The sequence below is a fragment of the Coloeus monedula genome, assembly GCF_965178545.1.
Source record: "Coloeus monedula genome assembly, chromosome: 23".
Taxonomy (NCBI): Eukaryota; Metazoa; Chordata; class Aves; order Passeriformes; family Corvidae; genus Coloeus; species Coloeus monedula.
Window position 1 is genome coordinate 6,568,902 of NC_138803.1, and position 111,952 is coordinate 6,680,853.

A 111,952-nucleotide genomic window follows, 5' to 3' on the forward strand; every position below is an offset into this window, starting at 1 on the left:
ACCTGAGCAGGGGTCCTGAGCCATCCCCCAAAACACAGCAGCACACACAGGGAGCTCCTCTCCCAGGCCGCACTCCCAGGAGGATTCCCCTCACGTTGTTTCTGCCTGATAGCACAAGAAAAACAATTGTGCGTTTTGCCTCCTTCTTTTCATAATTAAAGAACAAACATTTCCCTCAGAACTCATTTACTGTCCCAGAACACCATCCCTCATTGCAATGAAACTGCACAGAAGGGCAATTCTTCATGATGGAGGGAACACCAAGACCAGTGCAGGGTCTCTATCTGCCACTGTCTGCACAATATTAATGCAGAAAATAATATATTGGCTCGAATCAATACTTCCCTGACTCCTCCATCCATCAGCCCCCCTCCATTTGATAAAAGTCCCTCCATGTCACGTTTCCCCAGACTGATGAGATCACAGCACCTCTTCCCAGCATGAGTGATGGTGTGGGGATGTGTAATTGCCCAATAAATCACACCCTCCGGATCAAAGAGCTGAGATCCTCTGGGTGCCAGGGAGGCACAGCAAACATCATAAAATACAATAAGTTAATTAATTGCTGCAAGATTTTTACCACCTTGAGACAGGTTGAGCGTAACTTGTCACACACACATACCCTGAGAGATCCAGGCAGAACAACCTGACTGCAGAGCTGCATCTGGAGCCTGGTGGAAAATCCAGACCCTCCTGGCTGTTCCCACCCCTGTCCCAAGCACAGGCCAGCACCAAGGAGCTCATTCAGCCAAGAAAGTGAAGCCACAATCTGTGAATGCGAGCTCAGGAAAAAACCCCACAGCACCCAGAACCTTCTGCTTTACAGGCATCTGATTCCACAACCTTTAATGCCTTCTGTCAGCCCTGCAAGATCAGGTATTAACATCTCTGTAACCTCTTGTACTAATTAAGACAGCAGATCTTTGGTATTCACCTCCCCGGCAGCTTCAAAGCCGAGCACTGACAGGGCACTGCAGTGTTTGTGCTTTTGGTGAGTGGCCCTTGTAAAACAGAAATGATAATGAACACACCACAGGAAGCTTTAATGAAAGCGTGCAGACATTAGCAAGTGGATTTGGGCTAAAAAACGCAGGTTCAGCTTGGGGAAACTCCCAGGCTGGTGCTGTGGGAAGCAGGCAGTGCTCCCAAAGGCTCAGGGGAGCCTGGGACACTCTGTCCAGCACTGCCCTTTCCACAAACCACACTGACACACCCCAGACCTTCCGCTTCTCCCAAACGCGCCTCGTGTTGCAAACGACCTAAAAAGCAGCAAAGACTTCCAGGAGGACCTGAGAAGCCAAAGCAGTGTCAGATAAACACAGGAGCAGGGATTCTGCCCTCCCGGCGCTGAAGGGGGTTTGGGAGGAGTTCACACGGACGCAGACCCAGGGGTTTAGTCTCTAGCTCGCTTCTCAGCAAGGTTTCTGCAGCAGGGAGAGGTTTCTGCACTGCCCACAGCTCGCACCCCTGGGCAGGACTGACCCCGCTGCCCTCCCCCAGCACAGCCTGGAGCTCCAGGTCAGGGAGGGCTGACCCAGCTGGAGACGAGGTCTGAGCTTAAGGCACAGCCCAGGATACAGGACTGAATGAAGTTTAAATCCCAAAAGCTGCTTAAGACTTAGCATCGCTGTTTTCGCTTGTCCGTACTCACAGCGCACTGAGGAGAGGCTGAGCACTTTCTCCACGTGCAGCTTGAGAACCACAGGGAAAGGGAACAGGAAAAGATGGGTTTTTGTATAAATATCATCAACTCCCTGCACAAACACCTCGGGATGCTGGGAGGCCAGGCCTCCAGACTTCCCTAACCACACCTTCTACCTGCGCAGCAACGAGGAGTTCAGAGAAAATATAAAAACAAGAAAACAAGACAGAAAAAGAAAGTAAAAGCCTCAAAAACCTTTTCTCACACACCCTATCCAGTCCTCCACAAGCCCCAGCTTCCATTTCTCTGCTGCTGTCCCAGCACAGGCTTTGCCAAAGGAGCTTTGCTGCCATGAACCTCCCTCTCTGAACCCAGTTCACCTTTCCTTCATCATCTGCATCTCCTTCACCTGCTGGGCCTGCCCTCAGCAGATAATTTCAATAAAATCATTTGGCCACAGAGGTTCAGATCTTTGTCCCTGCTCTGCCCTTGGCCAAGATGAAGAATTAAAAACAAAACAAAACAAAACAAAACACACAAATCAAAAAACAAACTCAGAAAAAAATCTTGGTAGGGGGAATAATTCAGTTGGAAAATTCAGTACTTTTCCAAACATCTCTGCTGGATTTCACTCCATGCTGGTCTCTCCCAACTTAACAACACACTTGGCCAACTTGACCTTTGGAAAGGTTCTTTTATCGATCAAATGTTCCACAGACATTTACATTTCTTGGAGGGAGGGAGAGGCAGGGAAGAAAATTAAATTACTTTGCTCAGCGATCTTAATTATCTGAAATAATTATCTTCAGTCAATTCTCAAACAAGAACTCTCTGGAGAACAGTGTATTTTAGTTTGGATAAAGCAAAAGGAATTGAGTCCAAAGGAACACATTTTGTAACTTATTTAGAAATACCTAATTAACCATCTGAGTGAGGAGTCCAATCAGAGCTCCTCCATTACACTTAATTATTAAAAGCCATTTGCTGGGGGGGACAAAAGGAGGGGTCTAAAGCAGCTCTCTGTGCCCCAAAGGGTAATTTTAGCAAAGAACTGGACAAACTGTGTGCAGGGACTGTGCACACAGCGGTGACGTGCCTGTCTTGGGGCCATCTGAGGCATTTCCAAGACTTCTGTTGGATCCATGGAGAACTCAGACTAAGGACACTCCTCCAGCCCTCGCTGAGGGGACATTGGTCCCTGCTGTGAAATCAAATCAATAACTCAGAACTCAGTGGCAGGGAATGGCTCTAACACAGCCCAGAGCTCCTGGATGAGAAGTCAAACACCGTTTTCAGGGAGCTGGGATGGTTCCTCACCTCAAGGAGTTCCTCTCCTGAATTTCCTCGTGCAGAGTTCAGCCTACCTTGTCAGCCCCCAAGGTGATTCCAGGACTTAAAAGCAGGGTGCTGTTTAAGGGTTCAATCAAAGCAAGCAAATTGCTAAAAATAAATTGGTATCCCATCTGTTGCCAGGCAGGGAATTCAGCCTCAACAGTTGGGGAGGGGATGAAAGGCTGCGATAAACACCTTGAAATGGATATCTGAGAAATTCTGGGGCCTCGGGAAAATGGTCTGATTTTCTCTTCCTTCTCTTTTAATTCATTTTTCCTGAGGGGAAGAGTGAGTGTGGGTTTGTGCAGCACAGGGAGAGAAACAAAGAAACACCGAGCCACCGAGGTTAATAATGTTCCAATGAACTTTTGCTGATAAACAGGATTTCATGGGGATGAGCACGGTGCCAGCCCAGGCTCTGCACTGTCCCCACAGCAGGCAGCAGGTGGAAATCCCATTCCCACAGCATCCCAGGAACAGGGACACCTCCCACTGTCCCAGGCTGCTCCCAGCCCCAATGTCCAACCCAGCCTTGGGCACTGCCAGGGATCCAGGGGCAGCCACAGCTTCTCTGGGAATCCAGTGCCAGGGCCTGCCCACCCTCCCAGGGAAGGATTTCTTCCCCATATCCAACCCAAATTTCCCTTTGTTCTGTGTGAAGCCATTCCCCTTGTCCTGTCCCTGCAGTTCCTGCTGAAGGGTCCCTCTCTGGGCTCCCTGTGGCCCCTTCAGATGCTGGAAGGTGCCCTGGGCTCTCCTTGCAATCTGCTCTTCTCCACAGCTCTTATCTATCCCACGTGTGGGTGAGTCCAGTGGACACTCCCAATGCTGGTGGTCAGCCAGGGCTCAGGAATGTTCCCGAGCTCCAGTCAGGGCTACTGGAGTGCAGTTCCCAATGTCAGGCAAATCCCACGTTTCTCAGCCTCCCACATGCCGGGAGATGGACTCTGTGACTGCTCATGAAATGTTTTGTCATCTCGCTTCCACTTTTCCGCAAGCTGATGAAAAAAAGCACAAATCCCTCCGACGTGTTGTCTTCCCAACTCCTGATATGTTTTGGCTACTTACAGAGAGTAAGAGGAGTCTTCGGAGCAGATGTGAAATTCAGCTCTTGTTTCCTCGCTTGTCATCACTCGGAAAGCAAAACAAACACTCCTGCTCCTGCAGAAACCAGCCCTCGTGTCCTGCTGCTCTCTGTGCCTGCTCCTCTTCCCCAGGGATGAGGGTTCCTCTCAGTCCTTGTCACAAATTCTTTAGAACCTGCTGAGAAGCAGCAGAGATCAAGATAGTGTTGGTGTATCACTTACAGGAGGGGTTTTTCCCTCATGTTCTTAAGCCTGTAATCACAGATAAAATAGAAGAAGTGATTTAAAGCTGTTCTGTGGCCCAGGAGGAAAAAATCTGATCTGAAACACGCATAATCCTGTATGAGACGAGCCCAGAAGAATCTAATTGGATTCTTCCCCAAGCTAAATTCTACAGTGCAGTTACCTCCTTGATTATTTACTGCACACAGTAATAAGCAGACAAAGAAAAATTGCTCCTGGAAAAGTTTTTCAGGCAGATTTCGGCATCCTGAAAGATTTCTTTTGTTGGGAATGCCTTAATAGGTCAGGGTTTTAACGGCCATCACAAGGTGTAAAAGGGATGGCTCTGGAAATTCTGAATTCCATTGCTCCTGTTGCCTTTTTTGGCTGTAAGAACTGATCTGTTGATTTACTGAACCTCCTTCCCTTTGGCACCACGGAGCAGGGAGGTGTCCAGGGCCCCAGTCAGAGCAGCACTTCACCAGTGACTTCTGGAGGGTGTTGAAGTTCCCGCTGTGCTCCTGGTCCCAGATGGAGTTTCCAGGGAATCCCGAAGCCTGGGGACGGTGCTGGGAGCTGCCAGAGACTCCAGCGGGAAGGACGTGGACTGAAGCCAAGCCCAGCCCCAGGCTGCCCCCGGCACCAGCTCTCCCCACCTTGCCAGGGAGGGGTGGGCACTCCCTGCAGGCTTCTCCGAGGATGTGAGCGGGGACTGGGGAGGATGAACTCCCCGAGGCTTCCCAGGCACCGCAGCCAGCAGCCACCACGGCTCCCCGAGCCTTCCCAGATGCACTAAATGAAGTTTTGCTCTTCACGGATGCGTAATTAACCCCTTGAGTAAACATCTATTCAAACCTGCATAATTAGCACTGCATTTTGCAAAAGGGTAATGAAAGGCCCTTTTAGGTTCCTAATTGGCTTCCTCTCAGTCAGCTCTGGGTACGAGCTATCAGCACGGGGAGGGCTCTGTACGGCAGGGACCGTGCGGATCGGGAATGTGAGGCTGGAATTCCACACAGGATGGCCGAGGGTGCCCAGTCAACCACTCCTCGTGTGGACTCACAGAGAAAACCTGGCTTAGGTTGGAGAAACGCAGCCCTACACCCCCAAAGGGTGACTGTTGGGTAAATTTTGGGATGGTGGTTGGTGCAGTGGGTTGGGATGTGTCCCAGAAAGGCAGTTTTCTATGGAAACTATGGAGATAAAAGAGATGGTTGGAATTATTAGGGACAGATAATGAAGCTGTGCAGTAAATGTGCCACTGAACAGGGTAATTAACAGTAATGCTCATCAAGAGCTAATTACATGATTCTTTACCATTTTTAAATGAATGGGTACCATGTAGTTTCCAGGACCACAATTCCCAGGTTAAGGAGAACGTGCAAAACCTGAGACTGAGTTCCTTGGGTAACTCAGCCACCAATTTATCCACTTAGTTTTTAAAAACTAAGCCTGGAAAAAAGAGCAGCTCTTTCCAGCTGAGACAACGTGACTCAAATAATCAGCATCCAGACCCACCTCAACTCATTCCCAATCAGGCCATAAATGAAGGAGCCTCCCTGCTTCGCAGAATCCCTGTTTTAAGGCAACAAAGAAAAGCAAATAATGCTCCCAGACTGAGAAGAATGTGTTATCGGACTGCACATTATTTCAAGGAGTTCAGCTACAATAACAACACCTTTCCCTGGCCAACTGCCCAAAATCCCAAATGCATCACTCGCGTTTTTGCAACTTTTCTTTAAAGAAGGGCTTTTCCTCCTCTGTTTCCTTTTGCTCCAGAGGCCAGGTGGTTCCATTGGCTGTGCTGCAGTGCTCTCTGCTGGCACCAGCCCGGAGCTCCTGGGATGCTCCAGCTGAGCAGAGGCTGTCCCAGACCCTGCCACAGAATCACAGAATGGGTTAGGTTGGAAAAGACCTTCAGGAACATCGAGTCCAACCCTTACCCCAGCACGGCCACCAATACTGCACATCCCCAAGTGCCACCTGGGATTGCCCTTCTGGTGCTGCCAGACCCAAGGATTACAACCCCTGAGTCAGGCTCCAGGAAAACCCAGGGATTGCCAACCCTGGCTCTCTGTATTTGCTTTCTGAGTGTGTGTTTACATTCAGGGTGTCCTGACTCAAAATCCTCTGCCTGAACCCCCCCATGCACACAGGTCCTGCCTGAAGGGCCCTGTTCCCCTCTCACAGAGGGTTTGGGTGGGAAGGGATATTAAAGATCATCTATTTCCAAATTCCACTGTCCCAGGCTGCTCCAAGCCTTGTCCAGCCTGACCTTGGACACTTCCAGGGACAGGGGAGCCGCAGCTTCTCTGGGCACCCTGTGCCAGGGCCTCCCCACCCTCACAGGGAGGAATTCCCTCCCAACATCCACTCTAAATCTTCCCTCTTTTACTTTAAAACCACTCCTCCTTGTCCTCTCACCAGCTGCCTCTGTAAAAAGTCCCTCTTCATCTTTTTTATTACACTCAGGGGATATTTTCTTCCCTCATTCTTTGCAAAACCTCCCAGGCACGTTCCAGGTGCTCCTCCCTGGGGATGGGGATAGCGGCGCCTTCCCTGCCCTGTGCAGAGGTGCTGCTGTGCTGTGACCCTGGTGCTGTGACGTGGTGCTGCTGTGCTGTGCTGTGACCCTGGTGCTGCTGTGCTGTGCTGTGACCCTGGTGCTGTGACGTGGTGCTTCTGTGCTGTGCTGTGGTGCTGCTGTGCTGTGGTGCTGCTGTGCTGTGGTGCTGCTGTGCTCTGACGTGGTGCTTGCTGCTGTTTCCCTCACGCCCCCTCACTCTGATTCACGCCAGCAGTGCCGCTCGCTCCCACTGCCTTTGGTTAAGAACTGCTATTTTGCTATTTTAGCTCAAGCCCACGGAGAGCTAGGCACAAGTCCCTGAACTGAATTGCTGCTGTCCCAGATTTCCATCAGGCAAGGTCAGGAGCCACCATCTCCATCGATTCCTGCACAGCAGAGCCCTCAGGGGAGCTCTTCCCTCTCACTCCTGCAGGTTGTTGGTGGCCAAGCTCTGAACTCCGGTGATGTGGGAACGCTGCAGCTGAAGAGCTCTTCTCTCCTTCCAGTTTTTTCAGGAATGTTTCTTCCTACTCTGGCTTCTGGTCGTCCCCAGCACCGCCCTGCTGCAGTCGGGCTCTTTCTGTGGATTTATGACACATTTACAGCGAGTTCTGCAGGACAAGGCAAGGCGTGGGCACCCAGCGCTGTTTGCCAGAGCCACCTCCCCTCCAAACAGCTCCAGGGGCTGGAGCACAGGCAGAGCTTCCCTTTTGTTCCGCTCACCTCTGCCTTGAACTCCTCCAAAGCCATCCCAAGACGGCTGATGAATCCCCTAATAACCCCCCAATAAACCCCCCTAATAACCCCCCAATAAACCCCCCTAATAACTCCCCAATAAACCCCCCTAATAAAGCCCCTCACATCACTCTGGCTTTGGTGTCTCCCTCAGCAGTGGGACTGACTCCCCCTCACTCCACAGCTGAGGCCTTACAGCGACTTTCAGGGTAAAATCAATGCAGATTCCACCAAAACCTTGCACTAAAGGAAACCTGCATGTTCAAACCCACATCCAGAAATCTTAACAAAGTCCCTGTGGAGTTCCCAGAGATGGAACCCGAACAGCAAAGAAAGGAACAACACCAAAGAGCCTTTGCCTTGGAACCAAGCTACTGAGGGGAAATATATTAAGAAAAAGAATGTGATTTTCAAGTATTGCCTCCGAGCTGATTTATTCCTGACATAAAACTAAACTTCACAATGATATGGACTTTTTCCATGCATTATTCTAGATGGCAGTGTAAATCAACTGAGAATGCAGTCAGTAAAGTTGTTATTGCCAGCTCTAAAAATCCCACACTGTAGAAAAGATTCAAAAAATTAATATTTCCTCTATTCCTGTGTGCTGTGCTTGAGCAGGCACACAGAGGGAGGTTTTGAAAGTCAAAATAGAGCTATTGTATGGAGTAAAATAGCCCCAAATTCCGGGCATGGAGATTAACCTCAGCTCAGTGATTGTTCTCCGTGGGTTTGTGCCATTTAAATGGCGAGGAGCATCCCCTTCCCAGTGCTGGAGCTCCTGCTGGGAGACCCTGTCCCAGCCCAGTCCCACAGAACTCCCAGCGCCACCCGAAGGAAAGCGGGGCGGTTTCCAAACGCCGAGGAGTCGTTTGTTTGATGAAGGCAAATTCTATTTGCGTTCCACCTGGGAACATTCCAGCGCCAGCCCGGGCAGTGGCAGGAGCTGCTGGCCCAGCCCCGTCCCTCTGGTGCCCGGTGGGATCGCTGGCACTGCCGCTCCCGCTGCATTATCCCCGTGCTCCTGCTGACTCCCCTGCTTCCCAGCTCGGTGCTCCATCCCTTCCTCCTCCTCCTCCTCCTCCTCCTCCTCCTCCTCCTCCTCGCCGAGCCCGGGCAGGCTCTAATCCCCGCAGACTCGGAGCTGAGCGGGAGCAGCCAACAGGAGTTGCTTTGTCTGTGCTGACTTGGGTAAGCAAAATATTCTTTCCTTACGAGCCATTTGCTGTTCCTGCTCTTGCACTGGAGCAGGTGGGATCCCCGCTCACCTGCTTTTCTTTAAAATGGATTTTATCTTGTAACAGGGAAATACCGGAGGACTTCTCCTCCGTAGTATCCTCCAGCATTGGTGTTATATTTAGCGATTTCATAGAAAGCTGTCTCTGGCATTTTACTTCCAAAGTATTTTAGGAAATCTGGGATATTTATAATGGAAATGGAGATTTTTGTAAGTGTTCCCCAAGTTGCTTTGGAAGGGGTGGCGTGGTGGGGGGAATACTGGAGGTTTGACATGGGTTTGTTTTTAATGGCGAGCTCGTGGTTTCAATTTCTTATTCTTTTGTCCCTGAACACGGAGGCTGCCCTGGCACTTCATTCATTCATTCATTCATTCACGTGCAGATTTACTTGCTTTGCTGTATTTTTTTTTAAATCAAAGCCCTTTGAATTTGTATTCTCCTCTTTCTCCTATAAACTTCTAATTCCAAAGACAAACCCCTGAAAGCTGCATGTCTGTTCCCCCTGCACATGGAAGTTTGTCACGAGACCATTAATCATGCCTTACAATCATTCTGCTAATGCAGTGCATCCATTCAGAAGCAGGGTCTGGCTGCAGATGGATTTGTTGCTGTGGGATATGGAAGCAGAACAAATTTCCTCAGGAAATATTTAAGCAAGGTCATAATAACATCCCTGGCACTCTGAGCAGTGTCGTGCTGGATCAGACAGAGCAGAGTAGTTTGTTGGCTCAGGCTGTAGAAGAGCCCAAAGATCAGACATTAATATCAAACCTGTTTATTATCTTATCTCTAGAATATAAACTCGACTGAAGCCCTGCATGTCGCTGTATTTGTTATGATGGGGAAGAGGGACGCTCCACAAATTAAAGCCATGTTATGCACTTCATTTTCAGCTCCAGAGGTCCTCCCCTGCATTAGTTAACGAGCTCTTCAATCTCATTATGCAACCTTAGCACACCGGTGTGCTTGCACTGCCAAGAGGTGAAAGGGCAAAAGGGCACCACAGACCCCTGTTGGGATCAGGGTTAAAAGAACGTGTATTCCATGTGCCTGTGGGTGCCCTCCGTGTGCATCCCACTGCTGGGGCTGGAATGTCCCCAAGCACACCTGGAGGGGTCAGGACGGCGCTGACAGGGGACGGAGGGCAGGGCAGGGATGGGAGTGTGCAGATGGGCACACCACAGGGCAGGAAAAGCTGCCAGTCCCAGCACAGAGTGTGTGCCCAACTTCTGCCATGTTCTTAGTCCTGTGGGAAGCTTCTCCAGCTGCGTGGGTCGATCCATAAACCCAGGTTTGTGCACCAACAGTGGGACAGGTGAGGGCACTGGAAAGGGCACAGGGTGCCCAGAGCAGCTGTGGCTGCCCCTGGATCCCTTGGAAGTGTCCAAGGCCAGGCTGGAGGGGGCTTGGAGCAGCCTGGGACAGTGGGAGGTGTCCCTGTCATGGCAGGGGTGGCACTGGATGGGCTTTGAGGTCCCTTCCCAAACTGTTCTGGGATTCTGGGATTGTTGCACCAGAGCTTGAACAAATAACAAAAGACAGACAACAAATACATCAAAGGTTGCATTGTGACCAACTGCTGTCAAGTGCAACAGGTGACTTAACCAGAGTGAGAGACAAAGATGGGCTCCCAGAGACTCAGGGAATTCCCATTCTCCTGATCCCATAATCATGGCTGGACCCAGGCTGCCATGTCCTGCACCATGGCAAACGCTTCCCCTTGTACCAAAAGAGGAAAAACCATGGAGAAGGATGTGATCCAACATGAGGGGAGTTGGCAAGTGTCCCTCACCTGAGCACATATGGGATCACAGGATGGTTTAGGTTGGAAGGGACCTTAAAAACCATTCCCTTCCACCCCCCCTGCCATATGCAGCTTTACATCTCAGGAACTCAAACATTCCATTATTTTGCTCTCAAAATAGCAGCATTTACTCCCCTTCCTCACAGAGAGGCGAGGGCAGGCAGGAAATGACTTGCTGATGATGGCACAGAAAAACTGAGAAAGCAGGAAATCAAATCCACGTGTAGGGAGCGAGAGCTGCTCATCCAGCCTGTCCCCAGCACCAACTGCCACACACCAAGTGACAGCAGGAGCAGCTCTGAGAGGAGCAGGTGATTCACAGGAGACTGAAGAAAACAGGATACTTCGTTCCTGTGGGAGCAAAATCCGCTTTAAACTAAGGAACTTGTTGAATTCACAAGGAATTAAACATCAAAATACTCCAGGAATGGAGCTGAAATGAGCCAGGATTGGGCAAATTTAACCCTTGGGCTTGAATGGGCCAAATGCTCAGAACTGAGTGTCCATCACGCCACTGTCACCCCGGCGGTGGGGACGGTCACCTCTGCCCAGTGCAGGAGGGGTTTGTCTGCCCCGGGTCCCTCTGCCCCTCTCAGGCTGCCCATGGAGCTGGTCCCAACCAGGACGTGCTTCAGCACAGGAGCCCAAAATGCTACTTGTCCCCAGGGCCAGGCTGACCTACTTGGGTTTTTTTCTTTTTTCACCTCATATTCTCTGGTTGGCAGCAGGCTGGGAGAGGAGTGGAGAGCTCCTCTCAATTTCCCTGCCACTCAGCACCACTGCCAGCCCCGGTCTGATGTTTATTTAAGGTGGATAAAACTCACCTGCCACCACCAGCTGAATGTCTCTGCCAGCAAATTCTCCTTCTGTGATGTTCCATGTCTGTACATTTGGGATGGGCAGGTGATTTCAAAGAAAACATTATTTAGGGGCATAAAATAATTGGCAGAAAGGTTTCTACTGATTGATCAGCATTTTTGTGAGGGACTTTTGACCTTCACTGATTTCAAACAGCAAGATAAGGCTGGGTTCTATAAGGAGCTGCATTTCTAAGAGTTACACAGGCATCAGAAACCAGGAGGTAAATAAAGGTCAAGTTCATGAGGCCTTTGGTGATTTTATGGACTGAAGCCTTCAACTGTTTACAATTGAGTCAATTTTGGTTTCAATAATGTTAAATTAACCTTTAAAAATTGTGTCAAGGAGCTGAAAACCCTGTAAACGTGCTAATTAAGGAGATAAAGTAGGTTCAGGACGAATCCAATATCTAAGCTGTCTCTCATGAAAAAAGACCTTTCAGCTTTTCCTCTGCTTTAATACTTCTGCCTTTTCCAAATGGATAACTAACATCCATGAAAGCTTTTGCTTTGTCTTCTAAAGGCCCAGCTGTGTCCCACAGTTCCTGCTCTGGGAAGGCAGATTCTCCACACTCCCAGGGATGCTCCCCATGCCCCTGCTGCCCAGGGTCACTTTTACATCTGTTTTTCCCTCTTTTCCAGGCTCCTTTCTCACCTTCCAGTGTCCCTCCAGTCCTTAGACCCGATCTCATTATGAGTTCTGAGGGGTTTGTGGAACATTTCACACCTCCCAGACCTCGGCCAGTTCTAATTCTAACTCTAACTGGGGAGTCCTGGGCTTCCTACAAGCACAAACCACGTCAGGCACCTCTTCTCCTCCTCACAGCGTTCCCTGCTTCCACTCTGGAGGAGATGGGGCGCAAGGAAGAGGACGACAGCAGCTCCTGGAAGAAGCAGACCAGCAACATCCGCACAACCTTCATTTTCATGGAGGCCCTGGGATCGTGAGTACCAGCCCTGCCCTCGGGGCAGGAGCACCCCCAGACCCGGCTCCCTCTGGGTCAGCCCGGGAACACGTGAGGGGTGCCCAGGGCTGCTGCTGCTCCAATTCCCCAACAGCTCCAAATCCCCCCAGCCCCAGGCACAGCTGAGTCCCCTCTGCCCTTCCCTCCATCCCCTCTAGCCCTGATGGAAGCCTGGATTAGTTTTTGCTCCATTCCTGCCTGCTCCTGCTGCTGCAAGGTCAGGGCTGGCGCAGGGAGAGGAATGACAATAACAAGTCGTATATTTAGCTCAGGAACCCTGACTCAGTTGGGGAATGAAACAAAAACAAGGATGTTGGAGTTGTACAATCCTTCCCTGTTCGTTAACAGCTTAATTTGCCTATTCATGGGGATGAGACAACAAAACATTTCCAAGGTGGTGGGGGAGGAATTGAATTACCTCCACCAGCAAGTTCTGTCATGGACAAATTTTCTGTGACTTCCGAGCCCATGACAAAGTTCCCAAAGAAGCAGCTACTCCAAATTCTGTGCCTTGTCAGCCTCAGAAATTAACTGAATTATCCAGCAGCTTTCACTAAAGGAATGAGGTTAGAAAAAGCTTTGTTCTCTCCTATCCCACTTGTTGATTCATCATTTTTAATAAGGGGCATAATTATTATAAACTGTTTGGGACAGAGATGTAGAACAGATGCCCCAGCAGCTGATTTGTAGGTTGTTCATTTCCTACTATTGCTTTAATAGGAAAATTTATCATTAGCAATTGGGATTTTTCCCCACATGCATCGCTTCAGCTCCCTGAAGAATTGAAATTAAGATCTAGGACCTAAAATCACCTCAAACTTGTTATCACTTTCCCCCAGGGTCCACAGCATTGCCCTTCCTTGCCCTGCCCTCAGCTCCCTGCAGGGCTTTGCAGACTCAGAGCAAATTCCATTTCATGGCCCCCAGTTAATGTCCCGTGGGTTTGATGAGGATTAGTGAGGACTGACCTGGCACAGTGTCACTGTCACTGCCCCGAGCCTCATGCTCAGCTCCCCAGGATGAACCTTTAACGGGATTTAGGGCTTTAGGCAGGTTATAAATACCTGCTCCTGCTGCTTGGGGTGAGCCCTGGCCAGGGAGGCAGCAGCCACTCCCTGTCACTTTGTCACTGAGGGGACACAGGTGGCAGCAAGTGACACCAACCCAAGCTGCAGCTCCCCGTGGGCTGGGCTATCTATTTTATAGATAAAACTGTGGGGTTTTAGCTATACTGCATAACCTTGCCTTGAATATCCTAAGATTGGGGCTGCTGAAGGTACAGTTCCAGCTTTACAATCCCACCACGTTGTTTTCCCTGGCTATTTCCCCTCTCTGTCGGTCCCTCCCAGCTCCCAGAAGCAGCACCCACTGAAATGCAGCCTCTCCCCCTCTCTGCAGAGGTGCCTTCTCAGAGGTTTTCCTGGTGAAGCAGAAGAGCACTGGCAAGCTCTTTGCTCTGAAATGCATCAAGAAGTCTCCTCTCAACAGGGACAGCAGCTTGGAGAACGAAATAGCAGTGCTGAAAAAGTGAGTGTTACAGTCCAAGGAACGCTCCTGACGGACTGGGTACTTCAAATAAAGGGTCTGGTCCCCACCACTGATGGTGCTTGGTGCTCCAAAAGGACTTGGATGGGCATCAGTGATCCTCTGCCACACAGGGGGAGGGACATCAGCCCCAGAACACCCCAGTGAACTTTCACTGGTGATTAAAGCAAGATGACCATCGGGTTTCCCACCTCAGAAGCCCCTTCCGTCCTTGCCAGGTTTTGTTTCTGACTCATGTTTCCCTTTGCAGAATAAAGCACGAAAACATTGTGACTTTAGAAGATATTTATGAGAGCACAACCCACTTCTACCTGGTCATGCAGCTGTGAGTACCATCAGAGCCATTTCTGTGGGGCCACAGGGGCAGGAGCAGGGGGATTTCAGCACCCACACCCCAGAGCCCCTCAAGGGTCCATTCAAGCACCCTCAGTGCCAAGGTTGGAACCAACCCGGACACTCCTTGTGGCACCTTGGCTCATCCCTGTTTTAACAGCAGCTTTCTAAGCCATGATTTGGATCTATTTATGCAAATGAATTCCTCACAGTTTAGCAGGGCAGAGGCAGAAGTATTTCTAATTAGAGCTGTGCCACGCAGGGTTTCTAGAAATGGAATGGGCACCGTGTCAGCAGAAGAGAAAGAGCCCTGAGCACCCGGCTGCTGCTGCTGCTGAACTGTAAATTTAGCAAAGGACAAAAGCCTATAACCACTTGTGGAGTAGAGCCTGAGGCAGGGCTGGATACCTGCAGCTCAGCCCTACCAGGATTTACCTCACAACCTCACCCAAGTTCCCCAGGTTTACCAGCAATCCTCACTGGCAGCCTGGAATCGCACCCAGGAGCATCCAATCGGCCTCAGCCTCCCAAAAGCTGCTGCCCGAGGAATGGTTCTGCTGTAAAAGGACCAGAAACTCAGCTGACCTAACACCAAAGCATGATTAGCTTTGTTTACGTTTTTTCCAGTCCTTTTCTGTCTAAGCTGCCCTCTCCACAGGGTGTCTGGGGGAGAGCTGTTTGACAGGATCCTGGAGCGAGGCGTCTACACGGAGAAAGATGCGAGCCTGGTGATCCACCAGGTCCTGACAGCTGTCAAGTACCTCCACGAGAATGGGATCGTGCACCGGGACCTGAAGGTGAGCCCTGCCCTGGCCCCTGGCCCGTGGGGAGCTGGCAGCTTCACCTGCTCTGCCCCACCACCTTCTGCTCCTCTTTGCCATTTTCCTGCCACAAATTTCACCCTCTGACCCCCGCCGTGTTCACAGCCTGAGAACCTCCTTTACCTCACCCCCGAAGAGAACTCCAAAATCATGATCACGGATTTTGGCTTGTCAAAAATGGAGCAGAACGGGATCATGTCCACGGCCTGTGGGACTCCAGGATATGTGGGTGAGCCAAGGGGCAGCAGTGGGGTTGTGCTGGTGGATTTCCTGGAAAACAGTTGTGCACGTACAGGACATTGCCTGGAAGAAGGGAAAAAAATACATCAATACGTTGCTAATGACATGCTACTCACAGATGAACTGCACAGACCCTACAAACAGGCGTAGGGACTGAAAAACATCAAAACTTTCAAAATGCAAAGAAAAGGGTCATTATGAGAACAATATATTTGTTGAAAAAATTATAAAAATTATTTTAATGCAATGGGATTTTGTTTAATTCCCACCAGACTACATTGGCAGGATGCAGCTCCCTGGTTAAACCTCACTGTGCAGGCAGAGATTGTCTGTGGTTCCTTCTGTTTAATGGCATAAAATAGATACAAAAACCACAGACCAGTTCAGCTGGGAAATGGGGCTGGTGCTGGCTGAGACTGCTGCTTCTCCCAGTGTTGGATAATTCATTACTGCTCAGAACTCCCCTTTGGTTTTGCTGTCCTGCAGCCCCCGAGGTGCTGGCCCAGAAGCCCTACAGCAAAGCCGTGGACTGCTGGTCCATCGGGGTGATCACCTACATCCTGTGAGTACCAGCAAGCAGCAGCATCCCACTTGTTTATCCGTGAGTTTCCCAACTCCCCCGGGGCTCTGCGGAGCGGCAGCGGGGGCGATGCCAGACCTCCTATTTTTCTGTGGAGCACAGCACTGAATTCCTCCTAAACACAGGAATTAAAGGGCTGTGGGGAATCAAGTGCAGGAGCAGAGATGAAAGGAATCACATTTGCTCTGTTCTGTGCCTCATCCTGTGCTTTGTTTTTCTCCAATTCCCTACAAATACCGTTCCATCTTCCCGGGGACTTTTTGTTTCGTTCCCTCCCACACCGCTCAGCTCGGTACCAGCTGTGGCTTTGTCCTCTCGCTGCTGCAGGGAAGTTTTTAACTCTTTTGTGCATCTTTACAGATCCACTGAGCAGAGAGGGACGGAGGAGCGGGCAGAGCAGCTCCTCTGCCACTCCTCACTCCTGTGGCCTCCCTGGGCTCTGGAGAAGCCTGTGCCCACTTTGTGGTGGTATTGAAGGGCCCCTGGCTCTGTGTTCTGTTCCAGGCTCTGTGGGTACCCCCCTTTCTATGAAGAAACTGAATCCAAACTCTTTGAAAAGATTAAGGAAGGCTACTACGAGTTTGAGTCTCCGTTTTGGGACGATATCTCCGAGTCAGGTAAAGCTCCAGCACTGGGAAGCTCCACGCTCCCTCCCGCAGGCTCAATCCCAAATCCCCAACCCAGCCAAGCCCTGAACGCCCTGTGCTGCCTCAGCAGGGAAGGGGAGGGCTGGGGCTCTGAGTGGAGTCACTCACACAGCAGCAAGCCCTCGGATGTGGGGATGGTGGGGAGGATCAGAGGCTCCATCTCCTCAGTGCTGGGGGAATGATGCCAAAGCAAAGCTGCCCTGGCAGACAGGGGGGTGCTTGGAGCCTGCCTGGAGTGCAGCATCCTCAGCTGAGGCCTTGGTTAATGTAAAACTGATTTTCACAAACGATTACTGAGCTCTGAGCAGGCTTAGATTTCCCTTGGAAGTGTCCCAGGCCAGGCTCCCAGGGCTTGGAGCAGCCTGGGACAGTGGGAAGTGTCCCTGCCCAGGGCAGGGGTGGCACTGGATGGGCTTTAAGGCTCCTTCCAACCCAAATAGTCTCTGATTCTGTAAGAAGGGAAACTCCAGGGGTTTTCCGCATTTTTTTCCTATGTCCTGTCAGCCACCACTTCCCCAGCCCAACCTGCTCGTGGAGCTCCCCTGTGCACAGCTCACTGCAGGCTGCATCCTCACGGCCCATTCCAACATCAATCCTTAATACAAACAAACAAGCCTAGCAGGGCTGTGCTGGGGTTTAATAACAAACATCACAATCCCTCCTTCAAGAAAAAGAAAAAAAAAGGGAGAGATGTAAAAGCTCTTCAGGGCAACTTCTAAATCTGCTCAGTTGGCACTTCATGGTTTTTAGAGTTATTTTTTAAGTGAATAATTAAACTGCAACTCACACAGTCTAAGAGTGAAGTTTGGCGCATCCACAGTTGATATTTTTTCATCTGGAGCCTGTCCCTATGAGAATCTCCCTTTATTGGAGCAATTACAGAATTATTAAGGTTGGAAAAGACATGCAAGATCACGTCCAGCCTTTGAATGAATCCCACCATGCCCACCAAACCACATCACCAAGTGCCATCTACTCATTGTTTGAGCACTTCCAGGGATGGTGACTCCACCGCTGCCCTGGGCAGCCCCTTCCAGTGCCTGACCACTCTTTCAGTGAAGGAATTTTTCCCAATATCCAACCTGCACCTCCCCTGGTGCAGGGATACAAATCCCTTCTAATCAGGGCTGACCTCTGTGATGTTCATCCAGCAGCATTTCCCATGTTCTGTTAGGGCCAGGTCTGGCAAGAAGGTGAAAATAACCTTTTCTCTCTGTTTTTTTCCCCCTTTCCCAAACAGCCAAGGATTTCATCCGACATTTACTGGAGAAGAACCCAAGCGCGAGGTTCACCTGTGAGGAAGCCCTGCGGCACCCGTGGTGAGGGGACAGGGTGGCCATGGGGATTCTCCAGCCCCCATGTCTCGCTCCATGTGCTCCGTGGGAGCTGGGAGCAGGAGCATCCCTGGGAACAGGAGTGTCCCCCACCCCGTCATTAACGTCACTGCCGCCCCCGCGCTGGCGCCTTCTTGTGAGCAAAGAAAGCAAACGATGAATAATTAAAGATGCAATTTGTGCATATTTGCCTCCACAAACAGAGGCAGAGAAGAAATCCCACCCTGAGCTTTCTCAGGCTTTGAAGTGTGTGTTTGTGTTACATTTTGTTGCTGTTTTTCCTTTGGGTTTAATTATTGCTGATTGAACGTACAAAGCAGTTCAGTGCTTCCAGAATGTGGAATGCCTTACAAATGCCATCTGCTTACGAGCCCATTTTCTTCTCTTCCCATCTGCAGGATTAATGGAAATACAGCCCTTCACCGTGACATCTACCCATCTGTCAGTGCTCAGATCCAGAAAAACTTTGCAAAGAGCAAATGGAGGGTAAGTGGCTGCTGCCAGGAGCCCAGAGCCATTTCACCAACAAATACCAGTTGCTGACAGCCAGCACAGAGCAGGGCTTCAGCTGGGTGGGTAAGCACCCAAAAGCTGGGATCCTCCAAAGCTGGATCCTCCACACTGCCTGCAGTCAGTGTTTGCAGGGTGTTTGGACCAATATTCCCTGCTGCAAAGTGAGCTGGGAGATTCACCACAAACATCAAGCTCCGGGGCCTCACCAGGAGAGCAGAGGGCAGGGGGCCGTTCCCAGCTGTTCCCCATTTTCCTCGGGTGGAAACTCCAAATGCATCAGCAGCTTGCACTCGATGGAAAACACGGAGTTTATGGCAGGAACGTGCCCGTGCCAACAGCGCTGTGCCCGGTGTCACCTGGGGGCACAACGTGTCCTGGCAGCACCAGGTGCTCACCAGGGGTTTTGTCTCCTTCCCCAGCAAGCCTTCAACGCTGCGGCCGTCGTGCACCACATGAAGAAGCTGCACATGAGCGGCCACGGGGCAGCTGAGAGCTCTGTCCCTGTCACAGAGACCTCAGAGCCCCCCAGACCCAGCAGCCCCACGGGGACCCCTCTGCCAGCAGCGCCAAGCGGTGACAAGGACGCGGCGCAGGGCCCCTCACAGGGGTACCCAAACCCACCCACTCAGCCCGAGCAGGACGCGGGAATGGGCGAGGAAAAGCTGCCAAGCCCCCCGGAGGAGGGACCCCTGCCCGGGGACAGCAGCCTGGCCCTGCCGGACACCCACAGCCCCTCGGGCAGGAGCTCCTGTGGCTGCAGCCCCTCCTGTGTGGGCCACGAGAGGACAAAGGTGTCCTCCTGCTCCGAGACAGCGCTGCCCAAAAAGTCTTCAAAATCCCAGTAGGTATCCAGGTCCTTTCCATTAACTTCCAGCACATTGTATGGGAATGACCATCCCTGGAAGGAGATGCCTGGCACAGGGGCTGGTGCCAGGTGGAGGGAGAAGGGGAGGAATGAGCCAAGGCTCTGGCTGGGAGCTGTGCCCAGCCCAGGCTCTCCTGGGTGTGTCTGAGCACGGGGTGGGCAGGTGGCCCGGGCTGGGTGACCCAGCTCCCCACGGACTGGAGCACAACTGGTTTTCCAGAAAAGCTTTCAGTGTTCCAAGCTGCTGGTGCTGAGTGCCCAGACCCTGCTGTGGCTGCAGGGGCTGCACCCAGCCCTGCTTTGCTCTCATAGCTGATGTTCTGTAATTAACACCACAATCCCCCTGCAGAATGACTGTAAATAATTGCTATTTCTCATCTTTCTGTTCTGTTCCACCCATTCCCAACCAGTCATTTCAAGTCAGAGGTTCTTGTTCCAATGAAAACCAGTAAACACTCGTCTCACTGTGGCACTGGGCAAACTGGAGTTTGTTTGATCATGTGATGGAGGCAGCCACCTGGTCAGAGGTGAGTGCTCTGCAATCCAATCACCAGCTGCTTTTAATTAATCCAGTTAGGGCAGGCAAAAGGGAAAGGCACAAATAGCACAGTGACTGTACATGAAGTAAATGAATCCGGGTTTTTTGCAGCAGAAAAAGCCTTTCACCAAACCTCCTCTCAAGCAATGACTCAGCTCTCAGCTTCCATCAGGGCCAGGCCAGCAACTCTGAATCCAACTTTTACATCACAACAAGGTTGCCCAGGAACGTGAGAGAGGAACCCAAGCATGGGTTTGTCACACCAAACTCTACAATTATTTCAAGCTATTCATGAGGGGAAAACACTGGTGCAAGCCTCTCCCTCAGCTGGGATTGGGGCTGTTCAGCCAGGTCTCAGACCATGACCAAAGGGCTGACAAGAGCTGCAGGTGCAGGGCTCAGCACAGGCAGGACGTCTCTTTCCCAGATTTGGCCCAGGCAGGTTTAAATGTCTGTGAGCAGAGCACAGAGATGCTCATTTTGTAAAGCAGAGTAAAATAATGCGAGTTTGATCCTGTTTGACCACAGCTTAGCTCAATCCTGCTATCATCTGCATGGCTTTGTGTGTGAGCAGTGAGAAGCTTTGCTGTTAGATCCTGCTCTAAGGAATGGCCCAAAGGTGAGCTCCTGCTGGCAGAGCTCTCCTCAAAAGCTACATCAGGGAGCTGCCTCCTCTCATGTCCTGTGCCAGTCTCCGCTGATGAGGTCGTTTGAACAGGACTGCTACGCACAAAGGATGAACAGCAGAGACAAATGCGAGTTAGAGCCACTACAGACTCCAAAAAGGCCCATTCCAACAATCAGTGCTGTGACGGCCCTTTGTAACCGAGCCCTCAAAGGGATCTGAGCTGTCCCTCGCCCCCACTGCTGCTCATTAGCAGCACGTTCTGCAGGCAGCAGTGAGTGAAACAAAGCCCAGTCCTCACCTGAAATTCTTTCTTTTGCAGAACCAGAAGGGCTCTTTTACTCTTTTCTGCACTTCAGAGCCAGACACCGCCAGTGTGAGCAGGAAAGGAGGCTCTGCCCCGCCAGCAGCTCTCGGAGAGCAGTGACCAGCTGGGGACAGGGGCACAGTAGTGCCAGGAATCCATCGCTGCAGTGGCCTCGAGGTGTTTCTGGATCATCACAGCTGGGAGGAGGCACGGGAAGGTCTGAGGCTCCTGCTCCCACACCCAGTGTATATTATCCATAGGGCGTCATCAGTGCTACGAGCTTTTGTTTTCTGTTTAGTTGTCAATGCACAAATGCACTGCACAACACCAACCCCACAAACCAAAGCCATGCAGAGCTTTACTCCGTGGCAGCTCAGCTGTTTTTACAACCCTCACCCTCTCCACTCCTTGTGCTTGGTTAGTCCCAGGCTTTGGCACTCTGGAGTTCAGCTGCCCAGCTCTCACTGCAGCTGCAACAGGAGAGAGAACCTGCTAGAAGCCTCCCTGTGTCTGACAATAACACAGCAAGGTCTGAGTTCCGCTTCCAAGGCTGTAATTGCACAATGAATACTTGCTTAATAAAGCTGAGTTTTGTTTTCTAAAGCGCCTCTTGGTTATTCATAGAAATCTGATGTGGAAATGGTCTGTTAAGTCCCTCCTAAAGCTTTCCCTGTGCGTCCCAGACCTGCTCCCGCTGGTGTTTCTCTGGCAAAATGTTCCGTGGTAAATAAGCAGATTGTGGCAGAAAATCAAACAAGACATCTGACTTCACCTTCGACTATGTGTTTCTCTAATTTGCATAAATATAGGTATGTTGTACAGAGGGAGATAAAATTCTCCATTTCTCTGATCTGCTTATTTGAAGGAAGATCTCAGAGGGAAGTACTGAAGCCATGGCATGTTTGAAGAATTAACTGCAGCACAGATAAAAAGCTTTAAAAGACCCCACAGGAGGGCTTTAATTTGAACAGTGAAATTCAGCTTAAAGAGCTTGAATTGGCTAAAAGAAGAAAAAAAAAATGTCCTGCTTTCTAAAGCCTTCTGGAAATAACAACCTGGGGATGTGTTTATTTGCCATGGGAGCCTGATGTCTCTCCCCTTTTCTCCTCCAACCACTGGGCAGCTTTGGCCAGTCCAACCCACTCTGTGGGGCTGCTCCTTTGGTTCAGTGCAGCTATTTTCCAGAGGTATGGAAAATTAACTTGCTAAAAATAGAGATACTGGACGCAGGAGAACTCCAGCTGGAAAACGGGAATGGATGCACCAGTCCGTGTGTGCAGAGGAGGCAGCAATGCCCTGGAGCACGGGGGCTCCTCAGGAGCACCTCTCGTAGTAGGCAACTCTCTCCTTGATGGTGTCCCGGATCCTCCCCACCTTCTCCTCCAGCTCTGACAGCTGGGACAGCCTGGACATCAGAGCCTTGTTGCCTTCCTGAATTTCCGACTCCAAAGCTGAGGAGAGAGGGCAGGGCAGGGCAGGGCAGGGCAGGGCAGGGCAGGGCAGGGCAGGGCAGGGAAGGGAAGGGAAGGGAAGGGAAGGGAAGGGAAGGGAAGGGAAGGGAAGGGAAGGGAAGGGAAGGGAAGGGAAGGGAAGGGAAGGGAAGGGAAGGGAAGGGAAGGGAAGGGAAGGGAAGGGAAGGGAAGGGAAGGGTTACATGGTGGGGTTGGGCTGAGCCTCCACCTCCCTCCTGTGCAGCTCTGATGGGGCAAGAAAACCAACATCCTGCACTGCCTCTGCTCCCCCTCTAAAACAACCCCAAACAACCACTCCCAACAAAGCCATCTGCTTTGAATGCTTAAAAATGGAAGTGAGTGTGTGGAGGAAAATGGGAGCACAGTGGCATTTGAAAACTCTCAATTTCCTGGCACAGCACCACCAGCTACAGCCCAAATCCCACCCTCTCACTGCCCAAAGTGTGTTGTCCTCCTCGTCACTCCCTTCCCTCACACCAGAGCAGTCCAGGAGCTGCTCCCCAGGGCACAATTACGCTGAGTTTGCGAGAGCCTTACTTTCCATCCTGAGCATGATGCCCATGGTCTCCTCGAAGAGGGCCTGCGCCTCCCGGCCGATGCTCTGCACCCTCCTGCCCTGCTCGCCCAGCGCCGGGCTCTGCCCCATCCTGCCCTGAAGCTCCGTGTACAGCTCCTTCACTTGTGCAAAAGCCTGGGGAAAAGCAAACAAGCACTGCAGGTAGGATCCAGCAGGCTGCAGAGAAGGGGTTTTTCCAGTGTTGAATCCTGCTTAGATATTAAACAGATGCTGCACTAGAGCATTGTTACCAAATGTGTGACAGTTTGTGATGCACTCAAAGACTGACAGCTCCATGGGCCGCTCTGCCTCAGGCAGGACAGACCAGAAATGAGTTCCCAGCAAAGGGTGTTAGGATTGGGAATGACTCTGGAGAAATTCAGCTGTGGGATGATGCTGCGATGTGACAGCACACGAGCCATGGCCTGGACAGGAAAATCTCCTCTCCTCGTCCTGAGCCAGGACACAGCTGGCTGTGCTGTGCTGCTGCTGGCAGCGGGGACACCCCGCAGCTGGTACCTGCTGGGCACTGCTGGCCTGCTGTGCCGCTGTCCCCGCCATGTCCTGCATGTCCCCGGCCCGCAGGCGGTTCTGGTCAGTGCCGCGCTGCAGCCGCGAGAGCCGCCCGGCCAGCCCGGCCAGCCCGGCCCCGATGGCCGCCACGTTCCTCTCGGCCGGACCAAGGACAGCCTCAATCTGAGAGCAGAGGGATCCACGTCAGGTCACATCCAAAGGCCCTCCCTGTGCAGGGACCAGCTCTGCTGGCCGAGGGACTCGGGATCGCTACTGGGAAGGCACCGGGCATCGCTCACCTCCTCCACACGCTCCTGGATGAAGCGCAGGGAGGAGCCCGAGCCCCTGAGGGCCCCCTGGGCCTCCAGCAGCACCGTGTTGGCTCGCTGCAGGGTCCCCACCACCTCTTCCACACTGCCCTCCACAGCGTTGGCCCGGTTCCTGGGGAAAGGTTAGAAGCAGCCAGGAGTGAGCGTGGGTAAGGGCACAGACTGGAAGTCGAGGTCACAGAAGTAAAATCAGGGAGCTTGAGAAGCTAGGATTGCTACTGGGATTGCTACTGGGAAAGTTGCCATCTCCCATCCCCAAAACCCACAGGTCTGGACTGCAGCAGGTTTCCATGTGAGAGAAACATTAGTTCCACTTCACAGCCTCAAGCCAAGGAGACAAACTCAGAAGGGGAGAGAAACACCTTCCTTCAAACTAGTCAGAAACATTTCATAGTGCATGACAAGGTATCGAAGGGGAAGCAATAACCATGGAAGCAGTTCCAGTGAACAGTTTTCTGCTTGCAGTGGGACTGTTCAGGCTGGGTGGCAGAGCCCTGGAGAAAGCCAGGCTCCCCTGTCTCATCACTTCCAGCAGGTTAAGCAGGTGTCAGACACTGCCAAGGAGTTTACAGACTTATCCTGCTGACCTTCTCACTGGGGGATTGCTGCAAGTCAACTTGTGACAAAGCAGATGCTCCAAATTGGCAAGGACACCCTGTAATTACTTTTTAAGGGACCGTGGAATAATCCTCCCAACTTTCACCCAGAAAACAAATAGCCCACTGAATCTCCTCATGCTCTCTTGTGCAATTAGGATGTAGGTCACCAATATCAACTAATACCAGGGCAACACTGTCATGTCCCAACACAGGCACTCGAGATAAGAGAAAAGCCTCCATTGCTTTTGATAAAGCCCTTCTTGTCCTGGTATCTATAATAGGATCTATTCTTGGTAGATTTATTCGCCTAGGGCCCCAGGGAGGTGTCTGGAGATTGTCTCATTCTTTTAGGCACTGGATGGACACAGAAGGTTCTGGCCTAAAACTTCAGATTGTGCAAGCCAGGACAGCTCAGGCAGAGCAAGATTTGAACTCAGCTGAGAACCACCAGTTCCGCCCCAGCCGAGGGACCCTCAGCTGCCAAAGGCCTTGAACCCCCACCGACCTGGCCTGTTCTGCCTCCTGCTGCAGCCTCTTGGCCCTGGCAATGTCCTCGGCCGTCTGGGCAAGGATGTCCTCCGGGCACTGCAGCTCCGTCGCCAGCTTTTGGATCTCAGTCATTTTCCTCCGGACTGCAGCAGCGTCCGTGGGGAGGCGCAGGGACAGAACTGACTCACTGATTTCCTGGATAGAGGCAGGATCCGTGTCCTTGTCTGCAGACAGACAGCATCAGGAAAGGTGGGAGTGCAAATGCAAGGGAGGAGGAGGGCAGACACCCATGCACATCTCACACACGTCTCATTCCAGACAGCTGCCAGCATCCCTTCTGAATTAATCTCTTTGAATTCCATGTACTTCTCATTCGCACCAGCAAAACTTTCAGCAAACAGCTGAAATGATACCTTGAATTTGGCAACGAGAGCACCATGGCTGAGCCCAGAGCAGTCAGGCAGCCCTCACTGAGCAGATGAGGGTGTGTTTCAAGACAAGCCTTTTTTCATTTCAGAAATAAAAGTTAATAAATCAGAAGCAGGCATAGCCCAAGGGACATTAGCCCAGCGATTAGTTCAGAAATATCTTCACTCATCATTAGCACCAGGCAGCACCAAATGACCTGATTTTCTTATTCAGCTAATGCTCAGGAGGCTCATTATGTTATTACAATCTGTCTGTGAACAATAAGTCATCCCATCAGTTTGTAGGACAACAAGGAATTCTCATCTGATTAACAGCCTGCTCCAGAGAAGGGTCATCTGTCTGTTTGCATCACTGAGCCTGGCCAGAAAACCTCTCTGCATCGGGTCACTGCTGGCTGCAAATCCCCATCCCCGGAGTGTCCAGGGAGCACCTGGACGTGGCACTCAGTGCCCTGGGCTGGTGACAAGGTGGGGATCAGGCACAGCTTGGACTTGATGACCTTGGAGGTCTTTTCCAACCTCTGGATTGATTCTCTGATCACTGTAAAAACCAGCTGTGTCCCTGCACAAAGCAGGCGGCAGCCCCAGCCTTGCAGTGCCAGGGGTACCTGACAGGAAGCTCCGCACTCGCTGGATGAGCTGCCGGATGCGCCGCACGTCCCCCTCGATCTGCGTCCTGGTCACCCCCAGCTGCTCCACCAGCCGCCGGGTGCTGCTCTGGATCTGACTCGCAGACAGCTCTGTCGTCTTAATCTGCAAACAACAGTGACCTGATGGTGCCTTCTGCTCGTCCTAGAGCCCACAGCCCTGCTGCAGCTCCGAGGGAACTGGGCAAGGAAACGATGCTTCTTCCCTGTTCTTTCTGTGCCTGAGCTTTAAAGGACTGTGAATGTTAAAGACTGAGGGTTGGATCTGCAAAGGAGGCTCTCAAAGAGAGACAGCGCCTTTCAGCTTCTAAAAACACTTTTGAAATGGATTTTGAATGACTTTGAACCCTCACTTTCTCTTTGCAAGGCACAGAAAGAAGCTGCAAGAGCCCTAACACACGAACTCTCCCTGATTGCACCAAATGCTAGAGCAGACACACCTAAAGGATCCAAGAGTTTTCCATATTCCCACCCCTTCTGCCGTACTGATCCCAACCCAGGAGTGAGAAAGGTTTCCTTGTGGTGTGTCCAGAGCCACTCACGTGCCTTCAGCTGGGCAGGCAGGACCCACGTACGCAGCAGGGAGCCTCCCACTCAAAAACTCCTGGATTTCTCAAGCTACCCAAAGGATCAAGCCTCAAATAAGGTTTGAGGTGGGGCATTCCTCACTCTCTGCTGCGGTAAGCAAAGGTCCAAGCAGGGGGACAGGCAGTGCCCACACTCACCAGCTGTGCCGTGTCCCGGAGCCGGGCACTCAGGCTGCCGAACTCCTTGGCCGCTTGCCCGGCCGCAGCCAGGGCCCCGCTGGCCAGCGGGAAGAGGCCGCGGCAGGGCCGGCCGGCCTCGCAGGCAGAGCTGTTGTCCCGAGGGCACAGCAGCCCCTGGCAGCGGGCAGGGGTGCACGGCTCCACTCGGGCCCCTCCGCACACCTGGGTAGGGAGAGAACAGCTGGAGTTGGGCAGCGCCCGGATGGAGACCCTTGGTGCCCGTGGGGGGCAAACACAGAACCACAGGGGCTGCAGACCCGGCCAGGGCAGCTGGGAACTGCTGAGCTCAAGCTGCAGGAGCTGCCTGGGCACCAGGAGGGAGCGCAGCGGGGCTGGCAGTGACACGGGTGGCACAGCCCAAAGCACTGCAGATGTGCCACTGTTGGACAAGGGCAGGCAGAGCTGGATGCCCACACCTGAGCCAGCGACACCAGGTCAGCATCGCCTCACCAGCCCGAGCTGGAGCAGAAACAGGAGCCAAAGCCCAGTGGCTCACAATGAGTAACAGCACATCTGTGTGGAGCAAACACCTCTGCAGAACCACCCATCCACCCTGCACTGTTTGCTGTGGGGAGACCTGGACGAGAAGCCCCTGGAGAGCAGCAGCAGTTTGCATTGCACAGCATCTGGCAGAGTCAGCCCCAAGCTCACACTGCAGCAGGGGCACGTGCACAGCCAGGGCCAGGCTGGTGGCTCGGAACGTGCTGGTGCCCCGAGCAGCAGAGAGGAGAGGCTGGTGGTCTCCACAGCAACCGACACTGAAATGGATCTCCATGGCAATAACAGCAGTGAAGGAGAAATAAGAGAAACCTCATCCAGAAATTAAGTGGTTCTTGGAGATACCAGAACTGCCACAAGAGAGCCCCCAGAGGGAAAAGCACATGGCTGGGAGGGGGTGGTGGGCACTGCTTTGGGATCTGTAATCCCCGGGCAGGGGCTGCTCAGCCAATTCTCCACCGATGGCCCCAGCAGCAGCTGAGTCTGTCTGGACAGAGACTTTGTCCTGCCGTGCCGGCCTGCCTGAGGAGATGGCACGGCTGCGAGGCCAGGCTTCTGCCTCCCGAGCTCTGCAGGGCCCCCCGAAAACCACACACACCCCGTGGGGAAGTTAAAAACCCACTTTGCATCTTCACCTGGTTGATGACAGGGGTGAGGTTGGGGGCTGAGGCCAGCTCGCCCTTCAGGGCCAGCAGCTCGGCCGCGGCCGCAGCCAGGCCCCGCTGCAGCCCCGTGGCGCTCCGGCGGCTCTCCCGCGCCTGGGCCAGCAGCCCCGGGGCACCGGCGGCCAGGCTGCTGGCACTGCTGGAGGTCTGGTGGGCAGAGCGGATGGTCTGGAAGGCCCCTGTGGGAATAAAGCCGGTAAATGGCACAAATGACGCACAAATGCAGCACAGCCCCTCGGCGAGGCGCTGGCTCTGCCCTGCAGCGGCTGCCTGCACAGGAGCGGGGTGCAGCCAGGGATTGGTCACTGAGGCAGCACCAAAAACTCCTTTTAATTCCAAACACCTTCCAGCCATTCCTTCAGTGAGCTCGAGGTCCCCTGAAGGACTGAACTCTGGGTTGGGGTTAAAAGGCTGAAACAAAACTGAAGGCAGCCAAGGCACACATGCTGATCCTGGGCTTTCGCAGGGCAGGACAGATTTCAGAGCCTTTTCCCAGCTCCTGAGCAGCCCCAAAATTCCTCTCCAGCACAGGCTGGAAGGAGGGTGGCCAGGACATGGAGCTCTGAACCCTGCACGGACAGAGAGGTGCAGAGTGAGCTGCCCTGGTGCAGCCACTGGGCACAGCTGGCATGTCCCCGAGCTGAGTTTGTGCTGTGGCAACAAGGGGACAGCAGGGAGGCACTGGGAGAGGAGCTGGAGCGGGGATCTCATGGCAGCAGCCACCAGCAGCGTCGCAGGGCTTAATTAGCTCTTCTCCTCCCAAGTGCCTGACAGCCGCCTGGCTCTCTTCCCCACCCTCCATCCCTTCCATCTGTGCACAACCTCCCTCCTCTCAGCCATGGATTCAGTGACACTTTCCCAGCAGGGCTGTCCCCTTCCCCCCCTCCCCGGCAGTAGAGATTGTGCTGGTGGGGAACAGGAACACAATTGAGCTCCCAGCCCCAAAACACCAGAGCAAATACCCCAGCAGTGTGAAAGCCCAGGTCATGGAGCAGAGGCTGCATTGGAAGCATCCCTCTCCCTGGGAAAGGAGATCTGTTTGCTGTTCTGAGGCTGACAGCAGGTTAAAAACTCCTTCTCATCCGCCCATCCGGGGGGAAACCCCAGGCACAGTCACGCTGAGGTAAATTAATAACTGCAAATGAAGAGATGTTGCAGCTGCAGAGCTGTACCTGACAGGTCCGTGCTGCGGCTGGCTTCAAACTGGGTCTTCTTGCTCTGGTACTGGGAGTTGGTGGCAAACAAGCTGCTGTTGAGGGCTTCGAGCTCCCTCGAGAGGGAGGCAGTGTCATCCAGGAAACGAAGGTCAGGATTTATGCCTCGGACCTGCTCCCTAGCAGAGAAAAAGAACAAAATGTGAATTAAGCAGAGAGCAAAGCACCTACAGACAGAGAGCAGGGCTGAGAGAGCCATCTGTACTGGGGCACTGCCAGCACCTGGCAGAGGGGCACTTCTGAGCCCAGGGACAGCTGAGGACACGCCAGGGCCTCACAAGTTTGCAGAGAGAGGGGCTGGGCTGCAGCCCCCCACAGCAGGGCCTGGGAATGCTGGATGTGCCCTGAGAGTGCCAGCACACAGCCTGCCCACGCTCCTCCTGGGTGCACGGGACAGGCACACATGGAAGCGCTGCTCTCCTGCATCCCCGCTCACTCCGTGAGCAGAGCAAGGCATTGCAGGGACAGGAACAAAGCAGAACCCATGCAAGCAGCTCCCAGAGAAACCCCAGCAGCTCCTCCTGGATCAGGGATGTGCCCCACGGGCAGCACCCATCCCTCACCTGATGGCAGCGAGCGCACTGCCCGCCTGGGCCAGGCTCTGCGGTGTCACAGCGGAGCGGCCGAGGATCCCCTGTGCCTGCTGCAAGTTCCCCAGTGCCTGCGAGAGGCGAGGGCCGAGCCGGGAGTCCCCCGTGCCCGTGGGCAGCCACGCCGTGGCGTTGGCCAGGCTGGCCTGGCGCAGGTGTAGGCGCTCGATGTCCCCGTCGTAGGTGCGGAAGCAGGGGTGGCACAGCTGGCAGCCGGGGTAGGAGCTGCAGTGGCCCCGCTGGCACTGGTCACAGCGGGGCCCAGTGACACCGCTGCGGCACAGGCACCGGCCCGTGGCCTGGTCACAGCCCACCTCCTCCGTGCCCTGGAAGTCGCAGTCACACTCTGGGACAGGAAAGGTGGAGAGAGAGAGAGGTGAAGCCCAAAAGAAAGTGGTGCTGAATAACTTCATATCTGTATAAGACTAGCCCTTAATTAGGGTTAATGAGATCCCAACCTGACGTCCATCCCCTCCCACCAGCTCCTGCAGCAGCTGGGACAAAGGTGGCCTGGGCAGAGGAATGGGAAGAGCCCCTGACCCTGTAGGGCCAGCCCAGGGTGGCCCAGGGCCTGCCCAAAGCTGCTGGGAGGGCATTTGTGGATACTGCAGATGACCTGGGAGGCTGCTCCAGAGAGGAAATTTCTCTTGCAAAACAACATGGGAACTGGGATGTCAGGACATGGGCCAGCTACGCCTTTTCCCAGATAATCCGTGATTTCACATGGGAAACACCAAGCCAAACCAAAAGAAAAGGTCCCTACCTGTGCACCCTCCCCGTGCATCTCTGTAGTGCCTGGGTGGGCACAGCTGCTGCCCCATGGCCGAGCACGTCTGTCCCGTGAAGCCGTCCCTGCACGGGCACTGTCCTGTGAACTGAGAGGGGAACGCGTCAGGGACATTGCTGGACGCTCTCCCTCAGCTGCTCTTGACCACCAAAACCAGCACATGGACCATTTCCTCTGCTCAGGCTGTGCCCAGGCCGTGCCCGCGCTGCCCATGCCAGGCTGCACCTCAGGCACAGGATGCAAACAGGCTCCAAACAGCCCCAGCACCACAAGGAGGGTGTTCAGCCTTGTTTCAAAAACAAAGCAATCGCCCACGAGCAGCTGCTTTGCCATCTCAGGTCTCCTCCCCACGCTGAGCTCGTTTGGAACCTATCTTAGGCTCTTAGAATTTGTCATGGTTTGGGGTTTTTTACATTTAACTTTAATTTTCCCAGTTGCCTCTTAAGCCTGAAGTGGCACACATGCTTTTCATTGACAAATGAGCATAATTAACTTCCCTCGCCTGTATGAAGATGTCTTATTAGGGCTTCCTTGATAAATATCAGGCTTCTTAAAATGACTTAATCTTGCCTCAGTAATTACCACCTTCTTTCATTTTCCTGAATAATCTGTCATGGTGTTTTCTAGGAATTAGGAGAAGGAAAGTAAGAGTGGGATGCACTGGGGAACACACGGCTCTTTTTGTGAAGGTTCCCATGGATGGGACAGGACAAAGGAGCCACCCAACAGGTGGGTTTGATGCTCTGACAGGTCCCCAGTGAGGGGACACGCAGCCGTGGCACCCTGGTCTGTGCAGCTCAGCCCCCAAGAGCCCCTCACAGCAGCACTTGTGGAGTAGGGAAAGGAAAAAATGGAGCAAACACAGGGAAACAAAAAGGAAACCCTGCTGAAGGAAGAGGCGTCACCCTGAGGCTGCCCAGGGCGGGCTGGGGGTACCTGGTTGCACTGGGGGCTGCGGGAGCCACGGGGGTGGCAGGCACAGGGCCGGCAGCCCTGCCCGCTGCCCAGGTCCCAGTGCCCGGCCGTGCACTGCCCGCAGTCGCTGCCCACCACGTTGGGCAGGCAGGAGCACCTCCCGCTCTCATCATCACAGGGCTCGTCCTGCCGTGTCCCCAGGGCATTGCAGGCGCATCCTGGAACGAGGAGGGGTTGGTTTGGGATTGGTACAAACGAGCGCAGAGCACCAGGCCAGCCTCCCGAAGGACCTAGTAGCCACCCAAAGGGGCTCTCCCGTCTCTCCCTTCCCACCAGAGCTCAAGGGATGTGCACCTTGCTCTGACAGCCCCCCCAAATGCTGCAGCAGGAATTGGAGCCCAAGGGCTCCCAGCATCCTCCAGCCCAGGGGGACACAGGCCTGCCCTGACCCACGGCTGCCCCGTGCTGCTGCCCCGCTCTGCGCACGGCATCACCTCCTGCCTGCCCTGAGCCCCGGGGGCACTCAGATACAGCTGCACCCCCCAAACCCCACCTGCCCTGTGCTTTTTGCTAAACTTACACCTGAAACCACCCCCAGACTGAACAAGGAGCTTTTAGAAACCTTTACAAAACAGGCCCTTGGCTTGAAAACCCCAAACCAAAGCTGGGCAGGACCTGGGTCCCTTTTGGGGCCACGGAAGGGGCAGAGGTGGGGAGGGGGCACCCCGGGGGCAAGGGGAATGTCCCAGGGGTACTCACTGTGGCACCCAGCGGGGTTGGCACCGGTCAGCAGGGCAAAGCCCGGCTTGCAGAGGTGGCAGCGGTCCCCCTGCACGTTGTCCTTGCAGACACAGCGCCCTGTCACCGGGTCACAGGCAGAGCCGGGCATGGTGCCATCCGGGTCACACTCACAGGCTGCAAATGGCCAAGAAATGTCCCAGCTGAGGGGCGCAGGGGCTGGGGAAGGGGCTGCAGGGCTTTAGGGATGTCACTCACGCAGACAGGCCTCGGGGTGGCTCAGCTGCTGCTGGTGGTTGCGGAAATAGTTGGTTTTGCAGCGCTCGCAGTTGTTGCCCTCGGTGTTGTGCTGGCAGTTGTCACACACCCCCCCGCTGGCCCCGCCACTGGCTCGGTACAGCTCAGGGTCGAAGTGGCATGAGGACGAGTGGCCATTGCAGTCGCATCCTAAAAAAATCCCAGAACACAGCTCGGTTGGAGCCGGCACCGTGCAAACCCCTCCGGCAGCAGCAGCAGCGGCACTAGAGGGTGCCCAAGGCTCCTGTGTGACACAGGGACACCCGATGACAGCCCCACAGTGGCACCTGGGAGCTGGGCACTGGTGCAGCCCATGAGTGGCAAAGGTGCCGAGACAGTGTCACCACCCACCCCACAGAGGGTCCCAGGAAAGGGGCTCGGAGCTCACGGCTGGGCAGGATTTGGGGCTGGGGAAGCACTGGCCGTACTCTGGCACTCGTGGGGGTCGCTGTCCTCAGCGGGTGCCCAGGGCCGGGCGTTGAACAGGGCAGCACAACGCTCACAGTGGGGCCCGGCCGTGTTGTGCTGGCACACGCAGTGACCAGGGACCTGCTGCAGAGACAAGGTGTGACCCATCCTGGTGGCAGCGGCTCAGGACAGAGCTTCACCCTCCCAGTGCCCCTCCAGCTCCTGCCTCTCCGGTTCATGCCCACTGAAGAGCCTCCCACAGCCCATTTCTGGGCACCGTGGCCAAGGCATCCCTAGGAGCGCTCCAGGCAGGCGCTGGAGCCATCCCGCTGGTGCCAAGGCCCCTGGCGCCCTGAGCTCACCGTGCCATGCTGGTCCCCTGCAGGGGCACAGCGCTCGGCGTGGCCGTGGCAGAAGCAGCTCCCCAGCACCTGCATCTCTGTCACGGCGTAGAAGGTGCTGGGTGAGTGGTACCCCTGGCGTGGGACATGGGGCAGCTCCGTGAAGTTGATCCGCAGGTTGGTGAAGGGCCCCAGCTCTGTTGGGGACAGGGGACAGGTGTGATGTGAGGGGCAGCAGGTGCCCAGCAGAAGCTCTTTGCAGTTGGTGGGGAAGGCTTGGAGCAAGGGAAGGAGGAACTGGCACAAAGACCAGCAGCTGAGCCGTCAGCAAAGACCAAACGCTGCTGCCTGACGCCCCGGATGGGCAGCTCAGGGTACCCCAGGGGTTACCCCAGCTCAGGGCTTCCCTTCACTGCGGGGAGAACCATGAGGAGCCTCATTCCTCTCTCCCTTTCTCAGCTCTGAAGGAGGCCCATCACTTACTCTCGATGGCTTGGCTGTAAGAGGAGGCAGTCACAGACCCCAGGTCTTGGACACTGAATTTCACCTTAGAGGGACAAACACCAGGTTAAAAGGCAGGAAACTCGAGCTGCTCTCTATTCCTGCTTGGGGCGCCGTGTGCTCCAGACCTGCCTCTGCACAACATCACTAAACACAGGGAAAGCCTTCAGAGCTGCAGAGGATTTTGCAGGAAAACCAACACAACACCTCATGTGTCACAGAGCAGCAAAGGATTTCCTGCCAGAGGAGCAGGAATCCCAAGCATTGCCCTCAGCAGTGCTGGGTGGCCACGGGCCACATCCCTCACCAGGTGTACAAGACTCCCAGGCTACCCACCCCAACCCAGGGCCACAAGAGGGGGTCCCTGCCACAAACCCCAAATCCCTACCGTGCCCCCGTGCACAGGGTGCCCCCGCAGCTCCTGGCACCGGGGATCCTGCCAGCCCTCGGGGGAGCCGGGGGGCACGCGGGGGAAGGCGGCGGCGCAGTCGGAGGCCAGGTACCGCAGCACCTGCCACGTCCTGCCGGCGTCCACGGAGCGCTCGATCAGCATCGCTGCGGGCGGCGACTGCGGGCAGGGACAGAGAACCACAGGCTGGCACCACGGGGTGACACCACAGCCCTGGCCAGGCCCTGCCCTGGCACGACCTGTCCCTCCTCCTCCCTGCAGGCTGCTGGAGCAATCCCCATCCCCTGCAGGGTCCCTCACACCTAGGCCAGCCCTGCTGCAGCCAGCACACACAGCCTGCACCAAGGAGGCTTTTCAACAGACATTGCTGGGATGGGGACCCACCACCCTGCTCCACCACCCCCCAAAGGAATGAAAGTCCCAGTTGTCACGGGAACAGCCATAAAAATCAGGGGAAAACAACAGAGACTCTGGCGTGCTTCCTATCAGGAGCCTGAAGGGAGCTGTGCCCCAAGATCCCCACACCCACGGAGCCAGCAGGGCCCCTCCAGTGCCATTCATGGCCTCCTCAGGAGCAGAGGAGCTGCCCAGAGACACCAACCCTGAAGTGGAGCACAATGCTGTCCAGCTGGAACATCTGCTCCAGGTCCAGCTGCAGGGACACGCGCTCGACACCTGCGGGCACAGAGAGGCACCGTCACAGGGACACTCTGGGGACGTGGGGAGAATAAACAGTCAGGCCAGTCCTTTCCTTCTTTCCTCCCCATCCACAGAACTCAATGCCATTCCCTCCTCCCCTCGGGCAGGTTATTGCCAGGAGTTTTTGTCCCGGGTGACCCCGGGGGCCCTCACCGTTCTGGGACTGCCACCAGCGCGCACGGCCGGCCGAGGACAGGACGTTCTCCACACGGTGCCCGTTGTAGCTGTGGGGCAGCCTTGAGTCACACCTGCAGCATTTCATGCTCCACTGCAAAAGAAAGGACAGTGGGAGTGACCATCCCAGCATCCCGGAGGGATGAGCAGCAAAGGCAGGGTGGGCTCCTTAAGCACCAGAGAGCATCAGCACAGCTCGTTTAGAGAGAGTTGAAGGACCATGACCAGTCAGAGCGATGACACACAGGCCTCAAATGCTCCCATCCACACCTTGTTAAAAATCATGACTCAAGGTTTTATGGACTAAAAACTAAACCCAAAATGCTTTTGACTAACACAGATTTTTGGCAAATCATCAAAATTGCGGTTTTTAAGCAACCCCCCTGTTTTCCACAATGCCAACACTTGATAGAAAGCCTTTTGCAGCTTTTCAGGACCGGTTTGCCCTTTCCGCAGAGCCAGGGGCTGTCTGGTGAACAGAAGGGCCTTTCTCTCCTATCCAAGGGCTCTGGGCGATGCTCGGCCACCGGGCTCTCCCCCGGGAGCAGAGCAGGAGCAAGCAGTGGGTGAGAAGCCAGGGGGTGGGAAGTCGAGTGGCTCAAAGTTCAGCCCTTCACTTGAGCAAGTAACCCAAGGAGTAAACAGAGATTTAGCACGGGGAATGTGGGGACGGGAGAAGACGGTCCCCTGGGAGCAAACAAATACCCAAAATGTGGCTAACCAGGCAATGCTCCCTGCAGCCACCACCGCGGGGCTCCGGAGCAGGCCCAGACATGGGCAGAAGGCAGCAGGAAAGAGATTGAGCAAGAGCCGGGAGTGGGGAAGGGCTGGACAGCGGCCAAGGGGAGAGGCAGGCGTGGGGTGGGCGAGCAGGTTGGGCGAGGACCACCAGGTAACAGGGAGGGAGACAGCCAGGTGAGGCCAGGGTGGGGAAGGGCAGGGGGATGGTGAATTAGGAGATGGTGCCAGAGCCCACAGCAGCATCCTGAGGGGACACAGGGAGGCCCCAGCTGGAGCTCTGGAGTGGAGTGAACACCAGGGACTGCAGAGGCCCTGGGAGGGGAAAGATGCTGCTCAGGGCATGAAATGAAGGGCTCAGCACCTCCAGCCTGGTGGAAACAGGTTATCCAGGGAAACTGTGGCTGCCCCATCCCTGGAATTGTCTGAGGACAGGTTGGACAGGGCTTGGAGCAACCTGGGATGGTGGAAGGTGTCCCGTGACAGGGCACTGGAACTACATCATCTCCTCCAACCCAAACCTTCCGGGATTCTGAGCTGTCAGTGACCTGAGCTGTTGAGGGGCCTCTCAAATGGAGCAGTGGGACACATGTATCACAGTGACACATCCCAGAGCCTGAGGGATTAGAGAGGATCAAGCAGAGTTTGCCAGAGATGGCAGGAGCTGGCCCTGACGGCTCAGAAAGGTCACCCTGGGTGCAAAGTGGGTCTGGGGGACTGGGTCTGGCAGGGGCACAGCTGGCACTGGGGAAGCAATGAGATCCATCCCCCTCTGCAAGGCTGGCAGGCGCTGCAGTGGCTTTAAGGTGACACCAGAGGCACAGGCATGCTGGGACCCCCGTGACGAGATCAGCTTTCAGTGGCTGAGCAGGGACACCGGGTGACAAGGAGCTTTTTACAGCCACCTCCGTGCTAAAATCTTCCACGGGATGCTTAAAACAGAGGAGCCAATTCCAACCCAAACCCCAAACAAGGCCTTTCCTAGGGCAGGGGGAAGGACAGGTCTGTGCTCCAGAGAGCAGCAGGAGGTGGCAGCCACTGGGCCACGGTGGCACCACAATTTCTGCTTTCCCCTTTAGAAATTAATTTGTGGTTTACAAAAATTAATTTGAGGTTTCATTCGTAACACAGCCCAGGCCTGCTTCTGCTCTGTCCCAGGCCTGGGAACCCTTCCCCAGCTGGGTGCACAGTGAGATCCTCACTTGGAACCCATCTGTTTCCATAATATTCCCCACAATCTTTATGTTCTCTGTCTATAAATACCCCAGCACAGGAGCTGGCAAACTACAATATTTATAACAATATTGCAAAGTAAGCAAACAGAGCACTGGAAATATATAATCATGCAATTTCCCTGGCTCTACCAGTGAGAATCACAAATAATTTAATCAGGACTAGGCAGAATTCATTCCAGATAATGGCCACGAGCAGCAAATTGTCAGGGAGCTGCAGGAATTATCCACAGAAATAATCTACTGAACAATTGCCAGCGGTGATTAAACTTCCCGCCAGTTCTGACCGTGCTTAGCAAAGGAGAAGGGAAGGCTTTCTTCAAGGGGAAAGGTTAATCTTGGCTAAATTATTCATTAGGACTGACTCGTGCATACTTATGAGATCATTCACACAGCCAGGGACACCGGTGCTCTCCAGCAGCGACAATGCAGCTGCAGCCCCACTTCAAACGTGGTGCTGAGTCAAAAAGAAGCTTCAACTGTGTGAGACAAACCCTTCCCAGGCAGCCCAGGGCTGTGCTGGGTGCAAAAATCTCCTATTTTTTTTCTTTTCTCAGTTTTTTAATTAAGACTAAAATTAATACTTGAAGCCAAATTCATTTCACGTCCTTGGAGTAAATTGTGAAAACCCCGTATTGCACAACAGCAGGATTTGCTCTCACCAGCTGTGACTATGTGTCTCAAAGTTCCTTGGGACAGAGGCGATTACCAAAAATGACAGCCCAAAATGCGAAGGGATTTACCAGCACGTACCTTTTTCCAGCTCTTTCCCTTTTTATTTTTTAACCAGGGCTCAGTGGATCCCTGGGAGCTGGGCCAGGAGCACACGAGGGCTGCAGCACTACGTGAGAAATGGCAGCGAAGGTTTTGGGATCTACCCCGGGTCATCCACCCCGGGGCAGCTCTGGCTCTCCAGCACGTCCTCCCTTCCTGCCAGGCAGAGGGGAACTGGGCTGTGCTTGGGAAGGGGTGGGGGCTGAAAAAGCCATTTTAGGGAGGTAAAAGAGGTTGTGGGTTTGCGAGGAAATCATTTCTCACCCTCTGTGCCTCCGAGCTACTCCAGAGTCACCCAAAATATGGGTTAAGGAATAAGGGAAATTCATTCCAGACTTTTGAAGGATAATTCACAACACAGTTGTGTGAGAGGGAAAGCTGCTGTGCTCAGAATAAATAGAGCCATGTCTCAGAAATAAATGGAAGGGGAGAAAAGTCCACAAAAAACAACTTGAAAATGCCCAAGCGTGACACTTCTGCAGGTCCGTGCTGCTCTCCTCCTGCCCTGACTTGTGACCCGGCTCCTGAGCAGCCTCTCTGCTCCGCTGCTCATGCAGGGCAGCAAAGCTCCAACGACTTTAACCTGATGGCCCCTGCCCAAAGTAATTTAAGGAGCTCCTGCTGCCATTTTAACACGAGCAGAGAGCCCTTGAAATCAAACCTCCTGGCACAGGAGCACAACCCAAAATAAACTGCACTTATTCATCAGCAGAAAGGGAAGCTGAGCTGTGCAGCCACAGAACAGAGACCTTTCATCCCTGTGGAGACCTTGGGGGTCCCATGTCTGACCCTGCAGCGTGGCAGGGAGAGCGAGCACTGTGCCAGCCAGGCTCCTGGCACTCAGCCTCCCGCCAGGGAGCTCTTGCACAACCAATATCCTATAGGGACAGCAATTACCATTCCAAGTTTATCTAGGAACAATCTGGAAGGCAGTGGGAATTCATACACACACAGAGATTAAGGGCTATTAAACAATAGGGTGGGCAGCAGCCACGAGTTACCCGGGGGACAAAGGCACCTGCAAAGCCAAGTGATGTAATTCCCTATTCCAGCCCGTTTTCTGCAGGACAGCTCTCTATTCCAGCACTGTTATCTGCAGGACGTGGCTGTGCCAGGCTCGTGGAGCAGGGCTTGTCATGCCTGTGAAGAAATCCATACATTTTCCATGGGAAAAGGCAGCAGAAGTTCCCATGGCTCTGCCCATACTTCCCAGTGAGCAACTGGTACTCACTAAACTGGACTGGGATTCAGTTTTGGAACATAGATATACCACAGAATCATGGAATTGAAAGGGAGCCACAGGGATCACTGAGTCCAGCTCCTGGCCCTGCACAGGACACTCCAAAATCCCACCCTGGGCCTGAGATTCTCTTTGCCGTGACATCAGTGGCACTTCTTGCCTGGCTGGGTGGAAATGACACTGAAAATGAGCTCCAAGGTTACGCTCAAAGCACAGAGAGAGGCCTCTGCCCCCCAGCTTGGTTTTACCCCAGATTCAGAGTGGGCGGCAGAGATGGGGTAAAGACACAAGTTGGACAAACATCCCATGGATGGGGTTTAAGGAAATAAAGTTCCTTTCCCTTGCTTAAAAGCAAGCACGTGGGTGCCTGTTTTCCTCACCCCATCTGTTCTCACACCAGCTAAACTTCATCTAAAATCTGCCAGGATGACAGGCTGCAAACCCCGAACCGCACCAGCTTATCCCACACCCCACACGGGTCCTGCTGCCTCTGCAGCTCGGCTGCAAGGCAGTGATGAGATGTCTCCCAGCATGTGTCAATCTGCAGCCCTGTGGCCAAAAAAATGAGATACAGAGAAGGGAGGGAAAAAAAATGGGAATTAGGCTTTTTCTTCGGCAGGTAGGGGCACATCCCTGCAGCAAACAGCAGGGAGTGCCTGAATGCCTGAGTGAGATAAGCACTGAGCAGCAGCCTCTGGTTGCTGCATTACCTTCAACCAGTCAGGAACACACATTATTCAGTGCAAACCCCGACCTGATGAAGAAAAGCCCAACACTAGAAGCCATGCTTTGGTCCCATCATGATTTTTTGGATGCATTGTGCCTGTACAGAGCTCGACGTGGATGTGGAAGGAAAGTGAGCTGGGAGGCACAGCTTTCCCTGCTCCAGCGTGCTGGGGTGGGCTCCGAGCTCCCTGAGTGAGTCAGGCAGGTGGCCTGGCAGATGAAAGCACCAGCCAGCACCAGCACGGCACCAGATCCGTCTGGCACTTCCCTCTTGGCAGACACTGGCCAGTATTTTTGGAAGCAGCCAAAGAGGAGTTGGTGCTGAGGCTCAGAGATGCTGCAGAGCAGCCCTGCCAGGCAGCTGCCACCATCCATCAGCAGCAGGGACCCCCTGTGCTGTGCCAGGAGCTCCAGCGGGCTCACATCCCCCTCCCCTGACTCCCACAGGGACTGGGATCCTCTGGAACCTGTCCTCTCCATCCCCCATGGATGGCTGCGTGACACCACGACAAAGAGCTGACAAAAGTGACTTCCCACCCTTCACGTCCACCAAGTGCCCACAAAGATCAGGTGAGAGAAGGCAGAAAATCTTATGCAAACAACATTTTAAGTATCGAAAATCTCCCAGGGCTGGAGGGTGAGAACTCACAGTCACAGAGCCCAACCTGCTCCAGGAGGATGCAGGGAATGGCAGCACCACCAGCACAGGGACTCAGCTCTGCTCCCGTCCTGTCCTCTGGCACAGGATCCCACAGGGGTGCTCAAGGTGTCTGTGAGAGCCCCTCCGTGCCTCCCCTGGGCTGGAGGTACCGGCGGGAGCTGCTTCGTGCTCCTCATCACATCTCCATGCATTCATTTATATTTACATATATATAACATATATATTTGCATATATTATAGATCTATATTTAAAGAAAGAGAAGTGTTAGCTGAGGCTTCAATCACACCTCAGTCCCTCACAGTCTTTCACACTGAGCCTTTCCTCAGCACCTCCCTGACTCCAAATCCAGCCTGGCTTATTTTCCTATTCTATTTTCAGTTTCCCTCCCCAGCTGACTCCAGCAGCGCTCCCCAAGCACTGAGTGACTTCCAGGCCGGACCATTGGCCTGCCTGGTTCCACCTCCCACCGCTGCTCTGCTCACTGCCCTGTGTGCTATAAATGGCAGTGCTGAGCGTCCTTCTTGGATTTCACCAGGCTGAGCCCCCAGCCAGGGATGGAGCAATCAGGAGTGCAAAGTATAAAGGTTAGAGGGATCTGGAGCGGGGCGGACAATGGAGCAGAGGCTGAAGTTGATGAGTGACCACCAGAGTTGCAAAAGAGGGCCCTGGGGCCAGCAGGGAGCAGACAGGCAGCGCTGGCAGCCCCGGGCACTGCAGCAGTGACAGCAACCCCTCGTCCTGTGCCCTCTGCTGAGGTTGCAAAACCACCTCCAGATTTGTACCTATTTGGCAACTAAACAAGAGCAAGGCTTGTAATCAAAAAAGGACTCCTAGGAGTCTATAAATTAAATGAGCTTGCTTTTTATGGGATGGGAATAGGGAAATCGAGTTCAGTTTTGCTTAAATTAGAGAAGTAGAGAAAGGGAGGGAAAAATTAGGAAATGCTGAACCCGTGGGAATTTTTCCCAAGTTAAGAGTTGGTATAATCAGACCTCCATTGGTAATTACAGCTGCAGAACAGAAATCAAGGGATTTGCTATCAGTAACTCTGAATCTTTCATTTCAATAAAGGAAAGGAAGCAAAGACCCCATTCCCAGAGCTAGAACTGGAGAATCCAACTCAACATAATGTTAATTGCTCCATATCCCCTTTAACCCTGGTACTTGTAAGGGATGAGGAACATGAAAACTGAATAGTTTGGGGACTTGTAGCCTGGAAGAGACCTCTGCAGCCTTGCTCCCTGCCTTCCTCCACAGCACATCCATGAACCTGCACTCCCTAATCCTGTGCCCAGCAGATCATTCCTGCTCCAGGTGTAGCACAGCCAGCAGAGATGTCCAGGCTCTACTTCAAAGCTTACAAATGATGCCGAGGATCACAATGATGCCCTTCAGAAGGAGCTCCCAAGGTCAGGCACGGGGTGTAACCAGCCCCTTGCAGCTGCTTTTAGGATGAGCAGCTTAATCAAGGTTTTGTCCACACTCACTTCCCAAGCACAAGGCCCCAAGGCCCCTTTTCAAATAAAAGTCAATGCCAAAAGTCGATGTTAAATGAAGATTTCAGAGGCATGTTTATGTGCAATTTTCCCCATCTATAAGCAGAAATTGGGAAGGAACAACTAATTAAGTCAGAGCAGAAATAATTGCTTCCATTTCCTCCGTCCACAGGCCACAGCAGCCACGGGAAGCAGCAGGGGTTTATTTGTGTGGTGAGCAAAAATCCCGGGAGCAGCAAAAAAGCTCCAAAAAAAGGGAATGGAGGAAATGCCTGACTGTGACTGCCAGCCCAGAAAAGAACTTGAAGGAGGAGAGATGCTGCAGCCAGCCCAGCATCCAGGAGGATTTGATGCTCTCACCCCTCTGGGCCGGGAGCTGCCCCCTCCCTGAGCTCAGCGATGAGTGGAAATCTCTCCAGCCCAGCCAGAACACCACTGGCTCCACAACAAATCCACTCACAGCCACATCTTGGCCTCCAATTTGCAGGGGAATTCAAACCAGGGGAAGGCTGACTCACTGGAGCTGGGTTTCAGAAAACACTGCCCCACTGGAGGGCTGCCACTTCCTTTCCTCCAGAGCATCTCTTCCAAGACCTTTTCTGCTTATCCTGCACTGAACCCTTGGGGCTCCTCCCCCGTCAGTTACGGGGTTAACAGCAGTCACAGAAAGGCTTTAGGAAGTGCTCAAACCACACATCACCCCTGCAGCTCTCAGCTCTGTGCTCGGGCAGATTTATCCTTAAATTCTCCCCCTGATTCCATGGCAGCTCTGGGAATCTGCAGCTGGATGCAGCATTATCCCCGCAGCAGGATCTCCTGCCCCCGCAGCACCAGTGATTGAAAACAGTTGTTCACTTTAGCAGCTTCTCCAAGTCTTTGTGAAAGACCTGAAACATTTCCCTTTCTCAGAAGTAAAACACGAGTTTAGTTTAGAACTAAAATGTCCTGAGATAGGAGGGTTTGGGATAATTTGCCCACAGTGCTTCATGCCAGAATTTTGCTGCCCGTTCCCTGTCACTGCCTTCATGCTCAGCTCCTCATCCATGAGGATGGCAGAGAAGGGCTCCAGGGGACACTGCAGGTGGTGCAATGACCCAGCATGGCTGGGAGGGGGACAAATCCCAGGATCCTGGAATGGTTTGGTTTGGAAAGGACCTCAAAGCTCATCCCATTCTACCCCCTGCCATGGGCAGGGACAGCTCCCACTAGCCCAACTCAGTGCCCCATGAAGCCCGGACACATCCGTGCCAAAGGGTGAGGAGGATGGGATGGATGAAGGGAAGGTTTGGGGTGCAGGGGTGAGCAGTACCTCTCCGTGGGGTGTGCAGTACGTCTCGGGCTTGCTGAGGCCGCACGTGGAGGAGGCTCTCAGGTGAGCAGCTCGTCCCAGCAGCAGGTCCCCAGGGGGAGGGTAGCAGGCTCCCTGGGAACAGGCTCTCTGCGCTCCCAGGAGCCGCGGGGCAGCTGCAACAGGGAAAAGGGATCAGGGCTGATGTCAGACAGGCACGGGCGCCAACCAGCATCACAGAACAGGGAGCTGTTTGCTGCACCAAACCAGCCACGAGGCCATGCTTGGGACAACACACCCCATGTGCTAACAAAGAGAAGGGTGCTTCACCCCGAGACACCTTTATTTTTAATAATGGTGCTTTGTGCTAAGAGTTACTTGCAAAACCCTTCTTTGCCCTGGCCCCAGGCTTTAGGCTGCAGGGATGCTTAGTGCCCTCCCCTTCGAACTGACCAGCCCTGGTGGTGTCCCCTGTTCCCAGAGCCAGCCCTGCAGCTCAGGGCAGAGAGCAGCAGCCTCCTGCCAGCCCCCAGCACTATCACAGACCCAGGCTCTCTGCTGCTGCCCATGCAAAGCTCCCATCAGCAGCGCTGCTCTTTAGTCAGCCAGACCCTGTTCTTTCGGGAGCACTGCACATGAGCCTTACCCAGCAGGACAAACACTGCCCATGGCCACAGTTGGCAGCGAGGCTCCATTCGGCCACGGACACACCTAGGGAAGAGTTTGCAGCGTGAGTGAAAAGGAGCAGAAAACGTCAGCTCAAAAGCTCAGCCCAGGTCCGCCACCTTCCTTCTCGCTTTACAGAGAGACACTTTTAATTGATCTACACAGAATAACACAGGGGGGAAATCAAGAATAATGAAGAGGAAAATCAGCTGCTCAGACGGAATTTGCCTATGACGCAAGGAGCCCCTGCCCCAGCGCCGCGATCGCAGCGTGGCAGGAGCGGTGCTGGTGCCAGCCGGGAATGCGGGGCTGGAAGGGATGGAGTGTGCACACACACCCCCGTACAGCCCCCGCCACCCCTTCCCAGGCACACTGCGCTCTCTGTGCTCCAGCCCCACCCTCGCCCTGCGCTTCCAGAGTCAATTCCCGATCCAAACTCGTCGCGTGATGGCCCAAACTCTCATTCCAGGAAAAGGAGAAACCCATAAAAACCTCCTGTGAATGGCTCCTCCAGGGAAAGGAACCCCAGGGGTTCCTTTCATGGGCAGCCCAGGGGAGGAAATGCTGCCAGCACGCTCCCCCAGCAGCCAGAAACCTCACCTGCCCTCTTCCCTGCGGGAGCACGGCCACGGTCCCTGCGGTGTCCCCGTGTCCCTCCCGGCAGCCGCCAGAGCCCTCTGAGCGCCGGGTGCTCCTCGCAGGCTTTTAACGCGCAGCTGCCTCACCTGGAGAGAAGGTGCCTGTGGGTGCAGTGATGATAAAGCAGTGATTCAGGGATCCCCAGACATCCACACCCTGTTACCGCATAACTCACCACAGCTCCAGACGGGCGCAGCGCACACACGAATCACCCGGGCAGGGTGAGGGCAGCGGCAGCCGCTCCGTGGGCACCCAGCGGGGGAAAGCCCAGCTGGGGTTCACCTAACCCACCCGGGGCTGCAGTGGAGCCTGGATCCGGCCCCTCGGAGCTGCTGCTGGGCTCAGCATCGGCCGCTGCGCCCCAGTGCTCGCCCACCCTCCCAGGCAGGGTTTACGCGCTGAGTTTGGCAGCGGCTGGCAGGGCAGTGCCACTATCAGCACCTCCGCTCGGTCATTCAAAGCCCGATTCGGGATGCCCACGTGAGCTACAATCACACCGTGTGTGTTCTCACATCAGACTGCAGCCCAAGCAGGGAGAAAGGCAGATCCCCCTCCTGCCCGCAGTGCTGGAATTCCTCGAGACACGAAATTGCCCAGGATGAGCTCTGCGAAACGCACTCCTGTGAACCAGAAGCTGTGAAAAGTCAGAGAGCCACATTTTCTAAGAGACGTGGTCCGTGTTTGGGTACCAGCCGCATGCCCGGCTGATGAGGAGCCCTTGCATTGAGCCTTTTCCATTTACTTCACTGAAATAACCCCAAAGCCACCGCCTCTCCCGCACTGGTGAGGGGCTCCGGACCCATCAGATGACTGCAGGTCTCTCCTCCGGTTGCTTTGCTGTTGGTGTCACCCACCTCCCATCCCCACGCTGAGTGACACAGGCACGTCAAGGAGCAGCAGCTCGGAGCAAGGATACACACAGAGCTGGAAAAAAAATACTGTCCCTCAGGCTACAGTGTGTGAAAGCTGGGCTGAGCTTCCTCCGGCTGAGCTGTGCCACACCTGGGCGTGCCTGCCCGGCTCCTGCTCAGCAATGCGGTAACGCCGCATTCCTCCTCCCCAGCCTCCGCCCCGGCCCGGCTGGCAGCAAAGGGGAAGCGAGAAGGAACCCTGGAATGCTTTAGAGAGAGGCAGGGATGAGACGTGCCCCGAGCTGCCGACGCGGCCTCTGCACGCTGGGGATGAGTGAACCCCGGACAGTGAAACCCCTCGGTGCAACCTCGTGTGTGTAAAGTGCTCCCACCGACCCCAGGCTTGCCAGAGAAAGGTAAAACATCACCTGCAATTCCAGGCTCCACAAGTTCAAACAAGAACAAAACCGAGGAAAAGGCTCATTTACAGAACATCAACTGCAGACCAATAAAAACGGGAAAGGAAAAAGCCAGCTGTGAACGGGTGGGTGCTCAGGGGCAGCTGGGTGACAGGGGATCCCTGCAAGCCCTGGGCCCTGATGGGAGTCAGGAGGCTGAGGCTGGAACAGCTCCAGGTTGCCTTGTCCAGTGTTGTCGTGGGTAGCAGCGAGGGAATATGTTGCAGATGGAGGCAATAGTAAAAATGCACCACAGCAAATGAAACGTAAGCAATGGAGCAATCTGGGATGGGTGGAACAGACCAGGGGGATGCTCACAGGGCTCGAGTTCCTCTCCAGCTCAGCCTGTGCTAACCTGTGCCAGGCTGTGCCCACAGCCCTCAGAGGGCTGGGCGAGACATTCCCTGGAAAACAAATATTATTAACTCCTGCAGGAAATCGTGCTCTGAGTCATGGGACATCCCCTGTCCTGAGGAGGCTGTAGGGGACATTGCTCTGCAGAAAGCATCTTCTCCAGGACCAGAGCAGCAGCAGCTCTCGAGGAGCTCCTGTTCCCTACCGCTGCCACGGAGCTGCTGCCTCCTCAGAACCCAGACCTGGGTGAACTCGGGCCTGAACACACTCCGGCGTTGCAGCCAAAGGGGGAAAGGATGTGACTCCTGCATGAGTGGCTTTGTTGTACTTCCTCCAGGCTGACATTGCTTTCTGTTCAGATCACAGGCACACGAGTACTTTACTCCCTTGGGAGCTTTCCAAGGACACTGTCTGAGTTCAGCAGCTTTGGATTCAGCTGCTGTGACACCCGCTGGCCAGGCGGGAATGTTCGTGTTCAGTTAGTTTTTAACTTCTCTCTTCTTCTTGAAATGCAAAACCTCCGTTAAGGAAAAGGATGCTGCTTGAGGATGGTTTTACACTTCAAGCATACAAAAACTGAACAATACTTAATGCTGCTGTGACATTTTTCATTGAAGGATTAACAAATATCTGAAACACAATTCTTGAAAGCACATTTGCTGCACAAGCAGCTGCTTTACAATGGAAAAAAAATGGGCAGAGGGATAATTTGCTTATGCTAAGCAGGATCTTGGCACAGAGGAGGGCAGACTCCGGACTCCCAGCCCCTCCAGCTCCCCACTTCCCAGAGCTGGGATGAAACCTCCCATCACTGGGCAGGCACAGCCTGTGTGAGTCCTGTCAGGTGCCTGCAACCCTCGTGGGAAAATCCTGGAAGAGTCACGGGACATGGAACTGGAACCCTGAAGCTGCTTGGGAAGAGGAAAACTTGGGAAGGTTTTGTCAGGGGTAAGAAATTATGTCTCATGTTGTAACTTCTTGACAACTCAGTTGCAAGATTACTGATACTAGTAATAAAACAGGTTTCCTTCCAGCTAATCTTTTCATTTCCCATTTTAATTCAAACCTGACCTGCAAACCACCTCCTTATTCCAGCAGAGATGATTTACAGCACTGGCTCTGCTAATTAACAAGATCTCCTTTAAAAGCATTTCAGGAATTCCTGACAAAATCCCAATTTATGTTCTGAAAACCTGCTCTGAAAGCAAATAAAACTTTGAACTGAAACACCACTGACCCACTTCAGGTCTAAATTTCAGTAACTCTGGGAGCTGGCTCCAAAGGGCAGCAGCCCTGTGACCCCAGCCTCCCTCTGCAGCCCTGCAGCCCCTGCCCGGTGCCAGCTGCAGGCACAGCTGGGACATGGCCCGAGCTGCCAGGGAGGGGACAGTTCTGCCCAGCACAGAGCTCAGCGCCTGCTCCAGCCCCAGCCCAGCGATGGAGCAGAGCAGTTGTCCCAAATCCCTTCAGGAGCCACGCAGCAGCTGTACAGCAAAGCAAAGGCTCAGGATTTGCCCTTAAATTGGGTTTTCCTTTTTCCGCCCCAGCTCCTTCCCCCACCCCATGGAGTTCCCTGTGCCCTGAGCCACGACGGGTCGGCACAGAGTCCCCCAGTATCCCCCGTGGAGCGGGAGGGGCTGGGCTGCACAGGCTCCCCAGGCACACAGGGACACGGTGCAGAGCTGGCAGGGCACAGGCTGGGACTGCGCCCGCTTCCCACCGGGACCTTGATAAAATTATCCTTGCAGGGGAACAGAGTTATTTTTCTCACGTCCCTGTTTTCTAAACGGGAAAATATTCCATTAGGAAAGCATCCAGCTCCCCTCTGGAGGGTTTTGGCTTTTCCAGGTGGTGGAATGGAGGGGATTCTGCACCCCTGGTGCCAGCCAGCAACTGCCCCCCACAGCAACCCTGCCTCCCCCTGCAACATCCAGGGCAGAAGTTTTTATGGGGTATTTTAAGACCCCCCCCCTTTAAGGCACAGATTCTCCTTGTGTGTGACTGACACAAAGGACACGCTCTTTGCTGCTCCTGGCTGCCAGCTGAGCCTCCCCCAAGTGCTGCAACTGGAGCAGGGGCCTGGCTGTGCAGGGGTTCGAGCTGCCCAGCTAAAACTCAGAGTCTGGGCCCACCTTTGCTCCCTCCCTGGCTGGGCTGTGGGGTGAGCACAGCCCGTGGAGCTCACACTCATCCCAGACAAAGTCCAGCAGTGCCCGTCCCTTGTGCACTCCTGGCCTTGTGGGAGATGAGGCAACACCTCTGTCCAGCTCTCGTGCTCCTGCCAAGCCCCCTGAGGGGAGGCTGTGCCACACTCGAGGACATGGCACCAAGAGGCAAGTGTTTTGTCTCAAGATCCCTTCCATGACCCTGCAAAGCCCAGAACCACAGCCCAGGCTGGTGGGAAGGGGCTTCCAGTGGCCATCGAGGCCAAGGTGCCACTCAGGGTGGGACTGGACTCGTGACCAGGTCGGGGGGGCCCCCAGACTCAGAGCTCTTGCAGAAAAGCATTGAGCTCATTCTGTTTGAATGTCTTTCCAATGTAAACAAGATGAAGCAAAGAAAAATAAAATTTGGATTCAGAATTTGGGGTGAGATGAGAACGTGGCCAGACTGGCTGGAACCCGGGTGCAAAACTGCACAAAACAGGGCAATATTGGGTACCCAGCAGCAAAGTCCCGGTGGCTGTGCCTCTGTGACCTGTCCAGGGCAGCAATCGCTCCTCAGACACCACAGTGACCAGGTCACCTCGGCCCGGCCCCGTGGCCAGAGCTGTCTTCGCTCTGTGCCCGTCACAGCCTGGGGGAGCCTCCTCTGGGCCCAGCCCAAGCAGGCACAGCCAGGCCCATGGAGCCAAACCTGCATTTTTGCAGGTTTTATTTTACTTTATTCACTTTCAATAGGACAGATCTTTAACATGGCTTGCTGGGCTTTAGGCTTTCCTTTCCTTTTCCTGTCCTTATGCCCTCGAGTGTTTCAGGGTGACACCACCTACAGCAGCCTGTGCCCCAGCAGATCAGCTGTCCTGGGAATTCCTTGGAGCTTCCTATGGAGGTGTTCTGGCAGGAGGGGCAGCTCCATTTCCCTCCCAGCCCCTTTCAGGGCAGTTCTCCTCCTCCCCGAGCCTCCAGCACGCACCCTCGGCGTGCCCAGCGCCTGCCAGCCCTGCCAGGGCCGCGGTGCCAGCGCGGAGCGGTGCCGGCCCCGGCACGGCTGAAACCGGAGCCGAGCCTCCCTCCCCGGGGCTGGGAGCGCTCCTCGCTCCCGCATGTCCACCCACGGCCAGGGCAGCGCTCCCAGAGAGCCGCCAAGGCTGTCCCCGTGCAGAGCCAGCCAGGAGGAGACCGAAATTTGGGAGAGACACCCCGATGCAGCAGAGGCTGCAGCTCAGCATCACCTGCGCCCTCCGCCAGAGCAATTCTAAGCAGATTTCCGCGAGCTGGCAGCTCCGGGCGGCTGTGCAGCATCATCCCCCCTGAGCTGTCGAACATCCCAGCTTCCCCTCCCGGCCAGATTTAGGTTAAGCCTCGGCTGCTGACTTTGCCTTGGAAGTTCAGACAGAGCTCTTCCCCCCCATGACGTTAAACTTGTGCAGTTCCCCCAGTCACAAAGCCTGGTTTAATTAAAGTTGCTATTAAACCTGACAACATCCACATGTAGACTCTCCTAAATAAGATTTAGAACAGCTAAAATTAGTCTAATTTACTGTTAATCATTAATCGTTTTATCCACACTTAATTCAATTTAAATGTCCACACAACGAGCTTGCACAGACTTTGTTACTGAAATCTAAACCAAAATTGAATTGGATATTGTTAAATTAGATCAACACAATCTGAGTGCTGCTATGAGAAGTGTTTGCCAGAGATGATTATCAGATGATTGCTTAATGCTCAAAATTATCCTGAGCTCTCTATTATCCCAAAAGCTCCAGCTCCAGCATTTTGGGAATGCATGGACATCTCCATCAGTATTTAATGAACAAAAATACCCTTCCCAGCCCTCAGGAAAGACTTGCAAATACAAGGTTCAGCAGGCAACAAAAACCCTGCCTGAAAAACCCAAAACCAACCAAAAATCACTTTTTTAGGTGAAATGTCACAATTCCAACACTTCACAGTGACCTTTGTGTCAGGGACCAGGTGCAGCTCAGACACTGCTGGGGTTGAGCAGGACCGGGGCAGCCCCTGCCTCTCCCTTCGTGCTGGGAAAAGGGTCAGCACAATGACCCCCAAAGAGCCGGCGGTGACCTTGAACTTCCCCTGTCTGGCTGCTGGCTCCTCCAGCTATCTTTTCTCCAGTGCTCATTTTTCTGAGTGTTGCAGAAGAGAAAAAACACAGCCCAAACGCAGGAATCAGCTGCAACCTCGGCTGCCAAGTTGGCAGAGAAGATAAGGACCTTTTATTTAAAGTAAAAGACGCCAGACGCTGAGGAGGGATAGACAAGTCTTTAGCAACTTTTACAGCCAGTCTTGCAATACAATTTCCTAAGCAGACTCAAAACTTGCAACAAAACCCCAAGTTTTCACTAGAAGCTTTCCTTGGAGCGCTCTGCTGCTGCGGGGGCAGGGGGAGCCTCAGCCTCCCCGGGACGTGCGGGATGTGAGGAGCGGGGCTGACTCACTGCCCCGCAACCCCGCGGCACAGCTCAGAGAGGAAGGGGAAAAACCCCACAAATTCAAGGAGCGCGTCCTTTTTTGGGGCGGGTCGGCAGTGCCCGTACTCTCGAGGGCAGGGAACCAAGCAGTGTGTGGGGCATCAACAGCGGGGGAGGAAGGGAGGACACTCCTCACCTGGAGGATCGCAGGGGCAGGAAGGGCAAACACAGCACCAGCCACTCCCGTCACAAGTTATTTCCGTCACTGGAGGTTTCCCCTGCGTGGGCTGAGACAAAACCCAGCTCAGGAGCATCACACCCACGTTCCCTGTGCCTCAGGCCCTGTCTTCCACGTGCCGGGAGCAGGAAGTCAGGGAACCTCCCTTCATCCCTCCCTGGTTTGAGGACAAGCCCCCTTCTTCTCCAGATGCTTTGGGGGCTGCCTGACCCTTGGGCTGCGCCTCACCAAGGGATTCAACCTCCTTTACAGCCTCCTTTGAAGGCTCCCTCTGAGCTTTACCTCTTTCCACATGCACCAGTCTCTCTCTAAAATTGTTGCTATTGCATCAACTTGTATTTTAATTTCTATACACTGCCCTGGCAGAGCAATTCCCATCAGCAGCCATATGGATCAGACAAGAAATCTGTCCCAGAGTCCATCATCTGCTAGAAATCAAAAGCTGTACATCCCAGCAACTTCTTGTGGCTTTAGCGGCTCTCTGAGCTCAGCAGCTGCTGAGATGGGTGTGGAATATCCAGGATTCTTGCAGCCACAGCAGGGTCGGTGCTCTGATGGACCCTGCAGCGGGAGCAGATGATGGTGGTGGTGATGATGCAATCATTCTGGCATCATCAGTAATGCCGGGGGTCACTGGTGCAACACTCCCTCCTGCAATCCAGGCAAGCAGAGCGGCCTCCTGCTTTACCCAGGATGGAAACAGCACCGTCCTGCAGGTGACACAGGAGTGACACAAAGGGGGTGACAGACACTCAGCATCAAGTGCGGGAAAAGTGAAGATCGGGTCTTAACAAGTTGATGTAACTTCCTCCAGCTTTGGAGTTTCCAACTGTTCTCTCACTCCCGGGAAATCAGGGCTGTCACACACCGCAGCATCACCTGGGAAAGGCTCCCTTCGCCATGAGCCACCCGTAGAAACCTTTCCCCAACACCGTCACACCTTGGCCTGGGTGACACCCGACCTGTGCTTCCCTGGGGCATTTTCTCACCCACTTCACCGCGACAATGGGCACCAAGGCAGGGACATTTTGCCGAACTGGCCACACACAGCCCCAAGCCGTGGATCCAAACGTTGCCCTGTTTTGGGAGTTACGGACACAGACCCTCTCCCTCCCTCCCAGGCACTCAGTAAAGCTTCTATTAACATATTAAATATTTATTGCAGAAGCAGGTACAGAGCTGCACAGCAGGTCAGGCATCAGATCTCTGGTTCGACAATTAGACTTCGAGACAATTTTGGGGTGTTTTTTGGAGGGGTAAAACCACAAGTTTTTGAAGAGAAAAAGGAGAAGTGGAAGGAGGAACAGAAGGAGAAATGGAAGGAAGAGATAAAAAAGAAGAAAAAAATTTTAAAAGGGGAGGGGGAAGGGTCTAAAAAAAAAAAAAAAAAAAAAAAAAAGTGAGGGTTTTTTTTCCATCTGGCCGGATTAGGGGCAGGAGCTGCCAAGCGGCGGGGGGGCCAGGCTGGCCCGAGCTCCGGGCCCCGCGCCCGGCCCGGCCCCCGCCCCGCCCGGCCCGGCAGCGATAAAAGGCGGCGGCGGCGGCTCCGGGCAGCAGCTGCAACGGAGCGGCCGCGACAGCGACAGCACAGCCCGGCCCCGCAGCGCTCACAGCACGGCACGGCACGGCCCCGCAGCAACACCGCCGGTGAGGGGGGCGAGGGGATGGGGAGGCCATGGGGATGCAGTGGGGTGGGACGCGATGGGCCGGGGAACGCTGTGCAAAACGCGTGGGACCAGCTGTGTCCCCCTCTCACCGCAGCCCGGCTGGGGAGAGTCTGCTCTGTACCGGGAACCGCGGGGACAGGGTGGATGCGTTTTCCTGAAGCAAACCTTCAGCAAAAATCGCCGATCCCCATTTAAAGCACAGCCGGGGGTCTGCGGGGAGCTCGGGCAGCCCGGAGACTTCTGCCACCAAAGCAGCTGGATTTAACTCACGTCCCTCTCTCTTCTCTTCCAGAACTGACATCTAAACCTGCTGCTGCAAAGCTAAAATGGAAACCATGCACGAGCTGATCCCCTTCGCCAAAGAAATGCTCAGCCAGAAGCCCAACAGGAAGATGATCAAGCTGTACATGCTGGGCAGCGTGCTGGCGTTCTTTGGGGTGGTCATCGGGCTGGTGGAGACCGTGTGCAGCCCCTTCAGCTCCGAGGGCAGGATAGAGGAGGAGGAGAAGGCCAAGCCGGCGGCGCCCCGGGAGCAGCGGGTCCCGCCGGCACGGGAGGGTTTGGTGCTGGACAAGGGCAAGGAGCCGCCGGCGCTGCACAGGGCCCTGGTGACCCGGCACCACGCGTCCTAGGCCGGCTCAGCACCGCAGAGACTCCGCGGCCCCGCCCGCCCAGGTGGTTCCAGCACGAAGAGAAGGCTCGGCTGAGGGAGACTGCACGTGTGAGACTCGCCAGAAGTGAAGGGTTATATTTGCTGCTGTGCAGCAGTGGGAAAAAATACCTTTTGTTGGTATGAACCTGTGCACGACGCACAGCATGGTTTCTTATTTTTCTTACGGACGCATTTTACACCATTTTGCAAGATCAATAAATATTTTATATGGTACCAGTGCTCTCTCTCGCTGCATTTATTTTCAAAGCCTTCTCGTGTTGATTTGCAAAGAGGTTTTGCTCACACCTCTGGCTCCTTTTGAGGGGCACAGTCCAGGGGACAGTGCAGGAGGGGGCTGCCCCTGCCCGTAACACCCAGGGAGGCTGCTCTGGGGTCTGTTCTGTCTGTCCCTCTCCTCTGGCAGCTGCTCCTTCCCAGAAGGGGCCAGCTGGGGAGGAGGTGGCATTTGTGCAATGGGTGCCACATGCCCCGAGCTGGAGTCGTACTTCAGGGGTTATCTGGGTTCAGTGGCACAGATTTGTGTCTCTGCCATGGCCACGTGTGCACAGAATGGTTTAAAATAAATAAAAACCCAGTTCTTGCCCCAGCAATCCTCCAACAGGCTCCAGCTGCTGCAAAGCTAAAAACCTTCAAACCAAAAACCTTCTACCTTTCCTGGGATCTTTCTCAAAGCCATCACAGACACCTAATTGTGCAGAGTAATATTGGCTTCCAGCGTCACAGGGTGTCACAGATGGAAAAACCCAGAGATGGCACAGTCAGGCTGGAGGGTGTGGAAACTGTTCCAAGCTTCAGGCTCTACTCAGAGCGCTGCCAGAATCATTAGAGGACTTTCACCTATTTAAAAATTGTTCTGGGGCTCAGCAAGAATCTGTTGCATGTGGGACTGTGTCATGTCAGTCAAATAAATTCTCTAGGCAGCCACAGCTGAGTGATCCTGACCACACTTGGGAGGGAGGGCAGGGAAACAGGCCCTGCCGCTCCTGACCAGGGCAGAAAATCCTCTTTATCTGCTCAAAGACACACCAGCAGGGCAGGGGGAGTAGCAGGATACACACCTTGCAAAGAAACTGGGAGACGCACCAGCCATGTGCCACTCTCCAGCTAAAAGCAAAACAATTGAGCCAAACACTGGACCATGGGAAATGAAAAACCCCTGCCAGACCCCAGTGCCCAACGCACTCCCAGAGCTGCACAAGGTAAGATCAGAACCTGAAGATGTCAGAATACAGATGAAATTCACAACTTCATTTTCATAATACCCACAACTCATTTTGTTGACAATTATTTCTGTTACCAAAACAAAGAGAGTGGAGAAAGAATCCTACCCAGTATCTGCACAAAAACCCTGCTCAAGCTTTCAATCAAATTTAAAGTACCTTTTCCTCAACTAAAAGTATATTTTAATTTAAATAGCCTTTGAGAAATACTTCATTTACTCTGTAACCACCCCTTTGGACTCTGGCAAGGCTGAACAATCCAACCCCTCACTGGTACCAATGGAAGTTTCATGGGAAAACACGAGAGTTCAGGCCTGAAGGGAGCCATCAGCTGAGGAGCGCCCACTGTCCTCCTCCCTCCCTACCAATTCCAGCTTTTAAAGAGGTTTTACATTTCCAGCAGGGCCTCAGGGACAGGGAAGGCTGAGCTGGAATTCCCTGGGGCATGCTTGGTGCACAGACAAAGCAGGGAGCGGGGTGCCTGTGGCTGTATCAGGGATGGAAGCGTCCCCAGGTCGGGTTTGTCCTGCCCAGCACTCCCACAGATGAAACCGAGGTGAGAGTCACAGCCCTGCCCGGGGCAGCTGGGAGCTGCTCATCACCCCTCAGTCCCCAAGATCAGAGCTCCTCTGCAAGTTCCAGGGGTCTCATCCTGCCCCGTGGGAAAGGGGGGCTTGAAAAGGGAGGAGAGGGAGCTCCTGAGTGCCGAGGTGACCGGGGGGCTCCAGGTGAGCCCGCCCAGGCTGGCTCCCCCCGCTCCTGGGCGTGGACCCCAGCTTTGCCTGCCCTGCTGCCCACACCTCCTCTTCCCAGTGCTCCAGTGCCGGGGTGATGAGCTTAAAGCAAAGAGGGTTGTGAACAGTCAGAATAGCTGCTCCTAAGACACTAACGGGATTAGACAGCTAAAGCCCAGCCCTGCTCCGGCCCCCCCCTGCACAGGACAAGCTCCTGCCCTGCCTCCCGACGTGCTGCAGGCTCTGGGTGGGAACCAGACACACATCACAGCATCAGCCCTGCGTGCTGCCACTTCGCCAGGGGATTGCAGGGACTTGAGACAGGGCTGGCTCTCTTCAGCAGGGGGAATTAGAGGAGTATTAATCACTGGCTTTACCACAATGACCACATAAAGTCTAATTTAAACCACACAATAAATTCAGTGTGCACAAGGCCTGGTAACCCCTTTGACACCACTCCAGCGGTGACCAGTGACCAACTGGCCTGACACAGCAGAGTAAAAGGCTTCAGCAAAACTTCCTCATCTCTAAACCCCAGCACAGCCTCCAGCCCAGCCTGTTCCCCAGCCCCACCACAGCTGCACCCCAGCACCAACCCGCAGCACAGCCCGGGCAAAGCAACGCCGCAGACACAGCAAACAGCGTCCCCAGAGCACACAGGGCCATTCCCACAGCCCCCGGGTGAACTGCAGAGACAAAGTTTAACTATAAACACTGGGATAGAGCAGAGAGAAACCAGATGGGATAAGGCACACAGACAGGACCAGGGAGGACACCTCGGGCGAGCTGCTGGGGAGAGGCAGAGAGCATTTCAGGCTGAGTTAAACCCAAGTCCTGAGGGACAAACTCCTGGGGAGGGCCACACGTTGCCCCAGGGCTGAGTTACATTGCTGGGTTTGCATGAGGTTGATTTCTATTGTTCTCAGACTTGTCTGAATCGGGTTTATTCCAACCTGTAAACGGGACACTTTCCCGGTACGTTAAATCCTCAGAAAAAGTGCAGCTGGCACAAAATCTGGCCAGTCTTTGTCTGTGCCTATCTCTTCAAAGATCTGGTTTCAGCCTGAAGCTGTCATCCCACCCCTCATGCCATGGAGCTGAAGGCCACTCAGAGCAGCAGCCCTCCCCTCACAGCTCAACACTTCAAAGGCAGGAGCTGAATGTCTTCAGAGAGTCCTCACTTGCTATTTGCAGTGTGGACACTGGATATTCCAGGAGCTGCCAGGCTAAATTTAGGGGTGCAGATAACCATATCAGCCTCAGCCACGCAGCTCCAAGGGCACTGGGAACATGGACAGCAGCCAAGGCTCAGAGCAGCCACAGTTCCAACAATGAAATAGCAAGGCAGCAATTTCCAGTTTGGTCACACAGGGAAAAAAATGCAAATTTAGGGTTTGGAAATGACTTAAACATTACAGTATTTTCTCTGAACCAGCAGCACGTAGAAATATGATGTCAAACCAAACCAAACCCATCCTACAATCCTCTCATCTCCCATGGGACTGGGAGTGCATTTTTCCAGTGGTGTAACCGTGACAGCGATGGGGTTCTGCAGGATGTGCAAGCAGAAAAGCAGAGCTGAGGACAGTCCTTTATATCATGATGGCCCTGTCTGTAAAGAAAGGAATTAGAGCTGTGTTCATGGAAAAGGGCACTGGGACAGCTGGGTAGGAAAAATAATATTTTAATGTCTATGAGATAAAGGAAAGCAAGAGGGGAAAGAAAAAAAAAGAAAAAGGGAAATCCTGTGCATTTGACCAAGATTTAATAAAGGTTTGAAAAAAGCCAAATATCTCTCAAAAAAGGAAAAGAAAGCAACGGTATCCAAATTCCTGCAAAGTGTTTTTGAGTCTTTGAGCTGCCTGCACAAACCTGCCCGAGCCTCAGCCGTGCCCTGGAACGTGCTCCCTCCTCCAGGGGCTCTCCAAGCTCCCCTCTCCCAGTTTGTTGTCAGAACAAGTTTCCTTCCCGGACTCGGTTCCTCCCCGCGAGCTCCGGAGCGGAGAAAGCCCCGAGCAGAGCGGGCAGCAGCGCAGGAGCATCCCCTTGGAAAGCACAGCTCCCACAGACGGGACCCAGGAGGGACCTGCAGCAGGGGAATCCATCCAGGATCACCCCAGTGAGGTGCTGCAGGAGCAGCAGGGCTCCCTCGCACCGGCCCAGGGCCGGGCACAGCTCTGGGCTCTGCCGCTGCCGAGGTTGGACCAGCTGGGATCACAAAACCCTTCCCCAACAGCCCTCTCCTGCCGCCCCCCCGCCCTGCTCTCACTCCCCGCCCCCAGGAAAAAGTTAAAAACAAGTTCTTAAGTTGCACAGAGGAAAACAAGGCCCGAAAAAGCCGCGAGTGGGAGTGAGGAGCAGCAGCAGCCTGGCAGGGATGGGAGCAAACCCTGCGGGCAGCGCAGCGGGGCCAGAGCCGGCAGCTCCTACCCCAGCCCTGGCCCCGCACCCCCCACGCCCCCTCCCGCACACCAAACAGCACTGAAACTGCTTTTACAGGAAAACTGGGGTCAGTTTTGCCCAAAATATTCCATCTCTCAGTCCTTTATTATCAGCTACTTGGCAAAACCCCAACCCAACCCCACAATTCTCGTTGCCACCAGCAAGGCAGGCACAGCGTTGGCTCTGGGACCCCCCAGTGCCTCCATCCCCACATCCCCTGGTGCCACCAGGGAGCAGAGAGCACAATCCCTTCCCGTCACACTTGCAGATGGTGCACAAAGGGTGGTGGTTATTGCTTTACTAATGCCAGTAATAAACTAAAATATCTTGGAAAGAGCCTCTCTCCCTGCCACAGCAGACATCTGACATCTGGTTAATTACTTCATTTTCTTCTCTTTTCCATAGCCAAGGAATGAAATGGTTGCCCCATGATCACAACCCAAGTTCAAAGCAAAGGGAGGCAGGAAAAGCAGAGTGACTGCACTGGTGTTATCTGGCTGAGTGCTTCTTATCAGAGGGAAAGTCGAGACTGGAGCAGAAAGGCAGAAACAGAAAAAATCATCCATAAAGCAGCAGCAAGGCCAGAGAGCAACACTGCCCTAGCAGGCACACCACTGAATTAAAGCACCTGCATTTTAAAGATGCAATACAAGGGAAAAGAACATTAAATGATTCTGTCTGGTTCTGAGTCTGTTGGGCAGAGTGCTGTGCCCCAAGAAATCAGACCCCGGAGCAGCTGCTGCCCTGCAGATGAGGCTCCTGTCCCACAAACACAGCTTTTGTCCCACCAGAGGAGGCCAAGGCTCTGGCAAGGCAGTTCCAGGAGCTCCCACAGCATATCCCCATCACTGGTACTGTGGGATGGAGATCCCAGCCCCACACCAAAGCTGGGACATGGTTTATCCCTATGGCACAAGATCCACAGCATTGAATTTGCTGCTGAGGCTCAGGGAGCTACAGGGTGTTCTGTGGGGTTTCCTCAAGATTATACTCATTTAAAAGTCAGAACAAAGCTCTTGCAAAACCCCCAGCAGAAACCACGGCAGCGAGGCCACTGATGTCTCTGCAGAAAACACATCCAGAGTTTCCCTGCAAACCTCCCTGTGCCCAGACTGCCCCTTGGGGCCAAGGTGGCTGCACCCCACAGATGGGTTCAGCTCAGCCCCTGCTCCCTCATCTGCTCCCAGATGAATAAAAATGAGATGAAAAACTCAGCCCTGCCTCAGCAGAGCATTTCTGGGGCTGTTTGGGGTGCAATGTGCTGCTGAGTCCCTGCTGCCAGCATCCCAGTGGCAGGAGCTGCTTTGGGGCACAGAGCAGCCATGCCCTGGGGAGCAAAGGACCGGCTCTGGGTGTCCCCAGTGCCGGAGCCGGGTCACAGCCATGTCCAGGGCCTGCAGGAGTAAAGGACAATGTTTAACCACCTGCACTGGGCTCCCTCTGATGTTCTCCAAGTGAAACTTGATGCTGCTCAGCAAAGACACACCTCTTCCAGGGTGTTGTGCAAAATTCTGCATTCTAACGTAGGACAGGAAATATGAAAAGAGCCAGGCAGAACCCAAACAGCCCTGCTGGCCAGGCCGAGCAGCGGGGAGCAAACCAGAGGCTTTTGCTTGGCTTATCCATCCACCCACCCGTGATTTTCCAGGGCTTTGGAAGCTGCAGCTCCTCCGCTAACAGGTTTTTAAAGGGTCACATTGCTGCTTCCCTCAGGAGCAGCTGTGCAGAGGGTTTTTTGTTCCTTCCTTCTCTCTCATGCTTTATTTCCTGGCTCCACAGTGGGATGGGTCGGTTGCAAAAGATTCTCATTCCCTTTCTGGGATTGGTTTTGGCCTTCTGGTTCTATTCTGCGAGGGACACTTTCAAACCGGGTAAGTATCCAAAGTGAATCTGTCTTTAAGGAAAAAACTACGAAAAGCCACATTTGGGTGTTTTGCATAGAAACCGGACAGAGCTCGGACCAAGCCACATCCGAGCCTCTGTGTGGTGGCAGATACTGGGAAGTTGCTTTAACAAAGATCTGAAACCAAACTGAGCAAGGACTATGCAGAAAAACCTCCTGAGGGAGCAGCAGGTGAGGCAGGGGGCGAGAGGGACAGGGCACCGAGCACTCCATTTTCCTGGGTGTAGGAAAGGAGTTAATAAACGTGGCGCGTGAGTGTTAAAGTTTGGAGCATGCACTCAGTGGATTGTTTTTATTACAGAATAGTTGGGGCGTTGATAAATTGTGCCCCAGCTTGTGGAAAAAGCTGCCGGAAGAGTCAAGGGCTGTCCCTGTGTCACTGCATTCCACAGGGAGCTGCAGCGGCTCCGCAGCTTTTTCCATGAGATGGGAGCCGGATGCTTTGCGCTCGCGGGCTCGTTTACCTCCCAGTTAACTGCTGATTCTGAACGGCACTTGGGGTTTGTTTTTTTTTTTAGTTTTAAGGTTTTTTTCTAATAGCATTTGGATAACTTAAACGGCTGTGCCTCGGTCCACAGAGATGCTGCGAGGGAAGCGGGTGATCGTGACGGGAGCCAGCACCGGGATCGGGGAGCAGATCGCCTACCACCTGGCACGGATGGGATCCCACATCCTCATCACGGCACGCACAGAGGCCAAGCTGCAGAACGTAAATGGCAACCGGGGCACTCTCACGTGGTCACGGCAGGGCTCACACAGACACAGGGAGGTGACCTCCCATCCCAGCCACAGGAACATCCACGGCACAGACCCCAACTAGGCATGGTGACAGTCACAGGTCCCAGCCGGGCACGGTGACAGCCCCCCTGTGCTCTGGGAGCTCCCGCACGCACAGCAATCCCCTCCTGCAGACACAGCACGCTGCACTCCACGTTACAGTGTCTGAACTGATGCACACACATCCCACACACCCTCATTCCACTGCAGTGCTAGGCAGGCTCCTGCTCCCCTGCACACGTGCAACTGCAGCTCAGCCTGCACGGAGGAGCCAGACTGCCTCGGGTAATGCGCTCACCCAAGGAATCATTTTCCAGACTCCCTTTGAAGCTCACAAGGCTCCAAACACACTCCCAAAACTCCAAACCGCTGGTTTAAGGTGTGGACACATCACAGGGAGCTCAGACACCCACTCTAGAGAGCACAGCGGGCTCCCAGGGCAGGCAGAGGCGCTGCTGACCCGCGCTGTCGTGCAGGTGGTGCAGCGGTGCCTGGAGCTGGGAGCAGCCTCGGCACGGTTCGTCAGCGGCACCATGGAGGACACAGCCTTCGCCCAGCACGTGGTGAGGGAGGCACAGACCTCGCTGGGTATGTCTGCAACCTGCTCCTCACAGTGCTGGCACCTCCCCCCCCGGCCCTGCTTTTTTCCACATGCAGAAAAAATCGGGAGAGATGGGGCGAGACGGGAAGAATGCTCCCCTAATCCTGCCCTTCGCAGCCCTGCTCCTCTGCCTGCATTGCTGCCTCTCAAACTGAACTGCGCTCTCAATTTCAGCTCTGTGGCCTCCTGACATCCTCTTGCAGTCTCCCAGCCCTGGATTTCATCAGCTCAGTGCCAGGGCCAGGGGTCACGGCTGCAGAAATGCACCAGTTCAGCTCCGTGTGGAGCACTCCCTCTCCCTCCCCGGCCCACAGACAATTCAGGGGTGATCTCCCTTGGGCCATGGTATTTGTGTTTTTAACTAAAGAAAATACATCACAACAAAATATTTACTTGGTATCCACCATCCAGGCTGCATCCCCGCTCCGGAGATAACAGGCCGCAGCTCTGACCCAAAAACCTGATTTCCTTGGATTACACTAATTCTGCTCCCAGAAAATGTTGTTTTGCTGGTTGCAGCCCTCTTCCCCCCAGCACTAATACCCATTTTTCTGCTTGCAGGAGGCCTTGACATGCTGATCCTTAACCACGTCGGTGCATCCTACTTTGGCTTTTTTGATGGGGACGTTGAGCACGTACGAAAGCTCCTGGAAATCAACTTCCTCAGCTACGTGGCCATGACCACGTCAGCCCTGCCCATGCTGAAGGAGAGCGAGGGCAGCATTGTGGTGGTTTCATCCATGGCAGGTGAGTGGGGAGTTTCACCTGGCTGGTGACATGGGACTCTCTCAAAAGGCACCTGGGCTGATTGTCAGAGGGAGCACACAGAGACACCAGGCATCCTAAAGGAGCCCTAACTGCCTAACACTCAGAAACCCCACCAAAACCAGCCCCAACACCCAAACCCAGATCGGTTTGGGATTCTCTTGATGGAATTTGTTTTCTGATCAATCCAATTACCCCATTTTGCTTTTTGGCCAGTGCTGCAATAAAACCTCACAGCTGCTATGTTGGCCAGTGTTCTGGTGAGCAGCTCAGTGTCCAGGGACAAGAGTTTCAGCTTTGCTCCATCTCTCCCCACTGAGGGTTTTGTGGTTCCTGTGGACTGCCTGTGACCTAAGCAGAGATGTGAGCCACGGCTTTGGCCTTGAGAGCCGGAAGCCAACAAGAATATTTGTAATGCTGCTGTTCAGGTGCCAGGATGACACTTGACTGACTGTAAACTCCCTTTGGGTAAAATACTTTTTCTGATGAAGGGCAAAAGAGAGGCTCAGGGAGAACAGCCTCCTGTGCTAACACAGAACTTCGCTCTGTGCCCAGGTAAAGTCGGGTTTCCCTTTACCGTCCCCTACTCTGCGACTAAGTTTGCCCTGGATGGATTTTTCAGCTCCCTGAGGCAGGAATTCGCCATTCAGAGCATTAATGTTTCCATCACGCTCTGCATCCTCGGCTTCATCGATACCGGTAAGAGCAGTGCTATTCCTACCCCTGCTCAGGGGCTGAGCACCCCCATCCCAGCTCCTCCTCCTGCCCCTCCCCACCCCTCTGCCGGGGCCTCAGCGCCTCTGGGGGATCGCACCTCTCTGCCACAAAAAAACAGCCTCGAAAGTCACTTATTTCCCCCAAGCCGCATAAAACCGGGCGCTGCCTACAGGCTGGCACAGCCCAACACCCCCTCGGGGGCCCGCTCTCCCCTCATCCCCCGGTGCGCCCCCGGGGGTCCCCTCTCTCCCCTCGCCCCCCGGGGGTGCCCGGCGCTGATGCGGCCCCCAGAGCGCGCAGTGCGCGCCGCCGCGGAGGTGCTGCGGGAGCGGCCGGCGCCGCGGGACGAGTGCGCGCTGGAGATCCTCAAGGGCGCGGCGCTGCGCCGGAGGGAGCTCTACTACCGCTACAGCTCCACGCGGCTGCCGCTGCTGCTGCGGGACTGCGCCGCCGAGCTCCTCGATTACCTGGTGCGGAGCCGCTACCGCCTGCCCGCGGCCCCCGGCGCCCCCCGCCCTCCGCACTGAGCCGCGGCCACCGGGGGGGAGGGGGGAGGTCGCCGGGCACCCCCTCTCCCTGTCCCGGCATCGCCACCTCCGGTTCGCGATGCGCGGGCGGCACCCGCAGGGACAAAGCGGGGCCCGCAGCGGCGGCTCCGTGCCCTGCTCGCCCCGCCCGGCCGCCGAAAACTAATTATTAAGCTAATTGTTAATAAAGTGTACTAACCGGACAGCTTTGCGTGTGCTGGGGGGGGTTTATCGCCTTCCTCAGCTGTTCATGGGCACAGCTCCACTGGACACTTCCAGGGATCCAGAGAGAGCCACAGCTTCTCTGGGCACCCTGTACCAGGGCCTCCCCACCCCCACAGGGAAGGATTTCTTCCTAATTTCTCTTCTCCTTACCCCAGGATCACCGACACAAGCCAGCACACACAGAGTGGGCTCTGCCCTTTAAACTTTCAAAAAATTACTCTCAAACCCATTTGCCATCTGCCCAGCAGATGCTGAGCAGTACCACAACACTGAGAAAGCTGAAGATCTTTCTTTCTTATTCATCCACTTGGCTCTTTTACTGCCTTTTGCAATTCATGGATTCCTCAAAAGTGATCTTTTCAGGGGTAGGAGCCACCCAACAAACTGTCAGTATAATACCCATGGTGATATCCCAGAGGATAAACCAGAACCATCAGTAATGGTCGGAAAATGTAACCTTTGCCAGCCCTTTTCTCTCCAGGTACTGATATGAACCTGTACAACAGAGATAGCGCTGATCAGTAAATGCTTGTGGCAGCCAGCAAGGAAGGGAAGGGTTGCTCCTGGTTTAGATGAGGAGTGGGGAGAGAGGGATGTCCACTCACACCATGGATGTCAGTTCTGAGGGGACACTGCTGTCCCAGCCCCGAGGGCAGCCACCAAAACACATCCCCACCGCGCTGTGGAGCTGGACGCTGCTCGCTGCCTTCCCTTCAGCGCTCTCAGAAAGCACACCTGACATTCCTGGCAGGCCAAAGGTGCAAAAGGACAGCCTAAAGTCCAAAGCCACGCTCTTCATTAGGTTAATGTTTGCTAAATCACTGGCAGGGCAAAGAAAAGTTCCAACTGATACCAGCAAACTTGCGCGAGATAAGAACGAGCTCAAAACTTCCCAGCCTCATTTGCAACCTCCAGCCACCTTCACCTCCCTGTGGGGCTCGCCTCATTCCTGCCTGCACCTCTGCAAAGGGATGGGATTGCTCCTGAAGGTTTTCATCCCTTTGTTGGGAGCAGCATTGGCCTTTTATTTTTATTCGGCATCTGAGAACTTCAATGAAGGTAAGTCCTGGGGAAAACCGGCTTTACAACAGCAGCAAGGCTGCTGCCAGAGGGGCAGCGTGTGCCACGCACAGGCACCTGGAAGGGCCTGTCAGAGCAGGAGGGCTGGGAGGGCAGACAGCCCCTGGGCAAGGGGTCAGAGCCCAGGAAAAACTCATGGAATTACACTGGCTCTGCTGGGACACCGTGCCTGACCTCTGCAAATGACTTATTCGGGAAACAGGCGCTTTTCCCACTTTAAACATTTAATCCTTTTGTTGATCAACTCTCTCTGCTCCCAGGCTAGGCTGGGTGCAGAGCTCGAGCCTCACACATGCTCCCCACCAAACTGGGATTAGGGATCAGACTCCAGCGGGGTCTGACGAGGGTGGCAGGGACACAGAGGAGCCACAGGGACAGGGCTGTGCCAGCTCTGAGCTCTGCACCCTCCTCTGCAGAGATGCTCCGGGGGAAGCGGGTGATCGTGACGGGAGCCAGCAGCGGCATCGGGGAGCAGATGGCTTATCACCTGGCACGGATGGAGGCCCACCTGCTGCTCACTGCACGGACAGAGGCCAAGCTGCAGAAAGTAAATGGCATGCTGGGCTGGATGTGGATATTCACCCCAGCCCAGGCACACGGGAACGCCTGGTACCCCACAGATCCACCCCAGGCCTTCCCCAGCACGAGCCCTGTCTGGCCAAAGACAGGAACAGCCTGGGATGGGGGGTTCCCTGCAGAGGAACCCATCCAACCCCGTTCTATCCCCCCAGGTGGTGAAGCGATGCCTGGAGCTCGGTGCTGCCTCTGCCCGCTACGTCAGCGGCTCCATGGACAGCCCCACCCTGCCCGAGGAGCTGCTGAGGGAGGCTGAGAACACCTGGGGTAGGTGCTGTGGAGCTGCCCCTCCTCACCCCACAGCACATCCCAGCCACCAAGAGGCTGCCTGGTCTGGATGATGGGTGCTCGTGGCAAACCTGCTCTGCCCCCAGGTGGCCTGGACATGCTCATCCTGAACCACATCGGCCAGAGCGGCTTCACCTACTTCAACGGGGACGTTGAGCACGTACGAAAGCTCATGGAAATCAACTTCGTGAGCTACGTGGCCTTGGCTACAGCTGCCCTGCCCATGCTGAAGGAGAGCGAGGGCAGCATCATCGTGGTTTCATCCATAGCAGGTGAGCTCACGGGGGCCAAGGTCCCCCTGCCCACAGCCCCTCCTCTGCCTGCCAGGGATCCCTGCTGAGACTGTTCTTCAAAAGGCAGGATAAGGGCGACAAGGCAGAGAGCTGGATCAGCACATGATTTAGATCAATCAGCACAATTCAAGTCCTCTGGGAGGTTTATATTGTGTCTGTGTAGCCTGGTGCCTGCCCAGTACCTGAACCCCAGCACTGTGCCTCTGCTCCAGGTAGAATTGGCGGCCCATTTACTGCTCCCTATTCCGCAACCAAGTTCGCCTTAGATGGATTTTTCAGCTCCTTGAGACAGGAACTCATCATAGACAAGGTCAATGTTTCCATCACACTCTGCATCCTGGGCTACATCAACACAGGTAAGCTCAGCCCCACTGGGAACCCAGGGGAGGTCCTGTGGCCGCTCAAGAGGTGGAAAGGAAAGGGAAGGGCATCCCATAATTGTTCTTTTCAGTGTTCTAAGCCTTGTCAAATAGGTCCGATCCCCAGAGTTTGTTGGTTTGAGGATGCCCCTGACACCCTGAGTGAGCTGGTGGTGCCGGTGGCAGTGCCCCCACCTGACACGTGCCTGTCCCCCCTCCCTTGCAGAGAGCGCCGTGCGCGCCGTCTCGCACGTTATCCCGGATGAGCCGGCCCCAAAGGAGGAGTGTGCCCTGGAGATCATCCGAGGCGGAGCCCTGCGCCAGCGGGAGGTGCGCTACCCGCCCCGGGCAGTGAGCAGCATGCTCCTCATCCGCAGCTTAGCCCCAGAATTCCTCGACTCCATCATCCGGAGCAGCTACCACTTGGAAAATGTCAGGAGAACGTAACATAGACCCTGGAACTGTGCGGGGACACCCGGGACCAAGCGTGAGGGATTTGGGTGTTAACCCTGCTGCTTGGGTGCCCCTTTCCACACCACTGGGGCATCCCTGTGCTGGCAGCCTGGGACAGGACACTCCAGGAGTCTGTAACAGCACAAAAATGTCCTTTTTAGTAATGGATTCTTGTAAAGGGCTTTTTCCAACCAGGAGGCCCTTCAGAGGCCCTGCAGCAGCATCGGCTGCCAGTGTCTTGCTCAGCGGCAGGATTCCTGCTCAACCTGCAGAAACTGCAAAGCCACCGAGACAGCTGAGCCCTGGCCCAGAACCAGGGTTTGGGCCAAGCAGCACAAATCACCCAAAGCCATGAGAGAGTCTCTGAACCTGGACATTTTTTGTCACGCATCCCTTCCATGCCGGTCTTTGTAAAAATAAATCCAATGTTACTTTGAGATCTCTGTTTTTCTGGGTGTTCCTTCTCCACGTGCACAAGCAGGGAGCCCTTATCAGGGCATGGAGCCTTTATCAGTGCCCAGCTGGCTAAAGTGACCTCCTCCTGATTTGCATTAAGGAAGCTTTCACTTCTCTAAAGACCTTAACGAATTTCTGCCATTCCCGACCTCTCCTCAGCTGCCAAAACACCCTCTTTTTCCTCTTTCCAATCTGCAAGAAGCCTTAAAATAATAGCATTACTGTACTTCCCTAAGTCTGGATTTCTCTGCCCCAAAGCTGCTCAGGGAAACTCCGTCACCGAGTGCCACAAGCAGTTCCATGAGCCAGCGCTCAACCTTTGTGTCAGACCAGCAAGGGGAGATGCCCCAGGAGATAACTGCTGGCTCTGCTTAGAGCCAGGCTGGGCACTCTGGGCTCCCCAGATAAGCCCAATCCCGCAGTGAGCCGGGCCCGTGTCCCGCAGCCGGGCTGCGAGCACCGACAGGAACCGGGGCTCGGCCGCAGCTGCAACGTTTCCTGTTTTACAGAGAGAAAAAGAGAGCGAGAGCACAGGATGAGGTGCTTGGCATGAAGAGGGCAGTTGGGGCGTGTTCCTGCCTGATAACACCCAGCTCCTGCACAGCACTCAAGGGTAGGACGGGACCCCTGGGACCAGGTAAGTGCCGGAGCAGCCACAGAGCCAGGCTGGTGGGGCTGGAGGGGAGCGGAGGCTGAAGGCAGCACCAGGCATCTTTTTCCTCTTTTTTCACCCCACTTTCAGCCTACACAACTTGCACCGGGAAACTGTAGCATGAACCAGCAAGAAGCACAGTTTTTTTTCTGGTCTCCCTTGAAGCAAGAAGTGTAACAGCTTGGAAAGGAAAGATAAAGGATATGCTGAATTAGAGAGGGTAATTTGGGGTAACAGAAGGAGGAAATAGAGCATTAGCTTGTCAAGAAGGCCTCAACAGTTTGCTCAGCTCGAGGTGAGTAATGGACTGTGTTTCTTTAAGCTTTATCCTGCTTTTGAGTGCATTTTTGGTGAACTGAGGCTTTTACAGCCCTGGGACAGGCTGGGCAACCCAGAGGCAGCACAGGTGGAAGGGTGGCTGAGCTTTTCCTGATGGGAAGAGATGGATGAGTGGACACTGTGCAGGACATGCAACTGGACCTTTTCTAAAAGACAGCAAAATGAGTTGAAAAACACTCAGCATTTGGAGCAGTGTCCTGGCTGGGGCTTGTCGGCACCTTCCCCACCCAGGGCAACAGCTAACCACCCCAAAAATGCTGCTCTCCTTCAAAGGAGGCCCCTACAGTAAAAGATATCACCAGGAATGAGCTTTGAGCACCCCGCAGCTACCACAAGGACAGTAAAAAGAAATTACAAGAGCAGATTTTAATACAAACTAAAAAGCATGGAAGTATTATACATGTAAATGGCACTTCCGAACCGCTGGATACCCCACAACCATTAAATCCTAGAAATGACTGGTTTTCACTCAGCCCCTGTGTTCTGCCCTGGTTTCACAGGGCAGAGGCCCCGAGGGGACGAGCCCACCATGCCCAGGCGGGCACGGCCGCAGCGGCGGCGCCCGGGCGAGAGCTACGAGGAGAGGAGCGAGCGGCGGCAGGAGGCGAGGGAGGGGCTGCGCAGGAGGGACAATGCCACCGCCTGCCGCCCCCCAGCCCGGCCCGCCCGGCGGCCAGAGCACAGCCCCCGGCAAAGGGAGTTCCTCAGGAGGAGGAACCTGGCGGGCGAGGCCGATGGGACCCTGCCGGGACAGGAGCCCGAGGCACGAACCCCTCCGGACCCCTCCTCACGGGTGGAGCCCAGCCCGAGCATCCTGCTCCAGGTAACGCCTGCCCTGCAGCACAGCTCGGGGCTCAGCCTGCTCCAGCCACCACTAAAGCATCAGGATCCACGTCAAAACACAGCCAAAATGGAGATTGCACAGACAAAAATGCGCATTTCCCTACAAACTGCAGAGTCAGGCGCGGGGATGCAGTCACCTCCTCCCTGCCTACTCCTGAACCACGTGGAGATTTTTCTGCCATTTCTCCAAGTACAACCCCACATTTTTGCTGCCAGGCTGCAGCTTTGCAGTTACACAAATTATTTTCACCCTTGGTAAGTGAGCTGCAGCCACCTGGCTTCCCTCCATCGCCTTCACTGCGAGCAGAGAAGGCGGAGGAGTCAGGAGACTCCCTGGTACTCATTACCCACCCTGTGCTGCACAGTGACCCAGCGGGCTCCCTGCCTTCAAGAACACCTCTGGAAAGGTGCAAAACGCCCCAGGCAGAGCCAAACAGATCTCCTGGTAAATGCATATCTGTGTAAAATTCTCTGGTACACTGAGTTCATCCTTGTGAGATGTTCAACCTGTGAGAGCAGAGACAACTGAGCACGAGGGGATTTACAGACACACCCTGGAGCTCCCTGTGCAGCACCAGAGTGTGCAGAGCAATCCCCCACCTCCTGCTGCCACTTGGTTCAGCAGCTTTAGTCCCAGGAATCTGGAACAAGCACTGGCATGCACGGTTTAGCTGTGCAGAGGCCCCAGCCCGGGGGAAGCCGGTGCAGAACCGGCCCCTCTGCTCCGAGATGGCAGCAGAGACCCACCCCAGGGCCCAGCTCCCGGCCACCTTGTCCCATTCTGGGGTTGTCATTCCCCCATCCCAACAGTCAGCAGGCTTTTCCCCCACTTTCCCACAAAGCTCTGGAGCAGCAGCAGCCAAAGCAGCAGATTCCTGTGGATTTGCCACAGTTCCTCGGCATCTCCTTGCTGCTCCTCACCCAGTCCCTCCCTGCAGGTACAGCCCCTCCCCTCAGCCTGTTTTGGGGAGACACTGACTGCAGCTGCCCTCTCGTTCCAGCACCCAAGGAGCTGCCCCACACTGTCCCCTGCACAGTCCCTGCTGCACCTCAGCATCCCCCAGGGACGAGGGGACTCTGTCAACACCCAAGGTACGTCAGGGATGCTCAGACCTCCCAACACAATATTCCCTTCCCACCTTCACGTCTTCATGGAGCTGTTTGGGATGAGCTGGCAGCTCCCCAGCCAGCATCCCCACTCCTGTGCTGCTTTACCATCCCAGTCTGAGGTTTCCCTGCAGACTGCAGGAACCAGGAATATTTTTCCTGGGGAAGGATAAACCAGCCCACAGCTTGACCACCAGTGCTGCCGAGCAGCTGCTCTGCCCCAGGGCTGCCCTGTTGCTGTCCCAAGATCATCCAGGGCTCTGGGGAGAGACTTCAGTGCAGGGGAACTTCCATTCTGCTTCTCTGTCCATCAGAGCAGGGCATTTCTTTTCCTCCTGTGCCCATTGAGCTGTCACTGGACACTATTTAAACTGGGAGCAATGGGAGCCATCTGGGAGCAGAGATGGACACCCTCATGGAAAACATCCTCAGGCAAGGGGATCCTTCACATCCTCTCACTTTGCTTCCACAGGAACCCAGACCCTCCCAGACGCCATCACAGCAGTGAAAGACTCGAGCCAGCAGACAGAGTAAGCAGCTCCTGCCCTCCCTCCCTCCCTCCCTCCCCCTCAAAAGGCACAAGGTTTGCTGCACAGACAGCTCAGCTTGGGTGGGGGTCCAGGGCCAGGGATGGCTGCAGACCCTCCCTGACACCTCAGTAACACACTTTGTTTTTCATTTCAGTTGGGGAATTGCAGTTTTAAATAAGGTAAGCAAAGCACAAGTAATGACCACCAAGAAGTTCTGAAAGTTAAACTGTGGTGGAAATATTTCCACTTGCCTGGAAAAAGCAACCCAATAGACCCCAGCAGGCTCTCCTTCTCCACCCAAATATAGGCTGTTAATACTGTGTTAAACTCTTATTTCAAAATATTTAGATTTTTGTAGCAAGTTCATGAAATGTTTATAAACTGAAACAATCCTATTTTTAAACATTTGCCCTTTCCCTTTCAGGAAATGGTGCAGCTCTCCAACTACCTGAAGGTAGGTACCAAATAGTGCTCAGCACCCACCAGGACAGCTGGTTTTCATTAAGAATAATACTTTTAAAATTAGTATTATTATTGCTAAATGAAGGGGTGTTACATGCCCAATTTTAACATGGCAAAAAAGCCAACAGACCTCAAAGACCTGGAGCCCCCCAAGCAGGGCACGCCCAGCCCTGGGCTGTGCCCACCAGCTCTGGGTCCCACTGACCACATCCCCTTGCCCACAGGAGGCCCTGCACCGCGAGCTGCTGCTCAAGCAGAAGATGGTGATTTTGCAGGAGCTTCTCTCCACGCTACTCCAGGCATCAGAGAAATCCTGGCAGGTACCAGGGAGCTGCAGAACCCCTCATCCCCTCCCAGTGCCTCCCTGCCTCATTGCCACCTCTCTGCTTAGGGAAGGTGGGACAAACTCAGGAGTTAAGGGGGCACTTGGCCTGAATTTTTCCCTTTTGTGCCCCAAGAGATTCTTGCAAAATGCACTTTACTTTCAGATCAACAGCAAGTCTAAAAATCTGTATTCTCCTGTAAGGTTTGGGGTGTTTTTATAGCTTGCCTTTCCCACTATTTCTTAAAGCAAACAGCAGTGAGTGGGGATAAAATAACAGGGTTATCCTCCCTGTTCCTGTCAGGGATGTATTCTGGGCCCCAAACACAGGCCAGAGCCCCAACACCAAGGCTGTTGGTGCTGCATTGTGGCCTGGCATCAAACTGTCTCCCCACAGCTCAAAAAAAATCCTCTGGGCACCCTGAGCCAGGGGCCTTTTTTTATGCTGTAAGGACACAAAATTAGGGTGATGCATTTTATGAAATACATGAAGATTTCCTAAAGGATTATTTAATCAAATATTAATTTGTGCCATTTAAAAAAAAGTAGCTAGAAAGTTCTGTTGGGGCAGAAAAGCGAGCGATTGGGCGAGGGGGCACAAAAACTTGTGTTAGACATCCTGTGGTCAGAAACTTCCGCCTTCGCTCGCTCCTTCAATATAATGTGAGCAGGAAAAAACACCCAGCCACACTCGCAGGAAGTGGGCACGAAACCTCAGGTTACAAACAGGTGGGTGCTCTTTGCTGCTCGCTGCCCTTGCTGCAGGAGAGACTTTGCTGCTGCCTCTTGCACTCCGCTTTTCATCGGCCTAAAAATCCCCTTGGTGCTGGAGCTGATGGGGTGAACAGGCAGATGCTGCTGCTTGGAGGGAATTCCAGGAGGCAGGTGGGGCTGGGGGGCTTCTCCAGGGGGTGCTGGCCAAGGGAGGGAGGGATGGATGGAGCCTTCCCCGTGATGCTGTGCAATGGAAAGTGAGGGTTGGCTGCCCCTTTCCAGCCTCAGGTGAGGCGCCAAATGTTTGTTGTAGCAGCTTTTTAACCCCTTCTAATACTTTGGGTTTCAAAGATGAGCTGTTGAATGCATGTGAGTGACGTGGCTGTAGCTCTCAGAATGGCCACAGAGTCATTTTTGAGGTGCTGTTTGTGTGTGGTTGATGGGGCAAGTGAACTCTGCAGGAAGATGGGGGTGTCAGACTGAAAGGACAAAGCATTTGGGCCCTTCCCCCTCTCACAATTTCACTCTGAGGTTAGAGACACCTTCCTACCCCGGGTCTGTGCCTTAAATCCCCCACCAGTTGTAAAAGCTGCATAGTTGATTCAGAAATGCTGCCAGGTGAAGGATGATGCTAAGTGAGTCTGTGTTATGATTAAGGTCCTTTTCAACCCAAACCCTTCCATGATTTCTGCTCCAAAGCACAGGAAGGGCCTGATTGCCTTGTCCATGGCACAGCCACATCTGTGCACAGCAGCTGGGGCCCGTGCAGATAACAGGAGGAGAACCAGGCAGAATATTGCACATCTAAAATTGCCTTTCAAAATCCCACCTACTTACTAAGAGCCTTTAGTTCTTTGCACCAACAACTGAAGTGGGAAGATTTAGTCTTTGGGACTGTAAACGTGCTTCTGTGCACATTTAAACAGTGCTGAGACACCAGGGAATCTGGTTCTGCTTGGGTCTGTCAGCTATTCCTGTAACATCAAGGAGTTTCTTTTCAGAGTCGTGACTTCAAACAGCAGTGGGCAGAGAGGATATTGGTGTTCTCAGTATTGGTGGTGGAAAAACAGCCTACGTGAACTCTTTGCTAGAAACATTATCTCAATTTGCACGCAGTCTGCTTTCACAAAGCCTGAGCAGCCTGACTAACACCGAGAGGAGATGATGATAATGGGCAAAATGAATCATCACCGGTGCCCTCGATCCCCCTGCCCAACTGCAGATGTTGCAATGCAGACCCAGCCTATTTTCCAAGGAGAACAGTGAGACAAGATCGTTCCAGCAGCTGGAGCTTGAGGCAGGGAGGGAGCACAAGCAGAGAACAGGGGTATCCATGGGGACAGGCAGCAGATGCACTTCTGCTAAACTCAGCCAGAACAACCCAAAATCCCCTCGCTCTTAACTTGGCATGTCACTGCCAGCACCTGTACTCAGTAACCAGAGAAACTGCCTCAGGACAGGTTTTCAATCCATAAAAGTTTTACTTCCCCCATATCCCATTTCTTCTGAGGCTGGGAAGGTTTACTTGAGCTCTCAGCACTGAAGAGACTTTGAATTGATTACAAAGAGGAAAAGAATCAAAACACAACCTAACAAAACATTGGGGGCACATTGTGCAGTTCGTAATTTCACATCTCACTTCAATTTCTTTTTCCCCAGGGCCAGCTGAATGAAGACAAACTGAGGTGTAAACTACGGGTGCTGGAAAATCAGTTGCAGGCCTGCACCCAGGTAATGTCTGATTCACTGGCAAACAGGTGAGGAAAGACAGGAAGACCAAAATCAAATCTTGTAATTGGGTCGAGTCTCAGTTTCTACACCAATCAGATTAGATACCTATCCAAAAAGGACTTTAACTCCTTGCTGAAGCAATGCTTCACAGCACATTAGCAGTAGCATTTACACACTCCGGGTTTGCTAATATTCAGGTTTAGCAGGGTCAGGAATCTGACAGATAAGCATTTCAAGCTCTTTATTTCTTTCTTTCAAGAGTTACTCAAAGGAGTGTGTGAAGAAGATCCTGATAGAGATGGAGGACCAGAAGCAGACCTATGAGCAGAAGGCAAAAGAGGCTCTTCAGAAGATGCTGGAGGACAAACTCCAAGCAGAGCAGCAGCTGCAAAACTCTCAGGTGAGCAACACATTTTACACCTGGCTTGGCTTTAATTTAGTCCAGCTGTGACAAAGAAAACCCACACATCAGGGAAAGGCAATGACAGGCTTACCATTAACGGCAAAGATTAAAAAAATACAACGTTTTAGCTACTCAGCAAAGCCCAAAGCAGCTTTAATGCAACCTGTGCTCATTGCACTGCACATCAAGCTACAGACAGCTCACAGCTGGGGAAATGTATTCGCGTTTGTCAGCTTGAATTGCAGTCCCTTCCCCTCCACCACCCCTCTGTGCCTTTCCCTGCTCTGCACACACACACCAGGGCACGACATCTCCAGAGTTGCTCCTTTATATGAAAATACCTTTTCCCCAAGAGGCAGCAAATTGCTTTGACCCACAGGATAACTGGTATTTGCAGAAAAACAAGCGAGTTTTATATCCCAAGTACCACCAGGCTTCTCAAGCCTGCTGGCAGCACAGGAACTGTTCCGGAGGGAACACTGCCCGTGTTGGCTCTGTCCATCAGATGGCATCAGCCCCACGCAGGTTTTTGTATCCTGGTGCTGGGGGAGCCAGCGCTGCCCAGCACAGCCCAGCTGTGTCACCCAGGGCAGCCTGGCCCGGTGCCACTGGGCCCTGGGTCACACCCACCCCGGGTCCCTGCTCTCCTCCCCAGAGAAGCCTGGCAGAGACACGAGAGGACCTTGCCCTCTGGAAGGAGCACGACACCGCCCTCAAAGCCGAACTGACCAAGGTGACCACAGCACACACCGAGCTCAAAAACAGCTTCCAGTCTTTACAGAGTGAGTTCCAGGTATGTCGGTTCCCTGCAGGAGCAGCTTCCTCTGGAATTCGGGATTTTGCTGATGCCAGGGTGCCCAGAGCAGCTGTGGCTGCCCCATCCCTGGAAGCGGCCAAGGCCAGGTTGGACGGGGCTTGGAGCAACCTGGGACAATGGAAGGTGGTCTGGGGGGGAGGACGAGACGAGCTTTAATGTCCTCCCGAGCCCAGGCAGCGTGTGACTGTCTCTCCCCTCGGGCAGCGGGCGGACGCGCAGAACGAGCAGCTGAGCCGGGAGCTGCAGGTCCTGCGGGAGGAGCACACGGAGCTGCTGCAGAGAGCCAGCGCCCTGCGCAGCGACAACGACCGCCAGGCCGGCCACATCCGCCACATCCAAGGTACCTGGGACACGCACCGGGCCGTGCCCTCCGAAAAAACGGAGGGACAAGGAAAATACTCCTAAACCCACGGTGCCTAGAGCCGCACGCACACACGGCTCACTTCCAGCGCTGCGCACCTCAGCTTGCCACAAAAGCTTCTGGTTTCCAGAGTCCTCCAAAAGTTGTTTCCGACTAGATTAAAGAGTTCAGAGAAGTCAAGTGACTTTGCTAGAGGAAAGGATGGAATGGGAGACCTGAAAAGAAATAAAAATCTGAGATGTGTCCTCAGCTTCCATCAGGACTTTGCACCCTTGCCAGAGCATCAAACACAGCGCTGCAGCCCCCGGCGCTGGGTATTACACAGGAGCTGATGGTGTCCTAAAGCACCAGTTCAGACAGGCAAGGAAACTCACACACGTTATTTTAAATTCACACATGACTATTTTAAAGCATAATTAAGGAAGAGAAAGTGGGTTGCAGTTCTAATCTCATAACAGGTCTTGCATGAACGCCTTTAAAATAAACCATAAATGACTTGAACGCAAGGCACACAAGACAAAGCTGCCAAAAAAGGGCAATGAACAGCTAAAAATCACATCCCTTCAGAGAAGAAAGTTCAGTGCAGCCTACAATGTCTGCTCGACTCTACACATGGGGAGAACAGAAAAGTACCACCCTTGCAAAAAGCTACACAGAGATTTACACCAACCTCGATTTCCTTCTGTCTTTATTTCAGATAAATTGCAAAAAGAGCAGGAGCAGAAGGTAACACTGGAAGCAACAATCAGCCATTTGCAGAGTAAGTAACACAGAGATGCACAAAGTAAGAGACCTTCTTTAGTGCTGTGGACAATAATGTGGCTTTTTGTGTTCCCAGACTTGATCCACAACCAGAACCACCAACAGGAGAGCCAGGAGGTGATGGTGCAAAGGAAAGGTCAGCAAACTTTGTAATCCCCACATAGCACTCCCTGGACACAGCAACACTAGCCCTGACTCTAGGAAAAGTCTACATTGGTTTAGAATGAACAGTTATTCTAGAGCTACACAGAATGAGTTGTTTTGCTAGATAACATTAAAACATAAATGTATTTATGATGGCAAGGACTTTAAAAAATAAATGGATTTCACTGCAAATTCTACTTCAGTGGCTACGCCATATTTTTTCCAAACAAAACACATTCCAGCTTATAATTGCAATTACAACTGTACCTGACAAAAGAAATTAATGAAAAAAGCATTTTGACTCTCCCTCCCCATTATTTCTGGCAAATGCTTAGAAATATTGCTCTAAAGATTATGAACTTGTAGCTTACAGCAGAGACAGGCCTGTGATAACAAAGTCAGCTCCTGTGTCTTCTGCTTTGTGCACAGCACACAAATATTATCCTTAAACTGTGCTGAGTAAACAAGAGCTAAAGCCAACCCAGAGCCTGGAGTTTTCTCATCAGAAGCCTGACTCTTTTCTAGACCAGGTTTTCACCACACAGACCCCACCTCTCACTCCTGCCAAGGAAAAACAAAACTCTCTGTTAGAGCACCCCGAGGAGGAGGGAACAGAAAGTCTGAAGGATGAGATGCAGAAAAGGACATCCCAGCTCACAGCAAAGGAGGACGAGGTGAGGAAGTCCCTCAGTTGTTGCTGGTGAAAGAGCTCCAGCAGAAACACCACACACCAAAGCTCCTGCAAGTAACCCAGGCTTGGGCTCTTCTGTAAGGATTATCTCCCCTAAGTTTTTGTCCTGGTACCACTCTTGCCTAAACCCCTGATGAAGCACCTACACACAAGGACAGGATTCCAGGAGCCTTGGCTGCAGGAGCAGAGCTCTCCCCACACAAACCCACTCCTGCTCTCACAGACAGGAGAGCCTCAACAGCCTCCCAGGGAAAAGCCAAAGCCACACATTAAGAACCAAACCCCTGAACATAAAGGAAGGAGAGGAGGAAAAGAAAAAGCGTGCAATAATAGCAACAATGAAAAGAACAGGAAGGGTCTGCTAACAGAAGCAATGCCCTTACAACTGGGCTGCAAAAAACCCAACCAACCAAAGCTTTACAGCCTTTTACACACACTTTGCCATCAAACCAGGCTTCTACCAACCAACAGCACCTCAATTCTTATTGCAGTGTTCAGCCAGCAAGGATTTATAAAAAAGGACTTATAAAAATGATTTATAACTTACTGTAACAGAGCTGAGAGCCATGCAGGAAGAGAGCTTGTCACACTAACCCGCAGGACTGAGGATACCACCACCATCAGGTAGCACCCAGCAGCTCCCAGGAGGGGTATATAAAGCACAGTCACAGCAAGAGGGAACAGCTGGGGAGGACAAGACACCCCCAGCTGCCCCCACTTTGGCTCCTGAAGCCTCTGGGCACAGGCAGGGTGCTGCTGCCAATGCTCTGCTCATCAGAATGTCAGGGAGAGCTCACTCCATCTGGCTGTTCAGGAGAAAGGGCCATCCCTGAGTTTTGGGGTTGCGCAGCACAACCAAGGTGCCTGTCCCAGGTGTCCCACGTCTCAGAGGGCTTAAAGAACTGTCAGGAATTGCTGTTGGGATCAGTGAAATGGAGAAGGAATTTCAGACTGAGGGGCAAGCCCTGGCAGGAGTCTGCGTTCCACATCTTCCTGACCTGCACGCTCCTGCGATCATAAAAAATCACTATCCCCCCCCGTGACGTGAACGTTGGCAGCAAAGCCAGGCAGGCAGTGGGATGGTGGCAGCCCGGGCATCGCCCCCAGCCCCACGCTGCGGGTAACGCTGAGCTGTGCTCTGTCCCGCAGGTTCATGAGGACACTTGGGCAGCAGAGCTGGGCCGTGCCCGTGCCCGCGGGCAGGTGAAGCGCTGCGGCTGCTGCGGCAGCCCGGCCACTCTGGGTGTGTACAGACCCGAGGGGGCCCCTCCTGCTAAGAGCCCCTTGCTGTGCTTGCAGTGCTCGAAGCTGCGCTCGGAGCTGGAGGCGCTGAGCGAGGAGTACCAGTCCTGCCTGACCCGGCTGCGCCAGTGCCGGGACGAGCTCAACCGCTCCCACGGCAGCCAGGCACAGGTGGGAGCTCCTGTCCCGACTCCCAGCGCTGCACAGCGGCCTGGGAAAGATCCCCCCCCCTCCTTTGTGCAGTGCAGAGAGATGAATGACATCCTTGCTAGGGCTGAGATGAGAAGTGTCATCCCCCAGCACATTCCTAGTAACACATGCTTCTCCTGGCAGAGACAGCGTGGTCACTGGATCCCTCTCCTGGTGGCAGTGGTAGCAGTGGCCGTCGCCACCTTCCTCGCGAGTTACAGGCTGTGAAGGAGCTCCTGGATGACTGACTTCACTGCAGGAACTGACCTCTGCTTCACCAAAAGCAACTCGACCTCACCGCACCTTCTGCTGTTTCGTACGTGCACATTTGGTTCTTATCCTGAGCTGGTCTCACTCCAGACAACTCCCAATAAACACGGGGCCATCACCCCTTCCCTCAGCTGCTGTGGTTCCTCTGTTCCTGCTGAAGGTTGCACTGCCCAGCCCCCGAGGCACTGGGGGACAAAGCCCCTCTGGCCACCGCTGCCGTGGCTCTCACAGGGCAAGGAGGACGGGGCATCCCATGCCCTTGGGATCCAGCCTGCCTGGGTTTTATGCCCCCAAATTCTCTTCCTGCTTTTATTGCCTCCCTAAATGGGAGGTCCTCGATCCTGGACCATCTCTACTCTTACCTGACAAATAAACCCAGCTCACAGGGGCTCTTTAGCACAGTCCCCTCATGAGTCCTGAGCAATTTTCCCACCTCACACCCACCAGACCCTGTTCTATCCCATTCCTCCAGCATCTCTTGTGGCTGAGCATCCCCACAGCCACACTCGCTTCCCTTTCACTTCCAGCCCATGAATTCATCAGAGACAGGGGTTTAAAGTCCCTTTTCCAGCTGCACTGTGCAGGTTTTACGGCAGCACTTGCCCCTCATTCATGTGCAGGCTCAGATACAACACAGTGCACGACACCACCTCGCACGGGAAGTAAATATACATGAAATATACACGCAATATACACATAATATACACGCAGTAAATACACATGGAGCCTACAATAAACTTCACTAATTCAAAACACTGTGGTATTCAAATCTTTTATTAATCTTCATCTGCCTATTGCGAATAAATACACAGTGACTTTGCAGGGTGCGATGTGCAGGCAGGGCTGAGGCAGCAGAGCAGCTGGGAGCACGCATGTCCACACACTCATCTTTAAAGGTACATGTATTGGGTTTTGCCACTGGCCTGCAGTGACTGTCACAATTCAGCCTTCAGTGCTCAAGGACCAAGAAAGATGCAGGGGACAACACACACAGGGAACTGGATCTTCTGCCTTGGTCCCTGATGCAGTGAGGAAGGCTAAAAAGTTGCGAGTACGCTCGTGTTTCACAAGGCAACCGCTGGAAGAGACACGACCTCGCTCGAAATGCAGAGATCTACAAAATCATCCTGAGCACTGAAAGCCTCCTTGAGCTCCTCGCACCAGGCATCCAGCACCTCCCTGAGCTCTGCGCAGAGGCTCTCCGGGACGCTGAAGGAGTAGATCTGGACCCTGAGCCCATCTTTTATCCGGGGGCAGGAGGCCTGGGCCGTGAACACCCTCAGCGGGGTCAGGGCCAGGCAGTTCTCGGCGCCCTCAGCGCTGGAGAAGGTGTACACGGCGGGGTAGCCCAGCAGCACCCCGGCCACGGTGCACAGGTTCCAGTCGCCGGGAACAACCTCGCTGGCGGTCACCGGCTCGGCGCTGGCGGCCTCAGCGTCCCGCAGGTGGCCCAGGAGGTCGGCGAGGTGGCCGCGGATGGTGCGGGCCTCGGGCGGGGCGCACAGCGCCGGGCCCCGCCGCCCCGCCGACACATCCACGAGCGGCGCGGGCCGGGCGCGGAGCACGGCCCGGACCCTGCTGCGGGCCAGCCCCGGCCGCAGCACCAGCGCCGAGCCGCCCATGCCCAGCACGTGCAGGCGGCCCCGGGCCAGCCCGGCCTCCCGCAGCCTGCCCAGGTACCGCCGCAGCTCGGCCGGGCCCGCGGCCCCGCAGTCCCACAGCAGCGCCGGCTTCAGCCCGGCCGCCACCGCCAGCACCTCCCCGGCCGCATGCAGCGCTCGGGCCGCGGGCAGCCGCCGCCTCCGCCCGGCCCCGGGCCCGGCCCCCAGCGCCTCCCGGGCCGCCGCCACCAGCAGCGGCACCGGCAGCGACGCGGGCCCCGGGGCCATGAGCGGAACCAGCGCGGCCGCGCGGTTCCGGGGCGGGCCCGAGCTCGGCCCGGCCCCGGGCGGAGCCACCGCCCCGCCACGGAAGGGCTCGGAGCCCGGGCACAAAGCCGGGACCGGGACAGCCCGAGCCCTGCTGGGAGCCGCTGACAGCCTGCACCATCACAGCAGGCTTTGGAGTGGACGGATCTGAAGGGGCTAGAGGAGCTCAGAGGCCCCTTCCACCCCCATTCCGGGATACACGCATTTACAATGCGTGCATACCCCCACCCCTCTACAAAACCGCACACCGTAAGGAGTATCAGCCTCCGAGGTTGCTGTTACAGCCCCGTTCAAGAGAAACAAAATAGACAAGGTGATATTGTGCAGGCAGGTTTAATAGAGCACAGAATATTTTTTCTTCCACTCTAATGGTCAAGTGTTTATATACATTGTATTAATAGCAGATTAAAAAATATTACAGAATTGAAAATCTGATTTATACAGATGGGTTACTTAAGCAAACAGCTGAAAAGGGTGAAGGAGTTAGAAGTATTCCTCTGGTTTCAGCCACTTCCAAAACAAAAGCACCACAGACCGCTGAAATTGTGGAAGCAGATGACGAGACTTACAGATTTTATTTATTCAGATTTAGGCAAGGCACTGGTTAAGAAACACTTCTCTATATGTACAACATAAGAAACCCCGGTGGATGCCAAGGGTCTGTCACTGTGCTGGGAGTGGCTGTGCCATGTGCATGGCAGGGGCCTGCATGGGCCAGCCCTCCTGGTGGTTCTGCAGCAGCCGGTACAGCTGCTTCAGGTGCGCCACGATGTTGTCCTTGATGTCCGGCGTGGAGATCTGCAGCCGCACGCTGCCGCTGTCAAAGGAGCGCGTGAAGTCCCCAGAGAACATCTCGTAGATCATCCGGGCCACAACGGGGATGACCTGTTAAAGAGGGCATTTGTTCTAGCCTAAAAGCACACGGAATATCCCTGTTACTCTGCAGGAACCCCTCTCCTGGACGCAGAGACGGTTTCCACAATACCTTAAAACACACAAACCAATTCTATTCAGCACATGTCACATTTGTATTTGCTCTCCCAAACCCCACCAGTGTTACTGGAGTTTTCCTGGTGTCAGAAGCTACAGCAGAAAAGAACAGGTCTCGGTATCCATGGGAATTGATCCCAAAGCCAACAAGGGTGGCACATGCCACCACAGAGCCCCAGCTCCTACCTGCACCACGATCAGCTTCCTCTCCCTGGGTTTTCCATCGGGCCACTCTTCTCCAAAACAGAAGTAGATCTCGTATGGTGGCTGTTTCTCAATTTGTCCCTTCTGATGGGCAATCAGCTCTAAGAAGAAAAGCAGAGCACTGCAGGGTTGTCCTCTTTAAGCTGGAAACACCTGTGCCATCCCACCTGACTGCAGCACCCCCACTCTTACCTACACACTGTCCTCTGCCACCTCTCACAATTACAGCCCATTCCTTGCATGTGAAGTGCTTTCTTTAAAAGCAAGGCCCTCGGATGTCTCTCAGAGCGTTATATGAGTGTACAGCCCTTTGCTCCCACCACACACCCGCTCCAAGCTCCCCTGAAGTCAGGGCAGCAGTGGCCCGGACCCACTCTCCACAGAGAACTACCTGGTGCATCCAGGCGGAGCCCCAGTGCAGACCACCCTTTCCAGCAGTGCCATGACCAGTGTCCAGAGCTATTTGCCAGAAGCACAAGTTACCTACCACTTAGGAACGTCTCCAGACAGAAGAGCTTGACCTTCTTTTGCCTCTCGATCAGATTTGGGGTGGTGGAGGAGGGGGCACAGGGACCAGACCAGTACACCTTGCACTGGCAGAGCCGCACGGCATAGATGGCGTGGCCACTGACCTCCAGGATCAGTCCCCTGTCCATAACATCCAGCAGCCGACTCGTGAAGATCTTCTGCCTTTCATTGGTGATCTGCTCCGTCCCTGGAAACTTGACTTGCTCCAAACTGATGGGCCCAAAGAGCTCTTCCTGGTCTGGCATAGGACCCAGCTCTCCGTAGAAAAGTCTGCAGCCCTGCGGGTTGCTCACGGTCGTCGTGGGTCCGGTCTCCTTTCCTCGATACTCAAATTTGATTTCTAGGTCTGTCACTGAGAGAGAAACCATCAGTGTGGCTTTTCCTGGATCATCAGCAGCAGGGACACCATGCAAGCCCCGCTGCCTTCACAGGGATGTTTAAACCACACACAGTTCTATTTAACCTACACAAGCTCTCCTCGCTCACCCACAAACAGCCACAGGAAGAAAAAGGTAAAACACTATTTTCTGTGAGGTTTTAAAGTACAAAAGCAGAAGCACTGTTACAAACCCATGCACATACTTGGCAGGGAGCTGATCCAGAGCTCGGGGCTGCTGAAGAAGTCGTGCTGCAGTGCTGTCGGGGGCATTTCCATATCCAGGGGTTCGTTCTTTGGCCACACAGTTTCAGGGCTGCAGTTTTCTGCACTGGCTGGAGCCATCGGAGAATCTACAAAAAGGCAACAACTCTTCAGTAAATCAAGATTTTATTTCAAGCATGTGCCAATTTACAAACAAATACCTTCACTAATACATTAGTGTGTGCCACCAACCATTGATATTAAGAAATGGAAATGTCTCTTGAATTGGGACATGCTGAGATTGATTCAATTCTTCCTCCTCTTCATCATCAAGATCATTATCCTTTTCATCCCACGGAGCTGAACCAGTGGAACCTGCAAACAAGCACATTCTTGTGGGTGGATGATCAGCATGAAACACTGAAAAAATATCTTCATATTGGTTGTGCACAATATTGGATATTCATTTGTGTATTTTTGAAATATAAGTAAAAAAGGATAAATCTGATCCATACTAGATGCTAATTTCAGTTTAATATATAATTCTAGAAAGCGAAGGTAAAGTATTGATGGAGTAAGACACAGTATTGCCAATATTAGATTGTTTAGCAGGAAAACATGCAACTGTGTGCAGCTTTATTAATTTTAGTACTAAAGCATGACTCAAAGTCCTTTTAGTTTAAGTACAGTCTTCACCTGGCAGCTGAAGAGTTAATGCAGAGAGGGAAGGAGGTGCCTTGGACAAAGGCCTGCCCAGGAGCCAGCCCGTGTCAGCAAGGCCCTCACCTGGATTAATGATTGATCCCTGAGACTGCGGGATGTCGCACACTTCATAAATTTTAATAGGGTTCATGGGCACCTCCTTGGTGCCATCGTACATCAAATTAAACTCCCGGCTCTTGTTAAGTGCACATCGGAGCTGGGCTTTCCACTTTGCAGGGTCTGGCTCGTCCACTCCTTCCTGGTACTTTCCCGTTTCCACGGCCCATGCCTGGGGACAAAGTACAGCCAGCTCAGTCCAGCCCTCCCCACAGAGCAGCTTTTATCAGAAATCATACTTCCAAACAAATCCACTGTCAAACCCTTCTCTTGCAGAAGTCTTAATTAGAGCTCCTGTGATAACAAAAAAATGGAAATTCCCACTTTAATAGTTTTTCCCATTAAAATAAAGTGGAGAAAAAAAGATGTAAATCCAAACTCCAAAAGAACATTAGCAGTTTTGGGTTAGAGATTTTGTGGGTCTCAGATTCAATACCAGAAGTCATTTTTGACAGGGAGCCTGTGCAGGAGGAATGGATTCGGTTAAAATGGAGTGGAAGGACAGCCACAGACATCTGGCTGGCCTCTCCCTCTCTCACCCCAAAATCAGATTATTGGTCCAAGATCCCTCCAAGACAGAGGTCAGAAATTCCTCAAAGGAGTGTAGGGAGTTACAGTGAATCCCTTGGGATAAGAATATTAGGGACAGCACTAATATTTGCTTGTGACGAGCTTGTGGTGGACCCCTTAAGATTTACAGAACAGCATTTCAGGGTTTGCTGCCAAGAACAAGCCAGTTACCACATCCCAGCCCGAGTGGATGAAGCCAACAGCAGTCATCTTCCAGAAACCACGGATCACACAGCATCTGCCCTTTGGTGGTGGGAAAGGGTTAAAAAACTCAACACTGTCTCAGGCAGTGCCAAGCTTGGCATCCAGGTGCACACAGTGGCTTTTCTGAGGTCAGATAAATAAAGCGTGCCTAGAAACAGCTCCCGAGATGCCTGTCCAGCTCCTGGGCCAACAATCCAGCCCTTTGTCTCTATTTCAGAGCCGTGGGATCCCCGAGCTCTCCCCTGCCTCACCTTGAAGATGGTGTTCTCCTCCTCATGCTGGGGGCTGTGCCGAGTCGCGTGTTTCCAGGGGATCTGGAACCGCTTCGCCTCCCGGTTCAGCCAGATCAGCCCGGGGTACATCCCACTGTCCACCTGGGCCACCAGCCACGGCTTCAGGCGCACCCTCCGCGGGTGTAGGGCCATGATCTGCTGGGGTAACAGCAGAGCCACTGCTAGAGGTTACTTGGAACTCATTTGCTTCAAAAAAACTGAATTAATTTAACGAGAAAAGGCCCTATGCTGTGTTAACTGCTGTATTGTGTATGTTACTGCACCCTGAAACCACCAGATTGAGCTGGGTGACTCCTCTGCCAGGAAGAGTCACACACACCTCACTAAGCGGGGCCCAGAACTGTTACAAGCACAACAGCTTCAATAGTTCAATCCAGCTTCCACAATTCAACATTCCAGAGCACGTTATTTGTGCTCAACGAGCACACGGAGGGCAAGCCCCCAGCAGACCTGGGCTGCAAACCCTGAGCAGGAGATAAAGCCACACACAAGCAACAGCAAGAACAGGCAGCAGAATTTCAAAAGCCTCCACTTACACCTTGGAGAAGGGGCTGATCTGATCTCGTGCTCCTTCAGTCCTGTCAGACTGGCACGGAGGAGGAGAAAGGCTCACCCAACTGAGAGGCTTTAGCCCAGCCGAGGTGCAGAGGGCCAGGCTGAAGCACAGGGGCTCTTTCACCACAGAGACAAACTCTGAAAGTCATTTAATGACTTTTCCATGAATGCCCTGAATGCAGCACAATCACTGGCAAACAGCACTGACCTGTAATAACCAGGATGTTTATCCAGAAGGACATGAACTGCAAGTCTGCCTGCACTGCTGCTAAAAATCAAGTGCTGTTTACTTAATGTTTTTCTTAAGTAACCCCGTGTTGCTCACACAATTGCAGCCAGCCAACAATATTTTCCTTGTGTAGAACAAAGCCAAACAAACAAAATTAATGCCCGTTCCTCTCCAAGAAGAGGCAACATTCAGTATCTTTAGATTTTGGGAGGGGATTTCTGCACTACACATGTGCTCAGAAGGTGCATCTCCTATATTCATTTGTAAATCCTGAAACAGAGGTGAGAAATTACAAATATTCCCATTAATAAAGCAGTTACAGGACAAGTAAAACCTCTGCCATAAGCCCTGAATATTGCCGGAGGAGTTGCAAAATGCATCTGGTAGCAGAGATGGAGAAAATTTTAAAAAATCCTATCCAAGAACTAGTCTAGGAACAGGTTTTATTTGTCCAAATACCTGCAGATCCCATTCAGATGCAAGTGCTCACACAAAATTAATCCAAACACAACTCAGTTTATCTGTTAATCTTTTCTGCAAAGAAAATGTTCAGCTTCAACTGCAAACCACCTTTAAATAATAGTTTGAAAATGTGTGGTCACATTACCAGACTGTTTCCCAGGAGCTGCAAAGGATCAGGAAGCAATCATCAAAATTATTTTAGTGCTCCTGAAACTCTGCTGTGTTGGTTCTCTATGTTGAAAATGCTGTCAGAATTAAATTTTCAGAAGCGTGCTTGCAAAGACACAAGGTCCAGATTAATCCTGGACTTAGAACTGAGACCAAAACCAGGTATTGATTTCTCTTGAAAAGGAAAAAAAAAGTGACATTTTAAAGAACCCTTACTATGGCTGGTTTCCACGATGTCTTTTACACTGAACTCTGCAAGCAGTCCCTTCTAATATCGTGTGCTCTGCACACACGTTTGCAAGACCAGGAGTAAATTCAAACCCCCAGAACAGGAGAGATTCATTCCCCTCTCACAGCAGAGGAGTCGGGTCACAAGGTGGGTGCTGGCTGGGATTGTCCCTGGGCCTGCAGACAGCGTCTGTCAGTGCTCCACACCACAATGCTTTATGACCTTTTATCACCAATGACTTGTTGACACAATAACTGAGAGCAAATCAACTTGAATCCCATTGCTGGGCTCAGACGGTGAGTCAGCCTCTTACAACCTTCAACTTCGATCCGGTGGGTTCCACTGATGCCAGACTCCTGGGAAATGTCTGTGCACACTCACCGGCTTTGCCAAGGCAGGCTTGGCCCTCTCTCGAGGTTCCTCAGCGCACAAACCCAGGGATTATCCAGTTCTCTTTATTCCCACTCAATTTGGGTGGTGTGTGAGGATAATTAGCACATCCCTGTGCTGCTAATGCATCTCTGGTCAGTGATGTAATTACTCCCTGTACCGTAATTATTAGTATTTCTCCTTGCAGACATTCACCCCAACAAGAACAACTCAAACTCAGGAAGGAGCAGCCAGCCTGCAGCCACTCCCCCGAGGGCTGCCGAGGAGTGACCAAGGTCAGGGACAGCCCCGGTCAGCTCTGGTGACACTCGGGGCTCTGGTGAGGTGCCAGACAGTCCAACAACACATGGAGCACCAGGAAAACCGACCTGAAGCCCGATGCAGTTTGCTGCACAGATGCTTTCGCTCCCCACCTGCAGACCCAGATGTATTCAGTTCCTGCTCCACCTCATCCATTAAAGCCTCTGGAGAAGGAAGGGTCTGCTCGGGGTTCACTGCTGCGAACCCACAGACCCCGCTCCTTGCTCGTTACCTTTGTTTGATTACATTATCCTGTATTTCATGGAACTTATTAATTTTTTCAAAGACAAACCTTCACCCAGAGAAACTGAGGCTGAATTTCCATCCGACGCCGAATCACCTCCCTACACCGGGAGCCCGGGGCTCCCACATTTCAGAGCTCTGTACATCTCCTGCCTCCCACCACCCGTGCTGCCCCCAACACACCTGAACACGATTAACTCTTTGAATTCCCAGTTTCCGCATCCCAGTCTGGTCACCTCAGCCCCTGCCACGACCAGGCAGCCCGTGAAGTTGGAAGGGGAACGAGCTGTTACACGAAGTGCGGGGTTTTGGGGTGTAACAGCTGCCATCCGAAAACTGCAGTGGGTGAAGGGGGTGAGGGGAAAACACCAGCCTTGCCCTAACTTTAGGCCTCGCTTTACACCGACTTGAAAGGCGTAGCCCGGGGCTAGCAGAGCGCAGCCCGCGGAGCCGATGGGAAGGAGCGGTAAATTGGCATTTTCAGCGGGCTCTGCCCTCCCGGCTGCGCCCGGACCCGCTCGGCGCCCCCGCACCGCCGCCCTTCTGCCGGGGCCGGGGCGCTCCAGCCTCCGGACCCCCGCACGGAGCCCCGCGTGTGCCCCGAGCCCCGGCCGGCCCCGCTCCGCCCGGGAGCTCTACGCGGGACGGGGCCGCGCCCGGCGGCTCCCGGGCCGGGCGGATCCCGCGGCCGGTCCCGTCCGAGCCCCGCACAGCTCACCCGGTCCGTCCGTCCGTCCGTCTTCTATCGATCCGTCCGTCTTCTATCGATCCGTCCGTCCGTCGGGCTGCGGCGGGTCCGTCCCGCGGGGGCTCGGGGCCGCCCCGCGGGGCCCACGCGTGGGGCAGCGGCGCTCGGGCAGCGGCGGCCGCGCTCACCCAGCGCCCGCCCCGCCTCCCCCTCACCTGCCCCGTCCCGCCCCCCTCACCTGCCCAGGTGCGCTCGGCGCAGCCGCGCCGCCCGCCCCGCCCCCGCGGGGGGACCGCACGCAGAGCCCGCAGATCCCCCAAAGCCCGCACGGGGACCCGGGACGAGCGGAGCGCCCGATCCCCCGGCCTTCTGCCGCGGCCCTTTTCCTGTCAAATGGAATATTTAGGAAACTTCCAAACGGGATTTTTTTTTTTCCCCCTTGTAAACGGAGTATTTAGGAAAGGAAGTTTGCTTTTAAACGGGATATCTTTGCCTTTTAAACGGAATATTTTCGTGAAGAAAACATAAAGTTCCTGGGCTTTTTCGCAGTTCAAAGCATATTCAGCTGAGTCATAGAATCACAGCATAATTAAGGCTGGAAAAGACCTCTAAGATCATTGAGTCCAAACATTAACCCAGCACTGCCAGGCCCACCACTAAACCGTGTCCCTTAGCACCACATCCGCACGGTTTTGAACACTTCCAGGGACGGTGACTCTGCCGCTTCCATGGGCAGCCTGTTCCAGTGCTTGTCCATCCTTTCAGTGAAGAAATTCTCCCAAATATCCAATCTAAACCTCCCCTAGCACAATTTAAGTACATTTCCTCTTGTCCTAAATCCATCCAGATAGATCCATATCCAGTCAATGACAGCACGGGATGAAGCCAAACCCTGAAGTCAGCTCTGATTAAAGCCACAAGCACACACTTTTTTCTCTGAAAAGCCTAAAAATGTCCCTCTTCCCTGCTTCCATCCCCACTCTGGGGTTACACCTACCCCTGAGAAGGGGCTCAGCAGCTTCTCCCTGGTCCCTCCGCAGTCTCCTGCCCTCCAGCCTCGCGTCTTATTTATTTTCCCTGTAGGTGGAGAGCCATGACTCAGTGGTGAATCTTGGTTTCAAGGATCATACAATACTTCACCATTCAGTTTCAATTAACCAGAAAAAAAATGGGAATTTCCCTTCTCCTTCTCATCATGAGCCCTATGGAAAATGCTGAACCCTGCCTTTGGGAAGGCTGACTTACACCCACAGCTCAGTTCTGAGCCAAGAGTTTGGAACTAGACAAAATGTTGGAGATCGTCACACACAGACAAAACAAGTCAACATTTTTCTGGGGAAGTTTGCCTTGCCGGATGCCAAGTGCAAGGTGGATAATTCAGGCTTCATCCAGCATGGAATTCCACTCAGAGGAAATATTTAGCAGGAGTTTGTCACTACATAAGAAAATCTTTCTGGCAATCAGCAGAAGATACCCCAGGGCCAGTGCTCTGTGTGTTGGGTGACACTGCAGTGGATGGGTTTCGTTAGTGGTACCTGACCATTTCTGATGTGTAAATCAAGGGACAGCTGCTCCTGCAATGAAACACCCTTGTTATTCCTGCTGTATAAAAACATGAAGCGGTAGGACAATTTTGGGAGCAACTGGGAAGAGACACAGGGAGATATTGGGCTGAACTCCAGGCTCTTTGATCTCTCCTCAGATGGGTCAGCACAAAAACTGCCGTTCATCCTCCCTGCATTCCTGCTGTCCACGCCTCCATCCCGCCTGGCGACGACAGGGAAATTTAAGGATGCTTTGGGTTGGCTTTGTTTGTGGTGGATGCTTGGGGAGCTATGGAAGGAGCCACCAGCAGTGCTGCTGCTCATGCTCCTGCTGCCTTGGCTGTCTGTGGCAGTGCTGGGAGCTGCCTGGGTGGAGTTTTGCCCTTCCTGGGCACACTGGAAGGACACTCGAGATGCCCAACCCGCAGGTCAGGGCCGGGGGATTTAAAAAATGGAGCAATGTGGCAAAACAGCTGGGTGAGGACTGCTCCAGCTTGGGAGCTCCAGCTTGGGAGAAGGGTCCAGTCCTGCCTGCAGTCTCCCTGAAGCTGGTCCCCTCTGGCAGGCAGCTGTGCCTGCCAGCACCCTGCTGCCTCTGCCACAGCCACTGCCGCCTTCCCAGCACCGACACAGATGCCAAACAAATGAGTCTTCCCAGCCCTCTGCAGGGTTTGGTGGTTTTTTTTTTTTCCTCTTGAGTTTCTACCAGCCTGTGCTGAAGCGTGTGGCAGCACGTTGGGGTAGGCAGCTGACGGGAAATAGGCTGTCTTTTTCCATGCTCTTGGCTGGGAAACTCCGGAGCTTTGGAGCTGTAGAGGTGATAATCCAGGGATAACTCATTAGGCAGGACGTGCAATCAGATGTTACCTGTTTGTAACTGATCATCCAAAGTGTTCGCTCTGACACAGCACACAGAGCGCTGATCCTGCTCCTTCAGGCAGACAAACAGCACCAACCTCTTCACTGCAGTGTTTTCTAGAAATGACTCTTTTTATTTTTACTTTTCTCTGTTTATATTTACCTCTATCTGCATCAGTTTTTTTGAATCAAAGAAGTAATTTGACTGATAAATTGTGCCTTAAAAGTGACATCCTGCTGGCTGAGAGACAGCAACTCTCTCAGTGCAGTCTGCAGAGCACACAGAGGACATGCAGAGGAATTTTCATACCAGGAGCTATGGGATTTACTTTATTTCAGTGCCAAATTAATATCACTATTTTATCAACACGACTGTATGCCATGAAACCTGCAATAGCAGCAGCTGGGCTTTGTACTACAAGTCTTTTGCAGCCCTTTGTTCCTGGCTGGAGAAGATTGCAGTCATCAAAACAAAGAGGAACCATTTTCTCTCCTGGGAACAGAGCACCAAGTTCCCATAAGGCAAAACAAAATTATGCAATGAGTCAAGACAATGTCCTGGGCATGTGGAGTCTTGCTGTGCGCTCTCAGCACTCGCATTCCAGCAGGCAGCTCCGTGCAGGAGAGCAGCACAAAATGGTGGAGAGGCTTCACCCCAGCACATCCCAAACTCCCCAGCTGTGCTGCAGGAAAAGGGAATGGATCCTCCCCACCGCTGTCCTGGCAGCACCTCTGTGGCCTGGGGCTGTTTGAGACCCCAGGAGAACTCCTGGCCTCACCAGGCAAGATAATTCTAAAAATTAGATGAAATAATTTATAAACATGACTGTGGCTACCAAAGACTTCTTTCCAGTAGCTCTATGAAGAGAAAAACAGGGGGGGATGGATTTACTGTTATTTTTCTGATGAGCCAGCCCTTGAGCTGCTCTGTTGTGGATGAGGCATCTCCAAGTCAGGGGCTGAAATTCAGCTGAAGCATTTCCAAAGGGAAGGGTTGAGTTCATTAACTGTGTTGCATTCTTCTGGGCACGAGGATAGACGAGAATATTATTATATAAAAATGCTTTAATTTAAATAGAACAGTCTTAAATTTTCTGGCAACTTCTCTGGCCCTTCCCATCCATCTCTAGGCTTCTGCTGTGTTGTCTCTATCCTCTCTTTGCTCTTCTTTTAAGTGAAACCAAACCTTGCCTGGGTATCCTTACATGTAACAGTGTAAGGTTGTATTAGACTCCTGCAAATCTCTGTATGTGTATATATATATCTTATATATATATATATGCACATAGTACACTGCTGGGTTACTTGCAGGTGTCAGTGCATTCAGAGCAAATCCCACTCTTACAGTGCTGCATGAATTGCTCTACTGTTCTGCAATATCAAATTCAAATTTCAGCCTGGTTCTTAGCCAGTATTCTTCCATGAGAGAGGCTCTTCTTACCTAACCAACACCAAAAATTGTTCCAAAAAAGTGAGCAGCTTAAATCCATCTGGACCTTGGCATTAGGATAGGAGAATCTATTGTTTTCTATTAATGCTGCTCCAATCCTCTTAATGAAGATATCAGGCTGGCTTGGGCACATTTATAGCTCAGGTCATTCTTTCCAGCGGACACAGACTGGGTTCAGAGCAACTGGTTTGGTGTGGAGAAAAGCTGGTGGCTCCTGCAGGAGAAGGAAAGGGCTCTGTGTGTGTGGAGAGGAGGGGCTGAGCCACGGCTGTGAGCCGTGCTGGACAGAAGGAGCCCAGGGAAGGAAGAGCCACACTTGGTGTCTGTAATCAACGCAGTAAATGAGGGTCAGGGGGAAGGGTAGGCAGGAGGGGAATTCCCATGGACACAAAAAGGGGAAGGAAATAAGAAGAATATGCTCTAAAAATATGGAAATAATTCCTGTTCTTTTTAGCTTAAAGCTATAAGATGGAGATGTGACAATAAGAGGAATGTGTGTGTTTGTATCCAGGTGCCTCCACTAATTCTCTCAGCCATTTTGTAGAGCACAGCTACAGCAGACATTCAGTTAATTTAATGCATTAGCAGGTTTCTTTATGGAAGTGTTTGTTTTCTCAGGAGTTCCTCTCTGTGATTGTTGTTTTTTCCTATGCCCCCTCTCACTGAAGCACTGAGCAACCCCCACAGGCAGGTAATACAGCCAGCATTGCAAAGATAAATGTTCCTTCCCCTATAATCCCTTTTTTCCCCTGGAAGACTCTACAGGACAGAGTGGGGCTGTGTGTTGTGTGCAAAGGGAACCTCGGCTCCCAAATTCTTTGACATGGAGGTATTAATGTGTAGAAAGACACTGAGCCCCTGGAGTTTGCTTCTAAATAGGGCACAGCTCAGAACATCTGAAGGTCTCTGGGGCTCATGGGTGGGAATCTTCTAATGATCTTTAGTTATTTTTATCCGTGCCCAGTGCTCTGTGCTCCGGGGCAGAGGAGCCACTCTCAGATCTCCTGGGGAGCACACGGAGCTGCAGCACCGGGAGCTGAGCAGGGGAGGAGGAACAAGAAACTTAAAACACAGAAGAGAGAAGGTGACACAGCATTAACATCAGACAGAGGCACGAGACAGCGAGAAGAAAAAGAACAAAGGACTTCTTTTCCTTCTGTTTTTAATCCTGCTTTCTGGGGGAAAATGGGACAGCAGTTCACCAATGCTGAAGAGGATCAAGGAGAGATTGATGTTGCAGAGCTGCAGGAATGGTACAAGAAGTTTGTGGTGGAATGTCCCAGTGGGACCCTCTTCATGCACGAGTTCAAGAGGTTCTTCGGGGTCCAGGATAATCAGGAAGCAGCAGAGTATGTGGAGAACATGTTCAGGGCTTTTGACAAGAATGGGGTAAGTGCTGAGAAGGTTTTACAGGTATTTGTGTAACAATTTCTGCAGTGGGGAGGTGTTTGGGTTGTGCCCACCCTTCATGGGACTGAGGTGGGGGCGAGGGACCCCTGAGGGCAGGAGAAGGAGCACAGGCTGGTCTGGATTATCTCCTCAAATCTCTACCTAAATTAAGGTCAGAATGTCCCCTGAAAGGACTAAGATTGAATTAACTTAGGCAGTCACACTTTGAGACAGTGTTGTAACGCCCTCAAACAGCCAAGGCTCCCACATGGCAGAAACATCTCTCTGTTGAGATGGGGGGAAATGACAGTGCAGGAAAGTCCTACTCAGGCTTGTTCTGTGTCGGAGGAAGTGTCTGCACCAAGTACGAACAGGTAGTTTGTAATAAAATATTGATTTTAGCTTTGCTTTCCAGAAGGAAAGGAATGCTGAACAATTCAGACATTCTGGTCTTGATTCTCTTTGCCATTTTTGTCATGAGACACCTGGGAGAAGTGGGTTTTCTGGTTTAGTCACAGTTCCTGCATCCCCTGCACTGCTGCCACGGGCAGCCTGGGATGCTTTGGGTTCTCAAAGAGTGGCACTCAGCTGCCTTGGGTGAGCAACGCTTGCCAAATGGTTCAATTATTTTTTTCCTGAAGCTCTCAATCACATTCCAAGTGTGGGGATGTTTGTTCCTTGTATCCATACAGGAAAGGGGGACTCAGGTTGTTCATCTCTGATCAGCTCATCTCCCTTGAGCTCCCTTTGAAAACAGCAGCAAAATCACATTGAAGTGGCAGCAAAAGTCAGTTTGTGAGAAAGGATTAAAAAAGGCCATGGAAGATGTGGGCAGGTCAGGCTTGTCTCAGAATTCCAAGTTGTAAAAACCCAAATTCCTGCAAAAAGTGAAAGGTTCGGGTCCCAAATTCTGTTATGAAAGCTGTGCAGAAAAGGTAGCAGAGCAAACTGTGCATAAAAGATGAAGTCCCAATCCTAATTTATGGGAGCTCCCCTGACAGGACAGAGAATCTGGTTTTAAGGGCTGCTGGTGCGTGACAGGATGGGGGAGGAGGTGCACAGGGTGTGGCTGTGCCTGCTGCTGGTCCTGAACTGCTCCAAACCTTCTTTACAGCGCCTGACAAAGACCTGTCCCATGCATTATCCTTTTGGCAGTTTTAACCCAGGTTTTCTGGAATCTGTAAAGCAGTTTTCTATCAACTTTCTACCCATTAATGTCATCCAGCTGCTGCTTTTCTGTTGCCACAGGATAACACCATTGATTTTCTGGAATACGTAGCTGCCTTGAATCTTGTTTTACGAGGAAAACTGGAACACAAGCTGAGGTGGACGTTCAAAGTGTATGACAAGGATGGGAATGGCTGCATAGATAAACCTGAGCTGCTGGAAATTGTTGAAGTAAGTGGGCATTGCCCAATCACTTTTTTAAGCAATCCCTGCTCTTTGGCAATGTTATGATGTGTATGGGGTTTGTGATAATCAGGTTTCAGGGCAGCTGTGGATGGTGATGAAGTGAAAATGCCTGACCTTGGTGAAAGGGTTTGGAGCCTGCTGGGGTGTCTGAGGGCTCTGCTGTACCCACTGTGGGCAGCCTGGCCCTGCTGCTGCCCAGAAATGCACCCTCTGGGTTCTGGAGATCCTGGAGCTCTGCTCTGCCTTTCTTTTCAACCTCTCAGCACCAAGGTTCCCTGTGCTGGCCTGGGGAGGAGGGTTTCACCCCATGCCCTTGCTGGGGCTGTGTCCTGGCTGGGTGGTTGGTGAGAATACCCTGAGAGGCACCAATTAGCACCGAAATTCCTTTGTACTGGTGCCTTTCTGGGTTTCTGCTGTGTCCTGCCTTGGATGTAACCAGTGATGGTGTGGAGGTGTGAGAAGAGGCCTCTCAGTGACTCCATGGTTTGGTTGGCAGGGTGGGAGCTGGTGTCTTCTGCCAAGTGATGGAACAAGGGGAAATCACCTCGAGTTTCACCAGGGGAGGTTTAGATGATTATCAGGAAAAATTTCTTCACTCAAAGTGTTGTCCAGCTGTGACACAGGAATCACCATCCCTGCGGGGATGTAAAGGCTGTGTAGATGTGACACCTGGGGACAGGGTTAGGGGTGGCCTTGGCAGTGCTGGGGGAACAGTTGGATTGGAGGATCCTGAAGGTCTCTTTTCCAACCTGAAGGATGCTGTGGGGCTGAGCAGGCAGCCAGGGACAGGTACCTGTGCTCTTACCTGAGGTGAAATATCTCGGTGGCTGTGCTGCAGCACCGCAGGGATGGTTCCCCTGCACAGCACTGCCTGGCAGGGTGATAACCACTGCTTATCACCCATCTGAGCATCTCAGGGGAGTGCCCCTGCGGACAGCAGGGCCTCTGGCTGGGGAGGGTGAGCAGCTGGTCACCTGCAGCAGCTGGTGTGGCAGCAGGGCAGCCTGTCTGGGCCACGACCCATTATAGTTTTGAGGTCAACCAAGAATTGTCCAGAATTGTGAGGCCACTGCTAATCCTCTCTCTGGGAAGACTTTAGACAAAACCCTTCAGCCTAAGCAGTAAAGGTAACGATGGACAGGTGGTGCCACAGGAGCAGATAAAATCTGACCCTTTCCCATGGCAAAGGGGAGCAGAAACTGGGGGTCAAAATCTGTGCTAATACAGGTTTGATCTGCAGCCTGGGCACAGCTTCCCCAGAGAGAGGGCTGGGTTAGTCCAGATGTGCCTGGCTTTGGACGTTAGGAAAAAATCACAGTCAAGGCTTATGATTTTTCCCGTCTGTGGAACTGTTGCTTTGTTCTTTGCAAAGAAACCCTGAGGTCTGACCCATATGTGTAAGGGAAACAGGAGGGCAGCAGCTGCACAGAGCAAATGAGGTAATTAACGTGCAGTGAGGGTAGGCATAAGTTCAGGGGTTCTGTTCTAGATCTGAGGCTGTTGAGGGGCAGACCTTTCCAGAAAGGTTAAACCCACAGCCTTTGAAAAAGACCTTCTCAGTGTTGGGATGATAATGGAGTTCACTGCTTTTCATTTTCCAGTCCCTTTCCTAATTTGTGAACTCCTTTCAGTCCATCTACAGGCTGAAGAGGGTGTGTTGGTCGGACGTGGAGGACAGGACCCCGCTGCTGACACCAGAGGAGGTGGTGGACAGGATATTTCAGCTGGTGGATGAGAACGGGGATGGTGAGTGATGGATGGCACAGATTGCATTCCTGCCTGATGAGAGCTCACCTGTGCTGGGCTGGCTGCCTCTGATCCTGGCTGCCCAGAGATCACTTGGCTCTATTGTGTTACTCACAATGCACACGCTGGGTTTGGTTCTGCTGTTCCACAGTCAAAAGTGACTTTGAAGGTGCAGCAGGGTGAAATCTTTTCCATTGTTATTTTAATGTAAAATACCAAGGAGTCACTGCTCTGTCTGGATTTTGATGTCACTCAGATCCCATCCTCTGACAGCCCCCCAGCAACCAGAGGGCAGGTCCCAATCCCAGCACAAAGAGCTGAGTAAAGACGCTGGTTCCAGTCAAACTGGGGCTTGCAGGACCTGACTGGCACCGGTCCTGGAAGAGCCTGGGTGAGCCCCTGCAGCATCTGGAGTCTCCTGTTGGATGGGGCAGGTGGGAATGCCCGGGGTCACAGCCCCTGGTTTGTCTTTAGCTGCCTGGCCTGGCAGAGGTGGGGAAATTAAGTAAGGTCGTGTCTGATTAGCATTTTATCTGACACATGGCTGGAATTGCTTCCTGCCTCCTCCTTGTCTCTTATCTCTGTGTTCTGACTGCCCATCTTGTGTCCCCCTCCTCACCCACAGGGCAGTTGTCTCTTGATGAGTTCATTGATGGAGCCAGGAGGGACAAGTGGGTGATGAAGATGTTGCAAATGGATGTGAACCCTGGGGGATGGATCACTGAGCAGAGGAGGAAGAGTGCTTTGTTCTGAGAAAATTCGGGCTTGGCACAGCTGAAAACCTGATGCTGTCTCCCAAGTGTGACCCTTCCTCTAGCCTGGTAGTGACTTTCCTTTTTAATTCGATCTCAGCATGCAGATGAAAACCTGAGTGGTTTAAGGAGCCTATCTTGATGTAAAACCCACGTGCTGAGCACCGCTGGTACCCAGGGACTATTTCTGGCCCATGAATAAGTCCTTTTGTGTACACAATACTGTGTTTGTCAGCTCTGGTTTTTGGTTACACCCCAAGGAACAAACTTCTTGTGGCTTCCTGCAGCAGACCCTGAGCAGGGTTTGGAGCTGGTGACAGATGGGACTGGGAGGTGAGGAAAGGAGCCAGTGGTGCTGTCTCCAGAGCAGACTGGTGCTGGCATCGCTCACTGCTGCAGAGTTACAACAGCTCACACCAACACAGCTGCTCTGGCAGGTGTTGGACATTCAGGGTGTCTCGATGTGTGTTTTGTAGCCTTTACTGCTGCTCATGTCAGATTCCTGAAGACCAACACACAACTACCAAAAATGAGAATTGGATCAGAGCAGTGGCCAGGACAACACTCAGAGCTGAGGGAAACAACGTGAGGGCTGGCAGGAGGAGCAGGGACTCCTTCCCCTCCCTCCTGGGGACCACAGTCTGCTCCTTCTGCCTGCTCGAGGCCTGAGGGGCTGATAGGTGCTGATTCCAAACACTGACATTTCACAGCCCCGTTTGGAGGACAGAACGGCACGGGTGTGACTCGGCTCCTTTTGAGCCCCTGGTTCTTAGGGAATCATCGCTCTGGAACAGCTTTTCCTGCTCTGGGAACAGTGGATGAGCTCAAGGAGCTCCAGGATTTTCACTGCAGTGGGAGAAGTTTAGTATGGAAGCAGAGATGAGGGAAGAGCAGAGTTTTGCTTGGCAGTGTCTCTGCAATGAGAGGACTTGTGCTGCTCCATTGGCAGGATCACGGAATCATAAATCATGGATGGTTTGGGTTGGAAGGAACCTTAAAGCTCCTCCAGTTCCACCCCCCCTGCAACGAGCAGGGATGCCACATCAGGTTACTCCAAGCCCTGTCTAAACCGGCCTTGAAAAGAATGGAAAAAGTGACAAAAATTCCAGTACAGTGGTTTTACACTGGACTTAATTTAGCCCCCGACCACAGATATACAATTTACACAGGTTGCAGGCTGAGCTCTGCTGTCCTGACCCGTGTTTCTACATAGATGTGTGTGGAAAATGAATTTGGGTTGAATCAATATTTTGGTTCAACTTTATTGGATGTATTGGTTCATTTACAAGAAAAAAACTCCCCAGGAAAATAACATGAGTTTGTCTCTTTCATTTTAATTTTCCCATGGGATCAGTGGGCCAGGTCATACCAATGAAAAGATTTACAGCCCCTTTTTTGTGGCCTTTAATTAGGACTGTGAGAACTCTCATTAGCTGATTAGTTTGCTGGTTTGTGGTCTTGTCAGTTTACCCAGAGTTTAAATTCCATGAGGAAGTGTTCAGGAGAAGACAAAATCAATGCTAGAGTTCAGATCGTGCACATTTCCACTTTGAAATAGCCTTTCTGTGAGTTCTCGGTAAATACAGACCAGTTGGTGGTGAGCTGACTTATCAGAGCTGATTAGACTCACGCTTTATGCTGCTCTGAGGCAGTTGGTCAAAGCTCTCTCTAGTCAATAGTTTATCAGCCAAAGATCTGAAAGAAAAATCTGACTTGAGAGCCTGGATGAAAACATTCACTTTTATTGATTTTCCAGCTTGTGAAAAAAATGTTTTCATTGGAGGATACAAATCTCGAATTCCTTACATTTCAGCATCTCAACCAAGGTAACACGCTCTGCTTCTTGCACAGTTTTAGAGAGGCTCTTTAGTTCCTAGAGCTGCATTTTGCTGGTTCACTGAAATGCTCCAAATTCTCCAATTCTGCTCGCCCGGTCAGCCCAGGCTCTGCAGGGGCTGTCTGGGGACCCCCAGGCCAGCAGCCCTCCCCTGGTGAGCACTTGTACAGATGGTGGTAGAAGTTTTGTAAAACAGGAATTGAATAAAGAAATATTTATTAAAAACCTTTGTTTTGTAGTACTTATTTGTTAATTAGGTGAAGATCTGTGCAAGCACCTGAGTATCTCACTGAAACTGTAGCCTGTGAGTCTGATATATTGAATTTAGGGGAGGAGCTGCTGGAACAGCTGGGTAAGACAGAGATAAGGCAGAGATAAGGCAGAGATGACGATGCTGTTGCAGAGGCAGAGTAGGGAAGGAGCCTCTTCTGTTTAACTTCCTGTGATGACAGCAGGAACCATGAGAGTATCATTTAAAAAATAATGTTTCTCAATGGAACTTGAAATAGGTGCTTAAATAAAGTGAGCTGACTGCTGCAATCAGACGCTTCTCTTTTAACCCTTCCAGGACTGAAACAGGACCCTTGAGGGCTCAGGAGCTGGGTGGTTCCATGTCCTGTGGCCTGGGCAGATGTGGGATGGAGGTGCAGGGGATGTGTTTGTGTCAGAGCTGGCATAACCCAATGGAAAATTGTTCCTCTTATCAATTGTAATCTTTTGTCAAGAAATCAAAGGTGCTTTGGCCTTAGTGCTATTTTTAAATCCCTGGGTATAAACACCCTGAGTCCTCCCAAACTCCATTCAACATTCACATCAAGCACTGATGTCAGGCTTTTTGCATAATCGGTTTTCCAGACTTAGGCCCAGCTTGAATTGGATTTGACTGATTGGATTTCTTTCTGCTCTAAATTGGGAAACAGGATGGCTTGGAAAAGACAAATGCCATGTGATTTTTCCGGGCTACCATCTGCTCCCGGGTTTGATGTCCCTGCAGCTGGGCAGGACTCAAGGTGGAAGGGTCAGGTTGGAAAGTGGAGCTGAGGCTGTTGTTGAAGGGAAGGGGGAGTAGGAGCCAAGGAGGCATCACATCCTAAAACTCTCTGGGAGATGCATCCCTGGAGAAGGCGCTGAGCAGCAGCAATGAAAGGCTGAGGAGGAGGAGGGAGGATCCTCGCACCCGCTCTGTGCTCGGCCGTGCTCCGTGTGCAGCCGAGGTTTGGGCAGCGGCGGCTCCCCCGGGGCTCGGGGCTGCCCGGGGTAGGGTTTGTGTCCAGGTCACTCCCGAAGCACCCGTGGCCGAGTTCCCTTTGAAAATCTCCTGTGGGAAGCCGGAGTGACCTCCTCAGCCCCGTGCTGGTCACTGCAGGGACTGGCTGTGGTCTCAGTGGTTTTCTTGCAGTGCCTGTGCTCAGCTGTGCCATGGCAACATTCCTTTTCTTCCTTTCCTCCCTTTCCTTCTTTTCCTCCCTTTCCTTCTTTATTTTTCTTCCTTTCTTTCCTTCCTGCCTTCGTGCCTGCCTTTCCTTCCTTTCTTTCCTTTTCTTTCTTTCCTTACTGCCCTTCCTTTTCCTTTCCTTACTATTCTTCCTTCTCCTTCCCTTTCTCTTCTTTCTCTTCTTTCTTTTCTTCAAAGTTAAGTGCACCTCAGAAGTTTAGAAAGTGTCTCAAGGGCATCACCCTTAAAGATCCTGCATTTAGGGGATATTCTAGGATCTGAGGAGTGCTGCAGGAGCGCCGGAGCTGCGGCAGAGCAGCCAAAACCTGCGGAAAAGGGGCTTGGGAAGCGTCTGGCCGAGAATCGGGTTTGCGGCACTTCTCTGCCTCTCGGGCACCCCCGGGGATGCACTCGGGGATGTTTTTGCCGCCGCCCGTTTGTGGGATCCCCTCGGGTTTGGGGTCCGTGGGGCCGAGCCCGGCGCGTTCCCGCTGTTCCCGGCGGGGCCGGCAGAAGGCGCTGCGGGACGGGCGGACACGGCGGGAGCGCGGGGGGACAAAAGGGGTCCCAAAAACCGGGATGGGGAAGGGGATGGGACGGGGAGGGGACAGGGATGGGACAGGGATGGAGACAGGGATGGGGACAGGGATGGGACGGGGATGGGACAGGGATGGGGATGGGGACAGGGATGGGGACAGGTATGGGACAGGGATGGGGACAGGGATGGGACAAGGATGGGACGGGGATGGGACGGGGATGGGACAGGGATGGGACGGGGATGGGACAGGGATGGGGACAGGGATGGGACAAGGATGGGACGGGGATGGGACGGGGATGGGACAGGGATGGGACGGGGATGGGACAGGGATGGGGACAGGGATGGGGACAGGGATGGGACAGGGATGGGACGGGGATGGGACAGGGATGGGGACAGGGATGGGACGGGGATGGGACAGGGATGGGAGAGGGATGGGGACAGGAATGGGGACAGGGATGGGACGGGGATGGGGATGGGGCGACAGGAAGCGGGGATTGGGATGGGATATCAGCGAGAATCACCCATCAGGGTTTCCGGCTGAGGGCAGCTCCCAAAAATTCCCCCCATGCTCAGCAGAGCCCGTGCTGCCTCCCCGCTGCGGGGTGTTGGCACAGGGGTGAGCAGTGTGCCCGAGGCACCTCAGCAGCCATCAGGATTTTGAAATAAATTAATTATGCATGAGTTAAGGCCGAGACACTCATTGTATTAGTTTTTAATTATTTCATATTTGCTCTCTTAGAGGCTGAAAAAACATCCTTTGGAGAGAGACACTGAGGTTTGAAAGGTGCTTTTTGCCTGAGGGCAGTTCTGAGACAGCCCTTTTAGAACAACTTTGGCTTTATAAATAGAAATCTGGCTGCTCAGAGCTGCTTCTTGCTGCTCCCGGGGGGCAGAGGAGAGGCGTCTCTGCCCAGGGAGGCTGCTCAGAAAGCCCACGCTGAGCTCAGCTCCCTCCTCGTGCTGGTGCAAAGCCAAAGGACTCTGAGTTTTGTGCTGGTCATTTGTGGGGGAGTTGGTTTTGCTGCAAGAAGGAGAGTTACACTCTGAGTAAACAGCTCAGCCCACCTCTGATGAGGGGTTGCAGTTGCTCCCTCTTGCACTGCTGTGAGTGGACAAGTTGGCCCATCCAGGGCTCCTGTCCAGGGCGGTTTGTGAGCCTGAGAACAACCCCAGAGCAGTTTCTGTACTTGTGTGAGCCACTTAATCTGTCCTGCTGGAAAGAGAAGGATTGATTGGAAGAGAGAAGAAGCACGACCTGAAATAATATTGTAAAACACCTTTATTGGTTCACTGTAGGACTGGAAGTACAAAAGCTTCCAGGTAAAACTCTGTCAAATGAAAAAGATGCACAGGAAAAATGGTCAGAAAGCTGCTTGTGAATTGCAAACACCCAGTGCTAAATAGCAAAACTCTCAGCTGGGCAAGAAATCCTTCCTGGTGTCCTGTGTTGCCTCACCACGCCTGGGACTGCTCTGGTTGGTGAGGAACCTCTTCCCAGCTCAGCTCAGGGATGGTTTGGGGCGAGGCTGCGCTCCCGCAGCCGCCCTTGTGCGTGTTGGGGTCCTGGGCAGCCCCAGCTCGGGGCACGAGGCCGCTCTGCCCGGGGGCTTCAGGGAGGAGCTGGCTCTGGGCTCTGTGGGGGCTGGCCGTGATCCCACCCTGGAGGTGCTGGGCCCCAGGGCCTGCTCAGGAGCCCTCAGCTACTGTGGGCACTCAGAGCTGAGCCTCACCCCTCTCTAGCAGCTCCCCCCTTCAAAGCCCACGCAGACATGGGAGCCAAAACCTCCTGGAGCTCCTTATCCAGGTGGTGAAAGGTGCAGGAATAGTCCTACAGCGCTCCTCCCTCTCGGGTTACTGCACTGCTGATTCTGCTTATCTGGGAGCGCTTCCTTCCTTCCAGATGCTTCAGGGAGACACATTCCCGTACACTTCAGGGGGTTCTTTAAAAAAGGCACCATTCGATGTTTTTAATGCTTTTGAACAGAGAAAAACCACTGCATTCACCCCTCCCCTTTTTCTAGCTCATAAATGTTTTAACTGGCATTATCACTAATCACTGCTGACCAAATAATAACAAGTGAAGGAAGGAGTGACCAAAACCAGTGATTGCTTGCTCTGGAAATAGAAATGGAAGGAGAAGGTTTAGATCTACTTTTCCAGGACCCCTCTCACTGGGGCCAAGTCCTGGGCAGCCCAGGGGTTGGACCCCCCCAAGGAGCTGTTGGCCACAGCCTCAGTGGGAATTTTGGGGTGCTCTCGGTGCATTCTTGACCTGCACAGCCTCGTGCTGCTCCCCTGCCTGGGGGGCCCCAGCTGTGCCCCCTCTGAGCTCAGCAGCAGTGTCCAGAGGCCCCAAGGCCATCCCAGATCCGTGTGAGACGAGCCCAGCTCTGCACCCCCTCCTTGCAGAGGCCTCTCCTCTCACTGCCCAGGCAGATCCTGCTCCCAGTGTCTGTCAGTGGGAGCTCCCAGCTCCACAGCCCGATCCGAGGTGACAGTGCCAGGGGGGAGGCGAAGGGAAAGCATCCCAGGAGCTACTGGGCAGCCTGGGCATCCTGCTCCCCCTCGTGCGGGTTCTTGCCGTCGTTCTGGATCATCCTCACGATGTGTGTCAGGTCCAGGCTGCGCGTGAGGATGTCCAGAAGCATCTGATCCTTCTGCACGCCCTCCATGAACTCCTCCAGGGACAGCTCACCTGCAGAGCATGGTCACAACAGCTCTGTCAAACCCCGCAGCCTCGCTCCTCCCCGCGCCGCCCTCGCAGCTGCCCCCAGGATGGGTACAGACCCTGAAACCGGGGTCTCAGCGCTGTGTGTTGTACCCCAAAGGCCACCACAGATCCCCACCCAGGAGGAGAAGTGGGCGGTGTCCCCTCGGGCAGCCCAGAGGGGACGGGGAGCTCAACCTTCACAGGGAGCCCCCCTCTGCCAGCTCTCCCTGTCCTGGTGTTTTGGGACATCCAGCAGCAGGGGTTGTTCTGGCAGCCTGGAGTGCAGGTAAGGGGGAAGGCAGGAGCAGTGGCACTGCCCAGGGAAGGTCCTCACCATCTCCATTTATGTCGATTTTGTTAAACACCATGTCTGTGAACTCCTCCGCCGTCATCGTCTCGTTGCAGCGGTTGATGGATCGAATGGCCTGGAGGGAGCGAGGGGCACAGGGAGTTACTGAGTGCTCTGCAGGTTTGTGTGCCCATCAGAACAAGTGGCCAAGTGACCAGACATGAAAGGCCAAACTCTTTTTCAGGGCTAAAACTTGTTTTCAGGCAGTTAGGCTTTGAAAGGAATAAGTTCTGTCTAAAAAACTGGAGATTAAAATCACCTAAAAAGGCGATCAAAGCTTTACAAGATTTAGTGGGTGTGCTGGCATAAGCCAGGAGCCGGTCACCTCTGAAAACTCTTAGATTAAATTCAAGTGCTTATCTCAGCCCCAGTTTCAGTGAACAGCATTAAGCAGCCTGCCAGGAGAGGACAAGGGGCTGCTGGGTGGTGTCCGAGGGGGCGTGGGAGGCAGGTCCAGCCGAGGAGGCGCCTGCTGGGAGCGCTGGCAGAGGACAGGCAGCAGGTTTGGGCAGTGTCTGCTCATCCACCATGGAATTCACGGGGCTGGAAGCTCCTGTCACAGCCTCCCTGTCTCCCTGCACCCAGTGCCCATCTGTGGCAGGAATGGAAAAGCTGAGCCCACTCACTTTGATGATGTTCAGCAGCTCAGCCCGGTCAATGCAGCCATTCCCGTCCACGTCGTAGAGCTTGAAATACCACCTCAGCTTCTGATCCACCTTCCCCTTCAGCACCAGGCTCAGAGCTGCCACATATTCCATAAAATCTATGTAGCCATCCTAAAAGCAGAAGTTTAGAAGCTATGGTGAGATTAAAAGCGGAGAGGCAGGCAGTAAGTGATTTTCCTGGTCACTTTTGGAAGTCCCCTCTGGAGCTGCTCCCTCCACCCTGAGACCAGGGGCTTGTGGAGCACAGTGGTTAAAGCCAAGGTTCCACCTAATCTGCACAGAGATGTCGTAGAATCATAGAATTATAGAATCATTAAGGCTGGGAAAGGCCTCCAAAATCATCAGGTCCACCTTGGACTGTTACAGGTTGGGAAGGCACAGACTGGGTGGGTGGACCTGGCTTGGGGACTGAGAGCTGGGCTGTGCTCAGGGAATTAACACATGCCAGGCATTAATTACCAGCCCAAAGCAGTGGTAATTCAGAGGTCAGAGAGGTTTATGTAGATGAACCCTGATACGTTACCCAGCCTCGTCCTGCCTGCACACACCTACAGCTCCTTGCTCCTGCAAGGGGGTCTCATTTCCAGGAGAGGAGTAAAATCAGGAGTCACCCCAGCAGGCTGCTGACATCTCGGGCTGGGAAGGTGTTTCTCTGTCCTTGTGCCATTTCTGTACCTACTCCACGTTTGGTCACGTCCAAAGCACAAACACTTTTATCTTTGACTTTCCCGCTGGGTGTTTGCCCACCCAGCTCACACCACGGTGTTTGAGACGTCCAGCTGCACCCAGGGTGGTGGCACCACTGCAAAGCTGCTGGGATGAGCTCACAGGCCACCAAACTTCCCCCAGACACTGCCCATGATGCTCACAGCTTCCAGAAGGTTGCTGAAATGCATTCTGCCCACCACAGAGCGTTCCATGGAACTTTGAAGGGAAACGGTTCTTGCTGTGGCTTGTGGCACTTCCCTGGAAGTGCTCAAAAGCCGTGTGGATGTGGCACTGGGGACACGGCTCAGTGGTGAACCCGGCAGAGCTGGCTTAGCAGCTGCATTCAATGATCCTAGAGGCCCTTTCCAGCCTTAATGATTCCGTGATTCCCGCTACAAACCAGGGGCAGAGCATAAGCCAGGATTTTGTCAGTGAACAAAGCCACGGCCCTGCGGGGCCAGGGCCGGTTCCAGAGGAGATCATCTGCTTTATCCCGCTGCTGCCAGAGCCAGATTAGGTATAAATAGCTACTAAGCCCCTTTCCCAGCAGGATTTCCTGTGCATCAATTCCCTTTTCAGGAGTGCATTCAAGCACAGGGCAGTGAGCAAGGTAAAGGCCAAGGCACAAACTAAACACCTGAAGGATTTAGGGCCTGATTTGCATTTTTGTCAATGGGATTAATACCACTAAGCCCTTTGGGTTGCCATAAAATAAATTCCTCATCTCTCAGGAGGTGCAATTTCACATCATTTACAAGTAGAGGAGGATGCTGTTTCTTGTTGGAGACACAGCATCCATCTGCTTCCCTGGCACAGCTCCCGAGCTGGGGGAGCAGCATTCCCAAATACCTGCTCTGGGACTGCCTTCCCAAACACCTGCTCCAGGACTGCCCCGTCCCAGGGGTCCAGCACAAAGCCTCTCCACAGGGAGCCCGAGCTCTTTATCCCATGGCAGGGAGCACATGGAATAAAATCAATCCCACTGCAATCCATTTACAGTTTCAAACAACGCAAACAGCCCCGATCTGTTCTGCGGACGGTGGCTCGTGCTGTCCCTGCATGAATGCAGCCCTTGTCCTCACACCACTGAGTCCTTACTGTCACAACATCCAGTGTTTAAGGATTAAAGGGCACTTCATTTTAAAGGGATCAAAGACTGCCAGATAAAACCCCACTGTTTTAAAAGGAAAATATCAGTTCTGGGAGGTGTCTCTGTGTTTTCGCAGAGCAGGCAGTGGGTGAAGAGCTTTTGCTGGCATTTTTCACGTTCCAGAACTGATTCTACAATTTATGAGGCCACAGTAAATCAGGCTGTACATACTCAGAACCGTTTCTCTCTCACACCCACCCAGCCCCAGCACACGGGATCCCAGGGCGCAGACCCGGCCGATCCCTGCGCAGCCGAGTGGGAAGGACAATATTTACCTTATTAAAGTCAAATGTCTCAAACATTTGCTCAACGTATTTGTTCGCTGCTGGACTCAGGTTTTTCAAGCCAAAAAACTGTTTGAACTCATAGAGGGTGAGCTGGCCAGAAGGACACTCCGTCATGAACTTCTTGTACCACTGGTGGCACTCGGTGGTGCTCAGCTCCTCCACGGTTTTCCCGTCCATGTTCCCCATCTCCACACCAAGTGCTGGTCCCTTTGCAGCTGAAAATGGAGGGTTTGTGAAATTTAGGAAAAAAATTTCACAATTCTGCTTCTTGCCTTCAAAGTCCAGACGCCCCCAGCACTGCAGGGGTCAGAGCATCAGGAAAGCCCGAAGTGCCTGGTGCTGTACAGGTTCCGTGGTGGTGATGGACACAGGAGACTCGTCTTCCTGGGAAAACCCAAAAGCACAGAACTCCCTTTGGACGGGAAGGTGAGATTTAAGTACCCAGCAAATCCCTCCCCAGCCAATGAGGCTCAGGGGGGATGGTGGGCTCCTGCCAGGCATTAAGAGGTCAGGGTTAAAATAGAAAAGAGGTAAAATGGGGAAGTCTTGCAGATTACAGGCCCAGCAGAAGATTAGGAGGGTGGAATTTTCTCTGTGATGAGCTAATCTCTTAATCCACTTCATTTATCAGTTGGGGGGGGGCTGGTGTCACATGAGCAACAACTTTTGCACCAGCACCAGAATAAGAAGAAAGAGAGAAAACCACACTGGATCCTCTGTGCTGTTACTGCTTTTTGCTTTCCCTTCACCTCACTCTGCCAGAGGATTCCAGAGGGGCTCTAGAGCCTGGAATTCAGGGAGGGGGAAGTGCCACTTCAGTCCTGGAAGGGGCGACCAGGAGGGTGAATTTGGGGTGAGGAGTCTAATATAGAAACATAATTGCTTTGAATGGTAAAGGTTTAAGTGCTTTAATTGCAGACAGCAGGGATGGGAAGGGCCCTCTCCCCCCAGCTGCAGGGTCCCGTGTCCAGTCTTGGCCCTGCTAATTGAGTGGTTTTTCCTCAAAGTTGTCCCTCACTCTGCTCATCCCAGGAGTGTGTCCTGGCTGCTGTGTTACAAACTCAGCTCACACCAGTGGGGTTAAATGCAGATTCAATTTTCACTGACGATGGGTTACCATGAAAAATTCTCCATGTCAATACAGCCAAATCCAATGCTGTTTTCACTTTGACACGCAGCATTCTGAGAAGGACTCAGGAATAAAATATCCCCAGAAAGCATCATGGGCCAGGTCCTTGGCTAGAAATTAATGAATGTGACTCCTGGGTCTCTCCCACAGAGAGTTTATCCATAACACACAGTTTATACCTGACAACTGTAGTTACCTAACAAGTAAAAGAGCCCAGTATTGCTTCTGCACCAAAGTAAATTAGGAATAACTCTACTAAAAAAAGCAGCATTACACAATCATAAAACACCTATGGAAAAGGAATTAAGCTGAGGAACACTAATTGGATGTGCTAATTCTGTGCTCGCCGCCAGGCCCCTGTTGTGCAAGGTGAACCTTCAGTGATGCCCTGAGCTCCAGCCCAGCCTGTGCCGAGGCCAGAGGAGCTGGGCTGGGTGGCCACTCACTCAGTGCCCTGTGCTGTGACACCCAGTGCAGCGGGCAATAAATGGCAGGACAAGTTGGACAAGGTTTTTAGAGCAAAATCCACACTGCATATTTTTCTGGGGAGCAGTGGCCCAGCGTCCCCACCCATCCCTCGGCGCAGTGCTCGCTGCTGGCCATAGCTCACACACTGCTGGGACGTTGAGGTCACGCCAGCTGCTGTTTCAGTGCTTTATTGCCTGGGCTCTGCTGCTCTCAGCTATGGTTTTCTGCCATGCATGGATCTCCACTTCATGATGTTGGCGTTCTCCACGTCGATCTTCCTCCGGCAGTGGTCGGTGCCCTCCTGGAAGCGGGCCCCGCAGAAGGGCTTCTGCATGGTGCAGAAGGGGGCCAGGGAGTTGGAGCACTCTGGGCGGTAGAAGACGAAGTCGAAGGAGCTGAGGGGACGGCCCCCGGTGTGGGCAACAAACGGGACAAAGCGAGAGCCCAGAGGAGGAGCTGGAGGCGGACGGTTCCTCGGCATGGGAGGCGTGTTGGTCACCTCTGGCATTGCTTTGGCCTTCCCCATTCCCTTGGGTCTTGTGTGGTCTTTGCCAGGGGCTTCTGGTGTTTTAGCCACCTGTGGAGCAAAAGATCCAGAAAAATGTGTGGCAATTGCCCCCACCCTTCACCACCCCCAACCAGGAGAGCCTGGGAAGCTCCTGCAAGGGCAGTGGGGGCAGTGTAAGTGCTGAGGTGCCAGCGGGTTACACATCCCAAGCCAAAAATCTGAGGTGGTGCTGCTTAAAGAGAAAGGGAGTTTAAACTCAAATGATGTTCTGGAAATATGGAAGTGACTTTAGACAAACGCTGAGAAAGACAAATGATGAGGCACAAAGGACTTGCTTGTCTCTTGGCTCTTAGTTACAACAATGATAAATGCCAGCAGCACACGCTCCTGGTAAAGCTGTCACCAAAGCACAGCCTTGGCAAACCTGCCTTGAAAATGCTTCAACACAATCTGACGCAGGAGGATGCAGCAGTGGTGGCAGAGCCTGACACTGTCCTTTGGAGCATCAGCTCAGCAGCTCTGGGTGCCTCTGCAGGGACCCCACGCCATCCTCCTCCCAGAGCTTCCTCTTGCTCTGGGAATTGCTCTCAGTGGATCTCCAAGCGGGTTTTCCCCCCAGAAATGTGATGGTCCCGCGCAGGGCACAAGGACGAGGGAAAGAGCCCGTTTGGCCTGAGCATTTGCAAGAACCCGTTGCAGAGGAGGGGGGTGGACATGAGCCCCAGGACACACGTGGGGTCACCTGTGACCCATGGCTGCTGCAGGGCTGTGCTTGATGGCAGAGATATTTCTGCTGCTGTTACCTAAGCATGACTCAGGTATCTTGTTTTCACTGACGACACCTCTGTGCGAATGGAAACTGGCTCTTCCCTCAGCAATAAGCAGCTCTACTCCTGCCCGTCCTAAATAAACACTTTGCTGTTTGCTTATTTTTAACCTTGTAAAGAGGTTTCCTGCTTTCCGTGACGTACTCGGTGCTATTTCTGCTCCCTGACTCCTAAACCTATTAGGAGAGGAATGCCCACAAATTGTTTAGAAATCTCCTTAAAGCCTCTGAGGGGAATCACCAGATCCCTACAGGTTCACCATCTCTTTTTGTCACTCATTTCCCCAGGGGCAGCCTGGAAGGCGGGACCTCAGCACCCAGGGGCTATTTCAGCAGTTGCTGCTGCAAGGAAACCTCAGTCCATTTTTCCCCAGGGGTAATTAATGGGATTTTGACTCCTGAAAAGCAGATTTTATACCACCACTGCCATTTCAGTGAGGTTTGTGCGCCCCTGCTCTGGACTTAGACTGTTCAGAAACTGCTGTTTTCACACACGTGTGCACTGGTAGCTCCCGGCCATTCTCACTTTGGAAGAGACAAGTACACACACGACTGTGCTGCTGCCTCTGCACCCACCCAGCAGGAGCACTAAAGGCATTAATCCCCTGTATTTGGGGCGTGGAGGGGAGGCTGGAGCTGCCTTGGCAACCCAATTGCTAAGTCATGTAGATGCCTTCAAGGTGAGCAAGCCTCGCTGGGCGCTGGAGCCCCGATAGTCATTCCAGTGACAGGCAGAGACCGAGCCAGGGCGTGCTGAGCTTTGAGCTTTGCTCCTGCCATGGGGCTCGGCTGCCCCCGGTTCCTGCTTGTCCTCTGGGGCACCTGAAGGTTTGCAGGAACATCCTCCCTGCCCGGGTGAATGCGCCTGCTTGCGTGATCCCTGCCGTGGAGGGAAGCACCAGCTTAAGGTGCCGGTGCTATTTATGGCACTGCCAGCGCTCCGTGCCTGAATGAAGAGTCCCACGTAATCCTATTGCACCCATTCCTATGCAGACAGATCCCTAATCCCTCCCAAACTGGTGTCTGTCAGAGCAAATCCCACGGGTGGGTCAGAGGGAAAGGCTGGTTCAGTGATCAGGGAGGCAGGAAGGGCTCAGTGGTGCTCCCTGGGCAGGACTTCCCTGGGCAGCTGCTGGAGCCCATCCTGTCCCTGCTCAGGGACTGTCCCCACGCCGGCAGCTCCTCGCCTGTCCCCCTGGAGCCATCCCAGGAGCCATCCCAGGAGCCATCCCAGGAGCCATCTCAGGACTACCACGTGTGGTTTGCTCTGAGCTCTTGGCACCACAGGGGCAAAGCCGGCTGACGGCAGCAGCGGGATTTGCGCAGCAGGGATGGGATGAAGCATCACACTGACATCACTGGGACCTTGTCCTGCTGGTCACCCGCAGGGCAAGGATCTTCAGCCCACAGGAAGGGGACATGGTGAGACATGTCCCTCCTGCCAAGCTGTGAGCCTGGGACACCCACCTGCGAGGTTTTCTCGGTGATGGAGGCCCTGGAGTGTGGGTCTGTCGGGGGTGAAGCAGGAGGCGGCCCTGCCAGCGTGGGCAGGGCTGGTTGTCAGGGCCGTCGGGGTCATTGTGAGCACAGGGGCCGTTGTGACCGTGGGGGTGTCACAGGGTGCTGCATGTCACAGGGGTGGCTGGGCTGAGTGGGGCACAGGGTGCAGAGGAGCGCAGGGGCTCAGCCATGGGGACCAGGATTTACCCTCCCCTGGGACCCACCTCTGCTGCCTGGAGCATGGCCGGGCTCTGCAGGGCACTCTGCTGGCCCTGCCACCCCCAGCTGCCCCTGTCGTCATTGGCACGAGCTGGTTCTCTGTCCATGAGAGCCGTTTGCTGCTCTGCAGCCACACCTGAGGGTTTCTCTTCCCTGCTCCAGGTCCAGCCAGTGCTGCCCTCACTGTGCAAACCCTTCTCACACCCGTGAGTGCAGCAGGAACAATCCACAGCTGAAGGTGCAGCTCCTCACCCTGATGCAAAAGTAGATTGTTCTGGGGTGTTTACCCCTGTTGGGATCAAAGGCAGCCTCACACTGCGGAGTGTTACATCACAGCAGTGCTCACATGGCAATTTCTGTGCCATAAAATCTGCTGGAGATCTTCCAAGCACCTTCCTGAGCTTCGTGCCCAGCCCAGCCCACCAGTCCCTTTAGCTGTGTGGCCTCAGTCACTCAGGACTGACAGCTGTCCTTCCTTAAAAATACAGCCAAGCCACCAAACCTGGCAACTTTCCTGTTTCTCTGGAGTTTGCACTTCACAGAAGTCGCCGTGCCCAGCAGCACACCCAGCCTGCTCCCCGTGCTGCTCCCGAGCTTTTTTCTGCCCTTCTGAGGAGAGGTCTGTGCTTTGCTGGGAGGTGGAAGGTAAAGAACAAACATCTTTCATCTGGAACAAACAAATGGGAGTGTGCACAGGAGCCCTGGCAGAATTGTTGAGCAGCTGGTGTTCAGTGGGATAACAAATTCACCTCAAAATCCCTTCATGTTGTGAGGGTGATGTTTCCCTGCACTCACCACCCAGGGTGAGGCAGGAGCGCTGTTGGTGGGGTGGCAGGGGCAGGGCCGTGGCACCCCCAGCCCCGGGGCTCAGGAACTCCTCGGAGCAGTGTCAGGGAGCTGAATCACCCCTTCTGCTCACGCAGAGCAGCGCTGCAGCCCCGCAGCCCCTTTGAAGTCTCCTTGCTGTAATG

At 53.4% G+C, this 111,952-nt stretch overlaps 10 protein-coding genes across 10 annotated transcripts; 6 read left to right on the plus strand and 4 right to left on the minus strand.

Annotated features, from left to right (window-relative positions):
• Nucleotides 1-12,333: 12,333 nt before the first annotated feature.
• On the plus strand, nucleotides 12,334-19,828 carry CAMK1G (calcium/calmodulin dependent protein kinase IG; the record flags this gene model as incomplete). Its single annotated transcript, XM_082296233.1, has 11 exons — nucleotides 12,334-12,425; nucleotides 13,845-13,973; nucleotides 14,242-14,316; nucleotides 14,983-15,121; nucleotides 15,251-15,374; nucleotides 15,872-15,947; nucleotides 16,470-16,582; nucleotides 17,853-17,931; nucleotides 18,345-18,432; nucleotides 18,879-19,300; nucleotides 19,735-19,828. 11 exons carry the CDS (start codon nucleotides 12,334-12,336, stop codon nucleotides 19,826-19,828), a joined length of 1,431 nt encoding a protein of 476 aa, XP_082152359.1.
• Nucleotides 19,829-22,108: 2,280 nt separating this feature from the next.
• Nucleotides 22,109-43,680, minus strand: LAMB3 (laminin subunit beta 3; the record flags this gene model as incomplete). The annotated part of the gene is made up of 22 exons (XM_082296229.1): nucleotides 22,109-22,245; nucleotides 22,804-22,957; nucleotides 23,342-23,518; nucleotides 23,635-23,776; nucleotides 24,769-24,976; nucleotides 25,789-25,933; nucleotides 26,553-26,756; nucleotides 27,728-27,936; nucleotides 28,930-29,090; nucleotides 29,535-29,907; nucleotides 30,325-30,436; nucleotides 31,285-31,481; nucleotides 32,023-32,178; nucleotides 32,260-32,448; nucleotides 32,727-32,850; nucleotides 33,069-33,244; nucleotides 33,531-33,594; nucleotides 33,937-34,116; nucleotides 34,559-34,632; nucleotides 34,810-34,924; nucleotides 43,007-43,161; nucleotides 43,632-43,680. The coding sequence occupies 22 exons, from the start codon at nucleotides 43,678-43,680 to the stop codon at nucleotides 22,109-22,111; spliced, it is 3,501 nt and encodes a 1,166-aa protein (XP_082152355.1).
• Nucleotides 43,681-52,341: 8,661 nt separating this feature from the next.
• Nucleotides 52,342-53,338, plus strand: G0S2 (G0/G1 switch 2). The gene is made up of 2 exons (XM_082296238.1): nucleotides 52,342-52,432; nucleotides 52,745-53,338. The coding sequence occupies exon 2, from the start codon at nucleotides 52,779-52,781 to the stop codon at nucleotides 53,082-53,084; it is 306 nt and encodes a 101-aa protein (XP_082152364.1). The 5' UTR covers nucleotides 52,342-52,432; nucleotides 52,745-52,778; the 3' UTR covers nucleotides 53,085-53,338.
• A 5,966-nt stretch (nucleotides 53,339-59,304) lies between these two features.
• LOC309581563 (11-beta-hydroxysteroid dehydrogenase 1-like) lies at nucleotides 59,305-62,811 on the plus strand (the record flags this gene model as incomplete). Its single annotated transcript, XM_082296235.1, has 6 exons — nucleotides 59,305-59,392; nucleotides 60,003-60,133; nucleotides 60,678-60,789; nucleotides 61,364-61,549; nucleotides 62,123-62,266; nucleotides 62,576-62,811. The coding sequence occupies 6 exons, from the start codon at nucleotides 59,305-59,307 to the stop codon at nucleotides 62,809-62,811; spliced, it is 897 nt and encodes a 298-aa protein (XP_082152361.1).
• Nucleotides 62,812-64,007: 1,196 nt separating this feature from the next.
• Nucleotides 64,008-66,079, plus strand: LOC309581564 (11-beta-hydroxysteroid dehydrogenase 1-like; the record flags this gene model as incomplete). The annotated part of the gene is made up of 6 exons (XM_082296236.1): nucleotides 64,008-64,095; nucleotides 64,533-64,663; nucleotides 64,848-64,959; nucleotides 65,067-65,252; nucleotides 65,486-65,629; nucleotides 65,859-66,079. 6 exons carry the CDS (start codon nucleotides 64,008-64,010, stop codon nucleotides 66,077-66,079), a joined length of 882 nt encoding a protein of 293 aa, XP_082152362.1.
• A 1,982-nt stretch (nucleotides 66,080-68,061) lies between these two features.
• TRAF3IP3 (TRAF3 interacting protein 3) lies at nucleotides 68,062-78,100 on the plus strand (the record flags this gene model as incomplete). Its single annotated transcript, XM_082296230.1, has 15 exons — nucleotides 68,062-68,355; nucleotides 69,377-69,467; nucleotides 69,955-70,012; nucleotides 70,167-70,191; nucleotides 70,437-70,466; nucleotides 70,699-70,794; nucleotides 73,170-73,241; nucleotides 73,501-73,641; nucleotides 74,300-74,437; nucleotides 74,666-74,801; nucleotides 75,520-75,582; nucleotides 75,661-75,720; nucleotides 76,254-76,402; nucleotides 77,569-77,832; nucleotides 77,995-78,100. 15 exons carry the CDS (start codon nucleotides 68,062-68,064, stop codon nucleotides 78,076-78,078), a joined length of 1,701 nt encoding a protein of 566 aa, XP_082152356.1. The 3' UTR covers nucleotides 78,079-78,100.
• Nucleotides 78,101-78,915: 815 nt separating this feature from the next.
• LOC309581562 (UPF0739 protein C1orf74) lies at nucleotides 78,916-80,009 on the minus strand (the record flags this gene model as incomplete). The annotated part of the gene is made up of 1 exon (XM_082296234.1): nucleotides 78,916-80,009. One exon carries the CDS (start codon nucleotides 80,007-80,009, stop codon nucleotides 79,185-79,187), a length of 825 nt encoding a protein of 274 aa, XP_082152360.1. The 3' UTR covers nucleotides 78,916-79,184.
• Nucleotides 80,010-80,711: 702 nt separating this feature from the next.
• IRF6 (interferon regulatory factor 6) lies at nucleotides 80,712-84,368 on the minus strand (the record flags this gene model as incomplete). Its single annotated transcript, XM_082296231.1, has 7 exons — nucleotides 80,712-80,933; nucleotides 81,225-81,343; nucleotides 81,730-82,122; nucleotides 82,353-82,499; nucleotides 82,603-82,725; nucleotides 83,137-83,341; nucleotides 84,195-84,368. The coding sequence occupies 7 exons, from the start codon at nucleotides 84,366-84,368 to the stop codon at nucleotides 80,712-80,714; spliced, it is 1,383 nt and encodes a 460-aa protein (XP_082152357.1).
• An 8,169-nt stretch (nucleotides 84,369-92,537) lies between these two features.
• On the plus strand, nucleotides 92,538-96,653 carry GUCA1B (guanylate cyclase activator 1B; the record flags this gene model as incomplete). Its single annotated transcript, XM_082296237.1, has 4 exons — nucleotides 92,538-92,741; nucleotides 93,990-94,139; nucleotides 95,786-95,900; nucleotides 96,526-96,653. 4 exons carry the CDS (start codon nucleotides 92,538-92,540, stop codon nucleotides 96,651-96,653), a joined length of 597 nt encoding a protein of 198 aa, XP_082152363.1.
• Nucleotides 96,654-102,996: 6,343 nt separating this feature from the next.
• Nucleotides 102,997-106,517, minus strand: LOC309581418 (guanylyl cyclase-activating protein 1; the record flags this gene model as incomplete). Its single annotated transcript, XM_082296016.1, has 4 exons — nucleotides 102,997-103,157; nucleotides 103,507-103,597; nucleotides 104,148-104,297; nucleotides 106,320-106,517. 4 exons carry the CDS (start codon nucleotides 106,515-106,517, stop codon nucleotides 102,997-102,999), a joined length of 600 nt encoding a protein of 199 aa, XP_082152142.1.
• Between the last annotated feature and the right edge of the window lie 5,435 nt (nucleotides 106,518-111,952).

Coding starts and splice junctions, on each gene's coding strand:
- G0S2 (XM_082296238.1), top strand. CDS start 52,779: ATGGAAACCATGCACGAGCTGATCCCCTTCGCCAAAGAAATGCTCAGC.